The sequence below is a fragment of the Cupressus sempervirens genome, chromosome 10, assembly GCF_028749045.1.
Source record: "Cupressus sempervirens isolate cs-2001-9-10 chromosome 10, ASM2874904v1, whole genome shotgun sequence".
In the NCBI taxonomy this organism is placed as follows: Eukaryota; Viridiplantae; Streptophyta; class Pinopsida; order Cupressales; family Cupressaceae; genus Cupressus; species Cupressus sempervirens.
Window position 1 is genome coordinate 207,999,791 of NC_143127.1, and position 144,179 is coordinate 208,143,969.

Sequence of the window (144,179 nt, forward strand, 5' to 3'; positions counted from 1 at the left end):
TGTCAAAATTTCCCATCACCTTTGGGGTGCCAAGACCAAAAAGATCTTCTTCAGGGCTGGGCTAGCGCTTCTCAGATCAGTCATTCATTCAACCAAAGCTGCTATTGACAACCTCAACTCAAGATTACTTCCACTCCACTTGGAATTGGCCGCTTCTCTTCGCCCTGACCTCTGGATCAATTTAGACATCTCTTCCCATGCCATAGCAATAGGTCGGCAAGAGATCTGCATTAGTAGACAAAGGAAGAAGTTTGATGCCTTGCATAGGAAACTGGTCGCGAATCATCTCCCTATTGCTGCAGTAGCCTCTCCTTGTGTTTCTAATCACTCACTCCTGCCTGCTTCACATTATCTCAGCTCACACTCTCTTCCTTCTTTGGATTTTTCTTCACATCCTGCGCCACATCAGAGGTTTTCTCCATCGCACTGCCTTGCTCAGGCTTCCATTCTTTCACTAGGCTCCCGCACTCTTGGCCCTATCAAACGTTTGGTGTAGCCCACGTTTTCACCAACCACCGGCAGACCAAGGATGGGCCAACATGCTGTCAGGTCGCAGACCGCCTCTCCTGGTTCCTCTACCATCAACATGGAGAATCTTCACCACCCCTGCGTAGAGCCACTCCAAACATCGATGTTGACATCGGCTACAAACCCCACCAAGCATCGTCTCAGCACACCCTCTAGCACGCAGAAGCATGGTAGAGCTCAGACTTACCCTCCAACACAGCGACTCTCGCATTGTGGAACTAGTCACAAGCTGTCTTCGATCCAGCATCGTTCTTCCTCCAACGGTCAACTCACAGGTACGCATCTTGATTGCACCTCTTGTCAACGTTCTCCTTCTAGTCACATCTTTAATAACTGCATATCTTTTTCTTTTGTCCAAGTTATGCCTTGGGATCGTGTTTCTCCTTCCTCCTTGCTATGCTCTCCGGTCTTATGCTCCTCCATGCCTTCCCAATTAGTTGACCTCCCATCACCTCCCCCTATGGATGCGCAGCCCCAACCCAATGCCTATCTTCTCAACAACACCCCGCCACTTATCGTTTCTCCCACAATCTCTTCTAGGTCCTCGGGTCACATTGATCTTGCGTGTTCTGATCATCTTCGCATTTCCCGCGACACCCAACCCATCTCTTTTCAGAGATGTGGGGATCTTCGTACATCCAAGACTGGGAGAAAAAACTAGTCATTAATCTCTCCAATACGCCATTAAGTGCCCAAGCTTTCAATTTTCTCAAATGAGGTCTTGGATTTGCAATTTCTCCAAAGATCGTTCCCCGGTTAGATTTTCTCATTGAAATCGAGAATCTTGTGCGCTCGCTTCCTGCAGATGTCGCAGAAGAAGTTTGTCAAGACTGTACAGTGGCATTGAGGCATGCCAAACCTCCGAGAAACAACATTCCTAGCTCCGAACGATCAGCATTTATTGAATTTCTTAGGAACAAAGACCTTGTCATTACTCGGGCAGACAAAGGGAATGCCACAGTCATCATGAACCATCAAGACTACGTTTCCAAAATGCTGCTTCTCCTTAGCACTTATAAAATCTTGCCATGCAACCCTTGCTCCAAAATTTCTAAGAAGGTCAAGACAGCAATATCTTGCTCGTCTTTCAACATTGAGACCAAAAAGCGTCTCATCACTTCTAAAGAAATAACTCCACGTATTTATGGTGCTCCAAAAATTCATAAAACAGGGGTTCCTCTCAGACCCATTGTTGACACCATTGGATCTCCTACTTATCCTCTTGCCTCATTCCTTGCTAAACTTTTTTCACCATTAGTTGGCAACTCTCTTTCTTCCATCAAGGACTCATCCCATTTTGTTGAGTTCATCAAGGATAAAACTCTTTCTATTTCTGACCTCCTTGTGAGTTTTGGTGTTGTCTCCCTCTTTACTAAAGTTCCTATCCAAGATTCCTTGGAGATTGTCAAGCAGAAGACTAATGAAGAAATTGCAACATTAGTCAAATTATGCCTCAGATCCACGTTTTTCTCTTTCCAAGACACCATCTACGAGCAAGTAGATGGTGTTGCCATGGGCTCGCCACTTTCTCCCATCATTGCAAACCTATACATGGAACATTTTGAAGATATCGCACTCCATTCTTTTCCCCTCAAACCTAGATGGTGGAAAAGATATGTAGACAACACTAACATCTGTTGGCCCCATGGCGTAGACAAACTCCAAGACTTCCTTACCCATCTCAATAGTATCTCTCCTTGCATTTCCTTCACAGTAGAGATTGAGGCAGACCACCAACTCCCTTTTCTGGACATCTTACTCATCAAGAATTCGGATGGATCCATAGGCCGTCGTGTCTTTCGAAAATCCACCCACATAGATCTGTACCTCCATTCGTCTTCACACCAGCACCCTAGTCAAAAATTTGGTGTTCTTAAGACGCTCATCCTGAGAGCCTTTCGTATTTGCGATGATAAACACCTAGACCTTGAGCTTTCACATCTGTGCCACATCTTCCAAATGCATGGGTACTCGAGCAGGCAAATTACGAAGGCTATCAAAGACACCAAAATCTTTCTTCTTTCTCAATCCAAACCCCCCAAAATCTCTCACTCACATAGGGCCTCACTGCCCTTCATCAATGGTATCTCCCATAAGATTGCCAAAATTCTTGCCAACAAAGGCATTCATAGTACGTTCAAACCCTTCTCGTTGATCAAACATCATATCCGCTCTCTAAAAGACTCTAAAGATACCCTGTTGCAATCTGGAGTCTACAAGATTGAATGTTCATGTGGTGTTCCTTATATAGAAGAAACGGGGCGCGCTATCAAAACTCGATTAAAGGAATACGGGGCTGACATACAACACGATCGAGTTGCCAAGTCAGCCCTAGTTGAGCACTCCTCAACCACTAAACACCACATTTGTCTAGAGAAGGCACAAGTCTTATGCCAAGAAGACAATTTCTTTAGGCGAAAAATCAAAGAGGCCATTGCAATTGGCAACCACCCGTGGAATCTTAATCGAGATGAAGGGTTAGTTCTTAGCCATTCATGGCAACCCCTGTTATCATCTATCAGAAACTTTTCTTTCCACCCCTAATGCTCTCTCTCTCTCTCTCTCTCTCTCTCTCTCTCTCTCTCTCTCTCTCTCTCTCTCTCTCTCTCTCTCTCTCTCTCTCTCTCTCTCACATCATCCTCCACTCTGCCTCTCTTGTGCTCCCTCCCCCCCCCACCATTTTTCGTTCCAGTTTTCACTAAGTTTTATTTGTATAGTTTTAATTTTATCTTTTGCTTTTCTTATTTTCAGCGTCAAATTTTTTATTTTTATTTCAATTTTTATTTATTTATTTATTCTATTATTATTTATTTATTATTATTATTATTTTTATAGTTTATTTATTTATTATTTAAAATTTTTTTACTTTAGTTATTTATTCTTTTACTTATTTATTTTCATTTTATTTCTTTATTTATTCGTTTGTGTGTGTGTGGGTCAAATTCGTTTCTTGGGTGTTTACACATGTGTCCGTGTTAGACACACGCACATAATAGCACTCTCAAGTGTTATTAGGTTGTATCCATGTCGTTATTGTCTTATAGTCCCTTTCTAGTGTCTTTTTTATTCTATTACCATTATTTTTACGATTATAATATAGTAATGATTATGAGTATATAATATTGATTATTATTATATCATAATGACCATTATTACATAATAATAATTTCTATTATATTATTTGGTCATTATTTTTTAGAATTTCTTGAGGTTATATATATATATATATATATATATATATAATGTAATAATAAATATCTTGCATATTTGTATATATTCATCTATTGTGGTTGGATATATTTTTTCTGTTGGGGTTGGTTTTATTTTTATCTATTTTCTTTGGCTTCCCCCGTCCCTCTTTTACCGTATTGTTGAACCTCAAACTTTTCTTGATTGTGGTGCACCTACCCCCTTCCTTTCCCCACCTTTTTATCCTTATTGGGTCTGCAATCTTTCTATTTTTTCCTTCAGCTCTCTCATCCTGATGATGGATCACAGAGTGTGATCCGAAACGTTGATGCAAAAATTGTAACACAATCTACCCAAAAAACACAGCTAAGAATTCTAATGGATTATGGAAAACTACTATCTACAATGATGATTCTATTGAAGTAAATCATACATTATATAGGTCAATGATTGACAAATTGCAATATGTTGTTCATAACATACTTGTCATTGCATTAGTTGTTGGTATTTTTGCAATATTATTGACTAATCCTAAAGCAAATTACATGATGGAAGTGACAAGGGTATTGAGATATCTAAAAGGAACAAAAGAGTATGGTTTGCGATATAAGGAGAGCGACAAGTTTGAGCTAAAAGTATACACAGATGTTGATTGGTCTAGAAATATTGATAATAGAAAGAGTACAAGTGGAGGCACTTTATTTCTAGGCAAGAAATTGGTTTCATGGACAAGTAAGAAGAAAAATTATATGTCTCAATCCATAACATAACCTAAATATGTTGTAGTAGCAATCCATTGTGCAAAAATTGTGTGGATCAATCAATTATTAAAAGATATGAAGGAAGATATTATTGAACATGTGGTGATATATTGTTATAACACAAGTGATATAAACAAATATAAGAACCTTTTGATGCACACAAAGACAAAGTGCATTGCAATCAAGTATCATTACTTGAGAAAATTAGTACAAGATAAAGAAATGAGCTTAGAATATGTGAATACAAAGGAGCAGATAGTTGATATTCACCAAGGCATTACCTAAGGATACATTTGTGTATCTAAGATGTAAGCTAGGGGTCATTTCCCTATTTGAAGAAAACTAAGAAGAGATGCAACATTGCATAAATTGATACAATCAAAATATCTTACAAATTGATGTAGGAGGACACACTTTAGGAGCTGCCTAAAGTTGTGAAAAGAGAAGAACATAAGCATGAGTTGATGAGGCTACAAACAATCATTGTAAAAGATGATGGAGGAAGATAATTCAAAAGATTAGTGAATACATGATGTATACAAGAGGATGATGTGATAGATATGATGATGTCTTTGGTATTAATTCAAAGAGGGATATGTATAATAGTTACCATCCAATTACAAGAAGAGGAAGAAGAATGTCAAAAGAGGGAGATAGTAAAGTTGGTATTATAGTTTTTGGCAGAATGATAAATCTCAATTGGTATCATAGATGGAGAAATGTAATAGAAGAAAAGAAAACATATTAGAGATTGCATGGATGAGAATTAGAATGAAACTAAGGATAATAATGAAGATTTGATACACATCATAAAAGGAGTTGATAGTGAAAATCCAGGAGACACTTTTTTCACTGCATGGTAACTAAAGGTGTTTCCAGCAATGTCAAAGAGGGAGATTGTTGGAAACTATGATTGGAATAATTATTATGTTGTCATTGATGTCAAACCTTAATAGTAAGACATTTTCTAATAGAGTAGAGTGCAATATCATTTGATTGATTAAGAGGACTTGAAAAGAGAGACAATTAGATAACTATATGAAGTTGTTGAGTAAAGAGGAGTAAATATGTTCTAATTACAATGGGCACTTGATCCATTGGTGTTTGACAAGATAATGTGTTGTTTGATCATTGTATTAAGTGAAGAAGAAATATGAGTTGAAGTATAGAAGAGATTTTCAGTAAAACACTAAGCTTGACCGAGCACTAACTTACTATGTCAATGAAGATGTTGAAGCAAAAGATTAAGGAACTTAAGTAAAAGTTGACCAGAATAGTATCAATCGAGTGACAATAGTGAGCAAGATAGATGAGAGAAAAATGAAGTAACAACTGACCCTTGTGAAGGAAGAGAGAGCTAGTGTAAGCCGAGTGAGACAAAACAATAGAGATTGAGCTATCCAATAATGCCTAAGTTGAAGAACATAATGATGACTGAGTGTCATAAAATTGAGAGTTTGTGAAAGAATCAAGATTTGAGGTCAATATAGTTGAATTTTTTGGATTGGTCAAAATGCGTGAAAGATGAGCATTGATGAATTGGTGTATTTAAAGTATGAATTGAGTTTGTTAAGAAATCATCTAAGGAAAGGATTTGATGAGAAATTTCTAGAAGTTTCAAGAAAGAAGAAGAATGGAAAAATGATGGATAGATTTGATGAATCTAATCAAATCCTAAGACCTACGGTGATGTTTAAGTAGAAAAAGATCAAAGCTATCTATTTAAGGAGGCACATAAGATGTTTTATGGTTGTTGATAGAGAATTTGTGGAGATCCTATGAGAAATAGAAGTAGCAGAAGAAAAGTAAGAAGTTTGTGAAGAGTGATTGCTTGAAGAGTTGCCAAGCATATCAGAAATGAAGAATGTGATGAAGTCCAGTCAATGAACCAAGAATTAGCTAAATGGAGATCTGAACAAACATAGTGAGTTGTATTTTATCAAATCAACCTAGTTGTTACTTTCTAACCATTGTGGCAGTAAAAATTCTTTAATCAAGGTTGACCTAACAATCATATTGTAAATTCTTTAATAAAGGTGACATTCTAATAAAATGGTCTAAAGACCTCTAACTAGGTCACACATAACAATGTGTTTTGTAACCTTTAACAAGGTTGGCTATTAACCAAGCTCACTTTAGAAGAGTGAAAAGTGGTAGCATGTTACTTGGTGGTTTCCTCAAATTGGTTTTCCAAATTAAATATTGGTGTCATGCATGAGTGAATGTTGTTTTCATCTTTCATGCTATTTATTATTCTATTTTTTTGTCATTTGGCATATACTAAACATAGAGCTACGTGATGAATGAATATTTTGGATTATTGATAAGTTGTTATATTGTCCAAGTATATTTATGAGTGTGATTAATATGTTTGTAGGTGTTAAAAGTTGAATTGGTGCATTTGGACTTGAGGATAACCAATTCACCTTCCCTCTCAATTATTCTAATCATTCTAACAATAGCATACACTTTGCATGAATGCTTTTCAGAAACATTGCTACATGATGTTATTGATCACCTCTCTTAAAAGAAAATATATTTGTTGTGCTTGGCCTAGTTACTATCGTGGGAAACCAAAATTCTAGCCACTAGTGGAATGTCATTCATTTTATAAGAGAAAGAGTGTGAAGGAATAATGGTAAGCCAAATTGCAGTTATGGGTTGGATTTAAAAAGTGATGCTAGAAATTTAATGACAAGTTTCTTATTAGTATTTGAACATATAAGTATCTCTAATTTATACTTGGATTGTATCCAATTTTCAGATTTAAAAATAACCTTTTTAATAAAAATATCTCTATGTGTGTGTTAAGGACCCACATTTAATTTCCTACCATTTCTTAAAGGAAAGTCAAGGTTGTGTTTTATTGAATTTGCAAATTTTCCATTTGGGAATTTATTTATCCATGACACACATTAAATTTCCTACCATTTCTTGAAGGAAAGTTAAGGTTGTGTTTTATTCAATTTGCAATTTTTCCATTTGGGAATTTATTTATCCATTGAAAATTACAATTTTTCGAAGTAAGTACTTAGTTGTTATATTAAAAAAAAATCTTGAAATGTGAAGATGGTTGTCTTATATTAGGAAATACTTTAAAACAGACAACTTTTATGAAACATCCATAAATTGTCACCAAAATAAACATCATATGAATGTGGCATGGGCCACTTATCAGGGATTGTTTATTCTTAAAAGGTTAGGTTTATGAAAAAGCTAGTTGTTGTGTCTTAAAATTATTTCAATTATGTATCTCATCTGCTTTTTGTTGTGCTCACTATGAAGGATGGTTAAATTTTGACATATTCTCACCTCCCTTGATTTTATTCTCTGCTTACAGGTCCTATTGATTTTAAATTTAATTTCATTTGTTGGCTTTGATAGTGCAATGTGGATATTTATTTGCTTTTTTTTTTTACATATAGAAAGAGAGGTTGGGCTACATAATTGGTTGTAGTATTTTGCAACTATACATTTGACATTAAGGGTTCTTTTTACTATTTGCAATGGCATGGAAAATAATTTACTATTCCTAGAATATGCATTTAATTCTGAAATCACTCAAAAGGAATTTATTCTCTCTGTTTATGTTTCCTACTTGTTTTGTAGGTTTGGTATAAAAAAAGAATTGTTAGGGTTTGGTTCAATAAGTTATGAAATCCTTTTTACGTCCATGTCTAGCTACTACTAGGGGTTTTATAAAGCTCCCAGCCTAGAAAAGAGTATTAAAGAAAAAAATTACTCGTCGAATTGCCTTACTATGTGCCTAAGGTAGTGTGTGACCTACTCAATGATTGACCATGACTTTTCTTGACTCTTCACCCCAGTAAAATGTGTTCAAATATATAGTGTAGGTGAATAAAATTAAACCCGCATTGAACTCTTATGAGATATACTCACATCTATATAAATCCAATAAATAGTAATATCTAGATGCAACTTTTGACTTGAAAATTTGAGTAATACTTTTCCCTTTTCGTGATAAGAAAACCTAGTAACATGAATGAATGTTAGAATGATGCCCTTTACTCAGTTGGAATATAGGGTTGGTCTATATGACTATGAAGTCCAAGTTTTAATCCAAAATACAAAGCTTAACTCTTTTTTTTTTATAGGAGAAACACTTCAAGTTAGATAGTTATGGCAAGTTTTGAAGGTGCACAAAATAATTTCACTAAATAAATGTGTATGGAACACTAATTTCTAGCCCAAAAAGCTAAGACTGGATAATGAATCACAAGACATCAATGCCAATGGATGGTCACAAATGTGAACATGAACATATGGGGCAAATATAGAAGGTGGAAAAATCTCAGAAATAATTTGAAATAAATGGAATAGGGTTATAAATGAAATCAAACAAAATTGTAGCAATAATAATAAAAAGTTGTGTACATACCCACATAGGAAAAGGAAGGAGTTGTAGTGAACACAAAGATCAAACTGAATATCACACACCTTCCTCTATGAGAATTATGTGGATCAATATTTCTTTGTGAGTTGAAGCTAAAATTAAAATCTACATTATTGAATAAATCAAATCTAGTGACATGACAAGATGAAACATCAATTTTCTCACAACTAATCAAAAAACTATACTCTAAAAAACTCTAGCAAAATCTAAACCCTAACAAATAAATACCTCTACGACAAAAAAGGTAGAAATCGTGCAATAAAAAGACCATTAACCTAAACAAGAACAAGCTACAGAGTTTTATTGTTACAACCATAAATTTCAACCAAGATCTCAAAAACAAAAGAATATTACACTTCGTGTGTTTTTAAGGTTTGAGATGTTTTTGAAAATTTTGCAAAATTGGTATGAAAATAACTTGAGAAAAATGGCGGTGCAAGATTAGCACACAAAAATGGGACAATTTGAGTTTCAAAAAGGAAACAAATGTTAATACGTGTCACATAGTGACTTCCATTTGCCATAAGTAAGTTGTAATAGTCTAATTAACTAGATAGTAACTAAATTTAATAATTATGATTTAATTACATAGATAGTACATGCTTGATTATTATAATTTGGGGATAGCATTTAATATAATTTAGTCAATATTTTAATATTACTTTGAACTTAACAATTATAGTCTAATTAGATAGATAGTACATTAAACTTAACAATTATAATTTAGTAGTAGTATTTAATGTAATTTAATCAATATTTTAATATTACATTAAAATTAATAATTATAGTTTAATTATATAGATAGTACTTTAATTATAGTTTAATTTGATAGCTAGTAAATTAAACTTAATAATTCTAATTTGGTAATAGTGTTTAATATAATTAATCAATATTTTAATATTTTCCATATTTTAGAGGAAAGATTTTTTTTTAAAAAGATTATAGAAATTATCATTCTATTTCCAAAATTACTTCAATCTTAAATTCAAAATTTATTTCATATTTTATATATTTGTGTTTCTAAAAATATTAGAGTATGCTTCCTGCAAATTTGTTCTTATAACACCCCAATGAGCCAACCAAATTGATGTAAAATGATTGTATTCATTCAAATAAAAAGAATTAATCACTATACAAATAGAAGTGATTGCAATAGTGGTAGGCTATGACAAATACAATAAACACACCTTTTTGTGTTTTGGTTTATTCTCTAATCCACATACGAATAAGGTCCAATAATAAGCTAAAACCCCCAGATTTGTTATTCATCCAATGTCTCCCATAGAAACATGCTAGATTCTTCTAGATCATGCTCATACACTCCAAAAACAATATGTTGATGCTTATAAAGTGGTTAGCATTATACAATATTTATGCTATCATTGTTAATTTTTAATTCTATTATTTTAACAAAAAATCAAATTTTCTCCTTACATTTTTACCTATAGCATTAGGGTTGCTCACTTTTTCACATATTAAAAATTTGCAAAAGTAAAAAACTATTAACTTAAAAAATATATTAACAAAAAATAAAATTAAATGGTAGTTCTTGGCTTTTAGCCAAAAAGTTTCAGCCATAAGACTTCCATACCAAGGTAGCTAAAATTTTCACACTTTAAAAATTTGTAAATATAAAAAACTACAACATTAAAAATATATTTAAAAAAAATAAATGGTAGTCCTTTGCTTTTAGCCAAAAAAATTCAGCCATAAGACTTCCATATCAAATATCTACAAATATTTAATAGAAATTTCTAACAAAAAATAAAATAAAAATAAACATCTATATTAAATAGATGCATAAATATACATAATATAGACAAAGAACTAAACACATTAAACACTAAAAAAAACATAATAATAATTACGCCAAAGGCGTTCCTCTATCTGAATGTGAGAAGCTAAAATTTGAATCCAATGGTGGAAAATCATTTAGACAAAATGACTACCATTGAAGCAAATGAGAACCGTCGATCTACTTTCCAACTTTTCATCATTCTTAGTGCATGATGTACGCTAAAGCAACGCATTAAGCAAAAAAACAAAAACAAACCATGCGGCCTAACATAAGTGAAGAAAACTGCGTAGGTTGGTTGGGAACCGCGTTTGAATAAATGGAGAAGCATCCATTAGCCACTCTCACCAGATGTGGAGGAGCGGAAGACGTTGGTGCACGCCTTTTTTCATCACACACACCCATTATCTAAAAAGCCCAACATGACATTCACGATTGCTGGTTGAAAATCATGTTCAGACCCTGTGCGATGATTAAAATCATCTGAGTCGTGCATGTTTCCCACTTCTATGAGATGAAAGCTTACCTCTGACTGGTTATAGACGTTTGTCCCGAGCTCTGTTCGGCTCCAACATGCTTGCACATTCTTCATTCGTTGATCACTCTTTTCATTTTGGCTGTGAAAGAGAATTTCAAGAAAAAAGGTGAAGGAATAGAACTTCAGTTTCCATGTCTCGTAAAAGGGTCTATTTGGCTGCGGGAATAAGAATATGGGTATAGGAATACGTATTTTGGAATTGTTATTTTAGAATAGAAAATAAGAATATGTATTCCTATTCTTGTTTGGTTCAGATGGGGAATTCACAAAACCAAAAATTTATGTTTTCTAAAGTTAATAAAACTGGAATAGGAATACGTATTCCAATTCCACCTATCTAGGTGGAATTGCAAATGGTCATTTTTGGGCCAAAATTGGAATACGTATTCCTATTCACAATTCTAATTTGGTGCAACCAAACAAAGAATTTCAAATTTTAAGAATTTACATATGCTTATTCCACTCATATTCTCATTGCCAAAGAGACCCTAAGAGAAGTGAAGTGCGACATAAGGTGTTGAGTGATACAGATGAAAATGAAAAGAAATGACCAAATAGGTACAATAATTTGCGTATGAAATTTCATGGAAGAGAGGTCAATTGGTTAGAGTTCAATGTGTTTTGCCAAATTATTGGTAGCAAAAGGGCCCAATTCTCCATTTTGAATTGTATTTAGCTATCTTGATGAGATCCTTGTTTCGAGGGGACTAATCTCCGATTTGAACTTTTTAGTGCTAATTCTCCTTACTATTTGTCTACAACAATGGTGGTGTTGTTGTAGTTGGGGCTTGTGTGAAAAACCTACATTTACTTGTGGATAATTGATGAGCTTTATAATAATCGGGGCATGGGTTGAAGCATGAACATGGGTAAACACCTTAAAAACATCTGCAGTGTGGAAAAGAGTGGTGATGGAGGCTGAGAACAAATGCTAAGTCGACAAGGCATCTTGACATTGCCTCAGAGCTTTGTGAACAAGATGATGGAGGATGTATGGAAGGAGATTCATCATTTTCCAACTTAAGGGTCCCAATTGCTCACAACTCAACATTTTAAATGCAATTAGGGGCAACAATAGCTCATGTTTGGGAAAATTCCACCTACTACTTCCATTCCTGTCGTGCAGTCAAGCTCCACTAGAAGCATCCTCCAAATCGAAGCTTCAAAGGAGTCTAGTGCTATGATCAACTCCTTTGCGTCACTAAGTCAGGTCTTGGTGGTTAGGTTATTTAACATTTATTATCTTCAATATTAGACATACACAATCTATTGAAAGAGAAATAATGTTCATTCGGTGCAATTCAAGGAGAGTATTTTTTTATGGGTCTCCAATCCAAATTGACAATTAGAACAGTGAAGGAAATAAATTTAACCTTCCATGTATATCTTAATAGTGTGTATATTTTAATATATATTATCTTTATACGATTAAAGTAATATGTATGAACTCAAATTTGGTTGTTGCGCTTTGATTTGTTGAAATAAAATATTTTATCATTTTTTATCAGTAATGGGCCAGAGTCTAGATTAATTATTATTTGCTGAGATTAATTATTATTAATGTTAAGTTTAAGAACACAAGACCTTTTAGATAGGAGACTGACAAGTTACTCTTGTGTTGTAGGCTATTGCCTAGTAAACTATTTTATCTTTAATGTAGACTAATAGGTTAAAACATATATAAAACAAACCTTAATTCACTATAAAACAAAACAAGGATAAATTTTAAGATAGAGGACGATGATCAAGAATGAGAAGTATGCAAGAATAGGTTCATCACTTAACTTTCTCACTTCTTGCTTTATATCTCTAAAAAACTAATATTTATAGTATAGAAGACAATGAGTTAGAGTTTTAGGTTTAAGTTATTATATGTGTAGTGTATAGTTAAGTTCTACTTATTATTGAGTATTGATATTTTTAATATGTAAAATTTTTCATTAAATATTTGAAAAATTTATTTAAGAATTAGACTTTTAGTTTTTTAATTATGCTATGTGATAGCTATAACCTTCAAATTGTTGATATTTTTTAACACTTTAAAAGATTTTAGTAATTATCATATTATATTATAAATATAAAATAAATAATAATTAGCATTTCTATAATTTTAATTTTATTATTATTAATTTTAGTTTTTTTTTAAAACTAATATTTGCATTAAAGATTTCTGTTAGAATTGGTTGAAACCTGCATCAAAATTGACAAAATTTAGTCATCAACAAATTAATGAACACCACTTCCATCAAATCCCCATCATTGAATAGAAAATCATTGATCTTGGCCAAGAATTCATTCATTAATGAAATTCACTTCTCGTGACAAGAACTTCGTACTAGATACTTTGAAACCAAGTAAGTGTTTGAACATAGACAAAAGATCACCATTAAAACTTCCATTGCAAAAAAATGCTAGCAAATACAACTTGATGAAACCCCTAATGTTTTCAACTAGCAAGACTATTTACCCTCCCCTCTCCTTTAAATCCTGAAGAATTGTTACCAAAACACACAAAATCAACAAATAGAGGAAATTCAAAATAATAGTTGATCAAAATCATAATACAAATTGATCAAAGATCATCCTTTGAGAAAATAAAAACATTAATTTGGAGCCTCCTTTCTCACCACATATCTCATACTATTGTTTCCATTTGATCACATCAATATCTTTGAAATGAATGATCATAAATTTATATAGAGACATAAATATAGGGAGATAGATGCAAACAAAGATATCGATAGAAGGAAATATAAAGAGGAGTACAAGGGAGGTATAAAGAGAAATAGAAGACATACAAAGTGTTGGAATTCTTTAGAATAATTGAGAGGGGGAAGGGGGACAAGGAGAAGGGTGAGAGGGGTGGAGGGGAGGGGGTGAATTAGTTATCCAAGGTCTCGATGTACAAATAAAACTTTTCAGTGCTTAACAAATCCATGTCCATAAAACCATAACATGCATGCATCCATTAGATCATACAATACCTTAACTTAGTAGGCTATTGTCCTTAGGTCAAAATAACTTTGCAGAAATGTAAACATGAAATACCATAAGCATATTAACGCAATTTGACACAAGGATTTTACATAGAAACCCAATTTGGGAAAAACCACCAGTAATATGCTACCCAATTTCACTCTTCTGAAGTGATGCCCTATGAAAGGCCAACCTTGTTAAAGGTTACAATACACACTAGTAAATGTGACCTGATTAAAGGATTTCAATCACTTTGCTAGGAGTGAGCCTTGTTAGATGACTTTAGAACATTCCATTAGAATGTCATCCAGTTAAAGGATTTACAAATGACTATTAGGTCTGTAATAACCCCAATAGGTTATAACTTCTTCAAACACCAAAAATCTTTATACTTTAGTTGTTTGACATTTCGTCAAACACTTTGCAAGCAAGCTCTGATACCACTGTACATAACCCCAATAGGTTATAATTTTTTCAAACACCAAAAATCTTTATACTTCAGTTGTTTGACATTTCGTCAAACACTTTGCAAGCAAGCTCTGATACCACTATAATAACCCTCCTCAAATTTGCTCTCAAAGATGCTGATTAAAGGCTCAAAGAATTGTGTCAAACAATTCACATGCAAGAGACATATGACTGATATAGTATTTCAGCTTTCTTTAAATGACTTTTTTCCAATTTGCATCAATGAGAATCTAATGATAGAAGATTACGATGAACTACACAATGACCTAACATGAGTGTGCTCCTAATTTTGACAATATTCAGTGCATATATTATGATCTAAGCATGAGAAAAGAACACCTACAGCCAACTGGCATTTTTGCAAACAGTTGGTATGCAAACTATCTAGCTAATAAATAATGAGATTGAATTGCTTAAATGACACCAGCAACTATTATCTTTTTTATTGCAATCAAATTTCTAATACAATGCTCATGAAATATGGCCAAGACTTTGGCATTTACATGGATTACCAAAATGACAATGCTGGTATAATGCACACTTACAGCTGAAACTTATAATACCCTAAAAAAAACAATACTAACAAGGGAACCTAGTTGTAGATGGCTGTAATAATTTTCCTTCAATGCTGCCCCTTCTGCTTTACTTTTTCGAACTGCTTTTTTGGCCTGCTTTTTCGGTTCTGCTTTTTTCGCCTGCTTTTTCGATTCTGCTTTTTCTGCTTGCTTTTTTAGTTCCGCTTTTTCCGCTTGCTTTTTTTATTCCACTTTTTTCGCCTGCTTTTTCGATTCTGCTTTTTCAGACTGCTTTTTTGTTTTTGCTTTTTCGGATTGCTACCCTGTTGAATCTCAAGACCATATCTTTCAATGGCGTCAAGATTTTTAGCTTGAAGGGATTTTGTCCTTCAAACTATTGAGACATAACCTCTAGAAAATTCTCCAATTTTTTTGATATTTCCAACCATGCTTAAAAGAAGCTCTTCCATTTCTTTTATAATGTTCTCACAAGAGCTCCATCCTTCGTTTTCTCAATGTGGGATAAAACATAACTCCCTTTATGTAACTTATGTCTCCAATGTGTTATAAAATAAAAGGGACTCTTTTAATTTAAATATTTCCCACAAACTATAGTTTATGTATTAATAAAGTTAAATATTGAAATTTAACTTTATAAAATAGCTTTATCAATGCAAAACAAATCTTATTAATGATAAACAAGTCTTCTTGCCGATTTTAAACAATTACCATCGACATACTGTTGCCACTGGATGTCCACCCATGCCCAAGATGACTTACTATAAATAGTAAGTATGCCCAAAGTTGCCTCAAAACCCCTCAAAAAGACCTGCAACTGAAACTATCTAGGCCAAATGGCCTCTAAGCCCCTTTAATATCTTGGTTAGCCTACGGGACCGTGGGGAAATAGGCTAACGACAACATCATGCTATGAATACTAAAAAGGGGACATTATAGTCCGCCCTTCCCAAAATTGCTTGTCCCCAAGCAATGGTCGAACAACAACCCAATCAATCCACCTGGATCCCAAATGTAGTCATGAACTATAATGCTGTCAGTCAACATAGGCTCCTGCAACAACCTCTGAAAATTAACCAAGAGGAATCCATAATCAAATTGACAATTACAGCTTAACCAAACTCCAAAATCACAACTGCCACAGTCAGAAACCCACGAGACACAAGCTCTTAGAACATCAGAACCCAAGTAAAGTGGATAAATCAAGCTGCCAACATAGTAAATACCATCAACGCATTCCACTAGCCTATACAGAATGTATAATCCAACTCTGCAACAATAGTGACCACTCCCACATGAAACTACACCAAATACAGAGAATCCACACATTGTACATTTGCTGCAGTTAACACAACTCTGCAGATTACCGGCCACTGTCTCATAACCATAACACCCATGCACTGCTGATGGTGAATAGTCATTACACGGTAGATAGCAAAAATGAGAGCCCAGTCCAAACCTGTCTGCCATCAACTCCTCAACACATGGATCAAAAGCAAACCGATGAACATATCCTTTAGTATAATGCTGGTAAAAAGAACCAATCTCAGTCAATGACTCATCCTATAGACGTGATATGACCAACTGTGACTGATCATCAGCTAAGTCAGAGGATGATATAGCCAAGAGTGCAGAATCAACAACAACATCACTAGTCTCTGTGCCCTCCAAATCAAACATATCACAATGCTCAGCTGCAGCGCCCAACTCAGTTGAACCTGCCTCTAGTGGAAATGGACCAAATATGCCAATAGCAGTGTCATGGACAGATATATCCTTATCTCCACTACCTCTATCAGCCTCGACCATGGACATCCGCAGATCACCAGACACCACGATCTGTAATTGTACAGAATCTGGTAAAGACTAAAGTCGCTCTAACTCCATGGTCACCTTAGCCAAATGAAACTGTGACTCCTCGAAAGCCAACTGTGTACTCTCAAGAATCTCAGAAGTCACCTCGAGCTGCTGAGTAAGCTCCCTCACCTCATCTTCCTTGGCCAATAATGCATCGTATGCTGTACTCACCCACTCCATAAGATAATCTTTGTCGGCTACCAACTGCATATAATTTTGTCTCAGAATCCGGATAGCCTCCCATAAAGAGTGGATCTCTGTCAAGGAAAGATAATTGCCTCCCTGCTCATCACTAGTAGGAGAACCCCATCCATAAACTGCTAACAACTGACAAGCAGCATCGAAATGCTCGCAAGCGATAGAAATGTCTCGCTTGCCAACTCTCAGCTGACTAGACACATGATTGTGCCGACTAGTCGAACTCCTATACTCTATCCCTGGTACACTGTCCAAAGGAGTAACCTCAGAATAGCTATCATCTGTAATACTCGGATCCTGGGACTCTTTTGTAAACTCTGTCATATCTGAGAGATCATCAACCCATTCCAACAAAAATGGTCGATTGGATATATGAACAATGCCCAACACAGGTGTGTAAAAACTAATTCCAGCATCAAACAAGTTGCTGGCATGGATGAGAACTACACCTGGCAAACTACTAATCAAGTCCATGATGGTGCAATAGATACTACTACCAAGGAATGATAGATATCTCTGGTCAAAACGATCCCAAGTACTAAGATAAGGATCCCAACATCTAATCCATGAACGGAAACCAACTGGCAATTCAAGTAAACTTCTCACCTGAGTAATGTGAACAATACCAACTGACTTCACGAACCTGTCTACAGTCTCTGAATCCGGAGTGTGAATGCTAGACGTACTCATATCATCATCAACATGTGACTCGATTGTAAACGGAAACTGAGTCCTTGCTATATGCGCTAACTCTCGAACTGAACTCGCCTCAAGACAACGCTCGTCCAAATGTCTCTCAGAATCTTGGAGAGCCAACTTCATTGCCTCCATGCGTTCCTTGATCTGTTGTAAGTCGTCACAAGAAGAACCTGTTGTGACTCCTTTCTGTCTCTCTTGCAGTTGAATCATCCAAATGTGATTCTCAATCAATCCATGTATCCTATCATGATGGGATAAAGCCGTGACAATATTCTTGTCCCTTGTCTTCAGCTGGCTTGCCAAACCAAGTAAAAAGCTACTAGCCTCTATCTCATGTGAAGAAGCATCCAACTGTGCCTGATACTAAGTCCTGAATGCTCACTTTCTGATCAACTGTACTATCCTCAAACATAACAGTATCCTCAACTACTGTAACTTCATCCAGCCTAACTATACTGGGATCACTATTTGTGTCAATCACACAATCCGGTGTGCCTGTGATAGCACCTTCTGATGCAACTAGCTCAACCTGCACCAACATCTATAACCCCTTCTACCTGTGAAGATGATGTAGATAAACCATTACCTAAAGATGTGCTAATGTCTCCATGTATTGAATCAGCATGTCTGTTAAACTCCTCATACAAGTTTCTGCCCTGTCATAGGGAAGGTACGATCCTTAGGCCTATCAAAACGTTCAATCAGTCTCTCCGTAAACTCCACATATGAGGTAATGTGTGCATGACCCATAGTGACCATACCATGATGCCACCACTCGTGTGCTAACCTATCCAGGTGAATTGCTGCATACTTAATAGCTTCTTCCTCAGGCATAGGGTTCATTTGAAAGTATGTGTCAAGCTTTTGAACCCAAGCTCTTGCTGTAGACTTCCCCGAGCCATCATAATATGGTAACTGAAGTTTCTCTACTTTCTTCTGTAGCTCATAGCTCTGGTTCCTATCATGTCCACGTGGCATATGCTTCATCCACACATCTATATACTCCCTAAAGGTGATTGTAGCAATAAAATCTGGACCTTCGGCTTCCCAATCTCTCCTCAGCTGGTCCTGTATATCAGTGATCTGGGGCTCCGGTATGGGCTGCTCTGGAGCTCTAGGAGGAAATATGGGAATCATGGACCGCGAACTCACTGTCCTAGTTTGCTGGGGTGCATGAACGAAATTGTTCCCAACTTGTTCGCCTCCATTATGTGCCCCATCCTGATTATTACCATTCTGATTATTTCCTCCACCCACATTAGCATTCAACCCCATTTGACAAGCCATCATTTGCATCATAAGCTCAAATCTCTGACCTTGTTCTTGTGCTCTTTGCTCTGCTGATCGTTGTCCCTGTGCTAAGGTGTCTAATAATTGTAAGAATCTTTCCTTTCTCTGATCTGGACCGGCATTCATTTTGTCAAAAAAATTTCTCTCTATCTGGCTATTCCAAATTCCCTATAAGACCTCCACAGGATGGTAGGAAACCGCTTTGATACCACTGTAATAACCCCAATAAGTTATAACTTCTTCAAACATCAAAAATCTTTATACTTTAGTTGTTTGACATTTCGTCAAACACTTTGCAAGCAAGCTTTGATACCACTGTACATAACCCCAATAGGTTATAATTTTTTCAAACACCAAAAATCTTTATACTTCAGTTGTTTGACATTTCGTCAAACACTTTGCAAGCAAGCTCTGATACCACTGTAATAACCCTCCTCAAATATGCTCTCAAAGATGCTGATTGAAGGCTCAAAGGATTGTGTCAAACAATTCACATGCAAGAGACATATGACTGATATAGTATTTCAGCTTGCTTTAAATGACTTTTTTCCAATTTGCATCAATGAGAATCTAATGATAGAAGATTACGATGAACTACACAATGACATATGACTGATATAGTATTTTAGCTTGCTTTAAATGACTTTTTTCCAATTTGCATCAATGAGAATCTAATGATAGAAGATTACGATGAACTACACAATGACCTAACATGAGTGTGCTCCTAATTTTGACAATATTCAGTGCATATATTATGATCTAAGCATGAGAAAAGAACACCTACAGCCAACTGGCATTTTTGCAAACAGTTGGTATGCAAACTATCTAGCTGATAAATAATGAGATTGAATTGCTTAAATGACACCAGCAACTATTATCTTTTTGATTGCAATCAAATTTCTAATACAATGCTCATGAAATATGGCCAAGACTTTGGCATTTACATGGATTACCAAAATGACAATGCTGGTATAATGCACACTTACAGCTGAAACTTATAATACCCTAAAAAAAACAATACTAACAAGGGAACCTGGTTGTAGATGGCTGTAATAATTTTCCTTCAATGCTGCCCCTTTTGCTTTACTTTTTCGAACTGCTTTTTCGGCCTGCTTTTCTGGTTCCTCTTTTTTCGCCTGCTTTTTCGATTTCGCTTTTTCTACTTGCTTTTTTAGTTTCCCTTTTTCGATTCCGCTTTTTCTGCCTGCTTTTTCGATTCCTCTTTTTCGGACTGCTTTTTTGTTTTTGCTTTTTCGGATTGCTACCCTGTTGAATCTCAAGACCATATCTTTCAATGGCGTCAAGATTTTTAGCTTGAAGGGATTTTGTCCTTCAAACTATTGAGACATAACCTCCAGAAAATTCTCCAATTTCTTTGATATTTCCAACCATGCTTAAAAGAAGCTCTTCCATTTCTTTTATAATGTTCTCACAAGAGCTCCATCCTTCGTTTTCTCAATGTGGGATAAAACATAACTCCCTTTATGTAACTTATGTCTCCAATGTGTTATAAAATAAAAAGGACTCTTTTAATTTAAATATTTCCCACAAACTATAGTCTATGTATTAATAAAGTTAAATATTTAAATTTAACTTTATAAAATAGCTTTATCAATGCAAAACAAATCTTATTAATGATAAACAAGTCTTCTTGCCGATTTTAAACAATTACCATCGACATACCGTTGCCACTAGATGTCCACCCATGCCCAAGATGACTTACTATAAATAGTAAGTATGCCCAAAGTTGCCTCAAAACCCCTCAAAAAGACCTGCAACTGAAACTATCTAGGCCAAATGGCCTCTAAGCCCCTTTAATGTCTTGGTTAGCCTACGGGACCATGGGGAAATAGGCTAATGACAACATCATGCTATGAATGCTAAAAAGGGGACATTATAAGGTCAACCTTAATCTAAAGGATTTATCCACACTAGTGTAGTTGTTAGAAAGCAACAACAAGACTTGATTTGATAAAAAATTACAATTCACTTGCAAATTTTACAAATCTTTGGTTCAGTTCTCCATTTTTCTTGACATTCATACTCTTCAGCTCTGGTAGCTTGGTAGCTTGTTCACCTTTCAAGAATTCATCTCCTTAAGCCTTCTTGTTTTGTATGCCAATTGTACTCTCCTTTGTTTGATCACTAGATGAAGTAACACCCTAGACTTCTTGTGTTCCCTAGGTTCTCATATATGACAACCTTTGCTTCTGGCCAACTATCTCTATAAATAGAGAATTTAGGTCTTTTGTCGCTTAACCACAATCGTTTATTTTAGGGTTAAGTAAGATTCAATGAATCTACCCACTTTTCCATTTGAGTTCCTCTAGAAACTTCCTCTACAATCTTCCTTAAATTTGCCTCAAAATGATTTACCTTGAATTCTGTGCCATCTCATCATAGTCATCTTCCACACGCTTCACATAATTCAAGAAATCAAATTAGTTGGCTCAGATTCATCAAATCTTTGATTTAACACTGTTTGTTGTCACTCTGCATCTATATTGTTCTATCACTCGGCCAACACTAAAGTTTACTCAACAACACTAAAGTTTACTGATGCTCGCCACCAACTAAACTTTACTCAGCATATACTAACTTTCACTCGGCTTCCACTATTTGTCTTCTTTGTTGGACACCTATTGATTTTCACTCGACTTTTACTATTTTCTATTCAGTTTGCACTATTTGCTCAACAAGATTTGGCAGACACTTTTCTTTATTTGAACTTCTTTTAGTGTTTTCTTGAGTAATCTTTCATTACAGACTTTAAGTAGATAAACAATATACTGCAGTATCAATGTGTTACTTGGTTTTAGTGCTCCTTTTATACACTAAATAACTCAACCTTTCTCTAAGTTCTCTTGTTATCTTCTCTTTGCAAATCCTCTCCATCAATCAACCACATGATAACATTCAGACTAAAAAGCAATTGTCTCACCAATAGGTAGCATGTTTGACATCATTAACAAAATAATGATTGTTCCGTTACAAATTTTACACTTAAAACAATCTTTTTTCAACACAAAGTAGCAGAGATAGAGTGAATGAGAGATGATGGAGGGAATAACATCAATAGATATAGATATAAAGAGATGGAGATGAATAGAGAGTGATAGAAATAGATAGAGAGAATTTGATAGAGCTAGAGAGATATGGGTAGGAAAAAGATACAAAGATGTAGCTAGAGATAGAGGCATAGAAAGAACTAGAGAGAGGTAAATAGAGCTAAAAAAGGTACTCAAATAAAGATTCAGATAGTTATTCATAAACAATAATGTTATTCTTTTCAACCTACCCTTTCTTCTTTACATATTTTTTAATTATTGATTATCAATATATCTTGACGTACCCATTGTGCCTCAAGGTGCCATTGCTAGTAATAATAAGAAGAAAAAGAGACAATGTAGAGGCTACCGTCTATGGACATTGCCACGTTTTAAGGCATCGAGAGTTTTTTCTTACTTTTTTTTTAATTGGTGCATTTGAACATCTTCGCCTGCTATTCTCAGTTGTATCGTGCCCAATATCATGTTTGACTGAAATCTTGAAATACTGAAGATGTCATCATCCTTCTTTCTCTATGCTGGGTGTTTTCAATTGCTAAGTTGAAGTTGGCACTCCACAGGTAACTCTTGAAGGCTTTTAATTCACTTGAAACTTGTTTTGAAAACAAAGGCATTCATTAAAGACATGCAGGAAAGAGTGTTTGGAGGCTAACCGCTAGCAATGTCGCTGCGGTAGACGGTAACTCGACAGCGCTGCACATTCCAATCTCATTCATAATCACCAAAATGCGATTGGCATTCACTTCTCATCTCTGTCTCAGAGGACGATGTAGAGAGGACCTGTTGGAGGAGACGGTACGTATTCTGCTTACTACACATAATCCTCCCGAAGACCATTCTACCCGTCTGCAATTGTTGGAAACCCAAATTCTCAAGAACGCGCTTTTCCGATTAAATAATGTCCACTCTTTCATGTGCATTTGTTACATGCAAAACTTTTCATAACAATCTTATTTACATGTATGTAAAGTGCGGAAATTTGGTTGCTGCTCGTAAAGTGTTTGACCATATGAAAGAACGAGACAGTTTCTCATGGAATACGATAATTGCAGCGTACAGAAGATGTGGGAATGCTCACGAGTCGGTCACACTGTTTCATCATATGCAAAAAACAGGTGTCCAACCCGATCGATTTACATTTGCCAGCGTACTTCCAGCCTGCGCCAAAATGGGAGCTTTGGAACAGGGTATGTACATTCATAGAAGCGTTAAGGATAGAAGAACTTTGTCAGATGTTGTAGTTGCAACTGCCCTGGTAGACATGTATTCGAAATGTGGAAGGTTAGACAAGGCAGTTGCACTGTTTGACACAATGCCTCAAAGAAATGTGGTCACATGGAATGCCTTGATTGCAGGGTATGCACAAAATGGATTTGTTGAAAAGGCTTTAGAAACTTTCGAGCAAATGAAGCTGGCAGGTGTAAAGCCAGACTTGACATCGTTTATCAGCATCCTCCCTGTATGCGCCAAAATGGGAGATCTGGAACAGGGCATGGACATCCATCGAAGTATGAAAGGTGGAGGGATTTTGTCAAATATTGTAGTTGCAACTGCCTTGGTAGACATGTATGCCAAATGTGGAAACATAGACAAGGCAAGTGAACTGTTTGACAGAATGCCTCAAAAAGACGTGTATATGTGGACTGCAATGATTGCAGGCTACACACAGAATGGATTTGCTGAGAAGGCTTTAAAAACTTTCAAGGAAATGCAATTGGCAGGCGTGAAACCAAACTCCACAACCTTCGCCAGCATCCTCCCTGCCTGTGCGACAATGGGAGAATTAAAACAAGGAGTAGAGATCCATCAAAGCATAATGGAAGGGGGATTTTTGTCACATATTATTGTTGGAAATGCTCTGGTGGACATGTATGCCAAATGTGGAAGTATAGACATTGCATGTGAACTGTTTGACAGAATGCTTGAAAGAGATGTCGTTACATGGACTGCAATGATTGCAGGATATGCACAAAATGGATTTGTGGAAAAGGCTTTAGAAACTTTCAAGCAAATGCAATTGGCTGGCATAAATCCAAATTCCGCAACATTTTCTTGTGTTTTATGTGCATGCAGCCATGCAGGTTTAGTGGATGAGGGCTGTACATACTTCAATCACATGTGTAACCCTTATTGCATTGCTCCGGCAGTTGATCATTATGTATGCATGGTTGACCTTCTTGGGCGTGCTGGCTATCTTGAAGACACCTTGAATTTTATCATCAAAATGCCTGTTAAACCTATGGTGGTTGTTTGGATATGTTTTCTTGGTGCCTGTAAATCACATATGAATGTAGGCTTAGCAGTATTCACAGCAACACTGCTTTTTGATCTGGATCCTAAAAATGATGCTACTTATGTTCTTCTCTCAAATATCTATGCAGAGGTGGGCTGGTGGAATGAGGTTCAAATGGTGAGGAGATTGATGAGAGCTAGAGGAATTAAAAAGATCCCTGGATGTAGTTGGACGTAAGTCTTAAAATGATATATGCTTTTTGTGTAAACAATAGATCCAGACACATTAGATGCATGTAATGTTGGGGAAGTTGACTTTGGAGATGAAGGCAGAAGGGTGCTTGTTGGATTCTAGCCTTTTACTTAATGATGTGGAAGAGAAGGAACGAAAATTATCTGTCACCTCAATGAAAAGTTGGCAATCGCATTTGGTATATTATACACATGCCTAAAACAATTGTTCTGAGTTGTAAAGAACCTCCAAGTACACATTGATTGCCACACTGCATCAAGATTTATCTCAAAGAATCTTGTAAGAAAAAATATTGTAGGAGATGTGAACCACTTCCATCATTTTAAACAAGGGTTGCAGGGCAGCAAAGTTCCTGCCTAAGACCTGGAAGAGCAATCGTGACATTTGATAGAAGTCATGATGATCTAGGGTGCATCGCCATTGTCTATCATGACACTAAATCTCATACAGGATACAACCATTACAGAAAGCAAAGCTGCTAACCTAACTGGTTGTAGTCAAGGAAAAAAGGGTGAGTACTACACATTCTAACAAAAAAATTTCAAATGCACCTTGAAGGGGCCAAAAGGAAGCTAGTGTTTAACTGAATCCTTCTGAAAAGAGAGGTTCCAGCTTCTTCTCCAATGACAGGTTCCAATAACTCAAGAGTTTCTCAAATTTGCTGAATTGATCATCTTTGTACTCAAATCCGATAGTAAATTTCTTTTGCACTCACTTTAAAAATTAATAATCACCCACTTCTGCCTCTTGCATGATGAAACCAATTCCAATCCACACCAGAGAGAAATATGTTCCATCAGAAAGAAAACATTGTGAGGAAGTTTCATTTCCTAATCAACGTGCTCCATCTCTAAGATTTTTGAATATCAGTTATCACATGTTAGACAGGTCCAATGGGTGGGCACAACTACTTCTGGACTGTATTCATCAACCTGGTTTTCGTCTGAATGCTCAAAAATTAAATACCACCATCATATCTGAGAAGTCTTCAATTTGCAGAAATTAATTTGAAATGCAAAATAGTGCTCTCCCAGACACAATGATATCAACAGCAATGGCAGATGAGAAATTAATGCAGAAGGAACATGTGAATTTGATGATAATCTGATTACTCAATTTACCAACAGTGAACAAGCTCTAAAATCTGCGCCATCCAATCATATGCGTACGAAACATCAAGAAAGCCACTGAAGAACAATTCTCAAAAACATCCAAATACTACACACAATCGTAAGCAAGATATTGGTTAGGTAATTTGTATATGTGATGTATAAATATGTCATCAGAGTTGAGGTAACCAGCTAGCTTAGTTATATACCAAAATTTGTACTTCTTACCCTTGAAATGATTCATTTAAGAAAGAAACTAACTAAAACAGAGTAGTGGAAATCAGAGCATTGGGATGGAACGCTAAGGTAAATGTACACCAAGTGATCGAGACTCTCAGGGCGTTGAAGTTGAATAACAGGGCATGGGTAACACGTTAGATTGCAGTTGAATTTGTTCAACAGCTGAAAATTTTCAGTGCAGAGACCATAAAAAATGTCTGGTAAAATTCCATTTCAACTCACCTCATACATGAGAAAAAGACATTTGTGGCACTTTGGGAAGCTGAACAATTTAGAATCCTTTATTTTAGGTACACGCATACTTTAGGTTATTTCCAATACGTCATTTTGGGACGATAGTAGTAATTTTTTGGGTTTTCTTGCAAAAGTTTCCTTAGTTTGATAATGCAAGTGTGAGTGTAATTTGTGAAGTTCTATGCCCCTCTTGTATTGCTGTTGTGGGAAAGAGTGTCCATGTATGCTTTAAGCATTTGGTAATAGATTTCAGATAGCAGCTTGAGTAGTTCAGCACTCACACTTTTGGAGTTTCTACCAAATTGAATTTCTCTGTCAAATTGTTGTTCTTTTTATTTGTGTGTGCTCTTATCTGTAGCACAATTACATTCATAGATTGTGTATCACAGGGAATGTTTTTCAACAGCAAGATCAATAATTAGTTTATATTAAGATTGAGCAACATTTGTTTTAGGGAAATACTTAGTGGAGTATTCATCCCAATCACAAATCAGATTGTTAATAGAGCATTTCTTGTGGATTGTGTGGTTGTTTCTTTGATTCTTTTGCAGGATTACGCCCATAATAAGAGCAACTAGTCCAAGTGGCAAAGAAATTCTATATTCAGTGAACAATCCTTCCTAAACAATATTGAAGCTCATATATCACTGCCAACACAAGGTATAACCCATCATTGCTAACACATAACTTGACACTGTAAGACTAAGTGAAATACAGAATACCCTAGCAGATCATGGTTTCCAACAACTTAAAAGTCTTCTGAGCAACAATCAGGTGAATTCAAATCACAGGCAGTATCGGTGGTTAACTTACCTTCTTGCATAATTTCGTGTAGCAATTCAGGTTGTTGATCTATACTGTTCAAAATCGTTTTTTCATATTTGGAGATTTCATGAAGCGGCATTCGATCACAGAACCCTCTCACAGCAGCATGGGGAACTAGGATTTGTTTTCCAATAGGAGGTCGTGGATATTGCGGTTTTTTCGGAACTTCTGTGAGCCTAGCAACACAAGGATAGCTGGCGTTAGCATTACCATGATGTAGAGTTTTACAAAACAATTAGCAACAAGAGCATTCTACAGCTAGGGTTTTCTCACAATCCCAAAGTCTACCTGCTCCAGTTAACATGCTTCTTTGATCTTCGTTCTTCAATTAATGTTATGCTTCTTTGTGAAGCTTCAAAATACAAGCACAATGCATCTCCTAAAACCCAAAAGACTCGAATTAGCCAAGTGTTTCAAAGGATTGCGTTACAATTCTAAGATTACAATGCTTTCCAGGCACTACAGCCACAAATGCAACATTCAACCAGATGTGATCTAGGGTTTAAAGATAATCTTGGATGTCAAACCTGCTCACTTAGATATCAGCTGTGTCAAGAAAACAATGAATTAACTTCAACTCAACTCAAATTAAAGTCAAAGAAATGCCTTCAAGATCTAGATTCAAGCATTGAACTTTTGATTTCTAAATCTTCTTGGGTTAAGGAAGATATATCAATTGCATGTCAAGAAAGAGAATTCACAGATATGTTATGATCTCTTAACACACAGTGAGAAGATCCAACACTGTCAACCAATACAAGCTCTTTCAAACCAAAGCTTCAAATGCAGAGATGTGAGATCCCACTATACTCTTGCAAAAAGATGGAATTCCTGCACACCATAACTATAACTGACCATTAGAACATCAAATCTTGTGCGTTAGATTTTGGTGTATATTTTTATCATTTTGTGGCTTGCTAGTGTGTGCAGTATATCTGTTTACCAAAATACTGAGTCCTCAGAGCAGAGAACCACAAATCACGGTGATTCATTCGATTCGTGTGGTTTGATTTAGCTTGGGACATTTTTTCCCACGCTGGTGAATCGGATCACCGATTTTTTGCCTGTGAATCACCATGAATCAGTGCGAAAAATTGGGCAGCCCAATTTGGCGACTAAAAAACATAAAAAAAATACAACTTTTTTTAATGTTCCCTTTTAAACATTTCTCTTTCTTATAACCCTCAAATGCCTTTTTGTTGACTATGACAAAAAGTGAGGAAAAGTAAGAGATAGACTTGAGCTAGAGCAAATAGACTTGTTTTTTCATTTTGTTTATAGATAGACATATGTTTCATGAATCTTCATAATACATACATTTATGATTTGATGTCCTCGGTTTTACGGACCTTTATCTTACATACATTTATGATTTGACAACATTATAATTTATGTATCTATGTCATATGATCCTATGTTTTCTATTTACTTCAGCTACAAATTACAATTTACATTTTATTTATGTGGTGGATTTGTCATTTATCTTCTTTGTTTATGTATGTTAGCTTTTATTTGATGAAGTTATTGTGTTTTAAGTAATATTGAATAAAGGGTGCATGAAATAAGTTTTAAATCATTAAAATCTCTAAATTTCAAGAGTTTTAACTTTTTTCACTTTGCCGATTCATAGCCAATTCTGAGTTTTGGTTCTTTGCCTTAGAGAATTTGTTGTGTCATTTCATGAATTATTTGTGAGTGAATGCATGAGGCACATAACTTGAGTGATGTGAGATTCAATAGTATTTTAGGTTGCTTTGATATTATGCTTCTCTTTTAATATTTAATAGGTATAAACTTTGGGATCCTTAGCTTGGATTTCTGGACATTAGTTACAGAAATGTATGGCTTGATTGGATAAACATAAAATTTGACAGTGGATATTATCTTTGTGAATAACATTTTAATGGGAGTTTTAGATTTTGTACCAATTGAGAGCTGCATAGATTTCCTTTGTCTGTCTAAACTCTGGTTCCTACTTTATAAACATGCATTGGAAAAAAAATGTTCTTATTAGTTTATTGTCTTCAGGTAATTCCATTGTTCATACAGAAGGGTCCCTGCTTCTCCCATGGTCCATCAGGCTAAAAATTGCTTTGGCTGCAGCATATGGTCCGGCATTTCTTCAGAGGGGCTGAAAGACCAGAAGTTTATTGAGATTTTGAAACATCAAATATCTTGTTCGATTTGGTTAGTATCTAAACTTCATTTATTACATGGTTCAGTATTGGGTATCTGATTCATGTTAATAAAAGGTGATTGCTTGAGGCAGGAATATAATGCCTGCCAGATTTTGGACTCGTGAAAGATGAACCCAAGGAAGATGACACTCATGTTTCAACTTGAGTTATGAGAACATATGATTATGGTGCGACAGAGTATGTGTATGTTATGAATGTTAAACATTCTATAAAGATTAAAACCAGTGGCAATAACATCTTTGCTAGGAGACTTTAAATTTGATACTGCGGCTAAGGTTACTGTCTTGTGTTTAAGGGAGACTGTAGCGAATTTCAGTAGTTTGCTAAGGCAATGCCAAGTTTAGTTTGACATTGAACCTATATCCAGGTTTCAGGACATCTGACACGATGACTAAATTTCTGAATGTGCATGTATGAAAAAACATTATTACTTGCAATGCTGTATGACAAAACATTATTGCTTGCAATGCTGCTTTAAATAAAGTGCAATGTTCTCTTTGCTGAATTCTACCCTAGTATATTTTTACATTAGACCTTCTCCCTGAAATCTAATGTACTTTATTGTTACATTGATCAATGTATTTAGTATAAAGCTACAAACAGAAGTTGCGCAGACTATAAGCCTAGTGAATAAGGTTCTAAAACTGGATTTGGCCTCAGGATCTGAAGGAATGTGTCCATAAACAACCATAAATAAATCAAGAAATGGAAATTATTGTGGTGAGGTGAAGGAAACTAAGTGCAGTAGCATAGAAGAATGGTGGTAAGGTGAAGGAGGAACTTGATGCTTGTAAACCAGCTGCCGTGTCTTGTGCTCAACTGGTTTCATCCTCAAACAGTAAAATAATCTGCAAAGGAAAAATAAATAACCAGTAGCAGAAAGACAAGTAAATTGTGATCCCTTGACCAATGAATAGCTAAGACATTGGACGCGGGGAGCCTAGTTTGGCTTTGGAGACTGTCTTATATTCAATCCTTATGTTTAAACTTCACGCTGCACTGCACAGTTCTCATTGAGAAGGACAGCTATGTACATTATCTGCTCCCATATACCATTCACATGTAGGACACCCTGTCTTTGAAACCCTACAACTCAGGAGAAATATTGTAAAACTTGCATCGTTGCAACACCTAATGCAAAAAGAAGACATTCCTACCAGGCTAATAACTGCATTTTTATTGCTTACAATCTGCCACCAAATCTCAGTATTCATGCATTCTCTTGCCTCATACTGCTAAAAACAAACCTAATAATCTGCAGAGACCAATTGAACCCCAATCCAAGAGCAGCAAAATATATTCAATACAATAAAGAATGTGCCAGCTTAATCCTTACATCTTAAGAGCAAAAGCCAATCCAATAAAAAACATGATTAGTGATTGGTCTGTTAAACGTTAATTATGTGGAAGTTCTCCACTATAATACTAGACATGAACTATGAGGAGGGTGTCCTTGTGGAGATCACTGGTAATGCTAAACGGAACAAATGGAAAAATAGACTTGTACTACAATATCGTGTCCCATGTTAAGCTGCAGTAATACTGAAGTTAGAAGATCTAATTTTCAGAAAGTTTGTTTTGTTATGTTTTCGGTATTTGGTAATGTAGACCATGTTGTTGGTGTTAGTGTTTTAAAACTACCAAGCAACAAAATACTTGATACCAGGATACAGAACCTAAGGGTTAGCAACTTCTCGTGTTTAACTAAACATCTCCTCAGAGTTGGACCAACTTCAACAGAATCACAAGAATTCTCTACACTTGAAGCTCTACAGGGCTTAGGCAAGTGCACCTTAGGGATGAAATGACTGGATATTTGATACTTGCTTTACACTTTACTCACTGATATTCTTTTTTCATATCTATCCCTTATAGCAGACAATGGTCACAATTCTTCTTGATTTTGCAAATAATTCTAAAGCAGCTAACTATAACATACAAAGAACTATTGCAAACAAGTGTTGACCAACAACTAAACTTCTCATACCTGAAAGTAAAGATTGATTTGATTCAAATTTATGCTTTGTGCAACCATATGAATTCTTCAATATGCACCTGAACTGATGATCAGTGCCTTATCCATTGCTATACAGAGTCTACCCAACAAAATTTGGACCTAATTAATTGCATTACAATTAATTCCATCGACAATTAACCCTAAACCCATTCATATGAATATCCTTCTTATATGACTGGAAATCCTATCAATTCATTGAAACATTTACTTAATTCCTTGAATTAAAAGCAACAACAAATTGATATAAAACCTATCCTAGTTGCATTAAATTGTATGAACCTTGTTCATTCAATCTCAACATAATGAGTATATATAAAAATGGAGATAGAACTTAGAGAAAATAGATATGGCAAAATTTTCCTTTGTACTAATTTTCCTTGAAAATAATACATTTATTGGTATAACTCAGAATAACTAAAAAAATAGACAACTAGATCCTTCAAATCAATGTATTCTCAGATTTGTAAAAATGAATACATCACAAAAATTGACACCAAGCTAATTGGACCAATTGCAAAATATCATTAGATTGAAAAACTACACAGACTTCGGACCCTTCTCTAGCCTTGGGATCTCATTTATATAGTATGAGATGCAACAAGCTACAGGCTTAGAGGAAAAAGGACAGTTGTCCTTAAAACTTACAAAAAACCAAAACCATCATTGTCACAAAAAGACAAAAAACTTTGTGTTCATTTGCACTCTACAACATAATGTCTTTATCATTGATCTTTTTGTGGTGGGACCATTTCTGTTGTAGCTTCTTCTTGTTGTGAGGCTTCATTTGATGATTAGTCCATTTGTATTTGTTGCCCTTCCAACTATGGGACTATCTGATTTGCACATAATGTATCAGGTTTTGATATTTGAAATTGATTACAACTCATTGCTCTCCCTCCAACTCATTAGATTGAACTGACATGTCCACAATTACAATTGGTTGTTCTTTTGTCAGACCACCAGTTTGAGTAGCCATGTTGCTTGTTATAGTTAGTTGTTCCCCTTTTCTTTCTTTAGATGCATCAATCATTTGTACTTCATCTTCATCCACATCCTTTTCCTCAACCTCTTCTCGTAACAACTGCTCTTCTTGAACATATTCTACCATCCACTTGTTAAAAGGTGCATCATCTAGCCAATTGAAATTCAATATCTTTTGTTGTTTTTTCAGGATCTCTTCTCCTATTTTCTCTATCTCAACAAAATTCCTTTTGAAAGAATCAAAAAATATTTGAACCTGCACAACTTCCTCTGCTATCTTGGCAAACCATATGAAATCCTTTTCATTTATCACTTTATTTAGCTTAATGCTCATCAACTCATTTAATTCTTTAGCTCATTCTTCTTTATCCTTTAATTTACCTATGCCCTTGAGTGCATGAGGAAAGAGGCCAAAATTTTTACCAAGGTATTTTGAAATACAATTATTAATTCTCCTCTGCATCATATTCCTCCTATTATCAAAATCAGAAAGGCCATTAGTCATATCAAATGTTTTCTCTATCTGCTCACAAGAAAGAGTAATAATTGAACAACATAAAATAGTAACATCATTGTCCTTATGGATCCATTTGTTTACAATTGGCCTTAAAGATGCCTAATTATTTGTCAATTCATTCCATATTTCCACTGATTTTGACAATTTCAAATAAAAAGTGGGCCACTCTGCCATGTCTACTAGATACAAGATTTTATCTCTTATTCTATTTTGATGTTTAATACCCAATTCCACATGCATTGCCCATAATTTAGTATTTTCTTCTTCAATCTCTTCGGCTGTATATAATTGGGGTTCATGTGGAGTACTTGGGATTTCTATAATTGGAAGTGTATTGAAAGGTGGTATTGTGGGACGAGGAGGATATGTAATCCTAGGTTTGCTAGATTGTCCTCTGTATCCTATCATTTTATTTTCAAACTCAATCCTTTTCTGGACTTCCTTATTATAGGCATCTAGGACTTGTTCATATTTTTCCTACAACTCTGGTTTATATCTTTTCTCTTTCTTAGTAGTGGCTAAAGTGAGAGTAGCTATTTCAAAATTTAACTATGTCGCCTCTTCATTAGGAGTATCCTCTACTCTCTTGACAATCAAATTTCCCATCAATTTAGAGTCACTAGTTTGAGAGTAGCTAGCTTTGGATCCTCTTTTTAGAGACCAAATGACTAAGGCAGCATGACCCTCACTAAATTTAGCACCACTGAGTGCCTTTTTCTTCTTCTCATCGGTACTCAATTTCTTGGTAACCATATTGAATACCATTCAATGTCCCAATTTGGCAAGAGTAGAACTCTAGATGATCTAATCATTCTTCTTCCTTCTTCAAGAGTTAGATTACTAACTTCTTGCATCATTTATGCCTTTATCTCATCTTGTGTAATTGAATCCTCCTTTTTCAACTACTCAACTTTCCTTTTGCTACATCTTTCTTCAAAGTTCTCAATATTTGTCCTCCAGGAAAATTGGTAAAAAGCTCCTGATTTGACAAAGGTGTCATCTGATAAGAACTCATGGCTAGCCTACTCCACTACAGGATCTAACTCCCTCCCTTTGAAATCAATAACAGTTAATTCAAGGCTAGGCATAGGAGCTTCTTAGGGATTTCCTTCTTCTAATTTTGCAGTAGTAATGAACACTCCGCCTTGGGATCTGAGCTATTCAATTTTCTCTCCAGTAAGTTTTTCCTCTCCTATATGCAAGGGAGATTGAGATGGAGTGTAATCTCCTCCTTGCAACACATGCCTCTCTTGTATTTTCTACCTCTTAGGCATTGGCTCTTCAAGCCTTTCTTCTAGTTGAAGCCCTCTTGTCAAAACAATGTTGGTTGACCCAACCATGTCCTTTCCCTTGGCAATCATTTGCTTCCTAGTTCTGATTATGCTATAAATAGTTTTCTTTTGGATAATCAATTGTCTCGAACCTACTGTAGGAGTAAAAGCTGATTTCTTCATTACCTCCCTTGCTCTATCAGGATAATCACTGATAAGAAGGGCCTTCTTTTCATTCATTGTATCCATGATCTCTGCAAAGCTTATCATTAACTTGTTTACTTTTTCAGTTGATGTCTTGGCATCCTTTAATAGACTATAGTCTTTTTCAAAATAGTTAAGGAATTCCAACACCCTAGAATAAACTCTCCATTTTTCTTTCTTGATTTCTTGTTCCTAGAGGGAAAATTCATTCCTTACTATATCCTCTAGGAAATAGAATTCATGTTTACGAGCACTGGTCTTAGCCATTTTTCTAAAAACTTCAAAAAATCCCTCACTACCATTGAATCTAAGATGAGATATTGCCATCTTATATGGGCTTAACACTTTATATAGAAATAACCAACCACCTTTTGTAATTATGAATTGATGAACCACAATGCAAGATGGGAAAATAGAGCCCCTTGACCTACCAATTAATTCTGCTTCTTCCAAACCACCTATTTGCCATAGAATTTCAGCTAGCCCTACCTTAAGAGGTACTTGATAGGGTGGCACATGTGGAGCTCCCTGGAATCCATACACTCTAAAAACTGTAGATAATGGATATGGTATAATGTCTGCCTAATTATGGGAGACTTTCAAATTATTAGGGCTATCCATGGACCTAATGAAATCCAACAGTACATTGGGTATTCTAGGGTTATCTTTCAACAAAAGGTTTCTCAACCTGGATGCAAAATACCTATCAAATCTTACAAAATTGGCCTACTCTGCATCCCAAGTCATGTCTATGCTCCATAATTGAATTGGCAGAGATTCTCGATCATGCTATCTTATCAATAACATTTCCTTCTCAAAAGATTGAACTCCTTCAAATAGAAACATGTGCATCAACAAAGAGTAAAAACCAAAAGTTTTCTAAATTTTTCCTTTTCCAATCCCTATTAAACCCACACGAATTTCCTTAGCTAGAAAATATGTGAAATCAAAAATAATATGAACTCCAAAGGAAGAAAATTGCACCATCATATACATGAATTTTATTGGCATAATTTCTTGTTCATCTTCACTAAAAACCCTACACAAAGACACATATATATCTATGGCTCTGGAATTGAAAAAATACTTTTAAAAAGGTTCCTTGGTCGCGGTTGTGACAAAGGTCATATTTCCAATTGCGGCCAAATGTCTTCTTTGTCCCCTACCTAATCTAATCCTTGCAAGACAAGTATTCCTTCTCCAAACCCTAAAAGTCAATAACCTCATGATATTCCAGTAGTGGGATCCATTCCAAAGACTCCTTGGATTTCTTCAATAGTGATCTTTATCAAACATTCCCCATTGGTTCCTCTTACCATTCGAGTTATTGGATCATAGCTTCAGGATATAGCAGTGAGGAGGTCTGAGTCCATAAAAACTCTAGGGACTACCAGTTTACCTAAAATTTCATACATTACCATGAGGTGCAAATAATTTTCTTTCATAAAACCATTTCTTGAACAACTGTAGCCTAGTTTTAGATGTCATCGCATCTCAGGTCCAATTTCCCCTATCATATAAACCATTTGCGACTTTTAACCTAGGGTTTACAGGGACCAACTTCTTTATTTGTGTAGCATCATTGGTAGATTCATTCAGTTGTTCCAGAAAAGCATCATGGATATTTCTACTAGCATAATCAATTTTTCCTGGAGAAAGCCTTCTTTGGAGGCATTATGAATGACAATTAGAGGATATCAGAATTCTTATTTGCAAGCAAAAGAAATACTTACTTGGCTTTCTCACTTCTTCTCTGATCACTGCAATGGATTTTTTGATACAAGTAAGCCCATGACTCAACAAGGCACATTAACAAATTTTTCACAGATACCACGCTCCAAATTTTCAACAATCTCTTTGCAGAATAAAACTTTTAATTTTTTTTGTTACAATCTTTGTATCAATTCACACGAGAAGCTTTTAACTCTCATAAATGTGTTGTGGAAAACAAGGTGGCATTCTATTTGAATTTTGAAAAGGGTTGTCGATTCACAAAAATCTGACAATCAGGAAATAAAGCACATGTTGATTCAACTTCAAATCCTCTAACTTGGTAGTCAAGCCAATTGAATCTTGACACAGATTTCTTGTGACCTTGTTGGCACCTTCCATGTTGCTATTACATGTCATAAGATATGAGTCGATCTGTCATTATGCCGTTATGGTTAAAGGTCGAGTAGTTTTCACTAGCGACATAGCGACATCCATCAATCTTTCATGCATTTGATGATCAAGGATAATACTGCAATCTTTACTGGAAAGTGAGCCACCCATGCCATGTGTCAGTTTGTCGCTATGTCGCTATCTTTAAAAATCTTGCAACTTTGGTTAGCGACATAGCAACAAGCCTCAATTAATCTTCAATCTAGTGGCAGACACAAAAACCATGTTATAAACTATGCCAGACCCATTGGGATATGTGTTGCTTCGTCACTATCTCACCATGAGTATTCATCATGCAACTTTTTCTAGCAACAAAGAGACAACCACTGATCCTTGAAAGATCAAACGGCTAAAACCAAACATAAATTCTCCTTATGTTTATCCCTGTTGCAAATATGAATTTGACAGTTGGAGCATTATTTTGATTGAAACCTTTGGCAACTCCTTGTATGGGCTCACCCTACCACTTTCCACATGTCAACCCCTCGCTATGTCACCATGATTAATAACCTTGCAACTCTACATAATGACAAAGCGACAGTCATAGATTCACCTTAAGATCAATGGTGGACAAAGATATGTTAAGAATTTGGCCCACTTCACAAAGCAATAAATAAAAAATGGATATATGTCACCTTGTCTGACAACCCTACCAACCGCAAAGGAAAATGGCCCTCCATGACACATGTTCTCCTGTTGTTATGTCACTATAGTTAAATTTCTAACAACTTTTGTTAGCGACATAACGATGTTCATCAATCTTTCATGCATTTGACGACGATGAACTTGTTCTAAAACTTTACCACCATTGAGTCTTGCGGATAGGTGTCACTTCATCGCCATGTCACTATAGTTAAATCATCCTTATCTTGTCAAAGCAACATAATGACGATCCTTCATCTTAAGGAAGATCAAGGGCTATCATGATCTAGTTATTACTTAAGAAAAAAATGTAACCCATGTAAAGTTAAAAGATTATAATAGAATCTTGGATTATATTTACGAATTGAGACTTTGGATAGGGTAAAGTAACATGACAAAAATTAAAAGGGGAAGCGGGAAAGACCTTATAAAAAGAAGGTTTTTAAAAGTTTTTTCTAGAAATTCCCACACATTTCTTTAAAATGCAAACCATAATTTGGTTTAGGAACTTAATGGACAACCAACATTAGAATAATGCAAATTAGGAATTTTTTCTAATCTAGGGAAAACATCAATTTGAAAACACATAACCCCTAATTTTGATAAGTAATTGGATTTTTCACTGTGATTTTTAGAAATTTTTAGAAGGTGAAAAATCAAGCCAACAATTGGCTTCATAAAATTTGATGTATAATTTTATATAGAGCAATGGAGATCACTACTTATATACATAGTTCGACTAGTTGTCAAAGATTTGTCTTATTAACATGAGTAGTTTATTGAAATGCTTTTATAAAAACTGTATTCATGAGTATTGAATTGATTTCATGAAACTATATATGTATGAAGTGAAAAGTTGGAGGTGAAAGGTTTAAAAACAAAAGGTGAGAAGTATTTCAGACAAATGGAATGATGTTTGACCCATTTGAAATGAGAGGAAATAGCTTGCAGTTACCCTTGGCATTTTGAAAGAATGCACCATCAATTGTTCTCTTTCCATTATCCACATTGCTTACCCTGTCTACAATAGTAAACACTTGAATAATGCAAAGCCCTATACAACACAAATACCATTTTCTCTTTGTGTGTAGGTATAGGTATAAGAACATTAATACATTTCATTCACTCCCCTATTAGATTAAGCATTTTGAATCATTATTTTGTACTTTTCTCCCTTTTGATTTGGTACTATCCCATGCCCAACTTTGTTATTGTTTTTGGGTAGATGAGTTATTTTTATGCTGATCTAATTTTAGAAGGGAGTTTTGCAAAGAAATATTACATAATCTTGTTGCAGCTTTGAGATGGAAAGAACATCAAGTAGAATAGAGATGGAAAAATTTAACGGCAACAATTTTAGGTTGTGGAAACTCAAAATGGGGGATATACTTGTGGGTAGAGATCTATAGGTTGCATTTTTTTGGAATAAAACATGAAACTACAGTGAAATTTGTATGTGATACAAGAAATAAGAAAGCCAAGGGTTAATAAGGCTGGGTGTAGTTGACAATGTGCTTATAGATGTCCAAAAACCTACAATTTAGCTCTATAGAAGCTTAATGATATTTATCAAGGGAAATCATTGGTACAAATAAGTTCATCTTGCAAAAAATTTATTCTCCAAAGATGGAGGAAGGAGGATCCATTGTAGATAACATGAATGTGTTCAATATGGAGGTCACTCGACTAGGTTCATTCAACATCATGATAGATAAACAAGACATAGGTATGATTCTTTATTCTAATTTGAAGAGATGTAGTGAAAATCACCCAAGATGACTAAGGAAGCCCTAGTTGCTTATGATAGAATGATGGAGAAAGACAAGAAGGGAAATTCAAAATCTCTAGGTTGATCTAAGTCTTGTGGTAGAAATTTCAAGGTTAAATATGTTAGAGTAAAAGGTTTATTATCTTTTACTTACTCTTAAGATTTCACTATTGGAGTATTGACTTTTATCTCTTCATGAATGTGACATTTAATATTTGTTTCCTTTTATTAAATGTCACATTATCTCTTTAGGGTTTCCTTTTTGAGAATGGTTGATCTCCTTTTATAAAGATTGATCCCCTTGTATTTTGTAACACTTTTGATTCATTATTTTCTATGTTGAATATATTTTCATCTTTGAGAGCCACTCTTCTCTCCTTGCTTCTCTCTTTCCTTGTAATAGGTTATTTGCTTGCAGGTGATCATTGTGGATTCTGTGAAGTTGGGTCTTGCATCATTTTTACACCAATTTCTACATGGTATTAGAGCATTCCTACAACTTGTTGTTCATGTTTGGAGTTTTCAATTTATCTTTGAAGCTTTCGGATAGAAGGGTTTTAGATACCCTTTTTTTGGGATTTGAAGGGGTGTTATTTTTTGGTGCACTTTGAGTTCAAATGGACCTCAACATTGGATTCAAAGAGCCTAAAAAACCCCATTTTTATATAAAGTTTGTCCATTTTGGACAAAGTTACTATTGGAGGCATTTTTTTTGCATCGTTTTATGTGTTTTCATGGATCTAGGGGGTCAAAATTTTGGAGCACTTAGAGCCCAAATGGACCTTACCGTAGGACTTAAAGTGCCAAAAAATCTCCATTTCCTTATAAAATATGTTCCATTTGGACATCGTTGGTTTCTAGATGCTCAAGCACACCATACAAGACACGGGCAAATTTTTTATTTAAAAAAAGCCTCTTGCATGTTGCCACATGTCACCACATGGAAGCATGTGATTGGCCTTGTAGAGCCACCAACGCTAGTGGCCCCACTGACAGGGTCGTTGGCTAACTACTAGGCCCCAACTGCCACCAACAACCTCATCACCACTATCGCTAATCGACAAGCAGTGGCCCACCACCACTGACTGTTGCCCAACATCTACGGCCCCTCCACCATTGACAGTGTTGTTGCTTGTGGCCACCTTTGTTAGATTATGGTGACTGATCAGGAAAGATTTTTGGTACGATTCACCATTCGTAGAAATTTTTTTGGTAGTATTCACCATTCATAGATTCGCCACTAAAGTTATGGCCAACACATGGCCGACATGTTATAACCCTAAAGCGATTTAATACTTGTATAAAAGGGCTTAGGGTTGGGTATTTTTCCATTATGTTGTGATGCAAAATTGGTTCTTGCGGTGGTATTGAGCTGTAAAGGATTACGGATTGTAATCAGGTTGTAATCACTGGATTGTAATAAGATCGGACTTGTTGTTTGGTGGATGTAGCCCAGGGATTGGGTGAACCACGTTAAATCTTGGTGCCTTGTGTTCATTTCTGTCTGATCTATTATTTTCTGTTATTGGTTATATTTGCATGTAGTTTTTATTTCTGCCTGTGGTTTATCCTAACAAGTGGTATCAAAGCGAGGTTGTCTTTCAGTTATCCTTTACAAGAAATTCTCACGGTTAAGTGGGAGTCTCACGGTTGAGTGGGAGCGATGGCAGATGAGGGTAAGTTGAGGGTTGATAGGTTTAATGGGTAGAACTTCCAATTATGGAAGATGCAAATGGAAGACTATCTATATCAGAAGGATTTATGGAAGCCATTGGAAGGCAAAGCCAAGAATCAAGGAACTATGTCAGAGGCTGAATGGGATCTTTTGGACAGAAAGGCACTCGGAAGCATTCGGTTATGCTTGGCACCATCGGTGGCATTTAATATTACAAAAGCAAAGACGACAGAAGATTTGATGAAAACCCTAGTGAAACTATATGAAAAGCCCTCCGCTTCAAACAAGGTATTTCTCATGAAGCATTTATTTAATATGAAAATGGTAGAAGATGGATCTGTTGCAAATCATTTAAATGAGTTTAATACTATTACTAGTCAGTTATCTTTTGTGGGTATCAATTTTGATGAAGAAATTAGGGCTCTCTTGATTTTGTGTTCTTTGCCTGAAAGCTGGAATGGCTTGGTAATGGCAGTGAGTAATTCTGTTCTTGGATCTAGTACCCTAAAATATGATGATGTGATCAATGTTGTTTTGAGTGAAGAAACTCGTAGAAAATCCTCAGGTGGATCTACATCAGGAAGTGCTTTGAATGCACAAAGCAGGGGCAGAACGACTGAAAGAGGAAGTAACTCTAGAAATCGTGGGAAATCAAGAGGAAAGTCAAAGGGGAGGAGGTCTCAATCGAGAGGACCAAATGATTGCTGGTACTATGGGAAACTAGGGCACAAAAAGAAAGATTGCTGGAATCGAAAGAAAAATGAAGGAGATAAATCAAATGGAGACAAGGAGGCAAATTTGGTAAGTAACAAATCCGAAGAGGATGCTTTGCTTCTGTCTCTAGAGAGTGTTGATGATTCATGGGTTTTAGATTCTGGTGCTTCATTTCATGCTACACCTCATAGAGGTTATTTCATTGATTATGTCCAAGGGGATTTTGGGTTTCTTTATTTGGGGGATAATGAACCCTGTCAAATTGTTGGAAAGGGAAAAATTAAGATTAAGTTACAGAATGGGAATCATTGGCTACTACATGAGGTAAGACATGTTCCAAAACTAAGAAGGAATTTAATTTTAGCAGGGCAACTCGGTGATGAGGGTTGTGTAGTTACTTTTAATGATAAAAATTGGAAGGTTTAAAAAGGTTCCCTTGTAGTAGCAAAAGGTGTGAAAGTAGGCACCTTATATCTTTGTACATGTCATATTGTTCCTTCTACTTTGATTGTTTCAGAGAAAAATGAATGTTCAGGAACAATTGCTGCAGTTGAGAAGGGAGAACAAATAGCTGCTGTAGATTCTAATACAGCGCTATGGCACAACAGACTTGGGCACATGAGTGAGAAAGGTATGAAAGTACTTCATTCAAAGAAAGTTTTACCAGGTCTGAAATGTGTTAATATGGATTTCTATGAAAGTTGTGTGTATGGAAAACAAAAGAGAGTGAGTTTTGTAAAGACTTGGAAGGAAAACAAAAAGGAAAAATTAGAGCGTGTGCATACAGATGTATGGGGACCAGCTCAGGTATCTTCCCTTGGTGGCTCTCATTATTATGTTACATTTATTGATGATGCAACTAGAAAAGTATGGGTTTATTTCCTTCGACAAAAATCTAATGTATTTCAAACTTTTAAGAAATGGAAATGCTTGGTTGAAAATGAGACTGGTAAGAAACTAAAATGTCTCAGATCTGATAATGGTGGTGAGTATTGCAGTCATGAATTTGAAGATTATTGCTCCACTAATGGTATTCGTAGACAAAAAACTATTCCAAGGACTCCACAAGAAAATGGAGTGGCTGAACGCATGAATAGGATTATAATGGAGCACGCAAGGAGCATGAGGTTGCATGCTGGGTTGCCCTTATAAATGTGGGCGGAGGCTGTCAATACTGCAATATATTTGATTAATAGAGGTCCCTCTACTCCTTTGGGCTGTGGTATTCCAGAGGAAGCATGGACTGGTAAGAAGGTGAGTTATTCTTTTCTCAAGACCTTTGGTTGTGAAGCTTTTGCTCATATAGACTCTGAAAATAGAACCAAGCTAGAAGCTAAATCAAAGAAATGTGTCTTTGTTGGATATGGCATTAATGAATTTGGTTATAGGCTTTGGAATTTTTGAAAATCTTAAAATTTTTAGAAGTCGGGATGTCATATTCAATGAGAAAGTGTTGTACAAAGATCTGTTGCAGCAACATGAGAAGAAAGAAGATGATTATGTAGTGCTAGATGATACTCCAAAAGCTGATGTTCCAGCCATTTCTCATGATGTGCAACAATCGCAACAACAAATACCACACACACTAGTGAATGTTAGATGGTCAACGAGGCAAATTAGACCTCCACAAAGGTTTTCTCCCTCTTTGTATTCTATTTTACTTACTAATGCTGGTGAACCTGAAAGTTATGATGAAGCTATGCAGGTGGATACTAAGATTCAGTGGGAGTTTGCAATGAAAGATGAAATGGACTCTTTGCTAAAATATAAGACATGGGATTTGTACAAGTTACCTGCACGTAAAAAGGCTTTACAGAATAAGTGGGTTTACAGGTTGAATGAAGAGGAAGGAGGTAAGAAAAGATTTAAGGCCAGGTTAGTTGTAAAAGGATTTGCACAGAAAAAGGGAATTGATATTGATGAGATATTTTCTCCTGTTGTTAAAATGACTTCTATCCGTACTGTTTAAGTCTTGTGGCTACTGAAGATTTTCATTTAGAGCAGCTGGATGTTAAAACAACCTTTCTTCATGGTGATTTGGATGAAGAAATATATATGGCTCAGCCACAGGGTTTTGAGGTCAAAGGTAAGGAGAACTTAATGTGAAAATTGAAGAAAAGTTAATATGGCTTGAAGCAAGCACCTCGGCAATAGTATCTGAAATTTGACAGTTTTATGCATGAGCATGGATATAATAGGTGTCATTCAGATTACTGTGTTTATTTTAAGAGGTTGGATGATGATAGCTACATTATTTTATGTTTATATGTTGATGATATGCTTGTAGCTAGGTCTAACATGGATCATATTAAGGGGCTAAAACGCCAGTTAGTACATGCATTTGCTATGAAGGATTTGGGGGCAGCAAAACAAATCCTTGGTATGAAGATTTGCAGAGATAAGAAGAACATATCATTGACGCTATCTCAAGCTGATTATGTTGAGAAGGTGTTGCAACATTTCTCTATGGAGAATGCTAAAGCTGTCAGCACACCTTTACCTGGTCATTTGAAATTGACTAAGGAGATGTGTCCCAAGACACAGGAAGAGGAGGATAAGATGTCCAAGGTATCCTATGCTTCAGCTATAGGAAGCTTGATGTATGCTATGGTATGCACTAGGCTAGATATTGCACATGCTATGGGAGTCATTAGCAGGTATATGAGTCATCTAGGATTTGAGCATTGGAATACTGTCAAGTGGATTCTCAGATATTTGAGAGGAACATCCAATAAGTGTTACTACTGATTTACAGGGCTATGTTGACTCAGATTTGGCTGGGGATATTGATACCAGGTGGAGTACTACAGGTTATGTCTTTACTGCTGGTGGGGCAGCCGTGAGCTGGGTTTCTAGGTTACAGAAGATTAATGCTCTATCCACTACAGAGGCAGAGTATGTTGTTGCTACAGAGGTAGCCAAGGAGATGATATGGCTTCAGTTCTTCTTGGAAGAATTGGGACATCCTCAAAAGGATAATTATTTGTTTACAGATAGTCAGAGTGCCATTCATCTTGCAAAGAATTCAGCTCTGCATTCTAAGACCAAACACATACAGTTGCGGTACCATTTCATTCGGTCAGTTTTGGAGGATGGACAGTTAAAGCTGGAGAAGATACATACAAATGATAATCTAGCAGATATGTTGACAAAGGTTGTAACAAGGGAGAAGCTGAACTCCTCTTTAGCTTCGGTTGGTCTTTCTGACTGAACATGAATAAAAGAACAGCAAAGTCCAGGGTGGTTTGATCCAGTGGGACCCCCATGCGGTAGTGGTATTGCTACAGGATCAGTCTCCAAGTGGGAGATTGTTGTTTAGTGTGGAGCCTAATCAGTCCCCAAGTGGGAGATTGTTAGATTATGGTGACTAATTAGGAAAGTACTGTACATACTTCTTAAATAGTGGGGTTGTGAAAAAAAATTTTGGTACTATTCGCCATTCGTAGATTTGCCACTAAAGTTATGGCTGACATATGGTTGACATGTTATAACCCTAAAGCAGTTTAATACTTGTATAAAAGGGCTTAGGGTTGGGTATTTTTCCATTATGTTGTGATACGAAATTGGTTCTTGTGACGGTATTGAGCTGTAAGGGATTACGGATTGTAATCAGGTTGTAATCACTGGATTGTAATAAGATCGAACTTGTTGTTTGGTGGACGTAGCCCAGGGATTGGGCGAACCACATTAAATCTTGGTGCCTTGTGTTCATTTCTGTGTGATCTATTATTTTCTGTTATTGGTTATATTTGCATGTAGTTTTTATTTCTATCCATGGTTTGTCCTAACAACCTTACCTCCATCACTTGAGCAGCTCCACCACCTATGGCCACTAGCTACCACAACCCATGTGGTGACTTTAGGACTTGTTGCATGGCACTAATGCCATGTCAACACTAGCCACATGGTAGGTGCCACATTAGTTGCGGTCCCACTTTGCCACATCATCCTGCCACATGGCCCTGCTACATCAGCATTGATGTGGTAGTCTCTTTTTCTATGAGGGTCATCAAGCATCAAATTTAAAACAATGACATGCTGATGTTAGCACTACATCATTCCCCTGCATGCCATTCTGGCCCTTTCAAAGAAGCTATTAGTGTTTTGGCTATATTTTCAGCATACAAACTCCATTTTTGAAAAACAAAATATTGCCAAAAAGATGGTTCCAAGCTCATCATGATGGTGTAGATTTCATTAGATTTTGATGTTGTTTAGGCACTTGTTTTCACTATCAAAAGCCAAACTTCTTTTTTTCCACTCTCGGGGCCATATCTTTGTGTTTGAGCTCTATTTTTGGTCAACAAAAAGGTGTTGGAAAGCTTGTGTAGTGCTCTATCTAGATCTATTGTCCTCTTCACCGAAATATTTCAAAGGTACATAAGTCACTCATCTGGAGTTTTTTTGATATCCTCATTATATACACATTATTTGTAGCTATTGGGGTTTAGTGTCTTGTATTGTGGGGGGAGGGGGGGTTTGAATATGTTGTTTTTGTCATTTACTTCAGCACAACATATCTCTTTCAAAACCCAAACACCTTCTCTAAAATAATGGTCGAGACCTCTTCCTGTCTAGCTCCTCTAAACCCACATAACTATCACACATGGCCAGTTGCTATGGCATAGTTACTTCATTCCAAGGGTTTGTGGTCTTGTTTGGATGAGGATTAACCTCTATTTCAAAGTCCATTTCAGACATATCAGCACGGAAATAAGATGGATGAGGCCATGGGTCTTATCTCTCTTAGTATTGTAGACAATTTATAGTTTCATCTTGATGAGTGTACTACTCCTCGGGAAATGAAGCTCAAGTTCAAGAGCTTTTTCGGTATAGTTAGCGAGTTTAGGGCACTTCAACTTGAGGTAGAACTTAAATTACTTGTGTCTGATTCTTTCTTCACCACTGAGGACTTTCTGATGAAACTCAAGTAACAAAGATCATTGTTACAAGGTTGTGGCAAGATGAAGACAAATAAAGAATGCATCTTCTTGATACTGTCAAAGCTTTGGGGAAAATTTCAGATTTTCTCCTCAACTTTTCACTCATGGATGCATTGGGCACTCATTTCACCATGTTGACATTTGAGGAATTATGTGACTGTTTGACTAGAGAACAAGCCAAGCTTTCCCTATTGGATTCTCTATTAAGATCAAAGACCATGCCATTGGTTGGACAACCATCTACCATAAAGAAGCAACAGTCATCAAAGCCCAAGAGAGATTCAGTTGGCCATGAGCATCCCTCCAAGCCATCTACATAGTGTCCTTCCAAACCACAATCCAACCCTAAGAAGGGCAATTCTTCTAATTTTGGTGAGTCTTCCTCCAAGACTAAGAAGTCTACAGGTGATCCTTGCAGTTTTTATGGCAAGGAAGGACATCTAGTTTCCAGGTGTTGGAAATGGTTAGAGGCTTTAGAGGATGCCATGCAACAGCATCACATCTCCTCTCCTCAACCACCTTCCTCATCTACGGGGAAGGGCCATGCTCTTCGAGATAATCTTGGATCATTGATTCCGGTGCTTCAGACCATATGACTCACTCACAGGATTTGGTCACCACACTTATTCATAGTGCCACTTCACATATTGCAGTTGGTGACTCTACACAACTCCCAATTCTTGGTTCAGGTTTAGTTTCACTAGATGGTGGTTCTCTTTAGGACATTCTTCTAGTTCTTGACATTTTTGTGAACCTTCTTTCAATTTATTAGATTTTCCTTTCTGTCTCTAGTAATTAAGATAGTTGATTTTTCACCACATGATGTGGTTATTCGAGATCTCCTTGATCCTAATTCAATTATTGCTACTGGCAATGTGGATCCCCAATCTCACTTATATCGATTGATGGCTTTGAGAGTTCAAAAAGTGTGGGTTCTTCTCTTGTTGTACATTCAGACTCTATGAGAAAGCTTTGGCATGAGAGTTTTGGACATGTCAACTACCACTATTTACAAAAGATGAGTACACAGGCACTTGTTTCTAGGCTGCCACAGATCTCTTGCACTGATGGTTTTTGTCATGGATGTGTTCTTAGCAAGCATCATCGAGATCCCTTTCCTTTGGGAATAACCACTCATGCTAAGGCACCCTCGGAGTTGGTTCATAGTGATCTTATGTCCTTTCCTACTCCTTTTTTGGGGCCTTGCTATGTGCTCACATTCACTGACGACTTCTCTAGATGCACATGGGTGTACTTTCTTAAGTATAAATCTAATGTCTTTGATTCCTTCCAAATCTTTAAGACTTTTATGGAGAGGCAATCTATTTTTCTCTTAGATGGATATGCACAAATAATGGGGGGAAGTATGTGAATTAGACATCTAGAGATTTTTGCATTGAGCATGATTTACTACATCATCTTTTAGTTCCACACGCCCCTCATCAAAATAGTGTTGCTGAGAGAAAGAACAAAACCTTACGAGAAATGGAAAATTGCATTATTCAATCATGAGATATGTAGTCTTCATTTTGGGCTGAAATAGTCAATTGTGCCAACTACATTCAGAACTAGATGCCCCACAAGGCATTGTGACAGATGACTCTTGAGGAGGCTTGGTCTCATGCCAAGCTTGATGTTTCCACATTTTGAGCACTTGGCAGTAAGGCATGGGATTTTATTCCCAATGCTCAGAGAAAATCTATGGAGAAGAAGAGTTGACCACTCATCTTTTTTGACTACTGTGAGGATGTGAAGGCATACAGATTGTTTGATCCTGAGTCCAAACATTAGTGCATTTTACGCTAATTTTCAACCAAAAATTTTGACTAAGTATTTTAAATGGGTTGGTTGGTCGATTTATAAAGATTTTTTTTTTTTTTTTTTTAATAACATGGATGTGTTGGTCACAATTGCGACCAATTATTTTCATCGCAATTGAGATGCACGCTGCAACATTAAAAAAAAAAAAAGGTCAAAAATATATCACATTTCATTTGGTGTCGTGGGTTCCTGAGTATTCATGAGAAGTGCAAGTTAATGGTATGTCTGGAGATTTGATATGGTTCCACCTACATCAATCCAAGGGCACTTCAACTCCTTCACTTCCAACATTTCGCTCGCATGAGGGCATAGATTTTCAAGGGGGGTTCCAAAAGAGAGGACTCAGCATTGTGTGTGATCATTGTAATAGGTAAAAGTTTAGTATGTCCTATTTAAAGATTTTCTTTTGGACTGAACATTGGGATATGTTAGTAATCTTATTCAAGTCCTATTTAAAGATTATGAGGATGCACAATTTAAATTTTTTGATTGTGAATATGGACACTTGGCTAGGGATTCATTCATTGAAATGCTTAAAACTACCTATCTATCTTGAGTTTGACCAAGATGCAAAGCCTTTCCCAGCCTAGAATCAAGTAGAAACTACCTTCAAAGCATTGCAGGATGTAGCTGCTACTACCTCTTCCCGTAGCAAATTCGTGCTATAGATCAAATTCCATTCATTCGTGCTGCAATTTCTTCTTCATTTGCCAAATTCTTGTTCTATGCCTGGTTGTGTGCTTACATGGCGGCACTCTTTTTCAAAATAGGTTTATGGGTTTGAGTGTGTATATTTGTTTCTACTATCGTATAGGTCTCAATTTTGTATCTTTGAGTGTTTCTCTAAGTGTTGCACAATAAGTTGAAAAATGGACGTCAAGCATAATAAATAAATAATGCTTTTCTACATGGAGGAATGAATGGATTTGTGTGTGATTTGGGTAGGGCTAGCACGTTGTATTTGCTTACTTATCCACATTTTGGATGTTATAAATATGCATCACTACATTCTTCCTGAGCATCTTTCTTGTGTTTTATTACCAATTATTTTGGTAGATTGCAAGAGTTTGTTAATTTGGGTGTTGTGTAGTTATAATTCATCTTTGGCAAGCTACTTCATGTTCACCATCATCATGATCATGGCTAACAATGTTCTTGCATCAGCTTCAATGGTATGTGGGTTTCATTTTACTTTGATTTTGATCTCTATTTAGATGAGAAAATGCTTGTTTAGATGTGGAGAATGTTATTGATGTGTTTTTGGAACTATTTTGGCTAGTTTCTCCATGAAATACAACTTCTCTTTGAGAAAATGCTTGATCTTACGTTTGGGAATTCAGATCTTGTAGTACTGGACATTAAAGTAGTGATGCTAGGTGGTTTACTGTTGAAGTTTTGAGTAGCTTTTGTGTAGTTTTTTAAATGTCAGTCAAAGAAGATAAGATATAGAAATCACAGAGCTATGAACTTGTTTAGAGCATTAGAGAGACATTCATTATGGTGAAGAAATGAATAATAAATGAGATTATTATCAACTACAGATAGTGATGATAAATTAAAGTGGAAATATTGTAACTTCAAGCCTCACTAAGCATGCCTATAATGATTTTTTTGTTATCAACGACAAGTCTTGCTAACTTGAATGTATTCAGGAAAGTGAGTTTCATGAGTTTTCCTTGTTCATGTTGCTGTTTGTCTCAACTAGTCTTGGGTTGTAGTATATGTTGTCATGATTTTTGTTATTATGAACCACCTTTTCTTAACTGTCCATTATATATAAGATGCATTCTTCAATACAAAGTTAGAAAACTAGAGGTAATAGATTGATGATAATATATTTAAAAATAACTAATCACAAAAATTTTAGAAAAAACTCACGACCAAAGTAAAAAATTAAAAGGTAAAAAACTATTATTTCCTAAAAGAACATTTAACAATATAATTAGGTCATTCAGGGTTAGTAACAATTTAAGTAAATAAATATGAGCATCTAAGGAATAAAATTGGCAGCTTCAAATCGAAGCTCAAACACTCTTTTCCCCTTTAGGGTCCTTCAAAAATCTGAAGAGAGATTAAGATTTTTCTGGATACCTAGCATGAATAATTAAATTTATGGCAGTTATGTGTCCACAATTTTGATATAGACAACATATACTCTGTTGGCAAGCATCCATCTTTCCTACTTAACTACATAGGCAAAGTTTTCAAAGTAATTTTTGCAACTGCCAATTCTGAAAAAGGTGAGAAATATTAACACCCAATATTGGGAGGATCTAAAGAATTCCCATTTATTTTCCTCATTTCCCCCCTTCATCACAAATTACATTTCTTCATATCACTGCTCATCCATCTTAATAAGAAGAGGGAGTTTTAGAAAATAGTGAAAGTTTCATAAGAGACCAAGACTAAAGAGAACAAAATGGAAAATTAGAGCAAAGAGGTGGGTTATTTAAGCCCCACGGAATATAAATGCCTAATGGTGTTGTTTTTCCACAACTTTTCTAATTTGTAGGCCTTTGATGGTACACAGAATGTATCAAATTCATAGAAGGATGAAGCCTGGAAGGTGAATGTACGTCTTCAGGGTTGTGATCTTGAACATGGATATCTATGCGACAGCATGGAAGCTTTGAATGTTCCCTCAACAAAGACACTTTTAAGACAATGGATTGCCGTTCGGTATTGTTTCGAAGATTGGCTTTTCAAATATTGAATCTATTCCCTTAGAACTTATCTTCACATAATATAATAATTCCAAAGATAAATCACATGTAGCAATTAGGTAGAAAGTTTTAGCCTTTATTGTACTATTATGCTATTAATGTCAACATGTTAAGATAGATATAGTCTTTCTTGTAAGTTTCCAGCCTTTCTTGAGTAATTGGAACATTTTTGGAGCTAAAATGTGTAACTTCTGGTATTGATTCCGTGCATTTCAGCATTATGAATTACGGAAACCATATGTCTATAATTTTTGGAGCTTTAAGATGGGGACAGAACATTCGCGCTCCACCCATCAAAAAGGCAGAAAATTGGACATGCCCATAATTTAGGAATGTTTCTATGGAGACCTCTCCATTATGGAATGCCAAAGGGTGCCTTGGCATTCTGACCATCCCTCAACCACACTGGGGTTGCCCTGGTATCCTAATGGTATTTTCACTGCTTTGGGAATGGGACAACTAGATGTCTAGAAAAAGAAAAAATCGTTGTCACCTAGATTGATGACCTTTAGCATGGTTCCCCTTCTTATGGACATGGAGAAATTTTGCTTGTTTTTGGCTCAAAAAAGTTGCAGTGAATGGAGTGGCAATCTTACAAAGTTAATAAACATGTGCATTGGTGAGTGTCTTGAGCTTGAAGAGCTGCCAATTCTCACTGGACTGGGCTACTTGAAAATTATTAATATTAAGCTACTTGGATTTGAAAGACCATAATTGTCTTAATTGAAATCTTAACTTCTACACATAACTTGTCCTTGATTCTTTTTGCCACAGAGATATCTAAGATCTCTAGACATGAACAACCTCTAAATATCATCTCCTCTACTTACAAGAAATCAATCACAAGACAGTATGAAATTTCACACATCAGAATCCTTTAATACTCATACAAGATAGTCTCATTTAAATCTACAACCTTTTATAAGACAAATCTATCCTAAAATTCACACCAATCTCTTCCTCCCTCCCAAGCTCCTTGATTCAAATTATCTCTTTGATGATTGTATGTCAAATAAACTAGGCTTGTTGCTCACTCATCGTTTGAGATCTTCAAATTGATGTTACCTTTGTATTTGCCAAATCTACCATCATGACCTGAGCAAGCTGGGTTGATACAAATCTTTATGCTCATTCCACCCAAGCAAGTAGGCAGAGTTCTTTCTTTGCATGTTCAAGAGATAGATATTTAGAAATCTCCTTAGATAATCATTGTCCTGATATTATCAATGAACAAACTGAACTTAGAAGATGATTAAGAACTATAATAATCCTTGTTCTATTAAAAAATCAAGCCAACATCAAGTCCACTCTAATTAGATAAAATATTGTACTTCTCAGTATATCACAAAGTCTAGATACAACTCTCGCCAATACTTCACCCTTCACAATATGAGAATAATGATTAAAACTTACTTAAGAGTAATAATAAGATTCTATTGAAGATTACTGATCATTTAATAAAAAAATCTCTTCAAAATGTATCTATACATGGATAGCTATTTGTGTGGCAAATTACTATAGTTTGGAGATGTGTTTCAACTTTCTTCCCCAAGCTAAGAGAGTTGATCAACAAGGGAAGGGAGCTTATGATGATAGAAAAAAAATCAAAAAATCGAGGAGTTCTAGGTCCATCATTTGCATTTTGTATTTGCTTCTTCTAGTTTATGTGCATTTTGTTTGTGCTGGTAATTCAATTAGTTGCATTCAATTAGAGGCTTCATGGGCACATGTTGAGAGATATTTTTAGAAGATCAAATTGAGCTCAAGTTGGAGACTAATTTTTGTTGTGCAATCCATTTTCTTCTATTTTTTGATAGATTTTTGAGTTGTAATGCCTAGATGCACTTTGTAAATGGATAAAAATATGTGCATAGTAGTTATAAACTAGTATAGGAGTAGTTATGCATATAATTTCATACATCTGCATTGTAATTTTATTTTTATGCATGGTTAGAACACTAGCTATAGTTTCTTAGTTTAGGAATTGAAGCATTATATAAACAAGTATGTACAATGCAAATAATATTGACAATTTTTTTGCAATAAAGCTTTATGCAATTGGTGCTTCACTCATGGTGTGAGAATGCTTATATCTATGTCATTTCATTTGTTTCCACATCTTGTTCAAACCATATAATGCAATCTCATCTATGAAGCATATTAAAAGCTAAGGATTTGGAGTGACTCGTATACAATTCATTTTTTTTCATTCATTATATGGTTTGAACAAGTGTGGAAAAAAATCAAATTTTTATTATGAATTTTCTGTTCACCAATCTATGTTAAACTAATCAGCAAAGATTTGGTCCTTTGAATTTCAGCGATTTTGAGAGAAAAACCTAACTTTTAATCACCATATCTTAAATGAATTTTCACATTGAGGTGATCTGAGTTTGATCAACTATTCTTGATACAAGTTGGTTTTGAGTTGATGGTGTAAGTGAAGGATAGTTTTACCAAGTTCTATTTTATGAACTGGATGCTATTCGCAAGGTCAGTTTCCTAATACTCACTATAGTACTTGCTATTCAATTGAGATAGACACGGTTCATTAGTTTGTTTGTATTTTCTTTGGATTTTGTTAAAGAAGACAGTTTAATGCTATATGAACTAAAATTTGTGTGGTGTCAATAGGCTTGTGCATCTCTTGAGCCAAATTACTAGCCCCAGTGACATTTGTTGTTGTTCAAAAGTGGCACCATACTAGACTATTTGCAAACAACCATGTAGATAAGCATTCTATAGATAGACGTGGGAACATCTTGCCAAGTCTTTAGTACATAATAAAGCAACTAAATTTCATAAATTGTTTCTTTGATAGTTGATTTGTTTAAATATTGCCGATCAAAAATTACTTAGTACATCTCATCTTTTTTCTACATAGGAGCTTGTAGTTCTGAAGAATCTGAAGAAGATATTGTAGCAAAGCTATATTTGGTGTTCTTTTTTAAGTGAAAATGTGACTAGAAATTTTGTATATTGTCATATTTCACATGCAAAAAGGTCAAATTGTAAATAGAGGTGAAGCTGTAAGGATTTAAGTTTCTTCTTCATTATTTATAATGCTCTCGGTTCCTCCTTTGTAGCTATAAAAATACTTGTTTATTTTCACCTTTCCAGATACCCTTTACCAGGTTCTTCAAGATTCCAAAATATCTTGGGCTGACCCCACTCGAGCATGTCCTAACTCCTACTTGGTTCATAGACCTAACTCCTTTCTATATGTGTCTTCCTCTTACTACTCCATCTACAAGTTGCAAACAAATCATCCTTCTTCCACCAACGAGTCATTCCATTCAAGAAAGACCATGTTTGACGATATCACAGCACAAAAAAATAGGGAGACAATTGCTAGACTATGGTCTAACTTAAAAAGAAAAGGTGATGGAAAATGTTATTGTCCTTGCAAAATGTGTAAGGGCTTAAAGACTCGAAGATATCTAATCACAACAACTGAGCAACATTGTAGGCAACATGGTCACATTGAAGGGGGAAACGAATATCGCCCATTGGTATGTATTTTAATACTTTATAAATTACATAAGAAATGATTTGATGATGACATCATGGTCATGGTTAATATAAGGTCATCATTTTCATATAGGTCAATGTCCCTAAGTTTCATGTTATGGACCATGACAATTTAGAGAATGTGGATTTCCAAACGAGGGAACATGGAGGTGTGAATATTGAAGTAGAAGGTAATGATACCATAGAAGAAGACTAGGATGATGAAGATCACGATGATCAAGATGATGATGATGATGATGATGATGATGTTGACACAGAGCTTGATGTACCTTTACTTGAGAAGGCACACCAGTACCTATATGAAGGCTCCAAAACAACTCTTCTTGTTGTTGTATTGTTGTTGGTGAACTTAAAGGTTATGAATGGTTTATCCAACGTAGCAATGACACGTATGTTAAGGTATGCCATCTTCTTTCATTATTTTACTCGTAGTTCCCTTACAATTAACATTGGGTTTGTGTAGCAATTAATATTATTTAAATTGACAAATTATATTTTTGGTCATAGGTTGATAGGTGAGTGTTTGTTACCACCATCAAACATTCTACATCACTCGTACCGAGAATTATCTGCCATCATGAAAGATATTGGAATGGAGTATCAAACAATACATGCATGTCCGAACGATCATATTATATATCATAAACAACATGAATTTGCAACATAATGCCCTACTTGTCATATTAGTAGATATCAATTAGATCGATTAACATAAAAGGTGCCTCACAAGGTTCTTTGACATATTTCCATTATTCCACATCTGCAATGATTATTTAGGTGCAATAGCTTGGCACAATTTATGGATTACCATGCACACAATAGAAGTCAATATGACATTATGCGAATGCCTGCAAATGGTTTGACATTTAAGGAAATAGAGGAAAAATGGCCACACTTTAAAGAAGAACCTCGTAATCTCAAGCTTTCATTGGTAGTAGATGGTGTCAATCCTTTTAAAGAGATGAGATCTACTTACTCGATGTGGCCTATTATTGTTATCAACAATAACATACCTTCTTGGTTGTCCATACAGAGAGAGCACATAATGTTGACACTGATTGGTCTAGGTATTTTTTGATTTAGTGGTCATCTAAATTAATTTATTATTAGTAATCCATCAAATGGTCATAATAATTATGTAATGTTTTTGTTCATTCAACTAGGTAAGTATCAAGTTAAAGATATCAACGTATATATTGAACCCCTTATCGACAAGTTGGTGGTGTTATGGAATGGGGTTACTATGTATGACATCTGTAGACCAATAGGACAAAGACAATTTCAATTTCATGCAATGCTTATGGACAATACACGATACCCTTGGGCTAATACATTTTATTGGTATGTTCTCTTCTTGACACCTCTTTTTTGGTATGTCAAAGTTAACACATTTAATCCAATTATACATGATCTTGTAGATTTTCAGACAAAGGGAAAATTTACATGTCTAGTTTGTGGTCCAAAGATGAAATCTCGTCATTCAAAAAGTTTAAGAAAGCAGGTGTTCGATGAGAATAGACAGTTTTTGCACAGAAATCATAAGTACCAAATTACCAAAAAACATCTTTTCAATGGTCTAGAAGAGACTACGTCAAAGCCACAAAGAATGAAACCTCGCCTATGGAAGCTGGCATACAATAAAATAAATCGTCAAGGTAATGTCATTCCATTTGATGGTTTTTCTTTCAAATTTATATTTCGATATTGTGTTTTGTTTACTGATGATGTGATTAATGCTTGTGAAGGTCATCAAGGAATCAATTACCAACTTCCAAAAGGACTAAATATTTATCCTACGAAATTTACTAGGTTTCCATACTACGAGAAACTCCCAATTGTGCATTTGTTTGATCCTATGCATATTGGAAAGAATGTAACAAATACATTATATTGGAAAATCTTGGATGGGAGGCATGACAAAGATCAAATTGTCAAAACTTGTAGTGACATTGAAGAATCCAACCATGCAATGAAAAATGACATTCGATCAAATAACAATGGAGACCAGATTGATACAAGTGCCCTTAGTTGGTTATTGTCAGAGTAGCAGAGCAATGCTATAAAAGAAGTCATAAAAAAAATATGATTTCCCACAGGATTTGCTACGAACATAAACAATCTCATATCAAATAAAAGTGAATTTGGGCCAGGGTTGAAAACACACGATTGGCATACATTTATTAAGGAAACTCATATTATTTTGTATTCACTATATATTTATATACTGCATGTAGTTTCAATTGCATTCTTTTATAAAATATTGACAAGATCATTTTACAAATATTGTAGTATGTTCTACCTCTATCTCTCCCACACCACTTCACCAACAATGTCAAACAAGTTATATATGATCTTGGAAAATACATGAGGTGGTTGTCATCTAAAAAAATCAATAAAGAAGATATAAAATATTGGAAGAGAAAAATTCCTCTTCTGATGTGTGAAATGCAAAAGTGTCTACCTCCAAGTTTTTTCAATGCATAAGAACACTACCTCATACATCAAGTTGAGGAGATTGAATTGTGTGGACCTGTACCAACTAGGTCAATGTGGATGGTTGAGAGGCACTTGAAATTTTTGAAAGGCTTGGTTCAACAAAGAACACATCCCGAGGGTTATATGGTGGAGGGATATATGCTATACCAAACCATGGTGTACATTAGTGAATATCTTTCTAAGTTTGTAGCAAAGATCCATGTAGATCGTATTTGGGATCCCAACTCAATTAACAAATTTGAAAGGGAGTACTTGATGGGCAAAGGTAGATTGAGGAAAGTGAGAGGTAAATCTAAGATGTTATTGTAGTTAATTAATTCTTATAAATCTTCAATATAAGTTATTTTTAATTGGTGTATTTTTTTGAAATAGGTGGCCGAGAGTGGGATGCAATAAATTTGTATATTGTGAACAATCTTGATTGGATGATGGAATGAATTGAATGATGTCAAAAAAATGGTTGCTCATTAACATGGGAAGGTGTTGCTTCATTGGTTACAGATGCTCATCATAATGGAGATTCCAATGTTATGTCGATGGTAGTTGATCTAGTAAAGGGTTTAAGAGGTGGAGAGGTATGTAGAAATTTATTAATGATCATAACTCGACGTATGTTTTGTATCAACTCATGATGCAAATAATTTACACACACTTTAAAAATTGTAGGTCAAGCACCACAAAGCTATGTACTATCATGGCCACAAATTTCACATAAAAAGGTTGGATGAAACAAAGAAAACTTGTGATTCTAGGATAAGTGCAATTTTTGAGGTCACCAATATATCATCTAGAAATGATAGACATCCTCAAAAATCTCAAAATCAATACTATGACATCTTGGATGATATAATTGAGTGTGAATTTAACACCTTCAAAGTAGTTCTATTCGTTGTCAAATGGTACAGTTTATGACTAAATCAAAATGATCCAGATAGAACGGTTATTCAACATGATAATGGATTTGCAATGACCAATACAAGGTTGTTTGAGCCAGCTGGAGATGAGCCCTATGTTCTTCCAAGCCAATGCAAGCAAGTGTTTTACTCAAAGGTTCCACATAAATAGGGTTTGTCATTTTTTGTTAGACATGATCCAAGAGGAAGGCCGATAAAGTATAATGTTATGGAAGAAGAAGATATTGAAGATGATGAAGAAGTAGATAATGAATATCAAGATGATGGTGATGACGATGATGGTGATGACGATGATGGTGATGATGATGATGATGGTGATGGTGATGATGATGATGATGATGATGATGGCGATGGTGATGATGGCGATGATGATGGTGATGATGGCGATGATGATGGCGATGATGATGGTGATGATGGTGATGATGATGATGATGATGAAGAAGAAGAAGAAGAAGAAGAAGATAATCAATGGCTACAAATGTCGTCACCCCTTCTGTTGACGATCTTGCATTCTTTATATAAAGGAAATTTGTTCATGTTTGCGATGTTGCCTATTGTTCATGTTGTCTTCTAAGTTATTTGTAGCAAACATGTATCATGTAATTTTTAGCTAACTTAAGGTAAATGATTAACATATTTAGGAAATTTGATTACATATTTATTGTGTTCATTTCTAATGATTACAACATATGTTATTTATAATTACCAATGTTTATATTGTGTTTGATTGTCACCCTTTTTGTAAATAGTCAATTGACTATAGGTACATCATCACCCCTTCTATTAATGATCTTGCATTCCATATATAAGGTAAATTTGTTCATGTTTACGCGTATCATGTAATTTTTAGCTAACTTAAGATAAATGATTAACATATGCAGGAAATTTGACCTGTTTGGCATGGATTGTGCATAGCGACATGGATCAATAGGTATAAGTCAATAAATAAACATAGTTTTCTTATATTCTTCTTATTTATGATTGAGCACGTATGTTATAAATAGACATATTATATAATCATATAATGTATATATAGACAAAGAAGGCTCGTATAGAAATATAATTGTATAATCACTTTCAACATACTACATTTTATATTTGTCACTTTCACTTTCCATTTGATGGATTGCAGGACCCACCAAATAGGTACTTGTAAGATCTATCTACATTGAATGAGGAAAATGAGGAAATGGTAGATGAAAGCTCTACATGTAGTATGACTAAAATAAGGAGATCGACTAGAGGTCAAAAGAATAGAAAAAAATTTGATAAACACATGCAATTTTTCCTTGCTAATGGGTACCCAATGAGCTACCTCCAATTAACACATATTTTTGTGTTAATGAGAGGATACATCGCATTTCTCCATCCTCATTACATGGTTTGGGCCTATTTTCCATGGATGGGATAAAAGTATGTTATAACAAAGTTGTCGAATTGTTCAAGTATGTCGGTCCATGTTACAATTACAATGATTGGATGCGAATTGTTTGATATAAAAAAAGTATGTGTAGGTATGGGGTATCGGCTAATTATATACAACAGAAAGAAAATTATCAAAGTAAAAGATTTTCAAAGTACATTGATGGGAGACCAAAAGCAATCGGTAATATTGCAGGTTTTATAAATAGTACACAACCTTCTTCAACTAGTAAGAAACCCAATTGCATATTTGAGGCGTGTGAGGGGAATGAAGTTTTTTTTTGTGCAATAAAATCAATCAGTGCAGGGGAAGAACTGCTAATTGATTACCATTTAAATCGCATAGATACAAACAAAGTTACTATCATGAGGGCTGTAAGTACTATTTACCATTTTGTTAATAAGTTTTTTTTTGCTGTCTATTGCTTTCAATTAACTGAATTTTTTATGTTTAATCTTTGTGACAGGATGATATGGATCCAACAAATGATAGAAGTCACTAGGATGCTACTCCCACCCCTTCTTTAGTGAGGGTAAAGCTTTTTGAAATTGTACAAATTAGATAGTTTTAAAAATTATATTATTACATTATTTTATTTACAATTTTTGAGTTTTCATGATAGTTTTACTGATATTCCTCTCACAATTTGATGTTCAGGATAAGGGTAAAGCACCAACAATAAGTACCGAGCCACTAGCTACACCTTCTGATGAGGATATTGCTAAAACTCCCAATTTCACAAAAATGTTGAAGAAAAATATTTAAAAAATTAATTTAGAAGTAATGAAAATTTTGGATGAGGCAAATATGGAATCCGAGGAGATGATGAAGAGGCTATCAGATTTGAGAGCGCAAGCTCATCGTTATGAAGTAAGCTCCAATGAATCTTTAGTTATAACAAAAGCTCAATAAAGATTTATATTTTATAATATTTTATGTTGTGAAGTAAAATATGTAATATGTGCAAAAATACTTTATTGATGCAATTTTTTTAAAGAGTTGTAAGAAACTTTAACTACTAAATTCTTGTTATACAAGATTTTTTGGCAACTGATCCACAACTTGGTCAAGGACAACACAGTGAGGCTAGTAGTAGCAGAGCTCCGACTGCCACTGGTAAAATAATCTTTTAGTTGACAAGTTAGAAAGAATTTTTTATTTTAAACATTCAAAACTTCTTAACTCTTACTTTTATTATTTCATAATGTCTTTGCTAACAATGTATTGTTCAAGTCATCTAGTGCAGGAGACTCCTATGAGGTTGATGGACACTTGTACGAGATTGCTGACTGCAATGTCGGCAACAAGGGGATGTCTAGCTGGTAAATCCTTGTTTTGCTATATTTGGTTTTGTGTTAATTATGAGTTGATAACATGTACTTTAATCTTGGGTGCATCACATAGTGTATTATTTTTTTTGTGGTAGGAGATGCACCGTCTAGTACGCTGCCAAATGCCGATCATAGTGTATGTATTGGTGATAATTTACCATCATTTCTTGGAGCTACCCGTGTTTCTAGCACGGGAGCTATGCAGACATCGTTGTTGATTGACGATGATGAATCAATGCCTTTGAAATGTCCTAAGATTCCAGGTACTTTAAATAATTATTTTTTATATTGTAATCAGGATTTTCTTGCAAGACATAAACATGATAGGAAGTGGTGAATGCAAGGGCTTTTGATGTGGAGTGATGCCTCATGACCTTCTTTAGTATGTCGTATTGTGCAAGTTGTTTAATTATTCTGGAATTCCTTTTTATTAGGGGTTTGGTAGGATCATCTGAATTATCAATGACCTTTTGTCTATACCAGTAATTCTCTAGTTTAGTAATTAGGTACATTGCAATTTCATGCTTTCAGTAGAAGATACTAACCAATTTTTCTACAGAGAACCAAAAGTGGGAGTCTTCTTTCATATTCAATGTTCAGTATTCAATGATTTCCCACATCATTGTTATTGCCTGTTAGAGTTTTAGAGTGCTCACTTTCAGCTTCACTATCTATTTTAGCAATATTTGTTTTCCATAATATCCCAGGTATGATCAGTGACAACATCAATTAAGAATGACAAAAAAAGAAGGTCATGGCAAGTTATATGTATTATGAACTATATTTTTTTTCAAGGTATATTGATTGATATAGTCACAGTACATTTTTTAGTTTCAGAACATCAACAAAAAAACCCTAGTAGAGTTTGACTGGTTTTAGACATTTTAAAATTTTTTCCAAACTTCTTTTTTGGTCAATTTTGGTCAAGTTGATCCTCCAACCCTGAAATAGATCACTAAAAAGATGAAATGTATCTCATTTTATGTATTTGTTATTCACTATGAAAAGTATTCTTTGCATGATTCATTTTAATGGTTCTTACTATTAATTATCCCATGACATTTTTTGCAGGAAATGATACATTTTATAGGAGGCTTTATGACCTCACACTACGAAGATTCGGACCCACCATGTGTAAAAGGTGGAACATCATAACTAAACTAATTTTATCCCACTATTTTTTTTCATCATTAATTGGTGCAACATTTTCCTTTCATTCGGGTCTTTTCTTATACTAGCTATATCTAACAATTTTGTGTTTTTTCTTAAAAGGTGGAACTACCAAGATAAAAAAATTAAAAGATGAGCTAATCAAAGATATAGAGCATGAGTTTGGTAGTAATATTTTTTATCATAAGAAATTGTTACAAAAAGCTTCTAGACATCTTAAGGTTGCGAGAGACACATATAGAAAGAGTCTCGTCCTAAACCCGAAGTATGAGCATCCTCCCTTTGTTTCAGCGAGGGACTCGAATGAGTTCATTTTGGATGCAAAGGAGAAAGGGGAACATCCAAAAGAAAGTACACCAGTAAATCCAAAAAGGTATGCAATAGTATTAACTACTAGTACATTAATGAGAAAATTTAGGGTTCAACTTCAGTAGCAACAATTTCAACTAGCTCAATTTAATCTATTTATTGATGAAAGGTATGTAATTCATATGTTGACACAATTGCTTTCACCCTATTATGAATGCTTTCTAAAATTTGGGCATCTAATAAACTATGGTGGTTGATTGCAAATAGAATGCCCATATACAACTGTATATATCTCAATCTGGGCATAAATCCTACATAAGATATAAATAGTGCGCTTATAACTTCACATATAGCTATATTATGTCTTGAAAATATAATAATGCTCAACTACATGTACCATAGTTGTATGTGTTAGCAGTATAGGTGATAAATGATATTCAGCCAGTGTAATGACAGGTACAATTTTTTTGAAAAACTTTGCAAGAATTTTACTAATGGTCACTTTCCTAAAAGTAATAAGCATCACGTTCAATGCCAGAAACACAAGTTAATGACAACTGAGCACTCTCCTAACAATTTGGTGTAGTTAAGTTATAGGATGCTAAACTGGTATTGTACTTGTAGGTGTCTAAGATGTATTTTGTCTGGCTACACTAGTACCTAATATCTACTAAGATGCATACTATCTGATTGATGGTCTACCAATCATATAGTTATGTGCAACAAAGATAAATAATGGGTGAGAGTCAATATCAAATTCGTGAAGTTTCCATAGTCCTTATCATTTCAAGATTTTTTTCCCTTTTGTATTAGACCATCTAGATTTTTTTTGCCTACGTTTTGGATCAAATTCTATGATTCATCATCAGGGCAGATGGCAAGAGAAGAACTAACATTGTTTGTAATCCATATGGTGGCAAAAATGCTATCAGAAAATAACTGAATATGATTTTGGCATGAATGTTTTGGTTCACTTTTTGTGATCTATTAGATTCATTATCAAGACGAGAAATGATATGTAGATGGTAGTTGTTAATTTTCTATTTATATGTTTGTTTTTTTTTGTTTTTGTTCTCATAAACCATATTGTAAAAACCCTTTGATGAATATTCCTTAATTCAATCAAAATATGTTTTACTCCCCAACCTCTTAGCCCAATTATTTCTTGGACAAATGTACCACATACAAACATCTGCATGTGGCACTAGCATCTCGCGAAAAATTTGCAACTGGGTTGAATGCTAAAATATTCCACTTTCAAGTGTTTTGGCAATGTAACACCTTTGTCAACCCTCCCAGGCATCATAGATGAATCTAGACCTGCTATATTGATGGTAAAACCTCTATTTTTCTGCTATTCAATCGTTGATTGAGGCTCTCTGAAGCTCCTTCACAACTGCTCTAGCATTTATCTGCATTGTTGCTCCTCTCCCACATGCAACAGCATATCAAAATTCTTATTTCCACATTGAGATTATTGTTGAAGTTTTGAGATCGCCCTTTCTTTCTTCCAGCATTTCTATGAAGGAAACTCTGTCCTTGGACACTTGGTCTTCCTTTTCTAAAGGATTAGTAATTTGCATAGTTGAAGCTTTCTTAGGTGATAATACCTTGTCTTTTATTTGGTATCTCCATCTATCTTCATTGTCCATGGAGGTGGGAACACCAAAGTGGTGATTTGATTATGACAATATCCTATTCAATCATCACAATACAAATAGAAACCTCTGAGACTTCCTAAATTAAACCACAATCTTATAATTAATTGAAATCCAATGATTGTGTTTCTGAGTGTATTGCAGGATTTGAGCTCTCAAAAGATACTTATCCTTTGTAGTGGTTCACTTCCCACAATCTACAAGTCATGCAATTGCAAGAGATTGGATCAGTTTTTTTTATTTGTTTATTATCGATTGTTCCAAAAATTATCCCCTATATGTCACGAACTCCATGGATAAATAACATGATTACACATGTCAATTAAAGGTATGATGCTATAATTTCTTCCCTTTTTTCATATTTTTGGTGGAACATGCTACTTTATGCTAAAACCTTCATACCAATATATAATAATCCACTAATTAGTACTGATCTTTATATCTATATCATCTAACATATTTCAAAATTTTCATAGGTTGCAAGACACATCAAAGGCAACAAAGGCGAGGCTGGAAAAGGTTGGGCAGCATAGACTTGGCTCTTGGGGATATTCGAAAATCAAAGCACATGTTGTAAGTAGCAATAAATGAATTACAAAGAAAAATTATTTATAAAATGCAAATAATTTTTTTAATTAATAAAAAAATGCAGGGCGTTGATTTTAATCTGAAGGCCATGGAAGAACACAAAAAATTTGCCTTCAAGCAAGGCTATGCAGTAGTGGCTGAACGCCTACGGAAAGCTTTCATTGCCCCAACCAAACAGTCTCATGCATCATGTGCACAGGTAAATATGCCAAAAAATATATTAGAAATTGAATACTTGAGCAACAATTTATTTGATAATAATGTGCATGAGATTGCAATGCAGCCTGTTAATCGTGACATAGATCATACGCTGCATCATGAAGCCCTTGATGTGCATCATACTATCGATGGAGGTGCTCATTTGTTATTTAAAACTAATTATGTAATTATTAATACAATTTAACATCTTTAATTGAACTTGGTGTAACCTTTTTTTGTTGAGGATATAGAATCATGTCATGTTGAACGAGTGCCAGAGGATGTTCAGACGGATCAGCAAGTAGATCATGTCGCACATTTAGGTAAAGAAAATCTATGTTTTGTTCTTTTAAATTATTTTTTTGAGTTATAGTTCTTTTACTTAAATAAAAACTCATAATTCACTAATATAAAATGGTGTGAATTTAACTCATGAAGTACTTTTTATTGCAGTGGACCCCCCTTTGGTCCAGTAGCCTCATGATGTTCCTGAATGAATGAGGAGGAGACATGTGTTAGAATTAGTAGAGGAGGGGGATGACGAGGACATTGATATTCCTCTTAGAAATTTTATGAAAAAAAGAAACGGCAAGAAAGAAAAAAAGATATGATTATTCATGAATGACTTACTCTTGAATATTGTTAATGACAATTATTCATTAATGTTGGGTGTTAATGAATATTGTGTTAATTAATTATTCATGAATGACTTACTCTTGAATGTTGCATGTTAATGAATTTTGTGATAATGAATTATTCATGAATGTTGTGTGTTTACGAATTTTATGTGTTAATGAATGTTATCGTGTGATTATAATGATTGAATGTTATATTTCAAAAATGGATGAATTGAATGTTATTAAATGTTAATGGGGAATTTAGAGTGATGTTAGGGGGGGGAGGGGCCAAATGAGCTTCCACCTTCACGTGGTTGGCCCTATTAAGTAGAGAATATTTAACTATTCTCGAAACCAAGTGAAGCTCAAACTTTAAGATAAGCTTATAGTTAATAGTGAGAACCAATTAGCAAGTTGAAATGAAGTTCTTCGTTACAGGTACCTTTTTAGTTTTTAAAGCATGATGTCATGTTTTAATATTGTATAGTTTTTTTTCTTAAGTTAAATTATTCTTTTACTATAACAACATAATTTATGACCATTTTAGTAACTATTCTAACATCTCTTTATGACAAATCTTGTTTTGGCAAAGATGGTGATAAGTGGTGTTGTCTATTCCTTGGGAGATTGGATTGCATAGGTCTGTATCTCAACATCATTTGCATGTGGTAGAAATGCATACTTACAACCATTTCATTCTACATTTAAAAACATTGATGATAATATTGCTTGTTTTAATTTATATTTTTGTCTATAATCATTATAAACGTTGTAACCTTAGTAAGCTTTTATAGGCTATGAAGAACATAGTTGAATACTACAATAATTTTGTGGTTAGGCAATGATAGTGATTCTTCTAAGCCAAAAGATGAGACAACTATGTTTCATCTTAAGATGGCAGTGGAGTTATTCATGTACGATTCCTTTCTTTAATGGTGATTTGGATGTTTGACTAGTTCTAAATATGTTGCAATAGTGCCTATTCAACCTTGTCTGTGTATACTAATTTTTGTAGTGTAAAGTATATAATCAACATCTTTTTGTAGCTCAAATGTTTAGACATGTTGGGAAATACTCTATCGACATGCATATTCCATAGCAGACTACCTTTGCTTGTCTTCGGTAACCTTGGTTTCTTGGGCTTTTTTCTCTGGTCACGATCCTTCAAACTATTTGGTTATAAAAATATCTTGTGCCAAGATAAGTATTGCAAATCTGAAGGTAGGTTGGCAATAACTCATAGCCATTGTTTTTTAATAGGATTAGTTGATTTTGATTTTAACTAAATAAATAACCATCTCTAGCAGTTTTGGTCTGAAGCATGCTAATAGTTGTTTCTTTTCTATCCTATATTTTTAGTTTAGAAATGCTTGTTGGTCCTGATGGTGAGCTTCCTAATAAGTTGCGTAACTTGGAACCATGTTTGATAGAGCATATTAGCAATGAGATAATGGACCAGGATCCCAATGTTCGATGGGATGATATTGGTAAATTTAATATGGATGAATGAATTGATGATAATATTATTCATGTTTATTTCTATGTACCCATTAACATTATATTTATTTTTCCAAAATTATATTGAAGCTGGGCTAGAGCATGCCAAAAAGTGTGTGATGGAAATGGTCATATGGCCTCTATTGTGACCTGACATCTTTCAAGGTTGTCGCTCTCCAGGCAAAGGGATCCTCTTATTTGGCCCTCTTGTAAGTCAATTTGATTTATTCTTTGTTCTTTATATGTTGGAAATTCATTTTTGTTTACAATAAAGTACATTTAATTTTCTCTTAGGGTACTGGGAAAATGATGATTGGATAAGCTATGGCAGGAGAAGCCAAAGCTACTTTCTTTTATATTTCTGCCAGTTCATTAACGAGTAAGTGGCTAAGTTCCTAATAAAATTATGCTTTCAAGTTCTTTTATTGTTTAGATTCTTGAATGCAGAAAGCCTTGTCTAATTGTTTTTCCTAGGGAAGCACTTGTGCTTAACAAAAGTCTTACATAATAAAGATAACATCAAAAAATATAACAAATGGTTTATGTTTGTGAGAAATTAGACACGTATAAGGATTTCATGTGCAGGTGCAATTTCTAAAGCATATACCATGTTAGGAGTTAATGACCAACAAATTTCAATAACAAAATAAACATTTTCCCATGATTGATTGCTAGAATTAAATATTGATTTAAGGGAAGAGCGCAAATTGAAAGAGGGTATTGGGCATCTGTTATCATCATATTAGAACATGGCAAATGGTGTGAAATTTCACTTTCCTTAGTCATGGTTGCATACCTACCACACTCTTTCATTTCAAAAATGAATAGAAATACCATATCTAGTAGCTCCTCTATGTTGTATTCATTTGTTGGTAATGATTCAATGTCATGCCATTTGATGGTAGCTTCTAGAGTTTCATTTAGTTGTAAGGTGTGTCTTATCTTTTCAATTTTGTATACTCCATTTGGTAGTTTGGTATTAATTGATGATGTCTTGGATCTTCTACCTTCACTATAGTCTTCATCATCATCCAACTTGTTGTTTGGTATTTTCCATGTAATCCTCTATTTCCATGGTCTTCAGCATGGTTGTGTATTTTATCTATCTAGTTCAAAGACCCTATGTGCCTAAGGTGGAAGCCATTTATAATTAACAGTTGGAGAGATCGTGTTTCCCCCTGTAATACTAGAAAATGTCATGAGTTTAAGGTCAAGAAGGAAGAAGTCGTAACATTTTGAGTAGAAAAATATGCTTAAAGATACATATTTAGTTGATTCTTTGGTGAAGTTTCTTATTTCAATTCAATTGATTTTGGTTGTCAACCAAATTCCTAACCCCAATGTATATTGTATTTCAGTGCTACATTTTCATAGGGATCTAAGTAAAATGACAGTTGACTATTATTTATATTTGAGAATTTGTGTTGTGCCTTACTATGATGTTACTTAAAACTTATATCATTCAAATATATAATGGTTTCACAATTTATTATTGTTTTATATTTGCTTGTTGTATCTATTGGCACATTATATCAACATTACTTATTGTTATAATTATTGTAATATCCAACATTAACTTCACGAAAGAAGGATTTAGCATACTAATTTTTTTTGTTAGCTAGCATTTGTTAGAGAAAATAAACATATGGTCATATACATGGATATACTAATTTCATAACTTAGGCAAGAACCTACAACACAAGGATAAAATTGCGAGCCTCTTATGATTTTGGGTTCAAACCTACTAGAATTTAATAAATAATAATAATAGTAATTAATAAAAACATATAATAATAATTAATCTTAGCTTCGACCTTTTATCAATCAAAAAATAAACATCATAATTTACTGATATCTTGTACTTACTATTTACATCTTTCACTACCATAACTAGATCAACCATTTTTAGTTATCAGACTCTTTTATCTAGTTAACTCATGAGTAATCTATCTTGCAAATGATTCTGAAAACCAAAACATGCATTTCTCAACTTCAGTTACCAAATTTGTGCTCTCATTTCTCTACAAATAGATATCAAGATATCTAGAAAGTTAATGATGCTCACATTGATAGTGAGGGATTATGCTTCTATGCTCTTCATTAATCTACAAGCTTTCTTATAATACAAGAAACCATAAAATGATTTTTTTTTTTTTTTTTTTCAGTTTTATCAATGCATGTTCTTCATCATTGGGTCAGGTAATCTATCCACATATTTACCCTATTTGGTACTGTGATTACCACATGTAATTGTTATTTGCTAGAAATTGTCCTGAAAAATATTGTCTAGAAAAATGGATCAAGAAGATTTCATGTCTTTCTCATGGCAACTTTGGTTATTAATAATAGTGTAAAATTGGCCTCATTGTTCTAACAATTATTTTCATGTTATCCATAGAATTTTTTTTATCATTTAAGTTTCTTGTTCTTGCAAGATGAACTATGAGATGCAATGTTACTAGTGTTTGCAAATAAGTAGGATATTCCTGATGCAATGAATGCTGCAGAGATCATGATAAACTTGGGTTGCATTCTCTTAGGCAGAGACACTTGTGAGTATTACATTCTTTATAATTTTTAGTATTAAAAATTGTAGATACTAATCATCTATTATGCTGCATTATTTCTACTTTGCATATAGTTTATCATCACTCTAGTAAACAAGAAAAAAACTAGAATGTAAGTGTTGCTTGTGAAATAGCTTGTATCATGTTCTAAGGTATATACAAAGCATATGTGATAGTTTGTTAGAAATAAATCCTTTTATTTTAGTTCTTATGGTTTTCGTTTTATTTTGTAGGTTTGAAAGATTGCAGTGGAATAGGGTTCAAGAATTTTGTATTACAAAAACATCTTATTTCTTTATTGATACAGATAGATTGAGGAGGTAAAAATTTAGTTTTGATGCATACTCATATGTAGGATGCAAACTTATTTTGATGTGACATTATGTGTGTTCTCTTTCACATTTTACTATCAATTTTCTATCCAATTTAATGACCCAAAACTACTAAGAAAAACTGTAAAGGTCACAATTGCTATTAAAATCTTGTACTACCTTTTTATGTTTATCACTTACCTATCTGCAACTTCATAATCGATATTGACAGTCTCTTGCCCTCATCGTGCAACTGAACTACTTTAGTTTTATTGATGTAACTAAACTACGAGTGCCTTTTGTGTTCTTGACAAATCATAAGCTTTCAACTTTTGTGAAGCCATTACAGATGCAAATGAACAACTGGTGAGGTGTCAATTTTAAGGCAATTTTTTGTTTCTATAACGTATAGTTCAATTGCTAGAAATATTTCATGTAGATTGTTAATTGATAGATTGTTAACTTTTCATGTCATTTTCTACTTTGGTTGGGTAGTTCTCCTTGCATTTGTAAATTGTAAATCTTGCTGCAGTCTTTAGCCTAATGACAGTTTGGTATTACATCCAAGGCGATAACATAGTTGATTTAAAACTTTGCATTAAAGAAAACATCAAGGGATAATATTTGAATTGTGGATATTTGTAAATTATGTTGGTTTTAGACATAGTTATAGTTATAGTTATATATGCGCTCTTATGATGATGTGATTGGGACTGTAAGTTTTTTTGTCACGTTTATCTATTTGAAAAATAGATGAAATTATTGGCTTTCATTCCTGATAAATAATTCTTTCCTAATTTTATTCTTCCCTGTAGGAACCAAAATTTAGACACGCTATGCCAATTATTGCAAAGGCTTTTCTCTCATAGGAGCCTTCTAAACTACACAAAATTAGTTGTAAAGCATAATTGCTCGATGGAGATTCAGGATATCATGCGCATTTCTTCCTCCTTCCCATTATTTTGTATGAAATAAATCATGTGGCAAACAAAACAATGTTGTGGAGGTAGAAATGTGCACGATACCCTGACTCTCATGCACCGAGCAATTATGCTTTAGAATCAAGTTTGTGCAGTTTAGAAGGTTCCTATGAGAGAAAAGCTTTTACAATAACTAGGATAGCTCGTCAAAATTTCTACATATCTTGGTCTCAATTTTGATGCAAATGCATAGAAAGGTAAGGTGTTTTGGTCACAATTTTGACACCAAATTGGTCACCTTTGACATCACTTCTATGGCACCAGCATAGAAAAGTAAGGGGTTTTGGTCGCAATTTAGATGTCAAATTGGTGTAGGTTTATGTCAAAATTTTGACCAACGACACCTACAAATGAGGAAATAACAGTTCAGGTTGGACTAGGGAAATCAACGAAATTCACGTCGGTAAGTCCACCTTTATTAAGTCAAAATTTCAACGCAAAATATATGTGGTGAAAAACTAACCAAAAAAAATTGACAGCAAGCTTGATCGCCTTATCGACCTACTCTTGTCAAAATTTTGACCTTTTCGCATTGAAATTTAGGCCTAAATTTACTAGTGAAAGAGGTCTTGTTTTGACGAGATGTCTAGTTTGATGAGCACTTTCCTCTTCCAAATTCTCCCTCCTTAGCTTCCTCCTCATTTCCTACTCCTTCCTCTTCATCTCTTGAGAATGTTCCATCTTCTAATGATGATGTAGATGATGATCCACCACCACCGATTGCTCCACCTTTGTCCAGGTGGGCCCGTGTTATAGTTGAGTCAGCTAGTCCTTTGGTAGGAGATCCTATAGATACCCATCATACTCGAGCTCAAACATTTGGTTCTATTCTTCTGAGTCATACTATTTTTGCAGATCCACAGTGATTTTCATAGGCAACCAAACATCTAACGTGGGATTTGGCTATGGATTAGGAGTATTCTTCTTTGATGAAGAATCACACTTGGGATCTTTGTACTCTTCCAAAATGAAGAAAGTTGATTCAGTGAAAGTGGTTGTATCGTACCACGTATGTTGCAGATGACTCTATTGATAAGTATAAGGCATGTCTTGTTGCGAACATGAATTCTACTTGCTTTGTCCTTTCACTAGCAGCTTCATAGGGATGGCTAGTCTTTTAGATGGATGTGAAGAGTGTGTTCTTGCATGGTGATCTTCATGAGGAGATCTATATGGAGCAACCTTAGGGCTTTGTGTAGGACTCTTCATTAGTTTTTAGGCTTCAATGTTCATTATATGGTCTCAAACAAGCCCTTCAAACTTGGTATGAGAAGATGGACTCATTCCTACTTTCTACAAACTTCACATGTTTTCTTTTAGATCATACCATGTACATTTAGTGTCAGGGGGTTGATATTGTGATACTTTTTGTTTATGTTGATGATCTCATCATTACCGATAGCTCATCCTTCCTGATTCAGAGTATTCAGAGAGCATTGATAGAGTAGTTTGAGATGACAGATCTCGGTCCTCTGCACTATTTTTTGGGCCTACAAGTTACTTAGACTCCCGATGGTATTTTCATCTGTTAGTAGAAGTATGATCTTGATATGCTCTGACACTTCAGCATGCTTGATTGCAAGCTTGCTCCTACAACATTTCAATTAGGTGTTGTCTTGTCTACCACTTTTTCTATAGCTTCAATGGATCCCACTTCCTACCAATAGTTGGTTGATAGTTTGTTGTACTTGACACATACTCATCTTGATCTCTCCTTTGTGGTTGGTCTTGTTTCTCTATTTTTCCATGACCCTTATGAGATCCATTGGAAAGCCAAAAAACATATCTTAAGGTACATTTAGGGCAATATACATTTTGGCATTCACTACACTATAGGATGCCCATACAGTGTTGACTTTACTAACTCAAATTGGGTTAGTGATGTTGATGATAGGAAGTCTACTTCTGGCTTTCTTTTCTATATTGTCTCTAGTCCTATCACACGGTCTTGTAAGAATTTGTTTGCTATTTCATTATCATCTACAGAGGTTGAGTATCGAGAAGCCGTGTTAGCTAGTCAGGAGATTTTGTGGCTTCGACAGTTGATGACTAAGTTTGGGTTTCCTCTTGATAGTCCCACTACGCTTTGGTGTGACAATCAAAGTTCCATCCATATTTCTCGCAACCTAGTGGAGCATCAACATACTAAACATATTGAGATCCACATGCACTTCATCTGACAATTGATTCATGACGGTGTTCTCCTCTTGGAGTACATCCCTACAGAAGCGCAAGTTGCTAACATCTTCACTTAATCTTTTGCATCACTGCACTATCTTTAGTTGTGCACCATGCTTGGAGTGAAGGAATTTGTCCTTGGGGGGTCTTAGTGAGGCCTTCCTTCCTTTCATATTTTTTAGCATGTTTTCTCATCTCTTTTTGGAGTAGAGTTTTCCTCATGTGGTTTTCTCTATTTCTCCACTTTATAGAGATTTGGTTGTGATTGGGTACGTAATCAGGCCTTGTTGTCAGGACCCAAGTTTCCTTCTGCATTGTAGTTTCCTTTCTTTTGTTTGCATTGTTTGTAGCTATATTGTCACTCATCTTAAGGGGGGTGTTAGAGTAAAAGATTTATTATCTTTTACTTACTCTTAGGATTTCACTATTCGAGTATTGACTTTTGTCTCTTCATGAATGTGACATTTAATATTTGTTTTCTTTTATTAAATGTCACATTATCTCTTTAGGGTTTCTTTAGGTTTTCCTTTTTTAGAATGGTTGATCTCCTTTTATAAGGATTGGTCCCCTTGTATTTTGTAACACTTTGATTCATTATTTTCTCTCTTGAATATATTTTCATCTTTGAGAGCCACTCTTCTCTCCTTGCTTCTCTCTTCCTTGTAACAGGTTATTTGCTTGTAGGTGATCATTGTGGATTTTGTGAAATTGGGTTTTGCATCATTGTACACCAACTTCTAAAAAATCTTGGAATGATTGAAAAATAAAGGAAAAAATGATTTCTCTTATTGTAAGGTAAAAATGATCTCTCTTATTTTAGCTCTAAAAAATCCTCTCAAGATGAAGTGGGTGCTTTGTCATGGCCTTGGGAACACACACATCAAAATATGTGCACTTGATATATTGATGTGATTTGTCATAGAGGTTGGTTTTCAAAGTACAAAGAGCTTGATAATGGGAAGATGTATCTAAATGATCACTCTCACTCAAAGGTTATGAAGAGTTAAGGTTTGATTGTTTGATGGTAGAATAAAGGGGATTGATGGGTCATGTATATTGTTGGCTTACCACAAAACTTACTTTTGTTTTGCAAGTTGAGTTCGAGTATTGTTAGTCTACAATTTTTTCTTAAATGGTGAGTGCAAGATGGTAAGAGGTTCTATGGTTCTTGCTAAGGGTTTCCAAATTGGCACCTTGTATATATTCATGTGATTTTTCAAACAGCATGGTTTTCAAAGTATGAAGAGTTTGATAGTGGGAAGATTTATTTGAGTGATCACTCTCACTCAAAGGTTATGAGGAGTTAAGGTTTTATTCTTTGATGTTAGAATGAAGGGGATTGATGGGTCATGCATATAGTTGGCTTAGCACAAATTCTTTTTCCATTTCGCAAGTTGAGTCCAAATGGTGTTAGTCTACAAGTATTTCTTTAATGGTGAATGCAAGATGGTAAGAGGTTATACAATTCTTGCTAAGGGTTTTCAAATTGGTACCTTGTATAAGTTCGATGAACACATGTGTCTATAAGTAAAATGCCGTCTATGATTAGAGGGTAGAAATTAGGTAGAGTAAATGGAGACATGTTTCTCAAAGTAGTTGCATACTCATGTTCAATGATTGGATGCTCAAAACTCAAAGATCTAGCAAGAATTTCCACTTCTTTAGCTACTATATAGATTGAACTTTTTGTTGAAGTGGATTCACTTAAAATTTCAATTCTTATGAGGGTATTGAGTTTCTTATCATATAAATTATTTAGATAAATTACATGGACTTTCAATTGAGGGAATAATCTTCTAAAGGTGTCCCTCTATCACTATATAAAATGAAAATTGAGCTTAAGGGATATCATCCTACACTCTATTAGTAAATAATTTGAAGTTTGTCTTGAGTTTTTCACTAATGCTATTGCTAAAAATGAAATTTATCTAAATAATAAAATCAAGCATAAAAAATTGTCCACATTTGACCACACTTGAAACTATCCCATTATAGAAAATTTGATAAATATTTATTTAGTATGTGCCCTTTATCTTTCCTCTTTTCCTTTAAGTAAACAAATTTACATTTATATAATATGTCTAAACCTTATAGCACATGTTATTTGCCTAAATCAATAAAATTAAAACCTGATTAATTATTTATTTTAGTTTAACCCTTATCATAATTTTTTTAATGTTCTGTCTCACCTCATCCTCAATCTTCATTTGTTAAATTAGAGTCATTGACTCCATTTACATGGACTTGTTAAAGAGAATTCATGACCAATCATGAAGGAAGTCAAATATTGAGTTGTGATCATAGTAGATAGTATGATACTAAAAAGTAAAGGACAAGAGATATCTACACGAGTTGAACCATTGGATTAGTATAAGGAAAAGGTAAAAGGTTACATTGGGAAAGGTAACACAGTATAACCAGTCCAAGATGTAGACATGTAAAGCTAGTTGGAGGAAGAAAAGATGAAGAGTAAATTGTAATAATACTTTGAGATATGTAAAAAGCTTAAGATGCATAAGTAAGAAGATTGAAGATCAAACATATGGATAGGATTTAGAGGGAAAATTATATACATTTAAATAAATAAGTTTTGTAATGGAGCAAGTAATGTAGTAGTAAGAAGACAAATAATAAGAGGGAACAAGTGGAGAAGCTAGCAGAAGAGAAAGGTGATCAAGAATTGATAAAATGATTGAGTAGTTGCCATCAAGACATTGAGAAGAGAAGAGCATTGTGTACTGGCAAAAAATTAAAAAATATATTTGAATTTGACAAGCAATGAGTGTTGCAACCAAATCAAAGATTTAGTTATTTCCCAAGAGTCACAATAGGTAAATCCCTAAATAAGTGAACCCTAACAAGTTCTAGTTGTAAGTTCCCTTACAGGGTAGACTCTCAAAAGAGTTCTGTAAATCCTTTGGCATGATAGATTTTACTAGATCTATGTATACTTCTAGCAAGGTACAAAATTACTCCTAATAGGGTGAACCCCTAGAAAGGGTAATTGCATGTTCTTGACTAAGAAACTCATTTATTACAACAGTTAGCTTTGTGGGTAGATCTCCACTGCAAATTTTACCTTCTAACAAGGGTCTCTATGATATAAAAATTCACTATATCATGTGTAATGAATGCTTGGTGGTTTAAGTATTGCTATGATTTACATATTACTAACAGTCATATGTTTCACAGTTTGAGAGTTAGTAATTTAGTTCTGTGAGCCCTCCCCCCCACACCCCTCACATAGTATTAAGAATCCTAACAAGGATGAATGTGGAACTTGTACAATAATTACTATAACTACAATTTAAGCTCACTCAAATTTTAATTGGTCTTGCTATGGTTCCAAAGAAATAGGCTCAACTCTAGGAATGAGATCAATATTAACATTTGTATCACACTAAGGCGATATACCTAGAGTCCTCCTTAGAAACACATAATTGAAAAAAAGAAGGGATGATCATCAATAGACACCTGTTGACTCTTGACCCCATTGAGGTCACTTAAAATGATGAAAGACAACCCCATCACACACTTGGCTTTAGTTACATGGATGAGATCATGTGAATCAAAATAGGTCTTTCGAACCCTACAAGTCTGACATCCTACTTGCGTCATTAACATCCTACATCCTAAGGGACTAGATTATTGGGGGTTGAATCGATATCAACTGATTAAACAAATTTTCAACCACTCAAACTCTTATCATAGTACAAGATTAATAACAAAAAATAAAAGCATCAAACATACAAGAACATTAATGAAATAATGCAACACTTGTTGATGTTTTGGAAACCCAACTTGGGTGAAAACCATGATGGGAATCATTAACCATTAATTGTGCACTCTTTTGAAGTATGCTCCAAGATGAGCTTAACCCTATTAGGAGTTCCAAACAAAGTATTAAGTGCCACCAGATCAAGGGATTTACTTATATCCATGTTAGGATCTTTATGTTGTCAAGAGTACCTTTGTTAGAGGAATTAAATACTAGCTAAAGTATTATCATGTTAAAAGAATTTGCAATAAAGGACATGTTACCAGTTAAGGGATTTCACTACTCTAACTATTAGGGAACAACGAGTAGAATGATTTTTAGAATAACAACTCCTCTTCCTGATCATATCTAATGTAGTATCATAAATACTTCATTACCAATTGTCTTCTAGATTGATCACACCTTTACATTTACAACAACACCACACTACTACATTTGGGCCTGAATTGTGATGACCACCCATTGCAAAAGCATCAGTACCACAAATTGGATCTCATTGGACGCATGTCAAACTTTTTCTATCACAAATTACAATGGCAAGTGCATCCATTGCAATTGTGATGGAAAAAGTTATCGTAACTTGGAAGACAATAAGGGTAAGGGTTAATCTTTATGTCGTCACAATTATCACAAAAGATCGTTGCAAATACAACGGCTATATGTTGGAGTAGGCTATTGGAAGAGCAATAGGTATGTGACATCAATGCTATGGGAGCGATGACTATCCATCGAAACAAGTCATCAAAATTGCAATGACTTTCTAAATTATTTTTTAAAAAAATTGGCATCAAACATTGAATAAGTATTCCATAATTCCCTACAAGGACATCAAAAAGACGCACAAAGTCAGTATGATGCTCTAGGGAAGCAAGAGAAGGAGATGTTCTTGAATGCAACATGTTTCTTCATTGGAGAAAGAAGAAGTGTGACCATTGTAGCATAGGATGTTGATTTTTATGGAACACTTGGTTGGGGAACTCTTTTCAATAGATATCTTATTAAGGAGGACAAATATGGTCGGATAAGAATGCACAATCACTTGAAGGACATGGGGAGGTACATTGCAAATGGATAGTCACCATATTGCCTTTGGTCTCCAAAGCAAGTTATTGAGGTGAATTTAATGCCTTCTTGTATGGATTTATTAGTCATGGCATGGTTCTGCCTTTGGTCTCAAGATATTCCTCCTAAACAGGTGAAGTCAATGCCTTCTTTTTATGGCTTAAATAATCATGTATAGTGCACCCAGCTTCTCTAGTTATAATGAGCTCTAAAATATTTTTTATGTGTACTTTGATAATTCGGGAAGCAATATGAGTTTGAGGAATACCAATAGACTCACATAGTTAGTTGTCATGCAATCATAGGTTAATGTTGAGATTCACTTGGTTTCGAGAATAGTTTAATATTCTCTACTAATCAGGCCAACCACGTAAAGGTGGAAGCTCATTCCCCACCCCCACCCCCCCTCCCCCCAACATCTAAATTCCCTGTTAACATATAAAATTCATTCATTCCATTAATAAATTCCTCATTAACATCATACCATTGCTTTGATAAACTTGTGAATGCCACTCTGAATCAAGGATGCATGTGTAATTACATTCTTTATGCATGGCCAATAGGGGAAGCTGAAAAAGCCCACCATGTTTACATTTATTTAATAGGTCTATGCAAACCTCTAACAAAAAAGAAAACCTATTGGGTTTTTTCAACTCCACTTGATGTCGTACGCATATGAATTGAGGTTGCATATTGAACTATGGTGTCCTTTTGCATTGCCTGAAAGCAAGAGATTCACACAATTAGTTGTCATGCAATCATAGGTTAATGTTGAGCTTCATTTGGTTTCAAGAATAATTTAATATTCTCTAATAATCAGGGCCAACCACGTGAAGGTGGAAGCTCATTTGGCCCCACTCCCTCTCTCCTAACATCTAGATTCCCCATTAACATCTAAAATCTTTAAGAAAGGATCAATCTTTAAAGTGCCTTGAATGCCCTCATTACCTCTTGCTACTCTAGTAAAATTCTATCTTCATTTCTCATGAGCAATTCATCACAATTCTTTTGTGATTCATGTACATCTAACATGGGTACATCTAGGAATGACCTCATCACATCCTACATAAAATGAATCCAATATTATAAAATCCCCCCTAAGAAATAATAGTTTAACTGAAATAAACACATGAAAAATGAGAGAGAGAAAAAGAGGAATCTACTTACTAATAGGTGTTTCCATCGCATCTATGGCCATGTTACATGTTGAGTGAATTTTGTTTTCCCTTTTTTCTATTGTGCCAAGATCCCTTTGTTTATATACATGCATACATACATACATGGACACACACATATGTGTATGTGTGTATGTATATATACATATACATATGTATACATACATATACATATGTATACATACATACATGCATATACAAAGATCACAAGGGCATGAGAACAAAATCCTAGATCTCCACTAATCTCCACAATCCACAAGATCTCTTTGTATACATACATACACACATTGGCACACACATATGTGTGTGTGTATGTATATATATAGATATATATACATATACATATATATGTATATACATACATACATACATACATACACACATACATATACACATACATATAAACACATATATACATGCATACATACATACATACATACATAAATACATATGCATATGCATATGCAATTTTATCACCTTGAAAAATTGTATTTGATCTTGCTAGCTGGGAACAACTGATTGTTCCTGCTATGATATGTTTTTGTAAGATTTCTTGTGAACTCAAACCATTTTTCCTAGTCTACATTATTTTTGTGTAGGATCTTAAGGTAAGTCACTTAGCATGGGTTGAGTGAGTTTTATTTTTTTACTATTTGGATTCTGGAATATGTATGCAACTGGATCAAATTTTATATTGTTCCAAGATCTCTCTATATATATGCGTACATAGGCACACACATATGTGTGCATGTATGCATATATACACTGATATACCTATACATATGTATATATATGTATATACATACATACATACATATACATAAATAAGAGTAATATATCTATTACATCTACATTTTCTTTGCCATTGCTTATAAGAGTGTTTCAAGGTTTGTAACCACTTCAACATCCTTTGCATGGTTTAGAGGTAATGTCATTGTGGTAGTGAGAATAACTTAAGTGAAGAGTTGATTGTAAGGAGTTACTATCCTAAACCTATGCTATAAAGTCCTGGCAGCCAAGGGACACTAAACCTATGCTACATTTTCTAGAGACATGGGAGAAGTTACTACCGGCTTTAGTACTTCATAACATTCTAGATCATATAGTGATGCCCAAATTAACAATAGTAGTAAAAACTTGGGATCCTCGCAAGGAGATTGTGCCAATACATGCATGGTTACATCCTTGGCTTCCATTGTTGGGCTAGCTTATGGAGCCTTTATATCCAACCATTCATGATAAATTAGGGAATGCACTTCATGCTTGGCATGCAAGTGATGCATCTGCATATGCAATTTTATCATCTTGAAAAACTGTATTTGATCCTGCTAGCTGGGAATAGTTGATTATTCATTTTATCATACCTAATCTGATGATAGTTCTACAAGAATTTGTAATAACTATCAACAACTAGACCAATTTAACTAGATTATGGCTTGGGCATGTGTTATTCCCATTTATCATATGGTTGCAATGTTGTAGGCAACATTTTTCCAAAGTGGTAATAGGTTTTGTATCATTGGCTTTGTTTAAGTCCTAATTGTTGGGCCAGCTTATGGAGCCTTTATATCCAACTATTCATGATAAATTAGGGAATGCACTTCATGCTTGGCATGCAAGTGATGCATCTACATATGCAATTTTATCATCTTGGAAAACTGTATTTGATCCTGCTAGCTAGGAATAGTTGATTATTCATTTTATCATACCTAATCTGATGATAGTTCTACAAGAATTTGTAACAACTCAACTAATCAACAACTAGACCAATTTAACTGGATTATGGCTTGGGCATGTGTTATTCCTGTTTATCATATGGTTGCAATGTTGTAGGCAACATTTTTTCCAAAGTGGTAGTAGGTTTTGTATCATTGGCTTTGTTTAAGTCCTAATTTTAATGAAGTAAAAAAGTGTTTTTTAGGGTGGAAATGACTATTTCACACCGAGCTTCTTGCTAATAAGAGGATAAGAAGGTAGCTAAATGTAGCCCTAGAAATGATAAATCAAGTTGTAGAGGGTACGACTGTGGAACAACCTGGGGCTAGAGATAATGTAAGCTATCTTAAGGTGATGGAACAAAACCACTTTGAGGCACTTCAACAACAACAAGTAGCATGAACATATGGTTAACAACAAGCCTTAGCTTCCATCGGCAGTGGAACTCACCTGAATAATTCTATGGGTGCACCTCAGTTGAGTTTGAAGGAAGTGATTGAAATATATGCACAAGAACATGACAACCAATTTTTCCCTAAATTGGGATACATACATGATGGTCTTCAGGTTTATGGCTTTGGAACTCTCAGTATCTATCTAGATTTTGTAAAACAACAAGTGCTTGCATAATCTAGAGATAGATGGGTGATTGCATTATTGGAGCAGCTAGTCGAGATGCACTGTAATTGAATTGGAGGAAATCATTGATAAACCAAACATATAATGAAGAGGAAACTTGAAGAATTGAATGCTAAAATGCTAAAATGAAAGCTATCGAGGATTAAACACCTATGCCCAAGTTACAACACAATGTCAAGTTGATTTTAGATATAAACAAAAAAGAAGAGAAAACACAACATAAAGCATTCCCCATTTGTTTTGATTGTGGAAAGCTATGCACGAAAGAGGGTGGAGAGCTTTGAATGTTGGTGGAGATTTCATTTTCTTTCCCTTGTGATCACTACATTTCGTTGTTGTGCCCTTATTATCTCTACATTTTTTTGCCATGACGTTGGTGGAGATCAGTGGAGATCTAGGATTTTTTGTTGTGCCCTTGTGATCATTTCATTTCATTATCACGCCCTTGTGATATCTGCATTCTGTTTTCATGCTCTTGTGATCTCCATGCCATTGCTTTGTGATTTCATTGCCATGTCATGCCCTTGTGATCTCAGTGCCCTTTCTCTGTGATTTTCTTCAAGGGGAGAAGAGGTACCTATGTAAACGTTCTTTTCTTTTCCTTCTAAACATGTATCTCTTTATATTTCCCCTAGCAAGTGATTAGAGAAGCTTCTCTTTATGTATATGTATGTGTATATATACATACACACACATATGTGTGTCTATGTATGTATGTATACACATATATATACACATACATATGTATATATATGTATATACATTCATACATACATATATATACAAAGATCACAAGGGCATGACAACTAGATGCAGAGATCACAAGGGCACAACAACAAAATGTAAAGATACATATATACATACATATACACATACATACATTCATAAATACATCTGCATATGCAATTTTATCACCTTGGAAAATAGTATTTGATCTTTACTCAATCACCAAGAGATAATATAATCTATAAGTACAAATTTTTGCATACTTAGTTTGGTATGAATAGTTTTAATTGAATTCATTTGAGGAGAGTGGGTCTACTCATGATGACAATGGCTCCATGTATTGGGTCTTTAGAGGAGAGAGACATTTAGAAGATTAGATGTTTCTAGCTCAAATGTTCCCAATTTTATGTTCACAACTCAAATGCTCTCCCATGGCTTGAGCTAAAACCTTCATTATTGCATCCAAAATTAAGGAATACAAATTGATTATGTCCCCAACGGAGAACTCAAATGCAATTTTTTTGGATTTCACTTAGCACTATGTCGATAAATTCAAGAAATTCTACTATCATGCAAACTAACTCACATTAATTCCGAAGCTTAGGCCCTAACAATAGTCGAAAGGTAAATTGTTGTCAAAGAATGTTCTAAAAAAAAGCAAGATTACATATTTAGAATGAACATAGATATTGACAACAATGAAGAAACATATAATCCTCTTATACATAATCATAATTATGTTAGAGACGAACTCAAGAAATTGAGAAATTAGGTAATCCAAATCTAACCTTTCAATTACCATAGTTTGTCCATCATTATCATTTTATCAAACTACATAGCAGTTCTAGAGATTTATCCAAATAATAAATTACACTCATACAGAAAGCTCATATCATGATTAAATAAAATAATATACATTTTAATTTTAAGAAAAATAATAGTCTTAAATGTATATGTTAAATAAAATAAACAAGAGTACTAGTTGTAGCTGTATAATTCTAATTTACTGATTATGTTAAACAAAATGTTCAATAAAACAAGTATGAAGTAACATTAATGGATCATCTGCTCAATCCTATTATGACTTAATTTGAATGTAGCTGATTATTACCTGGACAATATTATACATGAGATCTTTACTCAATCACCAAGAGATAATATAATCTGTAAGTGCAAATTTTTGCATACTTAGTTTTGTATATGAATAGTTTCGACTGAATGCAAGGATAATTGCTTGCATGAATTCAAGAAATGAATGATTAATTTAATTTAGCACAAGTACTATGCAAGTGTATATGTATGCATGTAAAGCAGTTCACTAATATACATGTACACACATGCACATATGCATAAATCATCATAATCAATTATCCTTGAATTTGACCAAAGCTATTATATATGAACAAGAGATACATGTTTAGAAGGGGAAAAAAAGAACATTTACATAGGTACCTCTTCTCTCCTTGAAGAAAATCACAAAGCAAGGGCACGAAGATCACAAGGGCACAACACAACAATGAAATGCAGTGATCACAAGGGAACAACAACAAAATCCTAGATCTTCAATAATCTCCACCAACGTTCAAAGTTCTCCACGCTCTTTTGCACGCAACTCTCCACAATCAATCAAAAAAAATGGGGAATGATTAATTTCATGTTTTCTTTTCTTTTTGTTTATAATCCATAATCCACAATCCACAAGATCTCTCTGTATACATACATACATAGACACACATATATATAAATATACATATGTATACATACATACATGCATACATACATACATATCTATACATACATACATACATACATTTATACACATACATACATGGAAACAACAATGCACTTTCTAAGAGTTTTCAACTGTTTAAAAAAATTAATGTTTTACAAGAAAATGCACTTGAAGAATTGTTAGCTTAGAAGCAAGAACATGGTGTTGAAACATGACAAAAAGTGCTTGACATGAGAGGTCTACAAGTGAGGGTGTTGACCAATCTTCAAAATTTGAATGCTAAAATGAAAGCTATTGATGATCAAACACCTATGCCAGAGTTACAATAGAATGTGAAGTTGATTTTAGATATGGTAGAGGTATATATTCAAAAGTTTGATAATCAAAATTTAAGGCATGAGAGTGAAGGAGAAGGAGCAACTTTAGAAAGAGAAGGAGAAGGAGTGACTTTAGAAAGAGATTGCACAACAGAAACAACAACTATCTAAAACATAGAGCATATTATGGGAGCCACTGAATAGAATCTAGGAAAGTGTTATGGTAGGTACTATGACATTGGAATCACTTGCAAGTGTCTTTGAGAATTTACAGTCCAAATATCGGGTGGACTACAAGTTGTGCAATTTGTCATGTATTCATATGCATTTGCTTATAAGAGTGTTTCAAGTATTGGCATAGTCTCCCTGTGATCCCAAGTATCAAATGCTTATAAAAGTATTTCAAGGTTAGGAACTACTTTAACATCCTTTGCATGGTTTAGAGGTAATGTCATTGTGGCAGAATTTTCTGCAAGGGAATGAACCTCTTGATTATGGCATTTACATAGAAGCAGAACTTGCTTCTTCAACTCCTTACACTCAAATCTTCATTGAAGTTATTCTTCAACTCCTTGCATATGCAATTTTATCACCTTGGAAAATTGCATTTGATCCTGCTAGCTAGGAACAACTAATTGCTCATTTTATTGTACCTAATCTGATGATAGTTCTATAGGAATTTGTAATCAACCCAGCTAATCAACAACTAGACCCATTTAACTGGGTTATGGCTAGTTTCTTTCTAAAAATATATGCTATGATATGTTTTTGTAAAATTTCTTGTGAATTGTGCCCAGTTTTTGTTGTCTACATTATTTTTGTGCAAGATCTTGAAGTATGTCACTTAACATTGGTTGAGTGAGTTTTATTGTTTTATTATTTTTATTCTAGAATATGTATGCAGTTGGATCAAATTTTTTGTTGTGCTAAGATCTAATAAGCAAAAAAAGATGTCTAAGATAGGAAATATAAAGAGATACATGTTTAGAAGGAAAACAAACGAACATTTACGTAGCCCTCAAATAAAATCATAGAGAAAGGGCACAACAACAACATCACAGAGCAAGAACACAACATGACAACGAAATCATAGAGAAAGGGTACGAAGATCACAAGGGCACGACATGGCAAAAAATAATAGAGTAAGGGCATGAAAATGAAATGTAGAGATCATGACAAAAAAATTGTAGAGCAAGGGCACAAAAATGAGATGCAGAGATCACAACAAAAAAATGCATCGATCACAACGACACGACAATGTTCAGAGCTCTCCACCATCTTTCACATGCAACTCTCCACAATCAAAACAAATGGGGAATGATCTATGTTGTATTTTCTATTTTGTGTTTATACTCACATGAGCATCACAAATACGACACAAACATTGATATTGAGACAACGTCGGGAACAATGGCGTTAAAAAATGAAAATCACCACAAATTACACCATCATCACAAATTGCCATTGCAATTTGACCCCAAATGTTGTAGTGTCATGATTAATATATAAATCTTTTCCCTTCATCAAATATATAATGTTTTCAAAACCCTAAACATTCCACTACCTTAAACTTTCCCTAACACGTTTGAATTTAAAAGACATCAATCACATACCAAGTGCCAGAACACACATCTTGATGTACACAAATAATTGTCTATATTGCACCATCCCATAATTAAATTTACATTAAAATTTAGGAAGAGTAGTCAAACACATTTTGACTATATAAAACCTCTTTCTAGAATCTTCATGATGCACTTGTATCTATTATTTGAATGCTAGATTGTCACCTATAATAATCGAGACACATCACCACATCATGTGCAACTTGACCAAATTCCCCTGTTCATCCATATCGATCCTTGATCCTTGATCTACCATTAGTAGCTCAAGAACACACATACCTTATGTAGAGACTTCACTTATCTCCATAATACCTACTTACAAATCATCCAAACAAATTACGATCATAAACAAAACATCCACAAAACATGTTCCACCTTCTTCTATGACTAATTCACTTAACTCTTCATAGATTTAACAAAAAAATCAAATCATGTGGTTCTAATCACTAACTATTCTAGTAGTTGCACTATCACCCCTTTATCTAATCATAACTTACTCAAACTTTAACATCAAAGGCTTTTACTAACCTAAGGGTTTTGCAGGATGATAACCAAGTTGAAAAAGCTAAAGAGGAAGCTAAATAGATGGGAACAGAAAATAAGGAGGAGACCGAGGAACAATTGGAGGTGTATGCCAAATTGGACAAGAGGGCTGAAACTTTAGAAGAAGGGTTCTTCACCTTCTCTAAATTTTCCCTAAAGGTTATCCACACTGCTTCCACCACCCTCCAATTGCTAGCATAGAAGAAAGAAGAAGCTAGAATGGATATGGAGGATCATAAGCTCCTCTTTAAATTCCTTGCGGATGATTGGGCTTGGGTTCTATTGGTTGCCAAAGGAAAGGAAAAAACTGAGAATTATGTTTCTTAGTTTTAAGGGATCCTCGGATCCAAGTTTTTTATGTTGCTTTGTTGTTACTGGTTTTGCTAGTATCCAGCTATTGCTTAGACTCAAGTTGGTCTAGTTGTTTCAATAGTTTTTATGATGAACTTTAGTAGTATACCAGACATAATAGACTTCTATTATTTTTTAGTTGGTTTAATTCATAGTATTATGCTGGTTAAGTTACATGCATCGTTTTATTCTGATTATGTGGAACTTTTGTATTTTTTTACTCTAGTAATGTTCTTTGTGGGTCTCTGCTGGTAATGTGTTGGTCACCAGCATTTTGGTTGTAAGGGCTAACTCCCTTGTTTTTGGTTGCTTTTTATTTCAAAAACATCAAGATTAGTGGTCCTACATTTGATTGGAAGAGATACCCCTAAGTATTAGATAAGGATAACAACCAATAATACTCACTGCAACATCTTATCCATCTCATTTAGACTCAACAAACCACTAGGAACACTAGGTCACTACTTAACAACAATGTCAATGCAATAACTAATAAATATGCAACCAAATCTACAATATGACAGCTCCAAACATCTCCTATCATCACTACATCAATTATGCCAAAAACCTGCCCCTTTAGCATTAATGGTAACACCTCTAAACATCATCTCTTACTCATGCACTCACTTCTTGGCATGCTTTCTTCTCTTTATCTTCCTGCTTTATGTACTTTTCATTCTCTCCCCCTTTGAAAATAAAGCCAAAAGTGCCAAATACTTCTAACTAGCCATGTATTTGTGAATTAATATCAACAAATTAAACAAAATTTAAACCACTCAAACTCTTATGATAGTATAAGATCAATAGCGAAAATGAAAGCATGAAACATACAAGCACATTAATGAAATAATGCAACACTTGACACAAATATTTTGGTGTTTTGGAAACCCAACTTGGCTGAAAATCATGGTGGAAATCAGTTCTAAAAATTGTGCACTCTTATAAAGTATTCTTTATGAGTAGCTTGAACCTATTAGGAGTTACAAATACAATGTTAAGTGTCACATGATCAAGGGATTTACTTATATCCCTGCTAAGATCTTTATGTTGCCAAAAGTAGCCTTGCTAGAGGAATTGAATACTAGTCAAAGTACCACCATGTTAAAAGAAATTACAATAAAAAACTTGTTAGGATCTACCCAGTTAAGGGATTTTACTACTATGACTATTAGGGAACATCATGTAGAATGATTTAGAGAATATCACCTCCTCTTCCTGATCAGATTCAAAGTAGTGCACATAAACACTCCATACCCAATTATCTTCTAGATTGATCACACCTTTACACTTACAACCATACCACAATCACACATAATTCTTTTACCTTCATTAAATATACAATGCTCTTTAAAACCCTAAACATTCCACCACCTTAAAATTTCCCTAAAATGTTTCAGTTTGGATTTAAAATGCATCAATTAGATACCCATTGCTGAAATACACATCTTGTTGAACACCAAAAATCTCATATATTACACTATCCCATAATTAACTTTGCATTCAAATTCATGAAGAGTAATCAAACACATTTTGACTATATAAACCCTTCTTCTAGAATCTTCATAGTGCACTTCTATCAATCCTTGGAATGCTAGATCACCACCGACAATAATTGAGACATGTGACCACATGATGTGTAACTTGACCAAATTCACCACTTCATCCACTTAAGTCAACGATCCTTGAGCTACCATCATTAGCTCAAGAACACACATAACTTATGTAGAAACTTCATTTATCTCCATTATCCCCACTCTCAAATCATCCAAACAAGTTATGATCATAACTAGAACATCCACAAATATGTTCCACCTTCTCTTATGAGTAGTCTACTTGACTCTTCATCGATTTAACAAAACAATCAAATCACCCAGTTTCCATCACTAACTATTCTAGCAATTGCACTATCACTTGTTTATTTGATTATACCTTATTCAAGCTTTAACATCAAGAGTAGTGGTCATACATTTGATTGGAAGAGATACCCCTAAGTCTCAGATAAGGATAACAATTAATAACACTAATTGTAACACCATATTTATCTCATTTACACCTAGCTTACTCTAAGGAGCACTAGGTCAATACCTGACATAAATTCCAATGTAATAAGTAATCAGTATACAACTAAATCCACAATATGACAACTCTAAACATCTCCTATCATCACTACATCGATTATGCTAAAAATCTCCCCCTTTAGCATTACTAGTAACACCTCTAAACATCTTCTCGCTTAATATGTAGCATCTTCAAAGTTTCTCCCCTTTCACAGATCTTTTGTTTCCTTCTTGTTTTCTTCACTTGCTTAGTCTTCTTTATTTCTTCTTCACATTTTCTCCCCTATCATCTATACTCTTCTGTTACTCATGCACTCACTTCTTTACATGCTTTCTTCCCACTTTATCTATTTCTCTTTCTCTTCCCACTTTCTCTATTTCTCTTTCTCTTTCTTTGAAAATAAAGCTAGAGGTACCAAATACTTCTAATTATCCATTACTTGTGAATCAGTATCAACCGATTAGACAAATATTTGACCACTCAAACTCTTATCACAGTATAAGATTAATAACAACAAATGAAAGCATTAAACATACACATACATTAATGAAATAATGTAACACTTGACACATATATTTTGGTCTTTTGGGAACCGAAATTAGATGAAAACCATAGTGGGAAACAACATCCACAAATTGTACAATCTTTTGAAGTGTGCTCTATGATGAGTTTAACCCTATTAGGAGTTACAAATGCACTGTTAAGTGCCACCCAATCAAGGGATTTACTTATATCACTGTTACAATCTTTGTGTTGTTAACAATAGCATTGTTAGAGGAATTGAATGCTAGTTAAAGTACCACCATTTAAAAGAATTTACGATAAAGAACATGTTAGGATATATCTAGTCAAGGGATTGTACTGTTATTACTATTAGGGAAAAATGCATAGAATGATTTGTAGAATAACACACCCTCTTCCTGATCAAATTCAATGTAGTGCACAGAAACACTTCATTCTCAACTATCTTATGGATTGGTCACACCTATACACTTACAACCACACCACGATCAACACGTAATTCTTTTACCTTCATCAAACATATAATGTTCTAAAAAACCCTAAACATTTCACCACCTTAAACTTTCCCTAACACATTTCACTTTGAATTTAAAATGCATCAATTAGATACCAAGCACTAAAACACACATCTTGATGTATGCCCAAAATTCCCTATATTGCAGCATCCCATAATTAAGTTTACATTCAAGTTCATGAAGATCAATCAAACATATTTTGACTAAATAAATCCTTCTTCTAGAATCTTCATGATGCACTTGTATCAATCCTTGGAATGATAGATCATCACCTACAATACTTGAGACACATCGATACATCATGTGCAACTTGACCAAATTCATCACTTCATCCATATCGGTGATCGATCCTCGATCTACCATCGGTAGCTCAAAAACACACATAACTTATGTAGCAACTTCATTTATCTCCATCATACCTACTTACGAATCATCCAAACAATCTATGATCATAACCAAAACATCCACAAATGATGTTCCACCTTCTTTTATCACCAATCCACTTAACTCTTCATAGATTTAACAAAACAATAAAATCACCCCGTTCTTATCTCTAACTATTCTAATAGTTGCACTATCACCCCTTTACTTGATTATAAATTACTCAAACTTTAACATCAAGAGTAGTGGTCATACATTTGACTAGAATAGGTACTCCTAAGTCTCAAATAAGGATACCAACCAATAACACTCACTGCAACACCTAATTCATCTCATTTACACTCAATAGATTGCTAGGAGCACTAGGTCAATACTTGACATCAATGTCAATGCAATAACTAATCATAATGAAACCAAATCTACAATATGAAAACTCCAAACATATCCTATCATCACTACATGAATTATGCCAAAAATCTCCCCCTTTAACATTAACGGTAACATCTCTAAACATTTTCTTATATCTTAATTAACACTTAATCTATAACATCTTTGAAGTTTCTCCCCCTTTCATGGATCTTTTGTATCCTTGTTGTCTTCTTCACTTTCTTAGTCTTCTTTACTTCTTCACATTTTCTTCCCCTATCATCTATACTCCTCTCTTTCTCATGCACTCACTTCTCTACATGCTTTCTTCTCTTTCTCTTCCTTCTTTCTCTATTTCTCTTTCTCTCCCTCTTTGAAAACAAATCCAAAGCCACCAAATATTTCTAACTGGCCATGTACTTGCAAACCATGATTGCTTCTTTAATATACTTCACTTCCTTGTACTACTTTACTACTTTGACTAACTGAGTCACTATATTGAATGCTCCCCTAAGGAGGAGTCCTACAACATCAACCCATTCATAAGATATTCAATAAGTATAATGGATTGATGCACCAACATCTTCTTGTAGTTTATTTTAGGTAGGGGAATGACCCCTAATCCACCTCTTAGATTACACAAATATGTCCTTATATAATGGATTTGTGAATATATTGGCTACCTATTCCTTGGTTGGCACATACTCCAAGCACACCTCTTTATCTTGTACTTATTCTCTAAGAAAGTGATACTTGATAGCAATATGCTTAGTCTTAGAGTGCATCATTGAGGTCTTGGATATGTTTTATAGTACTTGTGTTACCACAATAGAGAACCACTGTTCAATTACCTTTTCTTGAATCCTATCTAGTATCGTCTAGATCCACACCACTTATGTACAATAGATACTAGCAACAACACATTCTCCTCTAGTTATGGATTGAGATACATCATTATGATTTTTTCTTTTTTGAGACACAAGCTTGTTACCAAAAAGGAATGCACCACCAATTGTTCTCCTCCTATTATCCACATTGCCTACCCAGTCTATATTAGTAAACACTTGAATAATGCAAGGCCTTATGCAACACAAATACCATATTCTCTTTACGTTTGAAGGTATATGTCTAGGAACATTAACACATTGCATTCACTCCCCTATTCAATTAAGCATTTGGATTCTTTATTTTGCACTTTCCTCCCTTTTGATTTGGTCCTAGATCATGCCCAACTCTATTATTGTTGTTGGGTAGAAGAGTTATTCTTATGCTAATCTAATTTTAGTGGAGTTTCACGAAGAAATATTTCAAAACCTTGTTGTAGCTTTAAGATGGAAAGAATATCAGGTAGAACAAAGATGAAAAAAATTAATGGTGACATTTTTAGGTTGTGGAAACTCAAAATAGAGGATATACATGTGGATAGAGATCTCATATATCTTGCATTGTTTTCAACAAAACATCAAATTATAATGTGAATTGTATGAAATACAAATGATAAGAAAGCCAAGGGTTTGATAAGAGTATGTCTAGTTGACTATGTGCTTGTGAATGTCCATGAGCCTATCATTGTGGTCTATAGAAGCTTGATGATATTTATTGAAAGGAAATCCTTGGTACAAAAAAGTTTGCCTTGTGAAAATTATATTCTGCAAGGATAAAGGAAGGAGGATCCATTGTAGATAACATGAATGTGGTCAATATGGTGGTTGCTTAGCTAGGTTCATTCAACATCAAGATAGATATACAAGACAGGTATGATTCTATTATGTTCTTTGCCAAACTTATGGGAATAGATTTTTATGGCTATTTGAAGCAGAAAAAACAATTTTGAGATAAAAGATGTAATTTTTTAATTTTTTTTGAAGGGGTGCAATGAAAATTATCCAAGATGACTAAGGAAACCCTAGATGCTCATGATAGAATGATGGAGAAAGACAAGAAGGGAAATTCAAAATCTTCTAGGGTGATCCAAGTCTCGTGGCTTTTGAAAATAGCATAAGGAAGAGAGAAAAATAAAGGTAAAAATGATTTCTCTTATTATAACTCTGAAAAATTCTCTCATGATGAAGTGGATGCTTTGTCATAGCCATGATAAAACACACATCAAAACATGTGCACTTGATATATTAAAATGATTTTTCAGAGAGGTTGGTATTCAAAGTGGGAAGATGTATCTAAGTGATAACTCTCACCAAAAGGTTATTAGTCATGGTATAATAAAGCGGATTGATGGGGTCATGCATATTGTTGGCTTAGCAAAAACCTTAGTTTCATTTCACAAGTTGAACATGAGCGATGTTCGTCTACAAGTTTTTTCTTCAATGATGAATGTAAGATGATAAGATTCAATGATTCTCTCTAAGGGTTTTCAAATTGGCACCTTTCATAAGTTTGATGCACACTTGTTTGTATAAGTAAAATCTTCCATGATTATACCATAGAAATCAGGTAAAGTAGAGGGAAACATGTTTCTCAAATTAGTTGCATACTCTTGTTCAATGGTCGGATGCTCAAAACTCAAAGATCTAGCAAGAATTTCCACTTCTTTAGCTACTATATACATTGAACTTTTTGTTGAAGCAGATTCATTTAACGATGTTGATTCTTACCAAGGTATTTTCTTTTTGTATAAATTGTTTAGATAACTCACGTGGACTATCAATTCTAAAGGTGTCCCTGAAATCTTCTAAAGGTGTCCTTTATCACTACATATAATGAAAATTGAGCTTAAGGGATCCCATCTTGCACCTTGTCAGTAAATAAAATGAAGTTTGTCTTGATATTTTTATTTTCCTTGAATTGACATTTATAATGTATAATTATAATGCAAGTATCAATTAAAATCTACCGAGTATTGATGCAACTCTACGTGTTCCAAATTTGTTGCTACTTCCTTCTGCTTGTCTGCTCTCTTTTGAGAAATCGAGTCTCTGCCAGATTTTCTATGGCATGGAGAAATTTTTCTTGTTATCTCTTCCTCTCCATATAGCGATATGCATTTCTTGTTATTCCATGGCGAGTGTTATTGTAGTGAACGTTGTTTATGAATTACTAAAATAATTTTTCAGAAGACCGTAAAGCTAGAATACTGAAAATGTTATCCCACGTTTATGTTGAATTGGCTATCTTTGAAGGTTTTCATTCATGTCAACTTGCTTTCGAAGGGCATTAAAGAGTCGCGTGTGAAAATGCAGATTTTCCGCTCTTTGATTACTGTCATAAAATGCCATTGCCATCCAGTGCTCATCTGAATCTCACAGCATTATGTAGAGAGGGAAAGTTGAAGAATGCACTGCACATTCTGTTTACCACACACAAACCCCCTGAACACGAATGCACCTATTTTCAGTTATTGCAGGCCTGTTTGCTCAAGAATGCGCTTTCACAAGGGAAAACAATTCACTCTTTCATCGCTCACAGAAGATTTGCATTTGCTACAGGAAAACCCGTCAATAATAAGCTTGTTTACATGTATGTAAAGTGCGGAAGTTTGGTAGATGCTCGTAAAGTGTTTGACCACATGAAAGAACGAGATTGTTTCTCATGGAATACGATTATTGCAGCATACCGAAGGCAGAGGTGCCCTCAAGAGGCAGTTGCACTGTTTCAGCATATGCAACAAACAGGTCTCCAACCCGATCGGTTTACAATTGCCAGTGTACTTCCAGCCTGTGCCAAAATTGGAGCTTTAGAACTGGCTATGGATATCCATAAAAGCATTAAGGATAGAGGAATTTTGTCAGATGTTGTAGTTGCAACTGCCCTGGTAGACATGTATGCAAAATGTGGAATCTTAGACAAGGCATGTGAAGTGTTTGATAGAATGCCTACAAAAAATGTGGTCTCATGGAATGCCATGATTGCAGGATATGCACAAAATGGGTTTCTGGAAAAAGCTTTAAAAAATTTCAACGAAATGCAACAGGCAGGTGTAAAGCCAGACTTGGTGACCTTTGCCAGCATCCTTCGCGCCTGTGCCAAATTGGGAGATTTGAAACTGGGTACGGAAATCCATCAAAGCATGAAGAATACAGGGATTTTGTCAGACATTGTAGTTACGACTGCCCTAGTAGACATGTATGCAAAATGTGGAAGCATAGAAAAGGCACGTGAACTGTTTGACAGAATGCCTCAAAGAGATGTATTCTTGTGGACTGCAATGATTGCAGGTTATGAACAAAATGGATTTGTTGAAAAGGCTTTAGAGACTTTGAAGGAAATGCAACTTGCTGGAGTAAAGCCAGACTCCACAACCTTTGCTAGCATCCTCCCTGCCTGTGCCAAAATGGGAGACTTGAAACAGGGTTTAGACATTCATCAGAGCATAAAGGATAGAGGAATTTTGTCAGATATTGTAGTTGCAACTTCTCTGGTAGACATGTATGCAAAATGTGGAAACATAGAAAAAGCATGTGAACTATTTGAGGCAATGCCTCAAAAAAATGTGCACTCGTGGACTGCAATGATCGGAGGATATGCACAAAATGGGTTTGTTGAAAAGGCTTTAGAAACTTTTAGGCAAATGCAATTGGCTGGTGTAAAGCCGAATTCCACGACCTTTGTCACCATTCTCCCTGCCTGTGCCAAAATGGGAGCCTTGGAACAGGGAATGGACATCCATCAAAGCATAATAGAAGTGGAGTGTTTTTCTGAAATTGTAGTTGGAAATGCTCTACTAGACATGTATGCAAAATGTGGAAGCATAAACAAAGCATGTGAAGTGTTTGATAGAATGCCCGAAAGAGACGTCATCTCATGGACTGCAATGATTGCAGGATATGCACAAAATGGTTTTGTTGAAAAGGCTTTAGGAACTTTCGACCAAATGCAATTGGCAAGTGTAATGCCAAATTCCACAACCTTTGCCTGTGTTCTATGTGCATGCAGCTATGCAGGTTTAGTGGACAAAGGCTGTACATACTTCAATCATACAAGTAAACTTTATTACATTACACCTACAATTGATCATTATGTGTGCATGGTTGATCTTCTTGCCCGTGCTGGCTATCTTGAGGACACCCTAAACTTTATCATTAAGATTCCAGTTAAGCCCGTGGTGATTGTATGGATGTGTTTTCTTGGTGCTTGCAGATCTCATACGAATGTAGGCTTAGGAGTCTTCACAGCGAATCTTCTTTTTGATATGGATCCTAACAATGCTTCAACGTATGTTCTTTTATCAAATATCTATGCAGGAGTGGGCAGGTGGCACGAGGTTCAAATGGCCAGAAGATTCATGGAAGATAGAGGAATTAAAAAGATCCCTGGGTGTAGTTGGATTGAAGACCAAAAAATGGTACATGTTTTCTGTGCAGGAGACAGATCACATCCACAAACACTGGAGATCTATGCAAAGTTGGATAAACTAGCTTGGGAGATGAAGTCAGCCGGATACTTTTCAGATTCAAGAGGTTTACTTAATGATGTGGAGGAGGAGGAAAGAGAATTATTTCTCTGTCACCATAGTGAAAAGTTGGCAATTGTGTTTGGTTTGTTAAACACACCCCCTGGAACAACAATTAGAGTCGTTAAAAACCTTCGGGTATGTACTGATTGTCACACTGCAACAAAATTTATCTCCAAGATTGTTACAAGAGAAATTGTGGTGAGAGATGCAAACCGTTTCCATCATTTTAAACAGGGAGAATGTTCTTGTGGAGATTATTGGTGATGCTAAATGAAGCAGTCTGAAAATTAGGCTTGCACAAAATAATGTATCCCATTTCAATCCAAGATTCTATTTTCAGTGATTGGAAAGTTTCTGTGTTTTACTTTGTTTTAAGATTTGGCAATGTAGATAATGTTTTTGGCTTCACAAAATTAAATGCATATAGAGCACTGCAGACCACTCTGCCTATATACACCGCTGAGGTAGCTGTAAAAGCCCTGTTTCATTAAATAGTTTCCATGAAACCTGCGTATGTAAGAAATGAAAAGCTGGTGGAGGTGGACAAAGGGGAAAATACTAAAAAACGAAGGTGAGGAACACCTTAAAGTAAATGGAAAGATGTCTGATCAATATGACACCAGGGAGGAGGGATCACAATTACCCTCCTCATTTTCTATAATCTTTATGCCGAGAGGCATGTACAGTCACATAAGGATGGAACAAACCATTGTTAATTTATACTTTTCAGTTCTAAATTGACTTGCTGCTGCCAGTTCAAACTTTGAAAGTGGGAAGATTATCCACATCTATAATTTGCCAAGAATCTACCATTGCATCAAATGGGCTTTGCATACTGTTGACATTGCAACTCTTAGCATTAAGTAACCGATGAGGTTGAGATACCTTAACACTACATCGTTGAAGTTATATATTTCTTTTATCAACGCACAATCAGTATTCACAATCAATGTTTTGAATTTTTAGTTTTTACCATCCTCAATCTTGATTTAAAACTAAGAAAACATTTTCATCAATGGAGAAAAAAATGGATTCTCATATTTTGGTAATCTAGTTACTGTATTTTGACGTAAAGATGTGCATATTTTTAAATAACGATATCACATTCTGGTGGGTTGAAAATATATTTGTCATTTCTTATTTTCTGGGAATTGATGTTGTATATTGCCCATAGAAGCTGAAGTTGTAAATATGCTAAAATCTAACCAAGTTTCATTCTTATGATAACGGAACTGCAGATTGACTGTTCTGGACATATGTGAAATCACTTTGAATGAGAGTAGCTCAGTGAAAAGCAAGGTATGATTCTCCCTAATGTTTCATTTAAGCGTTTGAAGTTTGAAACTGTGCTAAAAATTATAGTATAGTCATTAAAGGGTTGCGACATTTTGATCTCATCATCCTGCGATTTTTGTAATGGTACAGGCGGAGCCTTCATTCCAAGAAGCGGGTTTTCCAGCCATAATGCAAAGATTGGAGGAGCTTTTAGTAGCATGATCAATTTTAGTGTCACGATCAATTCCCTTAGAGGAATGGATTTTCCTATTCATTCGCAACAATCTTGTGTAGGTATCATTTTATTTTTGGGTTTCAAAATTCAGAAATATTCCCGCCTTTGACTTAAAATGTTCATTTTGGTTAGTGCAGGGGGTTTTTCATCTATGACACTTCAATTCTTGTCAGCAAAAGACATAAAGAAACGTAAGAATTGTCTTATTTTGGTAGACAAAGAATATTTGAAGTGTAAAAACTCAGTGATGGAACCAAATTTCATCATAGTGAAGAGACATTTGAAGCTACAGATGAAGAAGACAAGAAGCTCATTGTGTTCATTGAGATGCCTGAATGAATTATGGAAAGGAAAATATTCAATAAACATTTTGAAGAGTTGCTATAAATATTGAATTTTATTATATAAGATATGGTGGGCTCTCTTTTGTAATCATTTAGAACTCTTTTATTTTATCTGAATTATTGATTTAAAATATCAGGTATTTTGTTAGGGCTGAGAAATCTGATTGGGTCTTGTGTGATGAATACATGATTTGGAGAATTTAAAACCTTTCTAATTTCTATTGCTCACTTTACAAGTGTTGCTTTTAAACATTTTGTTTATCACAAAACGTTTACATATGTGAACAGAGGAGAAACCCTATGGTGATGTCGAGACTGGTAAAGAGGAGAAATTCAAAAATCATAGAAGAGGCCCGGTGAGAGGCCAAATGCAGATGGGGATGGTGGGATTGGAGAGCAGAAAGAAACCACGAACCTTGTGTGGGGATTCATCAGAGGAAAAAGGGGTGGGAAATGAAACCCAACAAGGTCCAAAACTACAGAAGATTCATATAACCTCAGAAATCTAGTTCAGAGGCTCTTGAGAGCTTTATTCCATAGGCAAATCAGAAGGACTAACAGACACCAGCGCAAGGATCTCAAAATAATAGACCAACACTTGAACGGTAAAAGGGAGTACCAAAAACACAAGATTGCATGCGACAAGCCCTCACAAGTTCAAAACTAGACATTACCTTCTCAAAGAAATCTTAGAAGCGAGAAAGAGAACATACTTGCATTAAGCCATAATCTGTAAGTTCTGGGAAACCAATCTATCCTTTGTGAATTTATAAGTTGGGCACATCAACATTGGAAAGAAATGTCCATGATAGAATCCGTAGACATTCCCCAAGGGTTTTTCTTAGTAACTTTCAACACAAAGGAAAGTAGAGAAAGAGTCTATAAGCAAAAGGTTTGGTTTCATAATAAAAAAGGTTTGTATATGACTATGTGGAACCCCAATTTTGACAGTAGGGAGCACACAATTAGATTTATCTCAATCTGGTTTTCATTAAAATATCTTCCTGTAGAATATAGAGAGGCACCAGCCATAGAAATAATTGGAAATAAATTGGGGATCTATCTGAGACATATAACTCAAGAATGTAAAGCAAGTGTAAAGCCATGTCTCATTATGAACACAGAAAAGGATGGACCCGACTCAATCAAAATAATATCTAGGTGTGAAGTTTGGACCCAAGAAATTTTGCATGATCATTTATCAGCTACAAAAGAACTCTATCAGGATTATGACGGGGTCAAAGAGCAATGGTGGAGAATACTATAACGAAAGTGACCTATGCTTTAGAAATAGGGGAGCTCAAGTAGTGGGTGAAGAGGACGAGACCCAAAGCAAGCAATGGGAGCCAAGTGACCTATTTCCAGAAACAAAGCCTGTCTAAAAACTAAGGAGTTCAAAATCAAGAGATGTTGTGACACAGAAGGTCAATTTAATGCTTTGGATATTGTACTGGAGATTAGCACATTACTATCAGGGTACCAAACAAACATTACTAATTGCACTCCTAAAGATTACCAAAGATAAATATACCCTAATAGAGGAGACAAAGTGCAATTTTCTGATGCAAATTGGGTCCCCCTAGATTGTATCTATTGGAGGATTTAAGAGACCTCTGAGGAGGAAGGGGCGAAATTCTATTCAACAAGTTAAGTCTTATTCCAAGTGTAGAGGATCTGTCAAGTGATTACTAATCCCCATCCAAGAGAATAACCATGCATATACATAACAATAGAAGGAACATTCTCTCCACACCAAATCGTGTTTCAAGATTCAACTGTAGGGAAATGGAAATGCTCCTTCACCAATGGCTAAGTGAAGTAGTACAGAATTTGGTTATTGAAGTAGAAGACCTGGTATTAGCAGAGGATCCAAGCTAGCATTTCCCCCTGGCCAAACTCCAGAGACAACTTCAAAGCCATCAAAAGAATAGGGGACCGATCACATACATGGGCAGTTGGAGTATTTAGGGACTCTAGAGACAACACTAGAACAAGAAAATGAACAAGTGACCCTCTTGGATGCAACTAAACACAATAATTGGTTGGTGGAGGATTCAGGGAGGATTTTCACGAGCATATTTGCAGAAGAAATGGATAATCAATAGGGTGGGGTTTCCCCACTTAGCAACCCAAAGGAATCTCCTAAAAGAGAAGCAAAAGACATGAAGAATCTTGAGTCCAATGAGGAAACAAATATTTTGCAAACCAAATTGAGTGACATGTTAAAATCAATGGAAGATAGAAAAGGGAGCGCAAACCATAGGGAGCGCGGCAAGGGAAGGGCAAAACAAGGTGTATTTAGACAATCTACATAAGTTACTGACAATACTTAGAATAGTTGCAGGAAATCAACAAAGTTATTAGGAGAGGGAAAGAAGGAGAAGCTCAATTGGATCTAGTTGATAGTAATAAGTGTTGGAAATGTATGGTAGGCTAGGTGACTGAGAGGGGGGAGTGGGGGGTGAATCAGGAACCAATAAAACTTTAACTTCAATTCACCAATTAATCCTCTTTAAGCTAATATGATCTAATTGCATGCATGAAAGACTGAAAGCAATAAAACATTTATAAGAGTTGACACAATGATTGGTAACCCAAAATTTTTTTAAATAGAAAGTAAAACTGGGGTGGGGATGATACCCACAAGCTTTACTACTGCAGTATAAAGTTGGTCTATTAAGGCTTACAAATGGTCACTTCTGGTGATCTGCCCCATTAGGAGCAATAAGGACTATTAGGTCCACCTTGTTAGAGAATTTGACTAATGCACTTGTTAGGATGAGCTAGTGGCTGATCTCAATCAGCTTTGTAACTCAGTTTGCTGATTGAGATTCCTTTGATGTAGAAATGATCACGTTGCTGTGATAGATGAGACTCTTCTTTTCCTTATACTACTTGTAGCCTTTACTCTTCAATTTGCATTCATTCCGCTTCTTATTCGTTACATACTCTTATTTGGATCACACAAGATATATTACATATATACCAATCCAAATAATTACCTTCTAGAGTTGGCTACAATACCTAATTCAACAATCTTCACTAAGTCTGCTCAATGTTGTAAATCAAGTTCTGAAGACCACTCGGGTGATATTTAGAAACTCGACAACTTGATCAACTTGGCAAGCTCTGGTACTCGATTGACACTAGTGCTCAGTCCACATTGATCACTCAGGAGTAGGCATGAACTTGGTTAGAACTGATGACTCGATGAACACTAGAGAACTCAGATGACACTAAAGCGCTCGATTGACAGTGCAGCTTGGTCAACACTACCTTCCTTATGCTTGGCTAGCTCGGTAGACATTTTCTTTCTGTTCTACTCGATTAACACTTACTTTCTACTTGGTTGATATTCCAATAGCCTGGTTTACACCGTGAGGCTTGGTTAACACTACAACAGCTCGATTAACACTATGAAGTTTGGTAGCAATATAACCAACCAAATGATTAAGTGTTTAGGCACTAATTGACAAATGATTTGACCATAAGGTCAACAATCTCCCCCTTTGGCAATAGTGACAAAAACACTTATCATACCAAAATTTTGGATACTTCAAAAATATAAGTCAAAACTCCCCCTATCAATGTGCTTGGGTTTCTAACTTAGTTTTGACTGCTTTGTTGATACTTGATCAACACTGGCTCTATTTTTGCTTTTTCAAAAATTGTTTTTGTAGCTCTGTTGTACATATATTCTCCCTTTTTGTGTTTCCCCTTTGATGTTGTATCCTTCCTTGTATAATATGATATATTCTATATTCCCTCTTATAGATATATTACCCCTTTTTTTGACACAAATGGCAAAAAAAAGCATAATTACAAGGTAACACCAAAACATGAAAGAAAATCACTATGTACCTTCAAAATTGTGGACATTGATTTGTCCCAATTATCTTGCAAAACTTTGGAACTATGCAAAGCTATTTGCACTTTAGCTGATAATTCCATCATATGATCAACAATTGAAAAGTTGTTGTCATGGATTAATGTTTTAGCATGAACAATATGTTTATGCATTACATTCATGTTGGGAATTATCAAACTCTAAATATCTGTTTGTGTAGCCCGGATTTTGGCTTCTTCTCTCAAAAATTTTGCCTACAAGTCTGTCAGATACCTGATCTTGATGAAATGTACAGATCTAGTGCTTAGGCCAAGTGACAACTATTGTGCAATTTCCTTCAAATTAATATCTATCTTAGACAACTTGTCCTTTATTTCTTTGGTGAAATTTGCAGTATCACTTATCTTTACAAATAAGGAAACAACATTATTTACAGAACTTTCAAAATTAACAAGAATAGTGGACAATTCCACTTGATTAATGACAATTTTTTGTGCCACTTTCTCCAAAATTTTGTTATCAAAATTTATTTCTACCCTTTGTGGTAGTTTTTCTTGTCCACTTAGATCTTTATTAAACTTGTGAACTATGTCAACAAGTTGGTCCAATATAGGTTTCTTTTCATCAATTTGAATACTAAGTGCATCAACAAATATACCTTTTATGTCTTCTAGCACTTGATTCCTTTTCTTCCTTTGTGCTCTCAGCTTCTGTTGTTTTTCCCTTTTCTTCCAAAGCTCTCCAAGGGTGTCCATCTCTTCAAGAGTGAGATTCGAGGTATCGCAATTTGGAATAACTTTATCCTCATCCAGGTCAATTTCATCAATGGGGGCTTCTACCTCTTTGCTCTCTTCCTTTGGAATAGAGGAAGGAATAATTTCCTTTCCTTTGCTCAAATCCTTAGTGCTCGGTTGAGGCTTAACCTCAACTATCATTGCACTTACTATTGAAACACTGGTAGTAGAAACAACATTACTAATTTGAGAAACAACAATAGTAGGAATACTTACAATACCTTGTTGTGACTCGGTCTGGCCTAGAGCTATGAAGTGGAGCCTAATGCTTAATGGATGAAGTGATAGTACCAACACTCATCATTGCACTTGGTAGAATAGCTCCAACAGTCAATTGAGTGCTCTGTGGAACAATGTTTAACTCAACTGTCTGTGACTCGGTAGCAACCTTCTTTGAACTTGCTATAACCAATGTTTTGCTCGAAGAATTAGGAAGGAAGGTCATTACCTCTACTGCTATCTTTTCAGGATCAGAATCTTGGATATCCTGAATCTCAGGTAGATCCTCACTGAGTGTATGATCATCCACATCCTCTTCGTCATCTTTCTCAACATCATCTTCCTCATCATCAACATCATCTACCTGTACAACCTCCTCAGTGGGCTTTACAACATGCAATCCATAGATGTTCTTCCATGTATTTGTATTTGATTGCATAACAAATTCAATATCTTTGGACAAAATCAGGAATGCATTGAACTTAGGAGTTAGCTTTTGTTCATGCTTGTTCAATGTTTCCTTCACTTCCTTGTTTAAATGATCTACAATAACCTTCCTCAAGGTTTGTTCCCTGATATCCTTGGCAACTACTACAATATTGTCCCATTGAGGTGCAACTGCCTTTAGTATGATATCTAGAACTTGGCTTTTAAATTTGCTCAGAGCATATTTCCATTTAGTCATTTTTGCCACTAAAGCTTCTTCAATCTGTTTTTGCTCTTTCTTACTCCTAGTTTCATACTTAAGAGATTTAAAGTATGCCATACCTCCTACTTTTGTGAGTCTTCTCAATCTTTCTTCAAAGGTAGGAGCCAACTTTTGAAAATTTACTTGCTACTCTTCTTCTTTATCTTCGTCTTGAAGCTTGAGCTTCTTCCTTGACTTGGCTAGCCTTCTAGTGAAGAATGCAGGAGAGGACCTTGTAGCTCTCTTAGTTATAGTTACTTTCCCCTTTTTCTTTGGAGGTTCCTTTGTTGTTTCTTCCTCTTCTTCTTCTTCATGTTCCTCCGCTACCTCTTCTTCTTCTTCTTCTTCAATATCATCTCCCTTTCTTCTGTGAGCATGAGAGGGGAACCAAATTTCTTTCTTTCCTTTTGAATTTTTTCAACTATCTTCCTTCCTCTCTTCAGGGCCTGAGGTATCTTGATTTCCAAAGAAATCATGGTCTTTGCCTCTTCATATGTGCCAAAATATGGTGCCTTTGGATCTATAGGCTCATTGACAAGAGCCTCAATGATACCTTTTGTGTCATTAATATTTACCTCATAACCAAGAGGTCTTACACATGCCACTCTTGGCCTAATTGCATGAATATGTACCTTGTCACAGTCCACAAGGAAAGGTATATCTTGTTCATAATCACCAACTAGTTGTTTGGGTATTTTGAATCTACTTTGCATCCTTTCCTAAAAGGTCTTAAAATATGCATCCATGATGCTCTCAAAATTATCTCCCATTTTAGCTGTAAACTCATTGATTTGATATAGAATAGGTCCATCTTTCTTCTATACTACATAACCTTTTGAAGGGGAAAACTTCTAAACATAAAAGAATAAACATACAAGAAGTGATCCAAACTTACATGGATTAGTCTTGGATGCTCAGATGCTCTCCATGTTCTTGCTTAATTGGCTCAGCTGCAACTTGGCGAGGTCAAAGGATAGGTTGTTCTTGACCACCTTGAATGCTAAGTCTACAGCTTCACATGGAATGCTATTAAGTCGGCTAGAATAGTAAATTTTGTGAGCAATTACATGCATTTTGAACTTAATCTGCATGTCTTTGATGCCATTTAGTTTCATTCCTTTGCCATCCCACTCGATAAAAGTCTTCTTCGCTAGCTCAACCTAACCTAGGGTTTTTGTTGTTTTAGGTCTGCCAAGCATATGATATCAAGTAACCCTATGAATCATCTTCTTTGTTATCTAGATGGGTTGGTTGAGCCTGAATTGCATGTCATGGACACGACTTAGGATAAACCTAATCCATTTGATTTGGAAATCCCTCAACATATGTAGAATGTGGGTTAAACTCTTTGTTTCCAGATGCTTATGCTCGGGTTTCAAGTTTCCATGCACACATTACGCCTCATATGCTTGATTCATCTCAAAAGTACCCAATTCTTGAATCGAACAATGGTAAAATGACCTAATATCATGGATTAAAAGTACCTTTGGAGGAATTTGTGAATGTGCACCAAGTGGGTCTAGTTCTTTTGTGATCGCCAGAAAAAGTTTGAACTTCGGGTCTGTAGGCACAACATTTCTTATCAGCATCTCAAAACCATTCTTAACCTTGCTGCTAGATGAAGATGTCATATTTCTCAATGATGCAAAGATAATTTTTCAACAAATTTTCTCTAAATTTCTTGGGGGTTTAGGAATGCTCTACTCTATATGCTCTGAAATTTGTGGTGAAAAATAAAACCTTAGATTCTTCCCTTTTAACCAAATTTTGTCTTTAAGTCTCCATTAATGCATCGTATGTAGGACAATTCAGTGAAAGCCTATTCAACTCAACTAAGTCTTCAACACTCAATTAGAACTTCAAGCTCGCCATCTATATCCAAGCTCGGTTAGGTCTTGCAACTCGACCTTTCTCGGTAAGGTCTTGTAACTCGACCTTGTTCAATAAGGTCTAAGACATTACTTCAACTATTATTTAACTCAGTGATACCAATGCATCTGAAATGTTGATTTGGATCTTATTGCTTGCTTACTGGAATTGATATGAGATGTCTCCTTTGAATCATAGTTCCAATGATCTCCATGGATAACTAGTTTGAAATGGTTGAGTCACCTAACTCATTGACTTGCGTGTCAACACTTTCATGACTTGACTTGCATTCTCTGGAGAATTCTTTACCCATTGCTGCCTCATTTGACTTTTGATATTGTCAGCCTTTTCTTTCTTTTCATCTTCAACTTTACCTCGATTCATACAGTTCCTAGCTAGATGTACAAGTTTTGTACATACAAAACATCTCTTTGTAGGGTCTCTCTTCCTCATGAGAATTCTTATGCAATTTTATCTGATATGTCCATGCTCACCACATAAGTGACATTTGCACCATGTGTTGTAATCCCAACCAAAGATAGCTTTCACAATCTGTTATGCTGGATTCTATTTCTTGGTCTTGCATTCTAAAGATTTGTGCCCTTGTTTGTTGCAATTGAAGCATTTTCCTTCAAACCTAGTTTTCTCTGTGCATTCACTTTCTCTATGACCTTTCTTGTTACAACTATAGTATTTTCCATTGAATTTTGATTTACCATTGCTCCAACACTTGTTTGATGTAGGCCATATCTTTCCATAATGATTACAAGTAGGTCTTTTGTTCTTCTAAGCTCCTTGCTAAGATGATTCACCTTCATCTGTATAACCTAATTGTGTTTTTCCTTTGTGTCTGAATTGAGTTTGCTTGTCCGATTGATTCATGCTTTCTTGAGATTTCATCATCCTTTAATTGGTTTTCTTTTCAATGCTAAGATCATTCTGCAAGCTTTCATTCTCTGTCCTCAAGTTGATAAGCTCTTGATTTTCACAATTGAGTTGACTTATCAAATCTGCTTGCTGAAGAGATAGGTGTTGAATCTGTTGTCCTTTTCTTGTATTTTTTCAGTTAGCAATCTTTTCACTTCATTTTCTATGTCCTTTTGCTCCATGTCTTCACACATTATGACTGACTAAAATCCTCGTTCTCTTTTCATCTTTCTAACTTCTTTATGAAAAGTGAGATTTTTCTTAAGTAGGTCTTTGATTGCTGCATCAGCTTCATCTGAACTTCTATCGTGGCAAATGTCTTCAATTCTTTCTTCCGTGTAGAGATTGTCATTCATCTATGCTGCTAGGACTTTTCTTCTTTTCAAGGATTGAGAGAATTACTCCTTTATTTTCTTGAATTGTTCCATGGCCATATGCAGATCCAACTTTTCATTTTCAGTAGCTTTCTCGAGTCTATACACTTCCATTGCCTCTGATCTTTTCTCAAGCTACTAAACTTATGATGTGAGAACCAAATGCTTTGATACCAATTTTTGGAAATGTATGGTGGGTTGGGTGACTAAGAGCGGGGGGTGATGAATCGGGAACTAATAAAATGTTAAATTCAATTCACCAATTAATCCTCTTTAAGCTAATCTGATCTAATTGTGTGCATGAAAGACTGAAAGCAATAAAACATTCATTAGAGTTGACACAATGATTGGTAACACAAAAACCTTCCAAATAGAAAGTAAAACTAGGGTGGGGATGATACCCACAAACTTTAGTATTGTAGTATAAAGTTGGCCTATTAAGGCTTACAAATGATCACTTTTGGTGATATGCCTTGTTAGGAGCAATAAGGACTGTTAGGTCCAACTTGTAAAATGATTTATACAATACAATGAAGTATGCACTCGGTTAGGAGATTTAACATAAGATTGTTAAGTCCACCTTGTTAGAGGATTTGACTGATGCACCTATTAGAATGAACTAGTGGCTAATCTCTACTTTGCAACTCGGTTTGCTAATTGAGATTCCTTTGATGTAGAAATGATCACCTTGTTGTGATAGATGAGACTCTGCTTTTCCTTATACTGCTTCTAGCCTTTACTCTTCAGTTCGCATTCATTCTTCTTCTTATTTGTTACATACTCTTATTTGGATCACACAAGATATAGTACATATATACCAATCCAAATAATTACCTTCTGGAGTTGGCTATAATACCTCATTCAACAATCTTCACTAGGTTGGCTCAATGTTGTAAATCGGGTCCTGAAGATCACTTGGGTGATATTCTAACACTCAACAACATAGTCAACTTGGCAAGCTCTAGAACTTGGTTGACATTGGTGCTCAGTCCACATTGATCACTCGAGACTAGTCATGAACTTGTTTAGCACTGATGACTTGACAAACACTGGAGAATTCGGTTGACACTGAAGGGCTCGATTGACACTGCAACTCGGTCAACACTACCTTCCATTTGCTTGGCTAGCTCGGTAGACACTGTCTTTCTATTCTGCTAAGTTAAAACTTACTTTCTATTTGGTTGATACTCTAACAACTCGGTTTACACTATGAGGCTCGGTTAACATTGCAATAGCTCGGTTAACACTGTTAAGCTTAGAAGCAATATAACCAACCAAATGATTAAATGTTTAGGCACTAATTGACAAATGATTTGACCATAAGTTCAATAATAAGTTAAATAGGGCAAGAGAGCTAAGAGGAGGAAACTTTGCAATTGAAGGATCTATGGAAGAAAAAGTCAAAGGAGGAGCAGCTAACTTGTCAAGTAAAGGTTATATTGAAGACAAAGTCAAAGGAGGAGTCTACCCCTAAAAAAAGTACAAAATAAGAGAAGTTGGAGTTGGGGAAGGAGAATCACACAAGGACATTGAGGCAAAGGACTTAAAAGAAATGTGCCAAAGCCCAAACATCCCACCTAAGGTACAAGAAGTCTATGACCTTTTTGGCTTATCACATCATCCTTCTTCCTCTAGAGAGGATCTTTGCTCTCGAGTGTATTCTCCTACAAGGGCACTTGTAGAAAGATTATTAGATTCAAACTTTTTGAAAGATGAAGAAATATTATAGGATCTTGAAAGCCTATTCTTATCAAACTTGCAAGACCAAAATATAAGAACTCCAAGAAAAAAAACAAATAGCTAGGAGAAAGAATCACAATATCATTCACTACAATAATTCCCAAATATCAACCTATCTCAGACTCAAGTCCTAGATTTTGGGTTTTCCAAAAAAGTTTAATTTTAAAATATTCCCAAAATGTGGGACAAAGAGGATACAAAGGAAAGGTAGAAGGTCTTCAACATAATTGAGATCGAAAATGGGAGAAGATTTAGATTAGGCAAAAATCACAATCTATCTACATGTAGGGAAGGGGAAGCTCCTTCCCAATCAACAACGAAGATCATCTCCTAGAAACTTAGGGGTCTAAATGCCCCTAAGAACCAACATTTAGTGAAATGTTGTATCTTCTCTTTCAAGGAAGACATAGTGATGTTATAGTAGAACATATGGTCAAATTTTTAAAGGGATTAGGGGAATGGGCAGTAGAATTTGAAGAGGCGATTGGCTCCTAAAGAGGAATAGCCATGTTTAGGAATCCACAAAGATCAGTTTTAACAAACTTGAGGGAAAAAATATAATTAGCTAGGAGGAGAGATAACAAGCCTCAATTATGTGTTGAAATTCTACATCTGAAACATATATGGGCCAATCTTAAGTAAGCAGGAAAAGGAATTACGGGAAGACATAAGTGACAGACTTGGATGTTGGAGAGATAAGGATATCATAATAGGCAGGTATTTTAATGCAAGTATCCTTCTCTCCGAGAAGATAGGGGTAGTCTGGAAGGGAATACATACATAGATTGATTGTAAAGAATGGATTACTAAAGAGAATCTAATTGAGATTGAAATGGAGAATGGGAGCTTCACATGGAACAACAAAAGATTGGACTCCTATAATATCTCAGAAAAATTAGATAGATCCTTCTACAAAGGGAACTTGACAAAGTTCTCCATTGACTCCAATCTCCCCTACATTAGGGTCATCACTTTCCAATCCATCTAGTGATATTGGGGGAGGACAAACCATTACTTAGTCCATTCAAATTTGAGAATATGTGGATGAAAGATAAGAACTTTGATATACTGAGAGATCAATGACGATCAGAGTATGAGGTAGAGAGATCCAAACAATTTTTCTCTATGTCTAAACTCAAATACATAAAGCATAAGTTAACATAATCGAGCTAAGAGCATTTCAAAAATATCTTTACCAAAAAATTTAAACTAGAAGAAAGGATCAAAAACTCAATGAGCAAGTAATGTTACCTAGATGAATGAGGAGTTTTTTCACAAAGAAAAATAACATCTCAAAGATTATGAGGAAAAACTAGCAAATGAGGAGACATTCTCAAAAGAAATCATGGGAAATTTGGGTAGATAAAGGAGATCAAAACACAAATAATTTCCTAACACTAAACAAAGAAGAAGTAATAATAGAACCTACAAAATTAGAACCACAAGGGGCCATATAATCGAAGATAACAAAGTGATCCAAGCAAAAGTAGTGGATTTCAATATGGATCTTCTCAATAACTTTGGCTTAAAAAAAAAAAAAACTATGAAGGATCACACACCATTTCTCAAAAGGAAATGTTAGAGACATTCCCAAATTGACGAGTATAGAGGAAAACTAGATGCTAATTGGCTGAGTTTTTTAGAGGAAGAAGTGTATGAGGCCCTAAGTCAAATGTCCCCTGACAAAGCCCAGGGCTCAGATGGTTTCCCACCAAGCTTCTTTTAGAGATGTTGGCCAATATTATGTAAAGATTTGACATATGCTTTAGAAGGAGCTTAGTCTTCAGGAAGGTTTTTGAGTGAAATCAAAGAATAACCTAAATGGTAAATGGAAATGGAAACAATTTGAGGATTTAGATCTACCACATGGAGAATTAATTGATCTAAAAGTAATCTTAAAAGATAGTTTTTAAATACTAAAGAAGTACATAGAAAAAATCATCTGGAATGTTTCAAAATCAAACATATATAATGTGAAGGAGAGTTATAAAATGGCCTTGAAACAACACAATCTATAAAAGATAGCTGCCAACACAACTTTGCTAGAATAAATTTTACTTTACAAAGCCATGTATCTTCTCATGGGCAGTTATGCAAGGTATAATCCTAGCAATAGATTGGCTCAGAAAACTCCATTACCAAGGCCCTTCTATTTGCCCATTATGCAAAAATTATGAGGAGGATTTTACTCACCTTCTACTCGCATGCCCTTTCTTAGACCATGTTAGAAATGACTATGTGCAAAATAAGGATGATCTCCTTACTGCTCTCTTTCCCTAATGATGGTTCACAGAGTGTGACCTGAAACATTGGCTCAAAAAGATTCACACAATCAAAATCCAGAAGCACACAATTATTAGGATGGTTTTCCTCACTACCAAATGATATTGTTTCATTGTTTAAGTCTTGGTGTAACATCAAATTTTTGGCCCAATTTTAAATGTTCCTTTATAGTGTTTGTTAAAATTTCAAAGTTCATTGAGGATGATAAAACACAAGAGGGAGGGTGTGTTACATCCCAATTTTTGGCTCAATTTAGAAATATTCATATAACCGTTGAGGTTTCATGTGAAGTCAATTGATAGGTAAAATTAGTTATGACCATGTGAAATGGTAAGATGGTTAATTGTTATAATTTCATATGAAGATGACATGTTAGTTAATCATTATGATGTTATTATAATGTTACCTTGAAATCTTGGAAAGTTGGTTACTCGTCATGAATTCATGGGAAGTGAAATGGTGGTTAGCTATTATGATGGTTTATGAATAATAACTTGTTATAGTAATTGTGAATATATTGAGGAATATGATATTATCATGGAGAAATTCTTCCTTACCAGAGCAGGTCAAAGGGCAGGGAGGGGGGAGCATTGCCAGAAAGGAATTGGGCATGACAACACCACCTACCATTGAGAAAATAGGTAGGAATCCTAAACCACCACAACCAAGGAAAATGACTAAGCAAGTAAGGGTACACTAAGGGACAACCATGAGCTAATTGGTCCAACTTACATAATTTAATAATTACTCAAGCTTAAATCAAATTGACAACAATAGTTACCTTTAAGCAATATTATTCTATGTTTTAATATTATCTTATGTCATCGACCCCTATATGTTATGTTTAATACTATTATATGTTCTAATAGTATTATTAATATTTCTTGGCAATAGTTTATCTTTCACCTTGAGCAGCCAAGTTCTATATGTTCTCATCAACCATTTATTATTTTGTTGTGGGTGACTATATTATGAATACTATTATTATTGCCACATTGAATCGATGGCCAATAATCTTGTAACTTTTGACACTCTTGCATCTTTCTCATAATTGAACCAAGAAGGCTACATTTTGTGTGATAGATTTTGATCGAATATTTCTTCGTCTTGGCAAAAATGAGTCATTACCTTATTTTTTAATCTCTTCTTTTGCTCTTAATATTTTTTTGCAACTTGATACACCTCTCTATAGGCATTTGCATTCAACGTTTTCATACTTCAATGGTTAGTCGACCAGTTTTAGTTAAAGCCTCTTGGAGTTAGACATTCTATGCATTAGCAAGTGCTACTCATACCATGTAAGTTGACCAATAATCATGTCATGTTGCTACCTCTTTTTATCTATAAATATATTTTGCAAATATATTGTAAGACATCGATGAAGCCATTTAAAGATTTTGAATGCTATTTTATTGATTATGAATGAAATGATATTGGTTCCTTATGTATGACATGATTGTGTCGAACTATAATGTCGCTCTTTTAAGGAAGGAAACTTGCAATAAAGAATAATAATTGATTCCACATAACCCATAATGGGTCTGAAATAAACACAGAATTAAAATCCACATGCAAGAGAATATACAACATACCCACAAAAATGTGACACAAGATATACCCTAGGAAACCCTCATTGAGGGAAAAAATCCAGCCTCCAAAAGCATCCATCACCATGTATTATTTAGCAAAAAATACCATTGCAATACAACCATGGAAGCCTTCAAAGCCATAGCCACAACTGAGAAAACTATGTGAACAAGCATGAATCCACACATCCCATGCCATGCTTCCAACCTTCACAAATGCTCCCTTGGCTAACCTGTCAAGCCTTGTCCTGCTCGACTCTTGCCTTTTTTCCTCCTTCTTGTCACACCAACAACTACCCTTCTGGCTGCTTATATAGTAGCAAGTCCCACAAAACCACCAAGTGGTATTACATAAACCATGTGCTAAAACCATGTGCCACCTAACCCACTGATCCCACATTTAATATTGGGCATTTAATTCTTTTTCCCAATATTAAATAATTACATAAAATATTATCACAATGTTACAATACAACTCATCAAGTATATCCCATGAGAATCTTTACATGTTGCACATCCATCTAGATGCTTCTAGATACAATATTACATAATAAAATAAAATAATAAAATATAACAATATTATGCAATGTGTGCAACACCCATTATCTCAACAAATATGACCAGCAGGGGTGCAACTTATACAAAAGTATTTTCAATATACTTCCTATGATGAGAGATTTGTTCATTGAAGATTCTAATTTGTAAAAGATCAAACTTCTATACCAATGTGTAATGACAAGCTAGAATAGATAATTACATAGATAATTAAAAGAAATTGTATTTATGTTTCTATGGCCAGAATGGAAGATATATTGGTTGTTATATGAATGCTTAAATATTTTTTAGATATCTTTTGAAATGCCAATGCCAGAATGGCAGAAGAATTGGCCATGCATATTATGTTTTTAAATTTAGAATTTTCTTTACTAAGACAATGCTAGTTAGGTAGATTTATTGGTTGTAATTATGATCATTTATACATCCACCTGATGAATCATCTAGGAAGACCAACTTGATCAAGATGAAGGGTGCGAGAAAGAAATCATTGAACTATGGACACTCCTGCATGGTAAAAAGAAAGAATCATCAGTAACTAAAACAAGCAATGTATTTTGATTAAGAACTAATGTTAGCTCATGGTAGTCTAGAGCATAGGTATTGTCGTGTAGTGGAGTGATGGGTTGCTACTCTAACATTGGGATGCTTATGGTTGGACAATGGTGCCCAAGTATGATTCACAAGGTAGGAAGATCTTTTCTTAGTAGAGATTGTGTGGGGGTACTCAGATGTCTGTAGTTGGGAGGTTAAACCCAATAGTAATGCTTCTTATCTCCATCAGATGTCAAGGCTTGCAAAAGATAGAGATATGATATGCATTTAGATATCTACTAGTAATAGGTATTTTACTTTAATAAATTTGTAATTTTCAAGTTGAAGATATGTTAGAAGGTTAACACCATTTAATTAATTATTTTCTTTGGTTATAACCACTAGTTCTCTTCCATCTGAATATGTAACGTAGTTATGAAATTGTATTCATGTGATTATGAAAGGTAACATATCTTTATTAGTAGAAAAGATCTGTCTTCCATTAAGTAACAGTTGGTTACGATGGCAGTTATATTCACCATACTTGTTGAATGAATACTCCTTCAATTATTAGTTAAGATATTTTAGTTAAACTAATTTTAACCATTAACCTCTTCCATATGAACATGTAATATAGCTATTATAAGTGCCTTCTCATGCTCATGAATATAAAATAGTAACTATCTTCCATGATATGATGGTTGTTAACCAAGGCTCGGGAAAAAGGTGATGTTACATATGGTATTAGAGCTTTGGGTTTGACACTGATCCTCAGGCCCAAAACTATTTCAAGGAAGTTGCAAATGTAATGTCAAATGAGACAAAATGAATATATATTTTGTAAGACTAAATATTTTACAATGTAAGTTGGAAAATCACACCAGAGATCATCTTGAATAGTCAGCAAGAGCTGAGATGATGGTGTGGTCCATATGAATTGGATAGATGGATAAATTTGCAAAATCATAAAGATGAATTAGAACTATAAAAATTAACATAATTGGAAAGTCGAGTGGTGGTTGATTAGGCTCACAATGTCCATTGAAAATTCTTGGCCAGGGTAGGTTTAGTGACAAAATTATTGTTGTAATCACTAGAGGTCAGAGTGCTACCAGTTAAAAGATAGGTTGATGGAAGGTGTCCATAGCCTCATTGACTGAATAGTCAACATTCTCACACCAAGATGCTTAGTTGGTGAGACCAAATTGGTGTACACATGCCTTATCCTAGGTAGGGAGGGTCATTCGCAGTAGAGAATGAGTGAGAATTACACTAGGTCTAGATGCCTAGACTTGCACAATACAAACCAATTTCTACTTCTCTTGGTGTGGTGTTATTTAAAACTTGATTGTAACTAGTTATTTCTTTCAATTGCATGCTTTTAGCATTATAATTTATGCAATTACATTCTTTTTCATATGAAATGGTAGCTAAGATTTTTTTATCCATTTTTGGACTTGAATTGAAAATTGTGAACCATGATTTTGATATTCTTTGATCTTGAAGTGGCTAGGAGTGTCTATATGTCACTAGTTCTGTGTTGTAAATTGATGTTCTCTTCTAATGATGATTAAATGGAAAGATTATTTTACCTCAATTTTGTGCTCTTGTATGGAGTAAGAACACTTGCACACACGAAACTTTCAATGCTTATTTATGATAAGATGTAACTTTTGATTGACTAAAACAAACATCTTTGAAAACATTGTGGTGACGATATGACAACCTAGGTCACATGAATGGGAAAAATGGATTCCCTAATATTTATAGGTGATTAGCAAGCATGCCTACATGATATACCTCTCCCAACAAGAACCCTTGTTAGATAGAACTTATGACCAATTTGTTTCAAATACTTATGATCAATTTATGATCTAAAGATGAGTTGAGTTAAGGAGTTTCATCTTAAAAGGTAATGTTTTGCAATATGGAACTTCATTGAATGTTAAAGGAGTAGATTACAAAGAACTTGTAATATTTTACTTGCATCTAAACATTTGAATTATGTCCCAATTACTATAAAATGATCAAACTAAATTAGTGTGCACATAGGGAAATAGGTTTGAAATGTCTTATACAAAACAAACAATACTAAACAAGATATAAGGTATGAGTTGATGCTATGAGAAGCATATTACTATGAACTTGATTATGAATAAGCAAGGGGAGCCAATCACCCTGTGGTTGGGGTTTCTAGTTAGAATCTCGAGTAAATGTAAGTTTTGTGGATAGATCAGACCTAGGGTTTGAGCCAAAATTAGAACATTTTTTGGATAAATCATACAACTAATTGGGCCACACTCCCATATCAATATTAGTATGTGGACATGTGGTCCAATGGCTTAGGAGACTGAGATACATATAGTGTGGTATCATGTTTATTATGACCTCGATGGTCTTGACTAGATGTATTATGATCTTTGAGGTGTACTATGATTGTGCTTCTTGATGTATTGTTATAAATGAATAATACACATGTTGTATTGATTTCATATGGTAAAAGTTACTATGAAGTGCTAGAATTCTTATGTTTACATTGGGCACACTTTTATTTACATTAATGAAATGTGGATTCTTAACATATCAAGATGGATAACTTGTAGAACTTATATTATTTCTGAGTTGAATTACATTTCTATTATGTAATGGTTTAAATTTCTCTTGAAATATTATTGTGATAAGATGGGTATGAAGGCCCAGGTTGCATAAATGGAAACGTAGATCCACTAACCCTTTTAGGTGATCTGTGAGCCTACAAGGATGATTTTACTCATTTATTAGTACCGTATATTAGATGGTATGTATGAGTGATTTATTTAGTTATGACCAAGTTATGGCCTAGAGCATGCTAGTTAAAAAAATTGCAAGCTTTTGAATGAATATCCTCGCTCTTGAATATATGAGAATTGAACTAAAAATATTGTGATCAGTATCTACATGAGTGTGCCAGGAATATGAAATAGAATATCCTAAAACACAATCAATTCAAAGTGATGTTGATGTGGGCACAGGTATGGTAAAGTAAACACATGTAAGTGTGTGTCTCACTTTTGATTTTATGATATCATGTAAGCATTTTTCTGAAAGCATTGAGATAAGGAATGATGGACCTTGATTTTGATATATATATATACACACACACACACACACATACATACATACATACATACATACATATATATATATATACATATATATATATATATGTATGTATATATATATGTATATACACACACACACACACACACACACACACACACACACACACACACACACACACACACATACATACATACATATATATATATATAGTATTTGGAATATTCTTTTAGTGTTTAAAAATTGTAGAGTTCATTGAAGACGATGAAACACGAGGGGGAGGGTATGTTACATCCCAATTTTTTGCCCAATTTTAAAAGTTCCTTCATAGTGTTCGTTAAATTTGAAAGTTCATAGAGGACGAGGAAACACAAGGGGGAGGGTATTTTACATCCCAATTTTTGGCTCAATTTAAAAATATTCATATAACCATTGAGGTTTCATGTGAAGTCAGTTGACAAGTAAAATTAGTTATGATCATGTGAAATTGTAAGATGGTTAATCGTTATAATTTCATGTGAAGATGACATGTTAGTTAATCATTATGATGTTATCATAATGTTACCTTGAAATCTTGGAAAGTTAGTTATTCATTATGAATTCATGGGAAGTCAAATGGCGGTTATTCATTATGATGGTTTATGAATAATAACTATTATAGAATTGTGATGATATTGAGGAATATGAGAACATCATGGAGAAATTCTTCAATTTATCAATTTCTTGAATCAATACTTTGCAATATTTTATTGAATCAATTCAAATTATTTTCTTTGATCAAATTGTAGATAATTTAATTATTTCAATATTTCCTCAAGTTTGATCATTTCATCAATAATCTTATTTAATTAAAAAAAAAAAATTCTTTTAAATAAATAAAATAATCTTATTTAATTAAAATCTTTCTTTTTATTAAATAATCTTATCTTAATTAATTAAAAGAAAACATACATTTAAATAAATAAAAGAATCTTATTTAATTAAAAGAGAATCTCTTTTTTAATTAAATAGTTTTATCTTATTTAATTAAAAATTTTCTTTTTATTAAATAACCTTATCTTATTTAATTAAAAGAAAACATCCTTTTAAATAAATAAGATAATCTTATTTAATTAAAAGAAAATCTCTCTTTCAATTAAATAGTTTTATCTTTTAACATAATCAGATTTCCACAATCCATTAGTATGTGAGCAATGTTTCTGGATTAGATTGTGTGAGTTTTTTTAGCATCAACGTTTCGGATCATACTACATGATCCATCATCAGGATGAGAGAGCATCAGAATATAAAATGTGCAGACCAGGAAACCAAAAGCAGACCTAAAAGGAGAGGGAGGGAGGGGCACAAAAACCAAGAGGACCAAAAATAAAGACACAACCACCAAGAGAACAGGTACAAAATAACCAATCATATGTATAAATGCAGATAATGTATATATATGTAAAGGAATTTTATATTATGCATTAAAAAATAATTAAAAAATAAATAACTAAATAAAAAAATAAATAAATAAATAGATAAATAAAAAATTAAAAAATTTAAGGATCAGTGTGAAAAAGGAGGAAGCACACGATTATGAAAATAAATAAATAACTAAAAGAGGTTAAAAATACAAAAATTAAGAATTCAAAAATTAATTATTAAAATAATAATAATAAAAATAAAGAAGACTCAATCCCTTACATATATATAAATGAACAAAAAATAAATAAATAAAAGCATGTGCAAATATTAAGAACTTATATACAACTATATAGAAATAAAATCGAACAAGCCAAAAAGTTTTGACCCCAAGAGAAAAAACAAGAAGAGAAACATTAGAAAGGACCCTAATACCAAAACAAAGAAGCTACAAACAAAATAAATAAATAAAATTAAGCTCAGGAGCAAAAAGCCCTAAATAAATAGATCGAACCTAAAAACTATAAACGCTACTATAAGAAAATGCGTAAATATGTCATAAGTGCGAAACAGACACAAAACTAGAACCAACCAAGATTAAAGAATACAAGCACAAAGAGATAAAAAACAAATCATAAATAAATAAATGAGGATAATAATAAAAAAACAAGACATCAAGATGGAAGACCCAAGGCTGAAACCAACGGCACAGGAAAGAGCTCGAGGGTTAGAGCGACACAGAGGGCTAAGACGAAATGAAAAAAGAGAGGAGAGACAACATGAAACAACCTGAAAAAAGAACACAGAGAACATGAGGAGGGAGGAGCTCAGAGACCACAAGGTGGGGCCAAAAGACTGAAGACGAAAGGGGGGGGGGGCTCCCCCATAAATCGAACAGGCCAAAACAGGGGAGTGACAAGGGAAGACTCGGGGACACACCAGGGGGGGCAGGAAAGCTCGAGAAGCATCAAGGGTGATGCTGAGTATTAAGCGAGCCTAGAAAAGGTTGCCAAGAAAAGCTAATGGACCATCCATCATCTCGATTGAGGTTGATGGGATGATAGTTAATTTCAATAGCTTCCTTAAGTTTTCTTTTGAAGAAGTTATCCTCCTTGGAAAGAATTTTGGCGGTCTCCAGACAAATGTGATGTTTGGTGGCCGAGGAATGCTCAGCAAGGGCAGATTTATGGGTTCTATCATGTCTGATATCTGCACCATGCTCACGAATTCTGGTACGAAAAGAATGGCCTGTTTCCCCTATGTAAGGGGCCCCACAAGAGCACTCAATCTTGTAGACTCCCGAGTCAAGGAAAGAGTCTTTGGTGTCCTTAAGGGGAGGAACTCGATGATGCAACTGCGAAAGGGGTTTGAAAGCAGTATGAAGACCCTTTTTAGATAAGATCTTGGCCAACTTCTGAGAGATGCCATCGACAAAAGGAAGGGTGGCAAACCGGGGAGGTGGGTTGGGTGGAGGACTGAGGGTACACCTAGAAAGAAAGAAGGACTTGGCTCGGTTGATAGCCTTAGAGATTTTCTTGTGATAATATCCATTTAACATGAATACATGACGAAGATGAGCGAGCTCTTCATGCAAGTTGTCATCATCGCAGATTCTGAAAGCTCTGAGGGCGAGGGTCTTAAGGATGCCAACCTTTTGGCTGGGGTGATGGTGGGAGGATGCGTGCAAGTACAAGTCAGTGTGGGTGGTCTTACGGTGAACCTTGCGACCGAATGACCCATTAGCCTTTCAGATAAGAAGGACATCTAGGAAAGACAACTGATAGTCTGACTCGAGCTCTTTGGTGAAGGAAATGTTGGTGACCAAACTGTTGATGTGAGAGTGAAATAGTTCAAGGTTCTCAAGCCCATGTGGCCAACAAACATTAGTGTCATCAACGTATCATTTCCACCATTTGGGTTTGAGGGGGAAGGACTGGATAGCCATCTCCTCAAAATGCTCCATGAAGAGGTTAGCAATGACCGAGGAGAGGGGCGAACCCATAGCTACTCCATCGACTTGTTCATAGAAGACATTTTGGAAAGAGAAGAAGGTGGATCTTAAACAAAGCTCAACCAACTCTGCGATCTCATCCCCGACCTTGCGTTTGACAAGATTGATGGAGTCAAGAATGGGGACCTTGGTGAAGAGGGAACCCACATCAAAACTAACCAAGATATCGCTAGGTTCCAACTTGGTGTCCTGAATGAATTGGACAAAATGGTTGGAGTCTTTGATGAAAGAGTCAGACTTTCCTAGCAGAGGCGAGATGATCTTGGCAAGGTGGGAGGCCAACAAGTACGTGGGAGAGCCAATGGTATCAACAATAGGTCTTAATGGGATGCCACATTTGTGAATTTTCAGAACCCCATAGATGCGAGGGGTCACCTCTTTAGCAGGAAACAGTTTTTTCTTTGTTGACTCATCAAACGAGGACTTGGCCAAACTAGACTTGACTCTCTTAAGGATCATAGAGCAAGGGTTGCGAGAGAGGATCTTATAACTATTCGGATCTGAGAGCAAGTCAAGAACTTTAGACACGTAGTCCTGCCTGTTCATAATAATAGTGGCATTACCTTTGTCCGCTTTGGTAATGACAATGTCATTACTGCAAATTAAGTCATGGAAGGCACGCATCTCAGAATTGGGGATATTACGCTTGGGTGGCTTGGCATGCCTCAGGGCCACCGCACAGTCTTGCCTAATCTCTTCGGCGACATCAGCAGCTAGGCCACTAATGGCATTCTCAATCTCAATCAGAAATTTGACATGAGGGATGGCAGTAGGGGTGCAAGCAAAATTGAGACCACGCTTTAGAAAATTAAAGGACAGCGGGTCAATGCTGGCACTAGATAAATTGACCACGAGTTTATTCTCCCAATCGTGAACCGAAGAGGTGGAAAAAGGAGATCTCAGGGGTACAGGCAGAATAGGGGGAGTGCACAATGAGACCAAGGGGGGCGAGACAGCCCGAAAGGTGAAAGGAGAGGAGGTCCCACTGGGAAGGGAAGGCAAGGAGGACAAAGGGATAGGAGAAGATGACGTTGGCTTGAGTGTTTGAGTGTTTGAAACCCTCCCCTATTGAAGGGGACACACCTGCTACACTTGCCTTGTACATATTTCATTATTTGATTTTGCATTCCAAATTTGAAAAACCCAAAAACATCGTAAAACATAAAAATCCATAAATATCGTAAAAGTTCAAAAATCAAAAAAAAAAAAAATCCTCAAAAATAACAAAAACAAGTCTTGGTTTAAGTCTTCTTAGTCAAGTTGTCCACATCAATTCCACGTCACTTCTTCTTTCCATCAAATTCATCACCCTCATGCATCTCTTGTCTTCATCATTCAAACCATTCCTTGAAGTCTTAATCGTCTCTATTCTTCCAAATCATTTCCTCATCATTCAATCTAATTCATTATCTTCATCCTAGTCATGCTTCATCATCATCCAGATTCAATTTTCTTGGCCAATCTTCAAATCATCATCATTCTAATCCAATTCCTTGTCAAATTTAATCATTCTAATCAATTCTTAATTCGACCCATTTACATCTTCATCCATAATCAATCTTTCTAATTTCATTCACGTCTTTTTCTAATTCAACTTTTCATCACATCTTCTACTTTGGACATAGGAGCATTGTCACAAACATTGGACTTTCATTCAAATCCAACATTCACTATTTTGCAATATCATAGGGTTTTATCAAATCAAATCAAACCCTCATCCAATCATATCCAATCAATATCAAATCAAATCACATTCAATCAAATCAATATCAAGTCCAATCCATTTCATATCAAGTCAACACAAAGTCCAAAATTGCTCCTAGTCCCAAGTTCGTATTCCACCCATCATCAAGTCTTTCATCACTCCTCGTCTCATCTATAGATAAGAATTGGCTTAATCAAATGGTTGACGATCTTCAAAGGAAATCTGGAGTTCTACCTCCCATTCAACCTATATATCAAATCCATCCTCAACACTTCATATCCAACTCTCATCCATCTCATGTTCATTATTCTTCTACCTTTGACAAGGGAAATCCACCTCATTATCCTTCAACTACATACGATTCCATTCATAGCCCACACAATTCCTCAAACACAAATGACCTTGCCAAGAAAATTGAGGAACTAAAGAATACAATCTTGAGCATAGCAAGTCCACAAGGAAAGGCCACCTTCTTTTCCATGTTTCCTTTGTTTTCTATTCCTCATGTCCCATCCAACCCCAACCCTCCATGAAATTCCTCATTCTTTGAGCTTCATGTCAAAAACCATCATCCCAATCCCCTACCCTCTGAAGCATGTCATTATAGATTCCTCGTCTCCTCTAGATCCAAGCATTTCTCCATCTCGTCGTTCCCTTAGCCCTCAAGATCCATTTATCCCTCTTAGTCCATCTCATGATTCCATTCCTAATCAAGATCAAGTCTTTCCATCTACCATGCACATTATTGATTACATTCCATCTCAAGAGTTAGCATCTATAGATCCTCCACTTCATGAAGAAGTTCCTTCTACTCCACCCACTAATACTCCTCCATGTCAAGATCAAATCACTCCATCTTATGATCCTATTCCATCTCATGATCTACTCATTCCACTACATGATCCTCTTTTAAGTCAAGATCAAATCACCCCTTCATTTGTCTTTCATGATCCCACTCCATCTCAAGCTAGTATTATCCCTCATAATCCCCCTTGCGATCCTAATCCTCCACATGATCCTATCATACATATCCAATCCACTCATGAACCCCATATACCTAGACTCACATCTTGTGTTGAAAATAATAAGTATCCCTTTGAAAAAATAATGTCTCAAGATGTTGGTATGCCTTCCACTCCTTCGAAATCTGAAATTCCTCCATCCAAACCTAAATGTTCCCATCATTTATCTTCCAAGTCCATTTTGGGACCTTATATCCATATTCCAATTCCTTCCTCATTTCCATCCATTTTGGATCCTTATGTTCCACAACCAAAGCTTTCATCCCTTCCTTCCATTTTGGGTCCTTACATACCTCCATCCACCATATCCATGTTTTCCACTTCACCCCCTCATGCTCCTAGTAAAGATCAACAAAGGCACACATCCTTGAATTCCTTCTAACATTCAACATCAATACACTCTCCACCCCATTTATCTTCATGCACCCATATGTCCAATGGAAGCAAATTGGATACCAAAGAAAAAGAGAATAAAGTCAAAAATCCACAAAAATCCAAGGATCAACATGTCCCCTCTAAAAGACATGTCCAAGAAAAGAAAAATCTGATCCAAAACAAAACTAAAAGGCCACAAAGGTTAAAAATAAAAAATGCAAAATTTTTGTGGATCCCAAAGCTACTTAATGTAGCAATGATTCTTAAAGAAAAATTCCAAATGACATCCAATTCTGCTAATCCAAAGGCTTCCCTCATGCATAAATCATCCCAGCCTCCATCTTCTAAATCCATTTTGGGTCCTTATATACCCAAATACACCATCCCAAATCCATCATCTCCTTCATCCATTTTGGGTCCCTATATTCCAAAATCCACACTTACATATCCTCTACAATTTCCTCCTTTCCATCACCCTTCAAGGTGTGTGCCAGTGATGATCTTTTCGCCTCCTTCATCCACCCATTCACAATTCTTCCAACCTAGCATCCATCAACCATGTCTTCCTCCCAACCATCCCACCCCCTTAATCCAAATCTTTTCATAAGTCCTTGACCTTCATTTCCCACCCTACTCCATCCTTCTTTTCACTCTCCTACGAACATCTATGAGCAAATAGTCACAATTCCTTGAAAATAAAATAGAAAGAGACAAAAATATCAAGGGATACCATCCATATATCTAGATGCTTGAGTCCTCCCTTCGTTCTCCTATCATGTATCCATTGCCTTCCAATTACACTTATCCATCCATTCACTTTTCCTCTTCCAATTGCATTCTATACTGGGGGCAAGCTCCATCCCTACCACTCTTTCATACATACCTTCCATGCTTCCATCTACCATTCATCAACTGCTTCCATCTTTGATCTTGACTTTTACTTTCCTTTCATCCATCCATATGCTCTTTCCATGTCCCTTTCTCCTTATCCATAAAATATCCTATATACGTCTATAATTCTTCCATATATTTGATCTTGACATGTTATCCATATCTTGCATCCCATAGTCCTTGTCATGTTTATTTCGTCCATTTTCCATCCATACTCCTCCATACTTCCATCCTTCTTTCATATGTCTTTGGTCTTGGTTATCCCATCCATTTCATATCCTACATGACATCCATACTCTTCATATCATTACCCCCTTTCCATACCCTCCCTTCCATATCCCTTTTTCATTCCACTTTCATACCCATGCTTGTGATCGCTATTAGAGGCACAATACCAAAATGTTCATATATTCTTTGGTAGAGAACATGCCTTCTCTCCTCCATATGTTAGCCTTCACACCATCTTTCCATTTCCATGCATCCTTTCCCACCATATTTCCTTCCATTTTCCTATCCTTGGTATGGGGCATTTGGACTCCTTCGAAAGATGGTCCTTGGCTCCACATTTTCCCTCATATCCTTTCACCATTCCTTTCATCCACTGACTCATGTTTCTTTTTCTTCATCTCCCATGCCTTGGCTCTCCCTTGTCATTGGTCCCAATCCATTCTATCCCTCAGTCATTCATATCACATTCAATCTACTTCTACTCAATTCAATCAAATTCATTTATCCTCTAATTCAATCAATTTTCCCTTCTTCTAATCCTTTCACATCAAATCAATTTCTATTCTCCTCTTATCATTCTTCATCCTATTTCCATCATTCTTCCAATCTTATCCACATTCATTCTTCTACTTGCATTTCACTTTCATCTATCCATCAAAATCTCCATAAAATCAAAAAAATCAAAAAATCTCCCTATGCAATCAATACTAATTCAATCAATGTAATCTTGCAATCTTGTACATCAATCCTTCATCAATTCATCAATTTGACCCAATTAGTTGTTAATCCATCAACCATATTCAAACATTATCATGGGATGAATCCTTCCCAATCCTTGGATGTGCATCACACTTATCATTAGCTTTGCCATCCTTAATCAATCGTCATCAATCAGTCCATTCATGGGTTTTCAGCTTGACTAGAGGCAAAATGTTGGTTTTCTTTTGGTTTTTTGTGCATGATTTCTTATTACTTGTATGCATTAGTATTTTATGCATTTATCATGGTCTTTGCATCCTATTGTCTCAGAAATCATGGTCTTCCATATCATGGTTTTATAAGGCATATGGTTGTAGTAGACCCCTTTTATCACATACTTGACACATTGTCATCTTGGTTCGTCATACCTGGATGCATAGTGTTGAATACAATATCAAACTTAGGTTTTTCACAACATTGCAGCATAACTTTATCACTCTTATCATTTCCCACTTCCTTCCATCCTCCATTCCATTTCGAGAGAACATCCGTGTTCTCCTAACCTGCATGTCCTCTTGAGGGGGCATACCTTTCCACCCTCATCATCCTTGCTCATCCTTCCATGACTGGGGCATCATGCTACTAGTCTTATCCTCCCATCCACTATATTTTATTCTTCTTTGATATAACATTACTAATGCTATATCAAAGAGGGGCAAAATGTAGACACCTAAAATTGTCCAAATACCCTTATCCTAATTAATTAAATAGATATTTATTATTTATTTAATTATGGCCTTGGCCTACCTTTAATTAAATAAATTTACATTTATTTAATTACATGTGCCTTTCCTTGATTTAAATAAATTAAGGTTTATCTAAATCCTAGCCTTTCCTTGATTTAAATAAAGTAAGGTTTATTTAAATCCTAACCTATTCCACTTGCATCCTAACCCATTCACTTTAATTAAGTAAAGTACTTCGTTTACTTAATTAATCCTTTTCCAATCCCACTTGGAATTCAATATTAAATTTAATCCTATTTGATCACATGGCTCCTAACTTTAGCCCTCACCCAACCTCACTATTCTAACTTAACTTATCATTCTAAGCCTAGTCATTTCCTTAATCCTGCTTACTTTTCCTAATCACCTTGCTAATCCACTTTTAATCCTAAGTGTGTGCTCACACATGTGTGAGGAGCAATCACACTTTCCACACCCCTCATGTCTTCCACACCTCTTGCACACTTGTCCTCTTGCATGAGAATCAAGGTGTCTCACACATGTGTGAGATGTCATGCTTCTCACACCTCTTACACTTGTCATTGACCTGTCACCATCAAAGGTTGCTCACACATGTGTGAGTATCTTGCCGTCTTTGAATGGTCAAAACCCTAATCCACATGGAGTCCACTTGGCCTCCACCTCATGGACACCTCATTGATCTTGAGAAATCCTAGCCCTCCATCTTGCATTAAATCTCAACCGTCTATTTCATCTCATTTCCTATAAAAGGAGAGCTCTCACCTCATCTTTAACATCTACAATCTACCTCATTGTTATGCTATAGGATTGTGAGAAACCACATCCTATAGCAAGGAAATCATCTACCACTTGGTGATTTTGTGAGGTTTGCATTCGTGCTATTTTGAATAGTTTGTACTCTTGTGATTTCATTTCATCCTTATTTGCATGTTTACTTCCATATTTTGAGGTGTATGTAATGATGTAGGAAGTAGTATAGTTGTTTATGCTTCTTCTTTGTAGAATTTTACATATTACTATTTGTTTACAATCCTTAAACAAAACCTCTAAAGTATCTTACTATTTTTTACTTGTATACTATCAAAATTTTGTGTACAATAGGGGATTTTGATCATAATATCCAGAGTCTTTTTGAGTCATGTGGCTAGCATTTTAAGTCATACCCAAACAAATTCATTGGTTAGGAATCAGTTGATGGGAAATCAAACACACACAAACATAATGCACTAATACATATTTGTTACAACTCTCATTCATCTTGATGATGACTTATTGAGTAAGATCTGAAATGTTTTTGATTAAGTGACAAGTTTTAAAGGGACCTTGAAGCCCAATACAAGACAAGTTTTAAACAAAGGGACTTGAAACTTACACACCAAAAGATATGAAATAAGTTCCACAAAGAAAAAATAGACAAGAAAAAAATAAGACAAAGAAGGAGCAAGGGGTGTCAAACAACTCAAAACCCACCAAAATAGAAGCTAACAATCAAGAAAAGAGAAGAAAAACAATTAATTGACTGTCCCACAAAAAAGGAAGATAAACAAGAATTAGCTTTCCCCTTAGATCCTTTCCTTAGATCCTCTCTTGTGGGGTCTAAGGGTCCTTTTGAAAGAAGGAGAGGGGTTCTTTGAATGCTTTCCTTTAATCGTAATTCATCCTTCTTCAACCATGGATGCCTCAAAATTCCAAATCAACGAATCTACAGATCTATTAGAGCTAATAGTGACGAGGATAATAGGCTCACCCAAGGAAGTAGAACCAACACCAGCAGTGATGGGGATAAAAACTCACCAAGGGACGCAAAGCTAGCACCAAAAAAGGATACAACATTTCCCACAACAGTAGAGGAAGCAAGCTCCTTATAATATGAGAAGTAGAGACAATGAAAAAACTGAGTCAACTAAATTACTTTTAGTAGGGACAACAATCACACCCTTAGTTTTTCCATTTGATGAAGCAACAACAACATGCAAAGAGGAAGAACCCTTAATTGAGTAAGGAGACTCATCATCATGGCCCAACACTAGGCCATGATGCCCATCTAAATAAAGAGGTTGTTCTTGTAACTTTCTATTGTTTCTCTATTTTTTTTATGTGTTTTTGTGATTAAGGGGAGCACTGACTTCTTGTTGTTTCTCTATTTTTTAAATGTTTTTGTGTGATTAAGGGGAGAACCCTTGTGTGCTCCCCTCAATCACACAAGAACATAACAAAAATACTACAACAACAACAATTTGTAAGAATAAAAAATTGGCTTCATATTACCTCTAAAAATATGGATTTAAAAATTGTAGAAATACAACATGCGAAGGCACACAAACATTTTTCTTACAACATTCTATAAGATAGAGGCTCCCATAACCACCCCCTTCTTTATATAAGCAATTATCCACCACCCAAGAAAGATCTAAAAATTTAACTCTAACCCTTGAGGCTGACCAACTCTACATTATTTTATTTTTCATGTAATTACATTAAAGTTGGCCCAAATAATTTTATTTTTATATTTTCATGTAGTTCAACTTCCAAAGACCATAACTCTTTAACCACAACTCAATTGTCTATGATAACCACTTTTTGAAAATGACAACTCCTGAATTGAAATTCCCTGATCACATAACCTACATAAACTTGGGTTCAACCTTGTTTCAGAGTATCTAAGGCTTTCAAAAATAAGTTCAAATATTTTGTGCCAAAAATTCTCAATAACTTCACTAATATAGATGGTATTGCAATGAAATTCAACTGGCAAGTTGATATATCTAAGATGAACCTCCACCTTTGAAATATGAATATTTTGAGCTCGAATGACCAACATACTAATTATTGCAAGTTTCCATAAATAGAAACTATGCACTGAAACACCCTTATTGAAAAATTGTGTGTGTGTGTGTGTGGAGGATGCAAGATTTCCCTTACACCCAAGATGCTCCTACATCAGTGACCCGGGATAATTTGAGAAGTAACCCCTATCATATCTCAGGTGTTTAGAGGGAAACCAAGACACCTAATCTCCTCCCTTGTTAGTCATGATGAATCTTCAATAGGTCTTCCTTTCCATTTGACCAAATATTCTTCATATGTCATGTTTTTGTTGCTTCTATGAACACGATTGTCCAGTATATCTTTGGTCTCTTTTTTGACTGAAGTAGTTGCTAAAATACTCCACTATGTTTATGTGATTTCATCTTAAACACCTCCTACATGATACTCTATTAGATAAAAAATGTTAAATACTGGTGAAATATTTAGTTTACTAGGAAACTTTACTTCATAGGCATTTCTAAATCATGTTTCTTTGGTATTCTACATGGTCCAAACTTCTTCATGTTCAACTTATTATGTATTCCTACTAGAAATTATTCATTTCTCAAATGAACCATGACTTCATCTCCAACTTAAAATTCCTTATGCCTCCTTTTCTCATCTACCTTAGCCTTGTACTATGTATTCATTTTGGTGATATGTTTCCTCACCTTCTCATGAATGTTCTTCAAGTGGTCTACAAAATTTTCAACTTCAACACTACTTGTCTCCTTTTTGGCCAACTCCCTTAATTCAAAAGCATTTCTAGGACTACTCCCCTATACTATCTCTAATGGTGATTTACCAGTGCTCCTATTGATATAATTATTATATGCAAATTTTGTCTATGGTAAAATCAAGTCCAATCCATTTGGTCTATCCCCAACAAAACATCTCAACAAATTTCCTAAACTCCTATTCACTAGTTCTATTTGTTCATCAATCTATGGATGATGTGATGAGGTGAACATTAAATTTTTATTTAACTTCCTCCAAAATGTTTGCCAAAATTACCCAACAAACTTGGTGTATCAATTTCAAACTATACTCTTTGGTAGACCATGTAGTCTCACCACTTTGTAGGGAATGAAATGTGTCATCTTTGAAAATCAATCCAAGAACAAAGTCCATACTGATATCTTCCCATGGATCCTTTAGGCATAAACTCTTGATTTCCTTGAACCCGACTACCTCAATCTACATATCTGTTAGCAAAATCTATCTCTTGCTAAGACCATCTACAACCCTATTAGACTTCCCACTCTTGTGTTTCAAAATAAATGTATTAACTTTGCAAAAACAACCCATTTCATATGCCCCTGATTCAACTTTTCTTGATTATTCAAATATTGCAAAGCTTAATGATTAGTATATAAAACAAATTCTTTAGGAAGAAGATAATGTCTCCACTTCTTCAATTTTGAACTATAGCATAAAATTCCTAATCATAAAAAAAATATTTTCTTTTGGCATCATTTAACTTCTCATTGAAATAAGCAAGAAGTCTACCTTTTTGGCTCAAAATAGCTCCTATTGCAGTACCACTAGCATCACAATCTACTTAAAACACCTTATTAAAATTTTCAATTGTTAAAATAGGTTGTTCTATAACTTTTTTGTTTCAACAATTCAAAACTTTTATTTCTCTTGTAGCCCACTTAAACTCCTTCCTATCCCTTCTCATTGTTTCAGTCAAGGGTCCATAAACACTACTAAAGCTCGTGATTTTTTATTTTTTTGTAAAAGTTAGCCAAATCGGGAAAAGATCTTATCTCAATCACACTTCTTGGAGTTTGTCATTCAAGGACAACCTTCACCTTCTCTCTATCCATTTTTAGACCTTCTACTAAAACTACAAGCCCCATATATACTAAATCCTTCACAAGATTGCACTTCTTCAAATCAATTAGTGATTTCTCCTCCCTTAACTTTTCAAAAACCCTATGAATATGTATTATATGCTCCTCCAATGTCTTATAAAAGATCAAAATATGATCTTCATCTACACATGAAATTCTTGCCTAGCATTCAACTCCCCTATTTGTCGCTCTGTAGCATTGAGGAAATTCATATGCTCTATGACCTTCACTACAATTTAAACAAGTTCCATGAAAATTTGCTCTTCCTGGTCCTTGTCCTCTTCCTCTTCCTCTCTAGACCTTATTGATGCAGGAGCATCTTGCATGGGGAATTATTTATAATATATTTTTTTTAAATTACAAATTAAAAATTAAAAATTAAAAAAAAATTGGAGGAGAGAAAAAGTGACGAAAATTAGAGGAAATAAATAAATAAATAAAAAGGGAAAAAGGAGAAAAAGAAAAAAAAAGGAGGAATTTCTATTTTTGAGGTGCAAAGGTGGCATAAATAGAAAAATAAGAAAAATAGTTGTCATTCCATTTATCGAGGTGTGTAGGTGGCATCTTAGAAGCTTGTGGAAAGTTTCTTAAATCTTGCATTTAATATTTGTTGTGATCCATAAAGGAAATGTAATTTTCTAAATGGGCCACATGGTGGTACTTAGTTGTAATTCTAGAAGGCTGTGGATATTGTAGAAGGTTGTGGATATTGTGTAGGTGGAATTCTAGAAGGTTGTGGATAAGTCATGCATTGGGTGGTAAGTGCCTATTTAAGCAAGGCATATGAGCATTTCTAATCAAGCTCAAGAAGTAGAAGCTGGAAGGAAAGCTTTGGAAGGTGAAAGCTTCAAGGTGTGAAAGTTGTGAAAGGTGAAGCTTGGGAAGGTCAAGCTTTGGAAGGTCAAGCTTCAAGGTGAAAGATGGAAGGTGTGAAAGAGAAGGAGGAAGTGAAGAGTGAGTTTTCTCGAGTCTATGGACAGAGCACCGAATAGAGGCAGTTTATAGCAAGATTGTGATGGAGTTGTGAGTGTGTAGACAGAGCGCCGAATGTGAGGCAGTTTACACTTGGATCTTGGATAAAGTTGGAGAAGAGCTAGTGGCTGTGGTTTAGAAACAAGGAGGTTGCTTGGTGGGTTGCGAGCACAAGTTGAGATCTCGGAGGTTTCTACTAGAGTGTGGATTTGGACTAGCTTGGGTTTGGATTGGATCTTGAGAGATCTTCTAGAAATGTTATTGTAATTGCTAAGGATTTTCAAGTTTAATAAAATTTCTTGGGAAGCATTTTATCTCTCTTTGTCTTCATATTGTTGCATTCTTGGTTGCGAGTTGGTAGGGTGCTGTGGCCCTTCGTCAGTGGTATCAGAGCATACTCCATCAAGTGGTATCAAAGCGTACCTTCATCACTTATTATTCCGATTATGGAAATGATTGAAATTATTTCTTCTCTAATTCTGAATATTGTTGGCTTCATCCTCCTTTTTTGGTCTTCATTTTGACCTCCATAAGATCATCTACTAGATCTTCTATGATGACCTCTTCCATTTTTCTTGCTCTCAAACTTCTTGTTCAACTTTTCCTCTACTCTTAGGGAAAATTGTTATGCCTCTTCAAAACTAGTTATTCTAACCAAACTCAATTCCTCTAGAATACTTGATCACAATCTATTAAGGTAACATACAACTTTCTCCTTCTCAACTTTCCTATGACATGTTTTGATGAGGACTCAATAGAACTATTTTGTATACTCTTGAATAGATCTTACCACTTGCTTCAACCCTATCATTTTCTTCAACAAATCAAGCTCATAATTGACGAGAATGAATTATCTCTACAATTTATTCGTCATCTAATCTCATCTTATGATTTTATCCTTTCCTCTTCTATTTCGATCCAATTGGATCTCTTGCCACCAAATCTTCACATGCCCCTTCAATTTGGCCTTCGCCAACTTGAACTTATCAAGATCTTTGATATCTTCATATTCAAAATAGTCTTCTAATTTGTTGATATAGTAAATCAGTTCCTTTGATATAAAATTTATTGAAAAGTGGGAACTTCAATCTTGGATATTTTCTCAATCTTGGAAATGACTCTAAAAAGCCTTTAATTTTCAAGATTCCTAGCTTCTTCTTCTCCTTCCTATTCAATATTTTACTTTCCTTCAGATTCATCCTTATTTTTATCTCTTATTGCAATATTCCTCTGCAAATCTCCTCTTACAATGCTTGTACTTGTCTCTAGAGGGATTTAAAACCCTCACGTGTCACACCTCTAGCCCTTCTGCCACATTCCCTTTGTGAAAGAATTTCTGTTCTTATCACTCAAACCCACAACAATGGTCCTAGTGAAAACCGCTTCACAATTGACAATTTGTCTACACACTCATATCTCCCACTCTGATACCACTTGATAAAGGGTGTAATCGTTAATCACACAAACACATAACTTAAATAGAGAAACAACAAAAATTAGAAGTATAAAAAATTGGCTTCTTATCATCTCCAAAAGTATAGAATTAAAATATTTAGAAATACAACATGTGAAGCCACACAAACATTTTGCTTTCAATATTTTCTAAGCTAGAGCCTCTAATAACCACCTTGAAGTACCCTAGACAACCCTATGGCAGTTCTTTATATAGGCATTTTTCCATCGCCCATGAAGGTTCTAGAAATGTAGCCCTAACCCTTGAGGATGACCAACCCTACATTATGTTTTTTCATGTTCTATTACATGAGAGTCAGCCCAAATAATTTTTAAAAAAATATTTTTAGTAGCCCAACTTCTAGAGACCATAATATTTTAATCATAGCTCTGTTTGACAATGATAATCCCTTTTTGGAAATGACACCTCTTAAACTACAACAACTTAATCGCATAAGTGTTGCTAGTCAAGGTTTGACCCCATTTTAGAGCCTCTAAAGCGTTCAAATTTGAGTTCAAAGGTTGTACCAAAAATTCTCAATAACTTCACCAATTTAGACAGTATTGCAATGAAACTCAACTAACAAGTTGATATATCTAAGATGAACCTCCACATGTGAAATCAAAACATTATGAACTGAAATAACCAACTTACTAAAAATAATAAGTTTCAACAAATAACAACTCTGCCTTTAAACACCCTTATTGAAAAAATATATATATAAATATTTTTGGGTGATGAAGATTGTCCTCACACCCAAGATACTCCTGCATCAAATTCAGAGGAGACTCATAATCATGGGCCAACACTAGATCCTTGGCATGCCCATCCAAATGAGAAGGGCCCTTAAGAATTTTTTAATGACCATTAGAAGCACCCTTTGACCATGAGGAATACTACTTTGGTTTAGCTCTCACTATCCCACAATTAGCTACAACATGCCTAGTCTTTAAACCCTTTCTACATTTCAAAGGTAGTAAACCCTCATAATCTGGAGGCTATATCCTAAGAGTCCTTTGTAGACCTCAGCTCAATCTCTATAGGAAAACCCTTAGAAGCATCAATTTCAACAAGAATGTGAGCAAAGGTAGAGTGAAGAATATCAAAGGACTCCTTGTTAACCATCAAGAAATCCCCAAGAGCATCACCAACTTCTTCCATGATATGATCCACCCAAAGATGAAGAGTAGGGAAGCCAAACCCATATAGGAACCTTGTAAAAGGTTTTCAAAGAAGGGTTGAAATTCGTGTGCCATGGCTTTATCATCAAAGGGAAGTGATTCTCCCAGGTGAAAAAATGCTTGTAAAGTATAGTCTATTTATCTGAAACCTTCTCAAACTTGGTGAGAAAAAATCCCTTGGCTAAAGGAAAAAATGTGAACTAAATTTGAAATAATAGGCTCCTAGTCATTGGAAATGCACTAGTGAAGCTGAGAAAGAGAGGGACAAAAGCCCCAAAATCCATAAATTATAATGTGTATAGATGGGTTGGAGGCCATAGTATTGCTCTCTTTCATAGTCTCCACATTCAATGTGACAACAATAGAATGACAACCCAAGGACCAACTTCAATTCTACCATTATCAATCGCAACTCTCTCAACATATAAAGTACCATTTGAAGGGTCACATGCAACTACAATGCTCTTAACTATAGGGGCCCTATCTTTCTCAAATCTATGACCACCCTTTGTATATTTATCGTAGATTGTAATCTTTGCTAAAGGTTTTTAAAAGTCTCCAAAATATGTTGCCAATTTTTGGCTCTTCCAAAAAAATTTAAAAAGTCACCATTGATAAGCGATGACAGAAAAAAAAACACATAAAATGAGAGGGAAACAAGAATGATTCAGTCATCCATCAGAAAAAAAAACTCAAGGCATATGATTATTTTATTAAATTAATCCTTTTTTGATGATAAATGTTGTCACCCATTAGATTTGAAAAGACACGTGTGGAAAAAAAAAGAGAGAAAATCTGAGAAAAAATTACACCATAAAATCCATCCAAAATGTGCCAGATATATTGAGTGGCTTCACGGTTTAGTTTGCAAATTGAGATCAAGGGATTATATTTTTCCATTGAGCTTATTTTTTCAAATTTTCCATCTACTGACATCTTCAATAATTTGAGTAGAAGAAAAATGAGCTCAATAGTAGCCCTCAATGTTTGAAATCACCACTTGGGAGGGAATATGAAATGCATGAGGGAAAGAAGAAATAATTTAATTGTGAGGAAGAAATGAATGCTCCATGTAGGGTCTGGCATTTCAACATAAAAAATGGAGATATAACAAAGAGAGAGAAAATGAATAAGTGCAGGACAGAGACGTTACTCTACGTGTTTGTAGAAACGAAAGGACTGATAATCATGATAGGAATATTTGAAGAATATTACCAGCAAATCATGACAATAGTTGGAAAGAAGACTAGAGGAAGAAAAGTGTAAATAACTATTACGATAAAAACTAGAGAAATAATTGTGGAATAAGATAAATGATTGGTAGGAAAATAAACCATAATGATGTGAAAGAAAGGTTGATACATATAGAGTGTAGAGGTGTTGAAAGAACTTGCAAAAGGTACACGCTAGAGTAAAGAATACGAACTCGCGCTGGGGAAAAAGGAAATATGGAGTGCAGAAAAAAGGTTGGGAAGAAGAAACAAATAAATGTTCCAAGATATGTGCAAGGGTAAGGGAAACCCCCACAATGAAATCTGTCAAACAAATAAGCTAAGAGGAATGTGTTGGGCATCTAAAGAAGGAAAGGAAACATTGGCTTGAACAAGGAGAAAAGAACACGTAGAAGAGAGAGCGTGAAGGCAAATAGGAATGAGGGATGGCCAGCAAGAGATAAATAATCTGCGCAACTTTGCTCTTGAAGTTTAAATATAACAAAATGCTTGAAGACAAATAAAACAAAAATTCATAGATAAAGAAGATATTTGTTTGAAATTTTAAACATAATATAGAAGATTTTGCAATTGTAGAATATGCTATGTTAATGTAATGAGATAAACGACCCAGCGATTGAAAATGTCAATAATAATAAAGCAATATTATGATAGAAATTCATTTTTTGTATAATAAGATCATGAAAAATAAAATAATGGTATGCAATGAACAAGGTTCATTTTGTTTTGGCGGCAAGCCTTTCAAAACAAGAGAGAGAAAAAGAGTATTTGTGTTGTTGTGTCCAAGCCAAACAAAAATTGGATCACTCAATTATAGATAGTGAAGGTTTAGAGTACCATGTCGGTGTGGTGGTTGTAACTGGCACATGGCTTAGACAATATTCTATGAAGAACCCTAACTTGTGGTTATTCGAGGATTGGCAAACAAAGAGGATGATTCTTCATTATTCAAACCTTGTTGTCGCATCAAATGTCCACTTGATAAAATATGGTGGAAAACCACATAATAAGATTCTTTGGAAAGTTCGCAAGTCAGACCATGAGGCAATGTTTGAGACATTAAAATGTAGCGCAGATCCAATTGGCTCATTAGATTGAATAGGAAGAGAGGGAGAGAGAGAAAGAGTGATCAATTCTAGGATCCAAATACAATGTTCCAACCTCTCCCCCAAGACTATCCATATGACAAGGTGGGTATTGTTATTATGTGTAAGTGATGAGATAAGTTTAAATCACAGATTTTATGTTTTGATTTGTTTAGGATCTAGATACATTATTTGAATTTATATTAGATTCTTTAATAGGACCCATTTCTTGATTAGTTGTTTGAATAAGTGAAAGTTTAGAATTTTTTGTTTAGATCAAAATGTAATGAAAGAACTTAAAAATTGTTAGAATGTGAATGCTTTGTGATGTAAAGTCATGATTGTGTGCATGTAACTAGAAACTTCAAACTGTGAAAGCAAAGATACAATGGGAGAATTTTTCAATACTCATCAAGCAAGGGTTATCATAAAACTCAGAAAACAAGGATTTGTACAAATGGATAATTCTTAATGACAAGACAAATTCAATTTTTGTCATTCTCAAATTTGAGTGGATTAATCTTATCTTAGATTTTTTACTATGCTATTTCTTCATTTGTAGGTCACCAAAGAAGAGGGCTAATAAAGTCGAAGCACTAGTGATAAAGGGTGAGACGTCAAAATCATCTGCGAAACGGTGTTATCAATTCACATCCTCAATGTTTATTAGTGTTTTTTGTTCAAGTACCATTGTGTGTTAATCATCTTATGCCTAGGATTGCAGAGGATCACAATCATCAAAAAGTAAGAAGGAAAATAGGTCTCAATTTGATGATAATGGGGCAGTTGCAGATATAGTTCTCTCTAAGGATAATGTTGATCAGCCAATGTATAAGTTGAGAGAACCAAAAGACTTTTGATATTTTGATATTTTTGGGATGTTGTTTGCAATAATGTCAATCGGTTCTTTCTTATTGATGACACAACCACTTATAATAATGATGTATATTAAATATTGTAGTCATTGGTACCCTTTCACTTAACAATCATGCCACCTTAATGAGGTCGGCCAAGTGCATTTTTATTCACTTTTTACATTTGCCCAGTAAGGCACTCAAATCAAGGTTTCTTCATTTTCTTTTTTTGGGTGTGGGGGCGAATTGGGTGGGGTACATTAAAAGGGATTGCCAAAAGCTAATGGGCGGCCAACATGCTTTTATTATTATTCCTTCCATGCATGGTTTGGCCCATGCAAAGATAATTATGCAAATTACTATATTTAACTTGCCTCATAACTCTACCCTTCAATATCTATGAAGAAAACTGTGAAGAAAATCTAAGGGAGCTAAGGAAGTAAAAACTATAACAGATCAGGACCAAATAGGGATATCATCAGATACATGTGCAAGGAGTTCAAATGACAAACCTTTGGTATGTAAACTCCAAAATATTTTTTTTGATTCTAAACTAAACTTGACTATGCATTTGGCTTATTTATCCTGAAAATGCAGAATGCATGGAGATCACGTGCACACACTAATTAGTAGACTTTGGGAGTCGGGCTTCATTTCAAAAATATATGAAGAACATGCATAGGTATAGGAAACTTCTTAGATTTCTTAACATACCCGTCACCTTTAAAAATAGTTTCTACAAAGACAATACAAGGCATTTCACAAGACATTGCAGTGATCCTTCATAGCACTACCTTCCTAAGTGGCTCATGATGGAGGTTATAATGTTTTAGAATGTTAGGACTAGTTTCAAGTTGATATTAGCCCAATTGTAAAGGCTTGAGACTCATTGGTGTTTCTATAAACCTTGAGTCCTTAAGAATGATGCAGAGGTTAAGTAATCCTAAGCACAATGCTGATATCAACCCAATAGGACAGGTCTTACATCGAAACCTCTACACCTTGACACAACAGCAACACAAATGGATCAGCATCAATCCATAAACTTAACACCTAGCAACTTGATTCAATGCCCAAGAAATGGTGGATCTTCACAAATTAAGACTCTTAGCATGTAAAGGGGGTTCCATATATCAGAAAAACCAAAAAAATAAGGCCATATAGCAAATTGAACACGGGTTCCATAGTTTTGTCCAAATAATGCAACACTTAGCATTAATCCATTCAACTTCAAACTTGACTCAATGCTCCAAAAATGGTGGATCCTTACAAAAAAAGTTGAATAGCATAATAAGGGATTGAATATGTCAACAAGACCCAAGAATCAAGACCAAACAACATGTTCAACACGGGTTTCATGGCATTGTTTGGGAATGCAACAATTAAGGCTACTAGCCCATCCAAGACAAAATGTGCAATAATTATAAAAACTTCCAAAGGACCTCCCCAACCAATTGGCATTCTAGATACCCTTTATGGAGTTTTTTAAACCTTTAAAAGGACAAATGCTAGAACCAAATATAAGTCCTCCAAAACTGAATTGTCATACAGGCCTTCCAAACTCCAATCAGTGCCTTAACTTGCTTTCAACCTCCAAACAGTGGTGCATAGCACCTAATAAAAATGTTTGTTTTTTTCAATGTAATAAGGCCTTAGGATTGATTAAGAAAATCTACTCAAGGCCATTCACCCATGTAATGGATACAAGACCCCAAGGTGTTAATATGAACCTAGGCATCATTTGGTTCAAAAGGTGGAATTTTGGTTTATTTTATGTTTGTTAGGATAGTTTAGGTGTTCTAAGTCTTAGAATAACATTTAGGAATGGTTAGACTTGAATTAGGAAGAAGGTTTGTCAAAATGGCAAAAGTTGCATTAGCAACTTTTGCAATAATTTGACAACTTTTTCAAAAAACCTCTCTGAACGGCTAAAATAGCCATGATGTGGTTCTGCCTATTTGTAATGGCCTATAAAGGCTCTAGACACCTAAGGGGAGAGATAACATGAACAAATATATGTACTTGCTCTTTAGAATCAATAAAATCTTCTATTTCTAGACTATTTTGACTGGTTTTTTCGTACAGTACGACCTGCAGTGATTGGTAAGTCAAAACTTTTGTACTGATTTGATAGCCCTGCTTATTTATGAAGTTGTGGTTTTGATTTTAAGTGTTCATCAATCAGGATAATCAAGTTATTGGTTTTTCTTAGTCACTGCCCTGTGAAACCCTCAAAACAAGGGTTTGGCCAAAGAAATGGCCCTAACTTGAAACTCCACCATTGGAAATTGTTCCAAATTTGTATGGAGCAAGTTAGGGCAATGGATTATCATATTTTAAAGGTCTTGAGATAGGAGGCTATAGGAGAGATTTATGTGAGCAAGCCCTAGGTCTAATAGTACCCATGTATTAGACCTTGTTTATGCAATTTGATTGAGTAATGTGAAGAAAAGAAGTTGAGGACTTGGTGAATTAGAAAAACACTTTTATCTAGGTTAGGAGAACACTCTGGAGTTGGAAGATTGATTCCATGAACCCATTTCTTGGCCATTGCTTTGTAAACCACACCTAAAGTTGTTAATTAGGCCTAAGTGCATGGTTGGGGTTAAGGCATGCTGGAGTGGAGTGAAGTTTTCAAACTTTGGATTCTTTTAATCCTTTGAAAAGGGTATCTAAAACTATACTTTTTTGGCCAGGTCCTCTGGAAGCGTTTTGAGTTATTGCTGAAAAACTAAAGTAGGATGCCTAATTGCCTAGTAGGTCAAATGTTGCATTCTGTTTTGTGGGTTGTTTGGAGTAGGTCTAATCAGTGATTTGGGTTATTTTGGTAATATTAAGGTTGCCTCAAGCCATCATTAGTGTTAGAAAGCTTGGGAACACCATAAACCCACTTTTTCCAAGTTGGGGGGTAGTAGGCCATTATTGATCGAAGTAGTAAGAAGTTGGATTCTTGTCTTCTTTGGAGAGTTGGGTTTGTAACTCTATTGGAAAGTTGTAATATCATAGTAGTATCCATTTAAAAAGTGAGTCATAGCCTTTGCTTTACCCTTATGGAGTTTGGAGGTTTGGGGGGTGGAAGGTTGATTGTTTGGTGCTTCCTTATGCTTACTCTACATCAAACAACAACTAGGCCTTCTTCCAAGGTTAATGACTGATCCACTAGACCTCTAACATAGGTAGACTCTATCTCTAAGTGGACTCCACTTCACAAGCCCAACCCTCAAACCTAGGGTGCTCAAACAAATTGGACCAACCACAACACGTAGGGACTCCCTATCACCAATAGGCTTAAAATGACAAATACTTCTTAAATGGTTCCAACACTCAACTTTTCTGATGGAAATGGTTTTTTATAGACTCAAACCAATAAGAAAACCCCAATTTTGAAGTTTCTCACACTCAACAATCAAATTGCAAAAATTGTTACTAGCACTTCTTATTAGGACAGTTCCTAGTTTCAATGGTCAAACTCCCAAACCATACAAAGGACCATCCAATTTTTTTATATCACTAGAAACCCTTCAATGAATCCTAAGAGATTCCAAAATATCAATTACAAACTCTGCTCCAACATTAGGTTATGCTGACTTTGTGTCACAGTCCTAAATGGCCAGTTTAGGTTGGGTTACAAGGAAAAAATAAACAAATGGGTTCATAGACTTAGTTCAACCCCTTGGATCTCTTATATACCTTGAATTTTTCCTTCTACACCCTTCACCTAGGTCAAATCAATCAACTTGGGAGTCTGATCCTTCTTTTCCCTTCAAAACTAGACTAGACATAAGACTATGTTTAGTCTAGGGCTTGCTGGTAAAAATAGGTGCACTACTCCTACAACCCTAAAACTCTGCCATCTTAAAGACCCCTCTCCTAACTTGCATTCCACAAAGTGGCATTGAAATCCCACAGTGGTTTTGCAAGTTAGGAGGCCATCTTGCTAAAACCCTCAGATTTAGGGTAAATCTGGGTAACCTTCACAAAATCTACTATAACTTTTGTTCTAGATAAGATAAACACTTCAAACCAAATGAAATGGAATCCTCACTCAACCCTCTATCCAAAAATATGCAACTTATGCCACTCCCAATCTGTATAGGTCATACAAAATTGAAAAAAAGTAAAAAAGGAAAAAATTCTAAGTTTTATTCAGCAAATGTTGTCCACCCGTCTGTACAATGACCTTCCCCATGTGTAGAGACCTTAAATAAGTGCCTTCCAATGGTTACAACTTCCATTTGGATGGTTGGAAGAGCGTACAACTTCTTTTTTTAAGTTTGACAAAAAAAGTTGCAAAAATTGCTCTTTAGCAACTTTTTGCATTTTGCAACTTTCTTACACTTCTGCACTTTTTTACAACCCTTTAATCCAAAGGTGTCTTAATGACTCAAGTCCACCTAAAATATCCTAAAAACATCAAAATACTCAAAATCACACCTATTATGACTCCTTGGTTACAAATGGTCACTTGGCTTATAACCACACCAATGTGCCATTATACCTTACAATTGAGCCTTTTATTACAAATATGGATCAAATTTATTTCCTAATGATTCTAACCTACTAAACACCTTGAATTCATGCTTAAGAGCCTTAGGTGCCCTACACCACTAGGGTTATCAACTGACTTAGATCAATCATAACTTCTTAGGGACTCCCCTTCTCCAATAGGCCTAAAAAGGAAAACTCTCCCTAGATGGGTTCAGAACTCAACTTTCCTGATAGAAAATATTTCTATGGACCTAATCTCAAAAACACCCAACTTTAAAGTTTTCAAACCCCCAACAACTGATTTGTATAATTGTTACCGACATTTCTAATATGGCTAATCCTAGCTTTCTCGGTCAAACTCCCAAACTTTACAAAGGGCCACACGATCTTTTCACCTCTTTAGACACCCTTTAACCACCTCTTAGATATTTCAAAAGATTAAACTCTAACTCTATTCCAGCACCAACTAACACCCCCTTTGAGTCACAGACCTAATTGGCCAGATTAGGTTGGGTTACAAAGGAAGTATGAGTAAATGGGTTCACAGACCTGACTCCACCTCTTGGAACTCTTCTTCAAATCCAATAAATTCTCCTACACCCTTCACGTGGGTCAAATCAATCAGTTTGGAAGCCTAAAACTTCTTTCTTCTTCAAATCTAGACTAGACATATAACAATGTTTAGTCTAGGGCTTGCTGGTAAAAATAGGTAACCTAAACCTATATTTCTAAATCTCTACCATCTTGAAGTACCCTCTCCTAACTTGCATTCCCCAAAGTGGCATTGAAATCCCACAGTGGAATTGCAAGCTAGGAGGCCATCTTGAAGAAACCCTTAGATTTAGGGTAAATCTGACCAACCTCTACAAAAACTAATGTAACTTTTGTTGCAGATAAGATAAATACTTCAAACCAAATGTAATAGAAAACTAAATCAATCCTCTATCCAACCATACCAAAATTTCACCCCTATCAATCTGTATAGGTCATACAATATTGAAACAACAGAGAAAAAGGCAAAAATTATGAGTTTTATTCAATGTTTGATGTTCACCTATCTGGACAATGGGTTTCTCCTCTTGTGGAAACCTTAAATAGATGTCCTCCAACTATCACAACCACTTATCAACACTAACACTAATCATTTTCAATACTAATCAACAAGAACACTAAAATAGTGAATTCAATCATAACAAAAGATAGATTATTATACTCAAACTCATGAAAAAAACTAGGTCATTGGTCAAGTTGATCACATATAAGTATAGATATCAAGTATAGTTGGATAGCTTTGTGAATATTCTTTTTGTTGCACTTGGAATGAGGTTCTAATTCGCTCTACAACTCAAAATATTCCCATTTTACTAACTGTTGTCCCCATTTTGTGCCATTACCTAGGGTTTCATCTATTTTCCCTCATATCTTGAGATTCCACCATGGGAAATTAACGACCCTTTGTGGAATCTAAGTTAGGAAAATTTGTTTTATGTTCCTTTTGGTTTTAGGTCAAAAGAATGAGGTTGGAGAGAAAAACTTGATGCCCTAGGCATGCAAGATCCATGTGCATGCTAGAAATTTGTAGCAACATCTTCCATAACTCACTACAGAGAAGGTCTCGAGGCTTGAAAATTGGTATGTGATCATCTGACATGATCCCCCTCATGTTCCAATTTTTGGATTGACATTTTTCTAAAGGGGTAGGGTAATTCCTTTGTTAATAGATGCCTAATTGCCTACATTCCTAAGTGAGCCTTAAAAAACTCAGTTGCTGCATACTTCTCTTGAGATCCCAAGGCTTTAGTATGTTGTATAAAACTAAAAAGGGTATCCAAATCAGTGATTCTTTTCTTTGGGTTGTGAGGAGATGTTTGTGATTTTCCATGTTCAAGGCTACAAGCCTAGTCTTGAGTTTGTGAAGCAACTAGCCAATGAAAGTTGCATAGTTTGAATCTAATGTTGGATTCATGTTATTTTGGACCTAAATATACCCTTTCCATTCTTGGAAGTCACCCCTGGTCATTATTTGTATTTGTGGGGTTTTGTGTCAAATAAGCCTTGTGATGCCCTTGAGAGCAACTAGTGATTAGTTGTCTTTGTGATAGGTTTTCCTTGTGATTGGGGATTCCTAGGAGTGGTTGGGTTTCTTAGAAGGTTATAAAGGTCCTTAGAGTCATTATGTTAAGTTTTAGGCATCTAGGAGTTAAGATGTCAAAAATTGCAAAAAATTGTACAAATGCTGACAATTTTGCAGGAGTTTGAGAATTGGTGAAGGGTTGAGCATTTGAAAATAAGTCATTTTACTATTTCCAAACCTTTCCCAAGTCGTAGAATTGGAATCAAGTGAAAAATGTAAAAATTGCACTTTTTGTGCAAAGTTGCATTATTGAAAGTTGTAAAAGTTGCTCAAATGTACAACTTATTGAAAAAAGGGTTGTGGGATCAAACTGTCTGCTTCATTAGCTCTGGGTGGCCAGGTGAACCCTATCCCCAACCTTGTCTCATCCTGTTCAGCGCTTGAACATTCTCGGGCACGCCAAATTGGAACATCCCTAAGGGTCACTAAATACCATAGAGCTATGATCTTTGACGGGGCATATCTCGGAGCTCGTGTGAGGTATGGATGTGATTCTAGTTCTTATGGGACCACGTTGCAAAGACCTGCACTAACCTCTCTTTCTTTTTGGAGATCATACTCTTTTTTGATTTTGCGATGCCATCTCGGGTGATGCTGAAACTTGTAGTGTTGGCCAATACAAAGTTGCCAACTACCAAATCTCTCTCACCTTTCATCGTGGGATCAAACTATCTACTCTGTTAGCTCTAGGTAGCCAAGTAAACCCTATCCCCAACCTTGTCCTATCTTGTTGAGTGCTCGAACATTCTTGGGCATGCCGAACTAGAACGTCCCTAAGGGTCACTAAATGCCATAAGGCTACGATCTTTGACAAGGCATATCTCGGAGCTCGTGCGAGGTATGGATGTGATTCCAGTTCCTATAGGACCATGTTGTGGAGACCTACAATAACCTCTCTTTTTAGAGATCATACTCCATTTTGATTTTGCGACACCATCTCGGTTGATGCTAAAACTTGTTGTGTTGGCCAGTACAAAGTTGCCAATTGCCAAATCTCTCTCACCTTTCATCGTGAGATCGAACTGTCTGCTCTCTTAGCTCCGAGTGGCCAGGTAAAACCTATCTCCAACCTTGTCTCATCCCATTCAGCGCTCAAACATTCTTAGGCACACCAAAC

The 144,179-nt window shown here is 35.2% G+C and overlaps 1 long non-coding RNA gene and 1 pseudogene across 3 annotated transcripts; both read left to right on the forward strand.

Moving 5' to 3' along the window:
- The first annotated feature begins 22,629 nt into the window (after positions 1-22,629).
- On the forward strand, positions 22,630-95,890 carry LOC149533360 (pentatricopeptide repeat-containing protein At3g26782, mitochondrial-like; annotated as a pseudogene). Its single transcript, XR_016356988.1, has 2 exons — positions 22,630-24,338; positions 93,748-95,890. The product of XR_016356988.1 is annotated as a pentatricopeptide repeat-containing protein At3g26782, mitochondrial-like (transcript).
- LOC149533361 (uncharacterized) lies at positions 24,788-29,910 on the forward strand. Of its 2 annotated transcripts, none has more exons than XR_016356986.1 (3): positions 24,788-25,310; positions 29,236-29,394; positions 29,477-29,910. It is a non-coding gene; the product is annotated as an uncharacterized LOC149533361 (long non-coding RNA). The 2 variants fall into 2 exon arrangements; XR_016356987.1 differs by lacking the exon at positions 24,788-25,310 and adding an exon at positions 26,790-27,042.
- Positions 95,891-144,179: the final 48,289 nt, after the last annotated feature.